The 143,609-nt window shown below is 46.0% G+C and overlaps 4 protein-coding genes across 6 annotated transcripts in view; 2 read left to right on the top strand and 2 right to left on the bottom strand.

Annotated features, from left to right (window-relative positions):
* Positions 1 to 9,423, top strand: part of LOC144679157 (tubulin beta-4B chain-like) — a 13,336-nt gene extending 3,913 nt beyond the window's left edge. For both annotated transcript variants that reach the window (XM_078539535.1, XM_078539536.1), the window contains 2 exons: positions 4,624 to 4,734; positions 8,088 to 9,423. In XM_078539535.1, the coding sequence (XP_078395661.1) occupies positions 4,624 to 4,734; positions 8,088 to 9,157 (1,181 nt within the window). In that variant the 3' untranslated portion in view covers positions 9,158 to 9,423. The remainder of the gene's footprint in view (positions 1 to 4,623; positions 4,735 to 8,087) is intronic.
* A 6,994-nt stretch (positions 9,424 to 16,417) lies between these two features.
* Positions 16,418 to 56,168, bottom strand: bphl (biphenyl hydrolase like). The gene is made up of 7 exons (XM_078539543.1): positions 56,046 to 56,168; positions 37,731 to 37,831; positions 32,141 to 32,307; positions 30,644 to 30,797; positions 24,691 to 24,822; positions 18,074 to 18,197; positions 16,418 to 16,604 (listed from the first exon to the last, which is right to left on the bottom strand). Exons 1-7 carry the CDS (start codon positions 56,144 to 56,146, stop codon positions 16,508 to 16,510), a joined length of 876 nt encoding a protein of 291 aa, XP_078395669.1. The 5' UTR covers positions 56,147 to 56,168; the 3' UTR covers positions 16,418 to 16,507.
* A 7,003-nt stretch (positions 56,169 to 63,171) lies between these two features.
* Positions 63,172 to 83,771, top strand: LOC144679159 (leukocyte elastase inhibitor-like). Its single transcript, XM_078539539.1, has 7 exons — positions 63,172 to 63,228; positions 70,876 to 71,045; positions 73,238 to 73,375; positions 76,233 to 76,350; positions 79,024 to 79,166; positions 79,260 to 79,415; positions 80,998 to 83,771. The coding sequence occupies exons 2-7, from the start codon at positions 70,878 to 70,880 to the stop codon at positions 81,400 to 81,402; spliced, it is 1,128 nt and encodes a 375-aa protein (XP_078395665.1). The 5' UTR covers positions 63,172 to 63,228; positions 70,876 to 70,877; the 3' UTR covers positions 81,403 to 83,771.
* Positions 83,772 to 87,844: 4,073 nt separating this feature from the next.
* On the bottom strand, positions 87,845 to 142,214 carry ripk1l (receptor (TNFRSF)-interacting serine-threonine kinase 1, like). Of its 2 annotated transcripts, none has more exons than XM_078539537.1 (12): positions 142,122 to 142,214; positions 123,552 to 123,775; positions 121,180 to 121,333; positions 120,567 to 120,704; positions 113,757 to 113,985; positions 112,576 to 112,725; positions 109,081 to 109,157; positions 107,644 to 107,746; positions 99,318 to 99,917; positions 96,951 to 97,049; positions 93,037 to 93,192; positions 87,845 to 88,511 (listed from the first exon to the last, which is right to left on the bottom strand). In XM_078539537.1, the coding sequence occupies exons 2-12, from the start codon at positions 123,752 to 123,754 to the stop codon at positions 88,234 to 88,236; spliced, it is 2,187 nt and encodes a 728-aa protein (XP_078395663.1). In that variant the 5' UTR covers positions 123,755 to 123,775; positions 142,122 to 142,214; the 3' UTR covers positions 87,845 to 88,233. The 2 variants fall into 2 exon arrangements, with proteins under 2 accessions (XP_078395663.1, XP_078395664.1); XM_078539538.1 differs by lacking the exon at positions 142,122 to 142,214 and adding an exon at positions 125,196 to 125,323.
* Positions 142,215 to 143,609: the final 1,395 nt, after the last annotated feature.

Raw genomic sequence — 143,609 nt, 5'->3', positions numbered from 1 at the left:
CAACCGTTGAAACCTCAGAGACCAGGGCTGACTTATATGCTGAGTATAAAAGTGAACCGCCGGTATGAGTGTGGGTGTTCACCGTGTTGAAATGCCATCAGCATCCAACGCAAAGATTGGGCGTGTCTTAAACTCTTCGTAACACAGCTTATATCATGTGCTTGCCCCCTTGCGCCCAGTTATAAGGTACCGGTAAGTAAAACATGCGTTTTTGGGGTGAAAAATTTAAGGCTGAGTATTAAAGTGAGTGTAGCGTGTCGTGGTGGGAGGGTGGGGTTAATTTATACGCCGAGTATATGCCAAAACATGATATTTGGGACTGAAAATTAGAGTTGTCTTATACACTGGTCGCCTTATACACCACAATTTATGGTATTTTTAAAAAACTGTTACATAACCTGCAAATTTATATCAGGTCAAATAACACATGCACAAAGTGGGCTATACTGAACAAATAAGAAGGCTGGTCAATAAGACAGGGTTTCACTGGTAACTATCAGCAGTATCATCAATAACCTTGGTCTCTATTAAATAAAAAAGAAAACTGATCTTAATTTTTGATGATTTCTTACAAAATATACCTTGGTCTGTATAAGCTTAAGAGAGTGATAACCTTTAAGGATAAGCCTTAATTAATTTTGAAGGCTGCACATTTGCATCCAGGGACACGGACACTTTGTTTAATCAGACTGTAACGGTGATCATGAATATTAATGAGCAGGAGGTTATTAATAGCAGCTGGAAGGAGTTCAGTCACAAGGCATGGAAAAGGATGGCAATGTGGGTGCATTGTGAGAGGGTAACTGATGGCTTGTTTGACAAAGTACAATTTGCTGCTCATTCACTCAGCAAAGGAGGAATCTGGAGCCAATCTTTCCTCAACATTGGTTTATTCACAAAACCAAGAGAACACAGGCATAGACTTCCTTTTTTTCCATCCTCCCACACACATATCTTAAGAATAGTGCCCTAACTTTTCCCCAGTTAGTAACATTACAGCCTTTGTTCAAACATGGACAAAAAAGCTGAACTCCAGAGGTGACGTGAAAGTGACTGCCCTTGACATCAAGGAAGCATTTGGCAATGTGTGGCATCAAGGAGCCAAGAAGCAAAGCTAGAGTCAATGGGAACCAGGGGGAAAACTCTCCGCTGGTTGGAGTCAAAGCTAGCACAAAGGAAGGTGGTTGTGGTTGTTGGAGGTCAATCATCTCAGTTGGACATCACTGCATGGGTATCTCAGGGTAGTGTCCTCAGCCCAACCATCTTCAGCTGCTTCATCAATGACCTTCCTTCCATCATAAGGTCAGAAGTGGAGATGTTCACTGATGATTGCACAATGTTCAGCACCATTTGCAATCCCTCAGATACTAAAGCAGTCTGTGTCCTAATGCAGTAAAACCTGGACAATATCCAAGCTTGGGCTGACAAGTGGCAAGTAACATTTGTGCCAGGCAATGACCATCTTCAACAAGAGAGAATCTAACCATCGCCCCTTGACGTTCAATGGCATTAGCATCACTGAATCCCCCACTATCAACATCCTGGGGCTTAGCATTGACCAGAAACTGAACATGACTAGCCTTATAAATAATGTGGCTACAAGAGCAGAACAGACGCGAGGAATCCTGCGGTATCTAACTCACCTCCTGACTCCCCAAAGACTATCCATCTACACGGCACAAGTCAAGAGTGTGATGGAATACTCCCCGCTTGCTTGGATGAGTGCAGCTCCAACAAACACTTGAGAAGCTTGATACCATCCAGGACAAAGCAGCCCACTTGCTTGGCACCCCATCCACAAACATTCACTGTCTCCAACACCAATGCACAGTAGCAGCAGTGTGTACCATCTACAAGATGTACTGCAGGAACTCACCAAGCCTCCTTGGACAGGACCTTCCAAACCCATGACTACTACCATCTAGAAGGACAAGGGCAGCAGATAGATGGGAACACCAACCCCTGGAAGTTCCCCTCCAAGTCACTCACCATCCTGACTTGGAAATATATCGCCGTTTCTTCACTGTCGCTGGGCCAAAATCCTAACAGCACTGTGGGTGTACCTACACCTCAGGGACTGCAGCGGTTCAAGAAGGCAGCTCACCACCACCTTCTCAAGAGCAATTAGGGATGGGCAATAAATGCTGGCCTAGCCAGTGACGCCCACATCCCGTAAATGAATTTTTTTTTTAAATTGAGGGGGAAGTACGAACTTTGGCAGGGGCACTGAGTCGATAGTGAAAACAAAATCACCCATCTATCACATACTCTTCTGACTGCCTGTTGCACTGACTTTGCTAAGAGAGAGAAATCAGACAGGAGCTGTGTAACGGGTGGTTGGTTCACGGCTGTTTATTTTGTGACCCCATTGGAGTTGAATTTTGCTCCCCTTGTCCCACCAGAATTGGTAGGAGTGCCCCCAGGGCCACTCTGGCAGACAACAAAAGGAGTGGGAAGGAAACAGTGTTAGACCAAAGGACACAAGATAAATCTATGCGCACAATAACAATTTGCATTTGTATAGCACCCTTAATGTAGTCAAGCATCCCAAGCCGCTTCACAGCGGCATTATCAAACAAGGTTGTGACACTAGCCACAGGGAGGTAATAGGACAGGAGACCAAAAGCTTGACTGTTACCTGAAAAGGAAGAATGTGCAGGGTAACAGGGAGAAGGCATGAGAATGGCACTGGGTGAATTGCTCATTTGGAGAGCCAGTGCAGACATGATGGGCCGAATGGTCTCCTGTGCTGTAACAATCCTGTGGTCCTGTAAATAGAATTGACCCTTGCAGTGTGGATTAAACCTCTAAACCTCCAATATCTATGAACTAAAGGTGAGGAGCGTTCTAATAATAAGTTGCCACTAAGAGAGCCTGCCAGAATGTCTCCAGCATTGACACTAAAAGCTTTATTCCCTCACCGTTAAAATCACAGGCTCTGAAGAAAAAACAAGAAAGCAGTTTAAATTGGTTTTCGTCTGAAGAATGAAAGCTTTATTTTCTGAAAATAGAGATTTCCCATCCATTTAAAATATAGTTGTAACATGCCTGTCAATCATAGAGAACAATTTATTAGATTCTGTAGTGGTTTCGTTATTGTGAATTTGTTCTTATTTCCTGGGCCATGTGGCCATTCTGCATCATGTACTTTGAAAGGCTGTGTGCATTCATTGGTTAGATGCCGAACCCTTTTTCTAATTAAAATTTTAATCAATACCATCCGTGTGAAAGCTAAGCAAATTCTTCTCATTTTTAGCAACTTTTCTAAGTTTGACTTATTGTTGGGACCACAACTTTTCACTTTATACATTAATGATCTAGATGAAGGAACTGAGGGCATCCTGGCTAAGTTTGCAGATGATACAAAGATAGGTGGAGGGACAGGTCGTATTGAGGAGGCGGGGAGGCTGCAGAAGGATTTGGACAGGTTAGGAGAATGGGCAAAGAAGTGGCAGATGAAAGACAACGTGGGGAAGTGTGAGGTCATGCACTTTGGTAGGAAAAATAGAGGCATAGACTATTTTCTAAATGAGGAGAGAATTCAGAAATCTGGAGTGCAAAGGGACTTGGGAGTCCTAGTCCAGGATTCTCTTAAGGTTAACTTGCAGGTTGAGTCGGTAGTTAGGAAGGCAAATGCAATGTTGGCATTTATTTCGAGAGGATTAGAATATAAAAGCAGGGATGTGCTGCTGAGGCTTTATAAGGCTCTGGTCAGACCACATTTAGAATATTTTGAGCAATTTTGGGCCCCGTATCTCAGGAAGGATGTTCTGGCCCTGGAGAGGGTCCAGAGGAGGTCCATGAGAATGATCCCAGGAATGAAAGGCTTAACATATGAGGAACGTTTGAGGACTCTGGGTCTATACTCGATGGAGTTTAGAAGGATGAGGGGGGATCTGATTGAAGCTTACAGAATACTGAAAGGCCTGGATAGAGTGGACGTGGGGAAGATGTTTCCATTAGTAGGAGAGACTAGGACTCGAGGGCACAGCCTCAGAGTAAAAGGAAGACCTTTTAGAACAGAGATGAGGAGAAACTTCTTTAGCCAGAGAGTGGTGAATCTATGGAATTCATTGCCACAGAAGGCTGTGGAAGCCAGGTCATTGAGTGTATTTAAGACTGAGATAGATAGGTTCTTGATTGGTAAGGGGATCAAAGGTTACAGGGAGAAGGTGGGAGAATGGTGTTGAGAAGCTTATCAGCCATGATTGAATGGCGGAGCAGACTCGATGGGCCGAATGGCCTAATTTCTGCTCCTATGTCTTATGGTCTTATTCCTAGAAGTTATTGTTGATCTACTTGTTCCCGTTACAGGGAAGTAGGGCCACTGGACTTATTAGACCAGCTCTAGCTCAGGAATACCACACTTGAGGACTCTACTGCAAATCGTTAAGAAAAACACAGATACTTTAATACAAAGATCCAAAGGTGTAAATGAGACTCAACAATTGCTGATCTCCATTAAATATTGAGAATTTATTTTGTCTTGTTGGCCACCCGTTATTCTTATCCACTGTTTGGAAAACTGAATAGAGTACACTGACATCCTTAGTCACAGATGGTGGTGGCTTCATAACTTGGCCCATGGTATACCATAACTCTGTCACTTTGTTCCTCCCACAGGTAGCAAGTATGTACCCCGTGCCATTCTGGTTGACTTGGAGCCGGGCACAATGGACTCCGTCAGATCTGGACCCTTTGGACAGATCTTTAGACCTGACAATTTTGTATTCGGTATGAACTTTTTTACACTTGTCGCTAAAAATTGCTTAAGAATCTCTACATTCTAAATAAAATACTCTTAACAGTAGTTCTTTATTGGTGCTAATCTAGAATAAAACTGGCCAAAATTAAACTTTTAACATTGCTTGAGGTGATAGGGTCCTCACCTGTGAAGTGTGAAGTATTCATATGGTAGGAAGAACACAAAGGCAATATAAAAGGTACAAATCTATAGGGGGTGCAGGAGCAGAGGGACCTGGGTGTGTATGTACATAAATCATTGAAGGCGGCAAGACAGGTTGAGAGAGTGGTTAATAAAACATACAGTATCCTAGGCTTTATTAATAAGGGCATAGAGTGCAAGAGCAAGGAGGTTATGTTAAACTTGTATAAAACACTGGTTTGGCCTCAACTGGAGTATTGTGTCCAGTTCTGGGTGTCACTCTTTAGGAAGCATTGGAGAGAATGCAGAAAAGATTCACGAGAATAGTTCCAAGGATAAGGAACTACTTTTACATGGCTAAATTGGAGAAGTTGGGACTGTTGTCCTTGGAAAATAGGAGGTTGAGAGGAGATTTGATAGAGGTATTCAAAATCATGAGGAATCTGGACAGAGTAGATAGGGAGAAACTGTCCCCACTGGTAGAAGGATCGAGAAGGAGGGAACACAGATTTAAAGCAATTGGCAAAAGAAGCAATGGTGACATGAGGAGAAACCTTTTCACACAGCGAATGGTCAGGGTCTGGAATGCACTGCCTGACAGTGTGGTGGAGGCAGGTTCAATCACAGCTTGCAAGAGGGAATTGGATTGTCATCTGGAAAGGAAGAACATGCAGAGTTACGGGGAGAAGGCAGAGGGAGTGGTACCAGGTGCAATGGGGGAGCTGGGGTAGACACGATGGACAGAAAGCCTCATTCTACGCTGGAATGATTCTGTAATTGGCCTCGGGGTTTGACTGAAACAGGCTGAAACACCACCATCTTGGTGATGGGCATTGAAGTCACCCATCCTGAGTACATTCTGTGCTCTTGCTACCCTCATTGTTTCTTCCAAGTGGGGTTCAACATGGAGGAGCACAGCTTCATCAGCTGACGGAATGGGGAGGGGGTGGTTAGGTGCTAATCAGCAGGAGGGTTCCTTGTCCAGGTTTGACTTGACACCATGAGACCTCATAGGGTCCGGAGTCAGCAATGTTGAGGAACCCAAGAGCCAATGATATGCCACTGTGCCGCCACTTCTGGTGGGTCTATCCTGCCAGTGGGACAGGACATGCACAAGAATGAAAGGTATGATTCAGTGCATATGACTAGTCCCTGAGTCTGTTCTCCAATTTGCCACAAGTTCCCAGGCGTTAGTGAGGAAGACTTTGCAGAGTTGACTGAGATGGGTGTGCCTTTGTCATGTCCAGTGCCTAGGTCAATGCTGGGCAGTCCATCTGGTCTTATTAGATCTTTTCATGGTGATTTGATGCAATGGAGTGGCAGAAAGAGGACTGAGGAGATTGTTCCTCTTTCCTGCACCTCAGAAATCCTTGTTCCATAGGTACAGGGGAGTGGTATCCCACCCTATTGAGTTTCCTGGGACCAGATTTTATGGCTCCCCACAGGGTGTGCTTTCAGCAGGGGGTGGTGGGGCGGGAGGTGGTGGGGGGGGGATGTCACGTAAAATACGAGTGCTCAGTCCACCAACTCCCCACCCACCCTCGAGATGTCCCCCACAATACAGTCGGTGGGCTGGCGCTAATTCTACAGAGCTTCCAGCTCACTCACTCCTTGGCCAGAGGTACTGGCTCCAGTATGCAGTCCCGTGACTGAGCTCTGGTGCTGCTGGGACTGCGAGAGCTACAGCCAATTAGATTGGCTAGCAGCTCTCGTGGGCGGGCCTTCCTCCCACTGAGAGACGGAAGCCCCACTCTCAGCCTGTTAAGCCCGCGGCAGTGTGTTAGGTTTAGGTGCATTTTAGCTGCTGGCTGACTCTTGCAGTGGTCGGTGGGCTGGTGGTGAGGAGGGGCTGGTGAATAAATCCCCACATGAAATCCACTCGGAGTCGACACAGGCCCATTCTTTGTAGTATAACGATGCCTTCCCAGCCCCTCACCTCATTTTATGATGACTGCAACCCTCAGGTACCCCAGCTTGGCAGGGCCTGAAGGTGCCCTCTGCCCCGTGGGTCTGCACAGACCAGAGATCTCAAAGAGCCATCAGTCTGCAACTTTCTAACAGAAGGTGAGAAAGATCAGCCTCTGGTAGCCGGTGCTCGCATCTCCACCCTGATAAGGCTCCTGACCCAACCAGTGGGTTTGTAGCCCGCCATGGCCTACAGAGAGGACAAGTTCAGGTAGCTATATTGTAGTTGTCTCCTAAAGTTTTGTAGGAAATGTTTAGCAGCAGGAAGTTGTTATGGACTGGGATATGCTCTCTGAAAGGTTGATGAAACCTCCCGTAAACTTGAGGTCATCCAAAAATCTGCAGCCCGTGCCTTAACTCACAGCAAGTGGGAGGTGGTGGCATTGTGATATTGTCATTGGACTAGTAATCCAGGGACCCAGGGTAATGCTCTGGGGCCCCAGGTTCAAATCCCAGCACAGCAGATGGTGAAATTTGAATCCAATAAAAATCTGGAATTAAAAGTCTGATGATGACCATTGTCGATTGTCGTAAAAACCCATCTGGTTCGTTAATGTCCTTTAGGGAAGGAAATCTGCCATCCTTACCTGGTCTGGCTTACATGAGACTCCAGACCCACAGCAATGGGGTTGACTCTTAAATGCTCTCTAAACAAGGGCAATAAATGCCATAAACAAGTTTTTTATAAAAATTCCGCTATTGCCCCTATGCTCATTGACCTACGTTGCAACATCCTAACTTTAAAATTCTCATCCTTGTTTTCAAAGCTCTCCATGGCCTTTCCCCTCCCTTTCTCTGTATTCTGCTCCAATCCCATAACCCTCTGAGATATCTGCGCCTCTCTAATTCTGGCCCCTTGTGTACCCTGGATTATAATTCCTCCACCATTAGTGGCTGTGCCTTCTGCTGCCTGGAACTCAAACTCTGGAATACCCTCCGTCCACCTCCCTGCCTCTCAACTTCACTTTTCTCATTAAAGACACTCCTGAAAACCTACCTCTTTGACCAAGCTTTTGATCATCTGTTCTAATGTCTCCTTATACAGTTCGGTGTCATACTTTGTGTTCGAATGTTTCAGTGAAGTACCTTGGGATGTTTTAATATGTTAAAGACGATGTATAAGTATGATGATGTTGTTGCTGTTGTTGAGGGTGCACATGCACGATAGGCCAAATGGCCTCCTTCTGTGAAATAGCAAATGCATTTTAAATGATTCCTATTTTGTTTTATTTTATAGGCCAGAGCGGTGCCGGTAACAACTGGGCCAAAGGTCACTACACGGAAGGAGCAGAGCTCGTCGACTCAGTGCTGGATGTAATTAGGAAAGAAGCCGAAAGCTGTGACTGTCTACAGGGCTTCCAGCTCACCCACTCGCTGGGTGGAGGTACCGGCTCTGGCATGGGCACCCTCCTCATCAGCAAGATCAGAGAGGAATACCCCGACCGCATAATGAACACCTTCAGCGTCGTGCCGTCTCCCAAAGTGTCTGACACTGTGGTGGAGCCGTACAACGCCACCCTCTCCGTGCACCAGCTTGTTGAGAACACAGATGAGACCTACTCCATTGACAATGAAGCCCTGTACGACATCTGCTTCCGCACGTTGAAGCTGACCACCCCGACCTACGGCGACCTCAACCACCTGGTGTCAGCCACCATGAGCGGCGTGACCACCTGCCTCCGGTTCCCTGGTCAGCTGAATGTCGACCTCCGGAAGTTGGCGGTGAACATGGTGCCTTTCCCCCGGCTGCACTTCTTCATGCCGGGCTTTGCCCCGCTGACCAGCCGCGGGTGCCAGCAGTACCGCGCCCTGACCGTCCCGGAGCTGACCCAGCAGATGTTTGACGCCAAGAACATGATGGCGGCCTGCGACCCGCGCCACGGCCGCTACCTCACGGTGGCGGCCATCTTCCGCGGCAAGATGTCTATGAAGGAGGTGGACGAGCAGATGCTCAACATCCAGAACAAGAACAGCAGCTACTTTGTCGAGTGGATCCCCAACAACGTCAAGACGGCAGTGTGCGACATAGCGCCGCGGGGCCTCAAGATGTCGGCAACCTTCATTGGAAACAGCACCGCCATCCAGGAGCTGTTCAAGCGGATCTCGGAGCAGTTCACTGCCATGTTCCGTCGCAAGGCTTTCTTGCACTGGTACACGGGTGAAGGGATGGATGAAATGGAGTTTACCGAGGCAGAAAGCAACATGAACGATCTGGTGTCAGAGTACCAACAATATCAGGACGCCACTGCTGATGAACAGGGCGATTTCGAAGAAGAGGAGGAAGAGGAAGGTGATGTCGAAGCTTAAAGTCCCTGCAGATCCCTGGTCCTCCTCTGAAAGCTGACAGTGTTGTAGTTTTACTCTCCCATGATCTCTTTGCAAAAAAAAAATATTGTGGTCTTAACTTGTAAATCTTGTTTATGTACAACATAGAATTTTAGTGACAAGTGATGCTGTGGAAACCATGATGTAAATAGTGACCCATTCGAGTGATGCAAATGGTTTTCATTGTACTGATTGCTGAAATGATTTTAAAATACCCGTGTCGAATAAAGTTAATGTTTATTATTCTTCATGGCCTGAAGTGAATGAAATTTCAAACTGACGCTTTTTGTTGAGGTTTGTTCCCACCTCCGATTTCTAATTATAACATTCACACAGTAAGCATTCCAGTGATAGATTGCATCAAAATGCACTCGGTCCCTTTGCTGTAAAACAGCTCGAGTTCTGTGCCCTTTGCTGTGACCCCATCACATGCTTTTTATTCTTTGATGGGATTTGAGCATCGCTGGCTGGGCCAGCATTTGTTGCCCATCCCTATAATTGCCCCTGAGAAGGTGGTGGTGAGCTGCCTTCTTGAACTGCTGCAGTGCCTGTGATGTAGCTACACCCATAATGCTGTTAGGGAGAGAGTTCCAGGATTTTGATCCCGTGACAGTGAAAGAATGGCGATTATAGTTTCAAGTCAGGATGGTGAGTGGCTTGTAGGGGAACTTGCAGCTGGTGGTGTTCCCATGTGTCTGCTGCCCTTGTCCTTCTAAGCGGTAAGAGGTCGTGGGTTTGGAAGGTGCTGTTGAAGGAGCCTTGGCGAGTTGCTGCAGTGCATCTTATAGATGGTACACATTGATGCTACTGTGTGTTGGGAGTGGATGTTTAAAGTGGTGCGCAGGCTGTTGATCAAGTGGGCAGTTTTGTCCTGGATGGTGTCCAGCTTCTTGAGTGTTGTTGGAGCTGCACTCATCCAGGCAAGTGGAAAGTATTCCATCACACTCCTGACTTGTGCCTTGTAGATGGTGGACAAGCTTTGAGGAGTCAGGAGGTGAGTTACTCTGACCTGCTCTTTACACAGTATTTATATGGCTGGTCCAGTGGCATGGTAACACATATCAGAAAATCAGATTTGGTATAAAAATGTCAAATTATGATATGGCAGGTGGTATTTGCCAGGCTGACCAAATCCACAAGGGAAACTTGGCCACGCTATCACAACGATTTTGCAATTTGTATTTATTACAAGAAGGCTTATCCACTGAAGTCAGAAGTAATGAGTCTACTACCATCTTTCGAGATTTTAAAGATTAAATTAAAACATTTAGTAACAAAAGAAGAAAAAACTTAAACACATACACAAGACTACAGTTACGAAGTTAAAACAGTTCCCAAAATTTCTACCTAGCCAGATTGCCTCTTTAATACACCCTCTTTAAGGCAACAGTCCAAATAGATTCCAAATTTATAAAGTAATCCAGCAATATTACCACAGCCACCCACTGGACAATGGACTTCCAAAGGCTTTTAACACAACTTTGGTTACTGGAACTGCAAAACTTCTTCAGTGTGGCTAGAGCCTTTTTCCCCAAGTCTGTTCCAGACAGTCACCTTTCCAGATCTCTCTCAACCACACCTCACACAGCCTCCCATCCTTTTTTAAATATACTTCTTTTTTGATCTGTAAATCCCATTGTTTCAACTTGTCTTTAGAAGTTGCTTTTCCCAGAATACAAAAATCTTTCATGGTATCATTGTGGCCGGCATTACTGGGAAAAAATCAACGTAATAACCTTGCCTTATTTATCTTGCCAATTGTAAACATTTTCCATGTTCCTTTGAAAATCAAACACCTTATCTAAAAATGCAAGTTTCATTCACACTGTCTCTGTCACTGTCTCTGCATTTCAAATGCCTGCTTTTACACCTTCCTTCTTTGATAATTTAAACCTTGCAGTCTAACCAACTCTACTTCAATTAAATTAGCCACACACGCAGAACCATACAAACACCCAAGCATAAACCTGCTTATCCCACAGTAATATTAGGAAAAATATGATAATTCCTTGACAAAATTGAGTGATCACTCTTCATCTAATCTTCACTTTAATATAATATATATATATATATATATGAGCATATTAACTATTCCCATTGGTGGAAGGATTGAGAACCAGGTTTAAGGTGATTGACAAAAGAAGCAATGGCAACAGGAGGGAAACCTTTCCACGTAGCAAGTGGTTATGGTCTGGAATGAACTGCTTGAGACTGTGGTGCAGGCAGGTTCAATCGAGGCATTCAAGAGGAAATTGGATTATCAGAAAAGGAAGAATGTGCAGGGCCAAGGGGAGAAGGCAGGGAGTGGCACTAAGTGAATTGCTCCTTCAGAGAGCCAGCACAGACACAATGGTCTGAATGGCCTCCTTCTGTGCTGTGACCATTCTATGATTCTGTGATTTATATTTTCTATGCCTGCCTCCAGTCTCTCTCTAATTCTCATTGTGTTTTTTCTCAGCTTCACACTTTGGGCGGGATTTAAATTCCCCGGTCAGGGCCCCAGGGTCATGATGGCTTTCAGGTGCTGACCCCACACCTAAGTAAAAACACGTGCCTGATGCAATTTCCAGATGCAAATCACTTAAGCGGCCATGAGTTGATATTGCCACCCAATCACCGGCAGCAGATGAGGGAGGGAGGGAGGCGGGACCAAGACAGAGGAGGGCCCCATTCTAGAGGGCAAGCGGCAGCGATAAGCAAATCCCACATTCCCTACAAACCAGAGTGGGCCCAATAGGAGCATAGGAACAGGAGGCCATTCAACCCATCGAGTCTGCTCTGTCATTCAATATGATCATGGCTGATCGAACATTTCAATGCCTTTTACCTACACTATCCCCATGACCCTTTACATTATTGTTAATCAGAAATCTATCGATCTCTACCTTAAACACACTCAATGACTGAGCTTCCACAGCCCTCTGGGGTAGAGAATTCCAAAGATTCACAACCCTCTGAATAAAGAAATTTCTCCTCATCTTGGTCCTAAGTGGCTTCCCCCTTAATTTGAAATTGTGTCCCCTGGTTCTAGACTCTCCAGCCAGGGGAAACATCTTACCTGCATCTACCCTGTCTATCCCTTTAAGTATTTTATAGATTTCAATGAGATCACCTCTCATTCTTCGAAACTCTAGAGAATACAGGCCCATTTTTCCCAATCTCTCTTTATAAGACAGTCCCGCCATCCCCGGAACAAGTCTGGTAAACCTTTGTTGCATTCCCTCTGTGGCAATAATATCCTTTCTGAGGTAAGGGGACCAATACTGCACACAGTACTCCAGGTACAGTCTAACCAAGGTTCTATACAATTAAAGTAAGACTTCACTACTCCTGTACTCAAATCCTCTTGCGATAAAGGCTAATATGCCATTAGCCTTCCTAATTGCGTGCTGTACCTGCATGTTAGCTTTCAGTGACACCCGGGTCCTTTTGTACTTCTACACTTTCTAATCTCTTACCATTTAGGAAATACTCTGCACATCTGTTCCTTCTCCCAAAGTGGATAACCTCACATTTTTCCACATTATATTCCATCTGCCATGTTCTTGCCCACTCACTAAATCCTCCTGTAGCCGTTTTGCATCTTCCTCACAACACACATTCTCGCGAACTTGGAAATATTACATTTGGTCCCCACATCCAAATCATTGATAATATATTGTGAACAATAGCTATGGAAAAGCAGGGATACCCGTGAGTTAAACAGAGAATCATTAAGATTGCATGGTTCCTTACTAGAGTATATTGCACACCTACTGTGTGATCTCCTTGTCTATGGGAGCAGAGGGATAACATTCTATCAGACCATGGCTCAGGCTTGTAACCATTGGAAAAACCTATTGAACGCAACAGGTTAATAAAAAAAACCTAAAAGAGCATGAGAAGAGCCTGATATCTGTTCATCTATTCAAATGATATCTGCAGGATATTGGCACAAATTAATTATTAATTAATGCTCACCTACATTACAGTGACCACACTTTAAAAATAATCCATTGGTTGTGAAGCATTTTGGGACACTCTGAAGAGATAATAAAGTGCCATATGAATGCAAATTCTTAGTGATTTCTCATTGGCCGTTTACTAACTTACCTTGCTTTTGATTGGTTTGTTCCATCTAATCGTAGGCAGGGGATCACTCGCAATGGCTTCTCCTCCCACCCCTGCACCGTTACCTCTGATATCCCCCAAGGATCTATCCTCGGCTCCCTCCTATTTCTCATCCACGTGCTGCCCTTTGACGACATTTAAGATTTAAGGCAGGCATAAGGGGGATTTTTTTTTCTCTGGAGGGCTGAGAGTCTGTGGAACGTTCTTCCTCAGAATGTGGTAGAGGCAGGGTCATCGAATATTTTTAGGGCTGAGTTAGATAGATTTTTGACCAACAAGAGAATGAAAGATGACACCCGGCTCTACCTCACCACCACCTTTCTCAACCTACCTCACTACACCGCTCTCGATCCCTCCACTGGGGGAGTCGCTGGGCTAGTTATCTAGACACCCAGGGTAACGCTCTGGGGACCCGGGTGTGAATCCCACCACGGCAGATGGTGGAATCTGATTTCAATAAAATATCTGGAATTAAAAGTCTAATGATGACAATGAAATCATTGTCGATTGCTGTAAAAACCCATCTGATTCACTAATTCCCTGTAGGGAAGGGAATCTGCTGTCCTTACCTGGTCTGGCCTACACGTGACTCCAGACCCACAGCAATGTGGTTGACTCTTAAGAATGCCCTTTAAACAAGGGCAATTAGGAATGGGCAAAAATGCTGGCCTAGACAGCGATGCCCACATCCCACTAATCAGGCTGCTTATCTAATATCCAGTATTGGATGAGCAGAAATTTCCTCCAATTAAATATTGAAGCCATTGTTTTCAGTCCCCAAACTCTGCTCCCCAGCTACCGACTCCATCCCTCTCCCTCGCAACAGTCTGAGATTAAGCCAGTTTGCTCGCAACTTTGCTGCACCATTTGATGCCGAGATGAGTTTCCAACCTCATGGATGTGCCACCACTAAGCCCACCTATTTCCACTTCTGTACCATCTCCTGTCTTTGCCCTTCTCAGCCCATCTGCTGCTGAAACCCTCATCCATGCCTTTGTTACCTCTAGACAAGACTATTCCAAACTCACTCCTGGCTGGTCTCCCACATTCTACCCTCCGAAAACTTGAGGTCATCCAAAACCCTGCTGCTAGCATCTTAACTCACAGTTAGCCCCATTTCCCCATCACCCCGTGCTTGCTGACCTACATTGGCTGCTGGTCAAGCAACGTCTTGATTTTAATTTGCTCATCCTTGTTTTCAACTCAGTCCATGGTTCTGCCCTCCCTATCTTTGTAACCACCTCCAGCCCCACAACCCTCGGAGATATTTGCTGTCCTCTAATTCTAATCCTCTCGTGCATTCCCATTTCAATCACTCCACCATTGGTGACCATGCCTTCAGTTGTCTTGGCCCCAAATCTGGAATACCCTCCCTACACCTCTCTGCCTTCCTACCTCACTTTCCCCCTTTAAGACACTCCTTAAAACCTACCTTTTTGACCAAGTTTTGGTCATCTGACCTAATATCTCCTCATGTGGCTTAAGGTCACCTTTTGTTTTATCATTGCTGTGAAGCATCTTGGGATATTTCATTATGTTAAAGACGCTATATAAATATAAATTGTTGTTGCTGTCATTCGTCGCCACTTTGGTTCTGATTTGTTGCCATTTTACTTTTGAGCCGAACACAAATGTGAATCAAAAAAAAACCATGACACTGGAAGTAAGCAAGTGGGCACTACACACAATTCTTTGAATATATTTACAAGTGGCTATTTGTACATGTTCAGTCAGCCGAGAATATCTGAATTGTATGTCTCAGCCATTCAGTTTGGTACATTCTTGACACTTGCATTTCTGAATGGATGGTGGATACATCCCTGAGTTACGAACCCACACTTAATCTTCAATTTAAGAGCAAATGACAAGGGTCAAGGATCAGGTAACTTGGCTGCATTCTGAACTGCAAACAGTGTACTAACAAGCTCTCACACACTGTAAATCACAGGAATGTTGACTAAAAGTAACTGGAAATTTTATTGGTTAGTTCACAGTTAACACAGGGAGAAATTGAAGTCTGGAGTAACTTAGTTGATCTATCTTAAATTTTTAAGTTCTTAAACTTGACTGTTTTATTGAAGCCAGATATTGCAGGCCTAACCTACGGACATACGAAATAGAAGCAAATGTCGGCCATTCGGCCCCTCGAGCCTGCTCTGCCGTTCAATAAGATCATGGCTGATCTGTTTGTGTTTCGAATTCCACATTCTCATCTACCACCTTTGCTCGGCCTGCTGAAGTTTTCCAGCATTTTCTGTTTTTGTTTCAAGAGTCTATCTACCTCTGCCTTAAAAATATTCAGTGCCCCCACCTCCAGCGCCTTCTGAGGCAGAGAGTTCCAAAGTTGCACAACCCTCTGAGATAAAAAAAATTCTCCTCGCCTCTGTCCTAAAAGGGCGACCCCTAATTTTAAAACAATGCCCCCTAGTTCTGGACTCACCCACGGGAAGAAACATCCTTCCCACAGAAAGTCAAAACCCACGTGACAACAACAACTTGCATTTATATATCGCACCTTCCACATCCCAAGACACTTCACCGGAACCGGGCTATCAAACAATATCTGCCGATGAGCCATGTGGCAGAATACGAGGACGTGTGATCGAAAGCTCGGTTAAAGGGCTGGATTCTAAGGGGCATCTGAAGGGAGGAGGGAGGTAAGGACAGCGGTAGAAACATTTTAGGAGGGGATTCCAGAGCTTAGGGCCTAGGCAGCTGAAGACACGGCTGCTAACAATGGAGCAATGAAAATTGAATGGAGCACCGAGATCTCAGAGGGCTGTAGAGCAAGAGGAGGTTACAGGAATAGGGAAGGGTGAAGCCATAGAGGAGTTTGGAAGCAAGGATGAGAACTTTAAAATCAAGGTGGTATCAACCAGGAATATTATATAAATATAATATATTTATGATATAGTTTATATGTTGTATAAAGTAGTAGGACGATTGTCATTAGTGATGGATTTAAGTTTCATCATTTCTACTGGTGGAACTAATATGTGATGGGATTAGAACACTCAATGGCAGAATTAATTTTTAATGTGTATTTTTTTAAATGCTTGACCTGTACAGTTGCACAGATGACACTTGTGTTTAGTTGAAGAGTATTCTGTATATCATGCAGCCCACAGCATCTGAGCACAACATTTTCTTTTAATGACAATGTTCCAGTTACAGAGATGTGACTGTCTTCAGATTAAGATGTCAACGTTCACACACAACCGGTCAGTCTTGTGACATTAAAAATTCTTCCACAAGATTGTTAAATTCTTTAGCAAACCGCAGATGTAAGTTATGTTTGCCTTCTGCCATCAGGTGCAGTCTGTAGACAGAAAAGTTTAAAAAAAACCAGAATCACAGTTAAGAGATGGTGAGTGTGAAAGGAGGTACAGCAAAGTTCAGACTATAGTGGTAATTATACAAATTTATGCACCCCAATTCCTGACAAGTGCTCCTGGTAGGTGTGGCTCTACAGAAGGAACACAAATTGGTACAATAGCCCTTATAACCTCTACTGGGTGTAGAAGTCTTTATCTACAGGTACAAGAGCTAGGAAATATCATCTCAATGTGACTTGCACAGTGGTTGCATTGCACTGTTCCACACAAAATCTCATATAGTACAGAAAGAGGCCATTCGGTCCATTGTGCCTGTGCCACCTGTTTGAAACAGCTATAAAGTTAGGTCCACCCTCCCCGACCCTGCAAATTTTTTCCTTTTCAAATATTTATCCAATCCCCTTTTGAAAGCTCCTACTGACTCTGCTTCCACCACCCTCTCAGGCACTCAGCGCACTCCAGGTCCTAGCAACTCGCTGCAGAGAAAAAAATTCTAATCTCCCCCGTGTTCTGTTACCAAATAGCCTCAATCTGTATCTGCTGGTTACCAATCCTCCTGCTGGTGGAAACAGTTTCCCCTCATTTACTCTATCAAACCCCACCCCCCAGTGGATAGAGTAAATAAGGAGAAACTGTTTCATCTTGCTGCTGGTGATAAATGACAATACTGAGCGCGGTTGCAATCTCCATTTGGCACTTCACACTCGGTGTGACACAAATTAGAAAGAGAGGGGAATGGCTGTCAAACTCCTTGTCTGTCTCAAAACTGTAGGAGTAATTTTCACCTGCAGATTGCCAGCCTGTTATAGAACCCATCAGATTTTTAATTCTGTTGAAAGTAAAATGACTCCCATTCAGTTTTAACACACAAGCGCATTCTTGTTACAGACTAAGCAGATTTACCTGTGTCTGGTTCTGAATGCAAAAAGGATAAAGTCTGGACTACATCCTATGTTTGCTTTGCACAGAGTACAAACAGAATATCTTTTCCTCCCTGCTACTTCACCACTCTGAGAATCGTCTATGAAGAATGTCCCCATCCAATTTACTCTTTCTTTAATGAATGCATATCCTTAAAGCCAAGCAATGGCCTCCCCTCATTTGCTGAGTTTAGCCATTTAGTGTGTAGAGGGGGCACTCCTCGGTAATGTGCAGCATTGTTTGTGTCTTCCCACAGGTGCATAAGGAATTTGTACTGAGGCCCCGATGGTGATTAACTGCACAGGGGCCTTGGCTTTTCCTGAACCTATTTAGCAAGGACTACTGTTGCCATGGCAATTCAAAGCCTGCCATTCGACAATGGATCAGAGTTCACGTCCCGCTCCATCATCAGTACCCAGACTGAATTCCAAGAGAAGATTGAAGGGCTCTGAGAGAGCTCCCTTGCAGAATCCCAGTCCTCCCAGAACACCCCCATCCAATTAAATCAACAATACACTGAACATAGCCTCACCTGGAGCCCTTGATATGCTTGTGCAGGTAGTCTGCGTGATATCTTGGCACCATAGGGTCTTTCTCTCCATGAACTATGAGTGTAGGACATTTGATTTGTGGAAGAAGATCTTTACAAATATTTCCTACAACAGAAACACACATGAACAAAGTGAGCATACATCAGATGGCAAGTCAGAATTTTTAAAAAAGCACTCATGCTCTTTATGCTTACGGGCTCTCTCATATTCAAAGCCAATTAAAATATTAAGCTTTTTTATTTTATAAATGTCTTGCCCACATAGACCTGGCTTTTAATCATAGTGTCATTACAGCATAGAAGGGGGCCATTCAGCCCATTGAGCCCATGCCAGCTCTCTGCAGAGCAATCCAGTCAGACCCATTCCTCCTGCTCTACCCACATAGCCCTGCAAGCTCATTTCCCTCAAGTGCCCATTCAAATTCCTTGGATTTCTAACAATTCCTGATAAATTATCAGCACAGTCTCTTTGTGTACAAAAACTGAAAATGTTGGAACAACACATCGTACCACTCAGGATCTGAATGAGAAAGATTTATTGAGTGGAATCTTGTTCAAAAAGTAACGGGCCAGTTAGTGACATGAACCATTATTAATGTGCAACTCTGTCAGCAAGTTCCACAGGTGGAGCGATACACGGCGAGCTGTGAATCTCCAGAATTTACTGGACAAATTGTGTCATTCTTCCGTTTGCTTCACACAAACAGCATCTGATCCTCAACCTCTCCGTTACTTTTATGGACTTGCTGAACTTGCAGATTAACTGGCCATTAAACTTGCATGTTAAGTCTGGTAATTATGAGTGTAAATTTTAATAACATGGTAATGATTAATGCATTGACAATCAACTTCTGCTGCCCAGAAATTGAACAATTTAAACTGTAGAGTCTCATTCCGTCAGGTAGTAAATTATTCTCAGAGATTTTAAAAATGTCAAATTTCAATTTTTTTATTTTTTAAAAATCTTTTCTTTTCTATTTCTTTTTTTCTCTCTCTCTTAATCCAATCTTTATTTCCCTCTCTTTATTTCTCTCTCTCTGTACATGATTTGGCTCCAGGTTAAGGATTAATTTATTGGGGAGCAATATATACAGCTGTACATAAAATTGAATTGGCTAAAGTTGGACATGTGAGGCTGGTTTTAATACACAAGAATTTCCTCAAGTTTCCCTGAACTTATTCAGAGAAGAGCTGAGCAATATAGACAAGGAAATGTCTCCTGTTCAATACCTGACCTGTGATGAGTGACATGAGCAATTCTTTGGTCACCACAGTTAACCATAACGACCTGGTTACAGAGGGTGGGATTATCTTTTGGGATTCATCTCTTCTCACTAACAATTAACCCTTGCTGGAAACAGGAAGCCAGTTGGAAACAGTGTTGGATCATGTGATTTACTCCTCTGTCCCGGTCACTCTCCTAAGACTCACACTTTGACAAATTAATGCCGTGGAACTGTACCCTAGCAAGGAGTTAATGGCATTCAGAAGGCAAGCGAGGGCTGATGGGGCAAAGGGGAGGCAGGGGGTGGGGGAAGGGGGGGGATTCACAGTAGAAGAAAAGGAAGAGTGTCCACATTATGGGACCCATGCCAGCAAGAGAGGGTTACTCTTTTGGTCTCAACCCCAGAACAGAATTCTAGCTAAAGGGACCCCGGCATAAGATGGAGATCTTATCCCAAGACTAATGTCGTGGGTCTCAGAAGTGGCCCGGATCCCACCAGTATTTCTGCTGAATATCACTGAAATCAAGTAATGTCTATATTCAGTGTCTGTCAGTCAAGGTTAATGTTGGACAAGACTGCTTAGTGCAAATTAACATCCAAAAAGTTACTATTGTATTTTGTACCTCAGAGATTTGAGGAGATGACACACGCCAGGTTCTATGTATAAACAGAGTTTTCTTACAAAAGCTTTTTAAAAAAAATCTCTGCAGCCACAAGCTTCCCTCCAGTTTCTCTGTACCACACCCAGAGGCTTGACTAATAGCATACAGCACAGAGAAGAGTTGACAGACACACACAATGAAACATCAAAAAATTGAACACGTAATTCCCCCTTGTAAACTAAAAGAGTTAATTTTAAATTGAACCATCCTAAACAACAAACATATGTACACCAAGTCATTTCTTAAAGTTCACAGTATCCTTTTCCTCTAAGTACAGAAATAGCTCTTGAGGTGTGAAAGAAGCAGATGACAGCACTGAGATCTACGAACTTGAGCTTGTGATTCTGCGTAATCTCGATGAGGCGGATGGTCAACATTGCGGAAATTCTCATCATCACTGTCCTCGAAATATTCTGGTCTGCTTGCTATCAAGCATCTTGCATTCCATTTTATGTTGTCATCCAATCAATAAGCGTTGGTACTGAGCAACTGTTTGACCTACTTGGATCCTGATTTGGCCATTCAATGCAAAGCCAACTTCCAACTTCAAATCAGGATTCCCTTGCACCTGTTTGCTTGTCAAAGTATACTTTCGCTTTGCCTTGTTGCTTTGTGATTTCTTCTGCTTTCGCTCTGACATTTTAGTTGGATGGTAGCGAAGGCTCAAGATTGGTCAGCAGCATGTGAGAGCTGAGTGTCTTTCGGCTGGTGTCTTTCTGGTCAGAGAGTGTGAGATGGATTGATATGCGCAAGTAGGATTTTAAAGGATTGTTCAAATGCTTTCCCCTCCAACATGTTAGCTCTTAGATTGATCTTGATCACCCTGTTGAATCGTTCGACACCGCCATTCGATTGCGGGTTGCATCGCGATGTCAGATGGTTGCAAATTCCGTAGCTTGCTAGGAGCTCTGTGAACTGACTGGAAATAAACTGTGGTCCTCTGTCTGTAGTGATAGCCTCCAGCAAACACCGCTTCGTAAAGAACTTGTCTAGAATGTCAATGATCAAAGTGATAGTTATGGAATTTGTTGTAGCGATTTCTAACCATTTGCTATGTAGGTAATGAACAAGAAGCAAAAAAGCGCTGATTCCAAAAATATCCACTTGGAGCTGTTGTCATGGTTTTGTTGGCCATGGGGTCGGTTGTCGAGGTGCTGGGTATGGGTTAACAGACTTTTCACTGAGCGGACAAGCTACACAGCTTTTGATGCCCTCTTCTCTGCAGCATTCTATTGCTGGCTACCAAACTGCTTCACAGGGTCATTGCTTCATCTTAATAAGACTCCATGGGTAAAACGCAATACACGTTGCCGTAGTACTCTCAGGATAACCGCTCAAGTTCTGCATGCGATACAATTATCAAACAATGCAAGCTCACTCTGTGATGCGGAATCAATTCTCCCTCTAATTCGCAAGGCCACTTTGTTTTTAGGTACTGACTCATTTCTTGCAGTACCCTGCCTCAAGCCAATTTTGCCTTCAGTTCCTCTTGTGTAACAAGGTTCAGTTTTGTGCAAAACCATCGTGATCACATAGTCTACAATGTCGCTTCACCATTGCTACCACTGTCTGTGAGAGTAGTACAGCTAAACATGTCAGCTACTTGGTCTGCAAGATACCCGACCTGTACCCATGAAGATGATCAGACCATCTGTAGATGTGTAGAGGTCAATGAGCAGATCCTGACTGAAATAACAATGTAATCAGCGCTTTGTGATCAGTGCGGAGAGTAAACTTTCTACCTCAGAGAGATACATGTGGTTCACAAATGTAAATGCCAGTTAATGTTTCACGCTCTCCAGTAGTTTCCGACAATGGGCGTAATGCTACCATGGGAAATGACGTAAAGCAGATGAGCATCACACTGTATAGCAACACACAGTAAAAGCACCAGGTTATTTTAAAGAATGCTCAGTGAGAGTCGCCTCTCAGTGTCACTTCTCATCAGTGTTGGCACAAAAATATCTATACTGAGTGACAAATTCTGCCATTGTTATTTTACACAACTTTCTCTCCGGCAACAGACACTCTGCAAATTCTCGATCATTCTGATTTTGGGAACAATCACAGTTCCAATGCTCTACAAAAGCAAGTTCACATTCTGCTTATGTGGGTAAACCTGTTCGATAAGCTTGGCTTCAAACTTGAAGATCCCCACTGGAGCAGACATTAACGTGATCGATGACACTGATTATGTACAATAGTATCCTTCCTGATTTGGGGAGATTACAGGGCACCGTCGCATTGCTCACGGCAACAGGCCAATTCCGCCAGTTTGCAAAATTTGAGAGACAGGCGCCATTTGCGATCATGCCAAAAGTCCCACAGGAACTGAAACAACTTGAAGCACATGGAGTTTGTTTCTTCGGTCTTGTCAGACGTTGAGGGGATGTTCAACCTGCTTTATGTCATTTCCCAAGGTAGGGCCAAAGCAGGACATGACCAGCAGTTATCAGTGGTGCTCATTCAACTCGCACAACACAATTTGACAATCAGCAAGGATAAATGCACATTTGCGGCCAACGGCCAATTGCTTTATAGCCGTATTTCACGCTTAGGAATAGATTCCCTCCATGTATCGAACTGATGAAGTGTTCTCCTTCAACAACCTGCGCACCTTTGCAAAGTGATTCGTTTTTTAACATGTCTTACACTTTTTCCCCTTAGAGCTGGACATGGGGAGCAATTTTCTGGCCCCGCCCACCGCCGGGATCGTCCGGTCCCGCCAAAAGTCAATGGAATTTTTGGCTAGGCCGCCGAATCGCTGGCGGTGGGTCCCACCGCGGTGGGGCTGGAAAATCCCAGCCGCGGTATTATGAATTTATGGGCACCTCCACAATTCAGGCACAGTTTTGAGGATATCTGACCATGACGGTGCGCCTGTTGATGAACCTGCCGAGTTCTCTTTTGTCCATAAGCCTTGAACTTGAGCTGGTTGGGCAAGCTGTGCCTGCAACCCTGAGTCTGAGGGCACATTTCCGCATAACCTCTTCAAATCTAAAATGGCAAGTTCGATTTCGACTGCCAAGGCCGTAGCATTTTCCAAAATTAAACCAGAGTAGTCATTCCCTAATTCATGGAATTAAAGTATTGTTTTCAATAAGTTTGCCATGAATTAGTTCGTTGGTTAGGGTGCCAAATTAACGTGAAGCCAGGTGTCTCAATGCTGCCGTGGACTGTTTTATGGGCTCATCATTTCCCTGGCCTCTCTGGTGGAATGTGTATTACTAATCGCACTTTTCTTTGGCTCAAAGTGTTTTTTGAGAGTGCTTACCATGGTATCAAACATAGACACGTCTTGCGTGAACAGGTTGAATACTTGCTGACCTTCTTCCCCGGGGCAACAGATGAATATCGCCCTCTTGGGAGTTGCTGCTATCTCCGTATCTTCCATATCTGTTGTGAGTAAGTAGGTCTTGAACCCCAGAATTTATCGATCCTACGACAGGGATGCATCTCCAATTGAAGAAAGGAAAGGTACTGGAGCCAGTAAATTTAAACAATTCTCCATCTTCGGAGATGGAGATATGCAAAGATGACACAGACCAGGGTCTGTGTGTGAACACGACTTTATTACAAAAGCTTTTTTTTAAAATGTCTGCCGTTAGGAGCTTCTTTTCTAGTTTCTCTTTCTCTGGAACCACACTCATAGGCTTGACTAATAGCACACAGCACAGAGAACAGTCAACAGGCACAGACAATCAACACTGAACATTGAACACAATAGTAACCATTACCATTATGTCATTCTATAGAAGCTGTACAGGATGTACAAAAATTATGAGGGGCCTAGAGGAAAAACCTGTTTCCCCTAGTTGAGGGATCAATTACTAGGGGACATAGTTTTAAGGTGACGGGTAGAAGGTTTAGAGGGGACATGAGGAAAAACTTTTTCACCCAGAGGGTGGTGGGCATCTGGAATTCACTGCCTAAATTGGTGGTTGAGGCCGAAATGCTCAACTTATTTGAAAGGTACCTGGATATGCACCTGAAGTGTTGTAACCTGCAAGGCTATGGACCAGGTGCTGGAAAATGGTAATAAAATGAGTGACTAGTTTCTTTTTTTTTCTGTTTTTTGGCCGGAGCAGACATGATGGGCTGAATGGCCTCTTTCTGTACCATAACTTTCCTATAGTTCTATTCTATGGTTCTAAGCTGTCCTGCATAAGTTGTACATCACAGTGAAAGTGTTTAGCTGCAGGTAATCTTACAAGTTAACCAAAATGAAAATCACTACAATACTTGGAGTAAAAATTCACAACGATACCGTGTGAAAACAGGAAACGAATTTTCCAATTTTACATTTACACCAACTTTGTAGCTAAACTCATTGCAGGCTAGGAATCAACCCTAAGCCTCACGGGTCTGCAGAAATGTATAGCAAGGAGGTTGTTATTTGGTCCATTGTGTTTTTGTGTGCTCTTTGATACTGTCAGAATACCAGTTCATCAGTTGTGACAAAAGAATATTGACCCGAAACATTAACTCTGATTTTCTCCATAGATGCTGCCTGACTTGCCGAATACTTCCGGCATCGCCTGTATTTATTTCTGATTTCCAGAAAGTGCATTATTTTGCTTGTGTACTAGGGCTCAAACTGTATTTTTACTGCAACAGCTTAATAGGAAACCTCGAGCTTTTGCAATTTAAAAATCAGCATTTCCTGATCTTTCAAATCCTACATCACCTTCATTTCCCTCGCTGATCTTACCATCTGCTTCTTTTAGAAATTCACTGACGCCATCTATGCAGGCAGCCCAGGTCTTAGCGAAATATTCAGCCCCATACATCTCCAACATGGGCTTTCTCATCTTTTCGCTCCACCGTGAGACATCTCGAACAGCTGGAATTAAGCAGAGCTGGTGAGGATCAGTATGCTGGATACAACGGCAAATAATGCTATCACAAAGTAACAGGAAGAAGATTCTAGGCAGTTTTCCCAGTCTCCCATTGTAACCTCGTTGGGAAAACAATGGAATCACCAGAGAAGTGATATAAAGTGTTAATGGTAGCTAATTATACTAAGGTAGGCAGGTGAAGGGCACTGGTTAATTAAGTACTTAGAGTACTTATAAAGAGAGACTGCTGGGACACTACATTTGGTAGGTAGGAGGCAGACGTATGTGATGCTGCATTCTGTAAAGAAACCAATTATCAAGAAAAAGATTTGCATCTAGTTTCATAAATTCATCATCTGGCTTAGTATCCAATTATCATAAAGGACCAGCCTCTGCCACTTGGCATCATTATGGGCGGAGAGTGAGATAACCCCTGTGGAATTTCATGTCCAAACTGCTTAGGGAACAAATTTGTTATTCAGTATTCCCAGTCTAAAAGGAAAAAGTTTTCACAGCAAGCAAGGTGAGGCAGTGGTATTTTATAAATGTCTTACATTAGCAGTCCAAAAGCATTAGATTGTGATTGAGGGCTTTAAGATTAAATGCAGCTGTGCAATAACACTGTATAATAACGCTTCTACAACATTTTTGAATTGACCTAGTTTTACAGTGAACTGCTATAAAGTTTTTGGAAACAGGGTGGTCAGGCTAAAACTCCAAGTGAGTACACTAGTTAGAACGGTGCTGTGGAAAAGAAAGATTCGGGTTTGATCGCTCAGTTGAGGTCAGTTCCCAGTCTCATCTGCATTAGGGGGAGACGATGAACAAAGAGGAAAAACATTAGACCCACCAGGTTGGCTCTCCCTTATTGAGTTGTTCCAGCCATGGCTCAGTGGACTGCACTCTCGCCTCTGAGTCACAAGACCCACCTCAGAACTCGAGCACGCAAAAAAGAATCGAGGCTGACATTCCGGTGCGGTACTGCAGGAGTGCGGCACTGTTGGATCGTTTGATGAGATGTTAAACCAAGGTCCTGTCATCCCTCTCAATTGGATATAAGCGATCCCATGGTACTGCTTCAAAGCAGAGCAGAGGAGTTTTCCCTGAGGTCCTGGCCAATTTTTTATCCTCAATCAACATCACAAAAAAAAGATGACCTGGTCATTATCACATTGCAGCTTGTTGGAGCTTGCTGTGCACAAACTGGTTGCTGAATTTCCTGCATTGCAACAGTGACTACACTTCGAAAATCGCTCCGTTGGCTGTAAAGCACTTTGGGATGTCCTGTGGTTGTGAAACGCGCTAGATAAATGCAAGTCTTTACTTCCATTGTGTTGCTGGAGCAGGGTTGGGGGCAAGATTCTTTTCTCACCATCCCAAACTTGGTTTGGGGGTTGGGGGGTGTGGTTTCAGATCTCAATGAAGATGTAGCGGGACGGACAGGAGCTTGCCGCTAACAGGCAGAGAAATGTGGCAGGGCTGCAGTGAGACGCCCATTACCTTGTTCATGAGGAGCAGGAGGAGCCACTGCTAAAGGGGGCAGCAGCCTTCCATAGATCTCACTAATAAAGTGAACGAGGGATGCTGAATGAGGGGTGGCTACTTTTGGAGCAGACATGGGAGCGGGAGAGCAGCGCTGTACAATACGCTCACCCTGTGGTGAATCGGTCACAGTCTTGTGGTGAACTGATGCTCTTCATCAGGCCATGAGGACATTTGGAGCCTGCGGCAGTCTATTTGACAGGGGACACTGTTTCAGGCTTTGTCTAATGCAATTCGTGGCCATGTTAAAAGTAAGTAGAAAAACCCTGCAGGGAAAACAACCCTTAACATTAAAAGACGGTACCCTTGTTCCATTAACATACATCGTAAAGAGTTGGCCATTGAAGGAAGTGAAAGCATGCTGAGATATTTAAGTTGCTGCGCCACAACTGGATGCTGTTCCTGTTACTAAAAATATTATTTGACAGAACTGCTGTCAGGGTGAAGTTTTTTAAAATATTCGTTCATGGGATGTGGGCGTCGCTGGCTAGGCCAGCATTTATTGCCCATCCCTAATTGCCCTCAACAAGGTGGTGGTGAGCTGCCTTCCTGAACTGCTGCAGTCCACGTAGTGTAGGTACATCCAAAGCCCACTATAACTCCCCTTTAGCCCTGTCCCTCAACCCCAGTTCACAGGCCCCTCTCCTCACCCCGCCTCTAGGAGACTGCTGCAAGATTCACGCCATCCTTTGCATATTTTTTCGTATCGTGTGATGAATATGGTGACCTGATTGCGGCGGGTTTGGCAAGCATCCAAATCCTATTGGAAAACACTGTAGTGCAGAGAGGGGGGGGAGGTGAACACGACCAGATCCTGTTCTGGGCCATTCGCAGTCGTTGCTCCACCGCTTTGCGGGTTTTAACCAGGATCAGACTGGTTTCCCTGACATCACTTCCCATTGTCACTGAAGGGTGGCGGAGCAGACAAGGGTGAAGGCAGCTGGTATTCCTGTATCTGAAGGAGCACTCTTAGGCACAGGGGTCTAATGAGAAGTCCCGTCCCCCACCGCAAGCTAATTTTCACTGGTTCTCCACTGCATCACCTGATTTTGGGCAGCTGGAAGGAGATCCAGCTGCTCCTCTCCAATGGACTGTTATCGAAAATTTCCTTTCAGCTGACTCACGCCCAGTATATGGTGGAGGAGCCGTAGGTTAACCATCGCCTTCTAGGCCGCAGCAGCTGCATGTTCTAGGGCAGCGCTTCCCAAACTTTTCGCCACCGTGACCCCATTTTGAGGATTGAAAATTGCAGTGACCCCCCCCCGCCCACCACCCCTCAATGGGAGCTGTGCGAGTGGGAGAAGAGAGTGGGTGGGGGTGGGGTTAGGGGCAGTGGAAACTTGAGAGAGCTGGGGAGGAGAGGGGCCTGTGAGAGTGGGGGAGGAGAGGGGCCTGGGAGAGTGGGGGAGGAGAGGGGCCTGTGAGAGTGGGGGGAGGAGAGGGGCCTGTGAGAGTGGGGGAGGGGAGGGGCCTGTGAGAGTGGGGGTGGGGTGGGGCCTGGGAGAGTGAGGGAGGAGAGGGGCCTGTGAGAGTGGGGGAGGAGAGGGGCCTGTGAGAGTGGGGGAGGAGAGGGGCCTGTGAGAGTGGGGGAGGAGAGGGGCCTGTGAGAGTGGGGGAGGGGAGGGGCCTGTGAGAGCTGGGGAGGAGAGGGGCCTGTGAGAGTGGGGGGAGGAGAGGGGCCTGTGAGAGTGGGGGGAGGAGAGGGGCCTGGGAGAGTGAGGGAGGAGAGGGGCCTGTGAGAGTGGGGGAGGGGAGGGGCCTGTGAGAATGGGGGAGGAGAGGGGCCTGTGAGAGTGGGGGAGGGGAGGGGCCTGTGAGAGTGGGGGAGGGGAGGGGCCTGTGAGAGTGGGGGGAGGAGAGGGGCCTGGGAGAGTGAGGGAGGAGAGGGGTCTGTGAGAGTGGGGGAGGAGAGGGGCCTGTGAGAGTGGGGGAGGAGAGGGGCCTGTGAGAGTGGGGGAGGGGAGGGGCCTGTGAGAGCTGGGGAGGAGAGGGGCCTGTGAGAGTGGGGGGAGGAGAGGGGCCTGTGAGAGTGGGGGGAGGAGAGGGGCCTGGGAGAGTGAGGGAGGAGAGGGGCCTGTGAGAGTGGGGGAGGGGAGGGGCCTGTGAGAATGGGGGAGGAGAGGGGCCTGTGAGAGTGGGGGAGGGGAGGGGCCTGTGAGAGTGGGGGAGGGGAGGGGCCTGTGAGAGTGGGGGGAGGAGAGGGGCCTGGGAGAGTGAGGGAGGAGAGGGGCCTGTGAGAGTTGGGGGAGGAGAGGGGCCTGGGAGAGTGAGGGAGGAGAGGGGCCTGTGAGAGTGGGGGTGGGGTGGGGCCTGTGAGAGTGGGGGAGGAGAGGGGCCTGTGAGAATGGGGGAGGAGAGGGGCCTGTGAGAGTGGGGGAGGGGGGCCTGTGAGAGTGAGGGAGGAGAGGGGCCTGTGAGAGCTGGGGAGGAGAGGGGCCTGTGAGAGTGGGGGGAGGAGAGGGGCCTGTGAGAGTGGGGGTAGGAGAGGGGCCTGTGAGAGCTGGGGAGGAGAGGGGCCTGTGAGAATGGGGGAGGAGAGGGGCCTGTGAGAGTGGGGGATCTGTGAGAGTGAGGGAGGAGAGGGGCCTGTGAGAGTGGGGGAGGGGAGGGGCCTGTGAGAGTGGGGGAGGGGAGGGGTCTGTGAGAGTGGGGGAGGAGAGGGGCCTGTGAGAGTGGGGGAGGAGAGGGGCCTGTGAGAGTGGGGGATCTGTGAGGGAGGAGAGGGGCCTGTGAGAGTGGGGGAGGGGAGGGGCCTGGGAGAGTGGGGGAGGGGAGGGGCCTGTGAGAGTGGGGGAGGAGAGGGGCCTGTGAGAGTGGGGGAGGAGAGGGGCCTGTGAGAGTGGGGGAGGAGAGGGGCCTGTGAGAGTGGGGGAGGAGAGGGGCCTGTGAGAGTGGGGGTGGGGTGGGGCCTGTGAGAGTGGGGGAGGAGAGGGGCCTGTGAGAGTGGGGGAGGAGAGGGGCCTGTGAGAGTGGGGGAAGAGAGGGGCCTGTGAGAGCGGGGGAGGAGAGGGGCCTGTGAGAGCGGGGGGAGGAGAGGGGCCTGTGAGAGTGGGGGAGGAGAGGGGCCTGTGAGGGCCGGGGAGGAGAGGGGCCTGTGAGAGTGGGGGAGGAGAGGGGCCTGTGAGAGTGGGGGAGGAGAGGGGCCTGTGAGAGCGGGGGGAGGAGAGGGGCCTGTGAGAGTGGGGGAGAGGGGGGGCCTGTGAGAGTGGGGGAGGAGAGGGGCCTGTGAGAGTGGGGGGAGGAGAGGGGCCTGTGAGAGCGGGGGAGGAGAGGGGCCTGTGAGAGCGGGGGAGGAGAGGGGCCTGTGAGAGTGGGGGAGGAGAGGGGCCTGTGAGAGTGGGGGAGGAGAGGGGCCTGTGAGAGCGGGGGAGGAGAGGGGCCTGTGAGAGTGGGGGAGGAGAGGGGCCTGTGAGAGTGGGGGAGGAGAGGGGCCTCTGAGAGTGGGGGTAGGAGAGGGGCCTGTGAGAGTGGGGGAGGGGAGGGGCCTGTGAGAGCGGGGGTGGGGGTGGGGGTGGGGCAGGGGGTGGAGTGTTAAATCTTCAGGGATTTTTAGAAATGTACCTTTTCTCTGACCTGGAATCACACCTCAAGCATTGGCCATTTAGGCCAAGAATCGTTTAAAAAAAGAAGAGGATTTAAAAGGGCCTCACAGCTGTTAACATCCAGTCAGAGCTCCACAACAGCCATGGCTACTTCAGAGCTCACAACCCCGGAATTTCATCTGGCAACCCCGCTGGGGGGGGGTCACGACCCCCAGTTTGGGGAGCCTTGATCTTGGGGGTCCAAATGGGATTAAAAAATCACGAGGATAAATGAAAGAGTAAGATATAAGCCCTGTGCTTTCAAAAGTAAAACAATTCACTTTTCAACTGCCAGTCACTGATTTTGTTTCATCAACCGCAGGGAATTTCGGTTAATGTAACAGGTTGACACTAAGAAGGATTTTTCTAACGCAAAAGCCTAGAATTACCTGTCTAAAATTATAGCTATGTCTGCTGTGAGGGAGGTTTAAACTGGGCCCAGCGTGTACAGGCCCCAACCAGGAGCCAGAGGCCAATTCGAAAGTGGGCCTCAGGCTTCACTTCAACAGGTTCGACGAGATGTCAATGCCTGAGGTACCTCCACCAGAGGCTCGCCCGTCTCAGAAAATGAATCTCGGGCCCTCAGGTAAGTGGTGGTGCAGAGGCGATGTGGGGGGGTGGGGGGGTGCGTTGTGTTTGGGGGAGGGTGTGGGATTACTGTCAGTGAGCATTTCCTACAAAGCCACCAAATAAACACACTCACCGTTATAAAGTTTTATGTCTGTCTGAGTAACAAAGGCAGTTGCGCCCCACACCACCAATTTGTGAACCAGGCTGGGGTGTTTCGAGGCTGCAATGAGAGCTGTTATTCCACCATCACTCCAACCCAGAAGGGAGAATTTCTGGAAGTGCAGGGCCTGGAAAGAATGGACAAGAATGCCATATGATAATGGACATGGAGTCATTGTGGCAGAGAATGAAACCATTCAGCCCACCGGGTTCATGCCAGCTCTCTGTACAGCAATCCAGTCAGTCCCATCTTCCTGCGCTAATCCTGTAGCCCTGCTAGTTTATTTACCTCAAGCGCCCACCCAATTTCCTTTTGAAATCACTGACTGTTTTCGCTTCCACCACCCTCTAAGGCAGTGCATTCCAGGTCATTGCCATTCGCTGCATTAAAAAGTTCATCCTCACCTTCGCCCTGTATCTCTCTCCCAAAGCCTTAAATCTGTGTCCCCCTAGTCCTGGTACAATTAGCTAATGGGAGCAGCTTTTCTTTGTCTATCTTATCCAAACCTGTCATAACCTTGTACACCTCCCATCAAAGCTCCCCATAATCTCCTTTGCTCCGAGGAGACCAACCCCATCTTTCCCAACCTAACCTTGTAGCCAAAACCCCTCATCCCTGCAACCGTTCCTGGTAAATCTCCTCTGCACCATCTCTCAAGGACCCTCACGCCCTGCAGTGTGGTGACCAGAACTGAATGCGATACTCTAGTTGTGGGTCTAACCAGAGTTTTATAAAAGTTCAGCAAAATATCCCTGCGTTTGAACTCCATTCCTCTGTTCATAAAGGTTTTGTAGAACCACAGAATTTATGGAATGGTTACGGGACTGAACGAGGCCATTCAGCTCATTGTGGCCATGCCAGCTCTCTCTCTGCAAAAGCAACTCACCTGGTCCCACTTCCCTGCCTTTTCCCTGCATCCCCGTAAACATTTTTTCCTCTCAAACAATTATCCAATTCTCTTTTGAAGGCCTCGATTGAATCTGCCTTGGCCACACTCTTAGGCTGTGCATTTCAGACTCTAACCCACTCTCTGGCTGATGAATAGTTTTAAATTCTGATACAAAATGGAAAAACTCTGCTGGGTGTACATAACAGTTTTCATTTTATTATTGAAATAATATACCTAAGTTCTATTAACTTCTATTTTCCGTTTCTTTTTTCACTTTATCTTACTGAATTTTCTTCCGCTCCTTTAATTTTGGATTGCTATCTGTTATGAGGCGAGGTATAGATAGAAACAAAACAACTAACTTCAGAGAATGCTGTTTGGAGTCGCACGAATCCAAAATGTTCTCAACGACATTACCAGCAACAACTGTGCACAGACACTGGGCTGTGTCTCACGGCCACAGAACTTTACTAATTCCATCAAAATCCAAAGTTTGCTCTTCTGAGACCTGTGCCGAGCCCAAGTATGACCACGGGAAGCACAGAGGTGGGGAGTTTAGGACGTTTCTGCTACGCACAAACCTGCATTAAATCCACAGCATCTTTTGCATCCGCGTGATAGAAATCCAAAGGAAACTCTCGCTGCGGAGGGATGGAGTGTCCATAGCCTCGAGGGTCCCAGGAAACAACCGTGAAACGTTCCTTGTTCAAAGACTTAAGCTGGGGTCCAAAATCAGTCTGACTGCTTCCTGAAAGAGAAACCAGATATATAAATCTGCCCATTCTTCCAAATCCACATAGAGTGACAGCTTTCATTAGTGCTGCACTTACAGTTCTATAATACTTAGAGGAGCAACGAGTGATAAAACATGCACCAAGCGATGTGTACACACTGTGCTCTTTAGCTAAATGGCTAAAATAGATTTTTATCCCCTCCCGATCTGTCAGTTTTCTCATTAACTTCTCGTTGGGCATCATCCCACAGGCAGTAATTTCTGTTCCATGGCCTGTTTGTCAGGTATCAGCCCAGGCTTGTTGGTTTTACCAGTTTCCCGGTGGATTGTTCATCATCTGTTCCACCCAACAGCTTTTTAAGTGCACCTTCAGCAGGGTTCACTAGACCCTGGTCAGCTGGTGGGGAGGCAAATGCCTAGTCAGTCTTCTACCCAGCAGCACAAAGTGAGATGTAGCTGCTTAAACGTATGAAGGACGGCACACGGAATCATTGGCTGGAAAACAGGAAGCCGAGAGTAATGGTCAATGGATACTTTTCGGGCTGGAGGAAGGTTTGTAGTGGAGTTCCCCAGGGGTGGGTATTGGGACCCTTGCTTTTCCTGATATATATTAATGATCTAGATCTTGGTGTGCAGGGGACCATTTCAAAGTTTGTGGACGATATGAAGCTTGGGAGTGTTGTGAACTGTGAGGAGGACATTGTAGAACTTCAGACGGACATAGACAAGTTGGTGGAGTGGGCAGATAGGTGGCAGATGAAGTTCAATGTGGAGAAGTGTGAGGTGATGGTAGAAAGAACATGGACAGACAGTATAAAATTAGGGTGAAATTTTGAAAGGGGGTGCAGGAGCAGAAAGACCTGGGTGTATAATGTGCATAGATCATTGAAGGTGGCAGGGTAGGCAGAGAGAGCAGTTAATAAAGCATATAGTATCCTGGGCGTCATTAATAGGGGCGTAGAGTACAAGGGCAAGGAGGTTATGCTGAATTTCTATAAGAAACTCGTTAGACCTCAACTGGAGTATTGTGTACAGTAAGGGCTGCCCTGTGGTTGAAGGTAGTGCACAAGTACATGTGGGGTAGGGGAGAGGGAAGCGGCCACGCATTAGGGAAACCTTGTGTAAAGTGACCATTCCTCTGCAGCTGAGACAGTTCTGACACAGCCACATCGACATGCGTGGAGTCGGGTCTCTAGTTTATCTGCCCACTCAAGCAAGCAGAGGCATCAAAATGCTACCAAGTGCTCCAGAGCTTTTCACCCCTCAGGCACAGACTGCAAACTAATGAGCGTTTTAGTGGACTGCAGAACAGTTGGACGACTGGGCACATTGTACAACCTCCTTGCAAAAGCTGGCCTTGGAGCAGTCACTGGTGGAGGTGCTCACAGCCCCTTACAATGTCATCATCCCAGTTTGGACCAGTCTCCCTCATGGTTCAAGCTAACAGTGCAGCCTTGCAGTGTGGGTTAGGAGAATGCCTGCGCCTGAGCTGAGAGTACAGCATGCAGTCCAATAGGCAAAGCTGCTGCCAATCGGTCAGGTGGAGTGGGGCGGAGGTGGTTGAGGTTTCGGGCAGCCATGCAGCGCACTAATCTCTGGCCATCCAAGTGGTGGCCAGAACTCTCCAGGATGCGAGAATGCATTAAGGGGCCTTCAGACTTAATCAGAAGAGGTTCTTAGAACTCCCAAGTTATCCCATGTGTCTCTCCGTTTCATCCTGCAGGAAGACAACATCATGACGTACAGAGAGCGGAGGCAACGGTGAAGAGATCGATGGAGGCGCCTGGCTGTGCAGAGGGAGGAGCAGCACCCTCAGGAAGGAGGGGCAGCTGGGACTCCCACACGCGTTGCTGAAGAGCCACAGCGAGCCATTGTTGGTTGGCATCTAGGTAGTCCCTGGGTCTATAGACACTGCCATTCATTCCTGAAGATGACCGACAACCAGTGTCGCTGAAGACTGCCCATGTCTAGGGAACTGGTCAGTCACATCTGACAGCTGCTGCAGGATTTGGTGCCACGGGGACATGGCGGGCATCCACTGCCCGTGACCATGAAAGTGACAGCGGGGCTCAATTTTTACGACAGTGGTTCCTTTCAGGGCTCCACAGGTCACCTCTATGGGATATCACAAGCCTCCACCCACAAATGCATCCATGAGCTCACAGATGCCATCTTCACCAGGGCACACAACTTTGTGCATTTCACCCGGGACCAAGAGATCCAGAATGCATTAGTGATTGGATTTGCCCAGTTCTCAGGTTTCCCACAGGTACAGGGTGCACTCATATGATGCTCAGATCCCTGTCGCAACAAGCGGTCAACTACATCAACTGAATGTGCAGCTGGTGCGTGACCATCATCTTCACATAGCCTCTGAGAATGTCTGACTCTATCTGGCCAAGGGCAGCTCACTTGCTCTCCATGATCAGGGTCATACCATAGAGACGCAGCCAAGTATCTTTATAAACATCTGATCCTTTGTTTGCCTTTAGCACCTGAGCCCTTCAGGAACAGAATGTCACTGGTCACAAATGCTGATGAGATGGGGGCCAGCCCCACCTCAAAGATGCTGAGAGCACACAGAGAGAATGACGGAACTCTGTAGCACCTGCCCACCACATTCTGGCAGCAATGACAGGTATCATCGAGGTGCAGGCATCAGTAATGTGTCCATGTAGTGTGAGGCTGGACCACCACTTTGGTCTGAAGGCTGCACAAAGCACAGGGAAGAGGCCCTGGACTGAGACACCTGCCTTTATCTTGTGCAGAAAGGTTTCACATCTGAGTGACATACACACTGCTCATCAGAACAAGGAGCCATAGGCAGGGAGACATTCTTGGGAGTTTATTAACAATGGTGAACATTATGTACACGTGATTAGCACCCATGCCCAGGCTGTGCAACTACATCTTCTTGAGGTGTCAGCTGTGGCTCAGTTCATAGCACCCTCGCCTTTGAGTCAGAAGGTTGTGGGTTCATGTCCCACTCCCGGAAACCAAGAACTGTGAATGTACTCGAAAGAGTTACATGCGATCTGTTGATAACTCGAAAGAGTTACATCTTCTTAACTTTCCTAACTCTGCCACTATGCCTTGGTGCTCCCCGGCCATCCACAGCAGAGGAGGAGGCAGCCTGCTAACTGCTACTCCCCGCCTGTGATGCCCTTGGCGGGCATCCTCTGGAGAGCTGAGACCTGGAGGGCCCCAGTTTGCTTTCAGGGACCCTCCTCGGCCTGTGGAGCTGTAGCTGCTGAGGTCACAGGAAGAGGGGATTCAGATGTGCTGGGCACTCCCAGAGTCACCTGGATGGATGGCCCTAGGTGAATACCTGCTGATTGTCCTCCCTATGGGTGCCCAAGGGCCCCTGGCTGGCTCCTTGAGGAGAAGGGGTAGCTGGAGTGAGATCGGGCTGCCCCACACCCCTCTCGCGTACACACTGTTGGAGGCCAGCTAAGGCATCGGTGATGGAGTTCAGCCCGCGCAGCAGTGCAGGATTGACGTCCTGGACCAAGGTCTCCATGGCGGCAGCCATCCTACCAGTATTGACCTTGGTGCGTTGGCATTGCCGGCGCTATCACCTCAGCCTGAAGGCAGACGGACTCCTCCATTGTGCCTTGCAATTTGAGGAGTGCACCGAGAGGTATCCGTGCGGCACTTTAAATATGGCGCCTGACGTGATGAAGCGGCGAGGTGATGGCGTGACGGAAGAGTGAAAGCCCGCCCGCCATGGAAATGGCGCGTTTCCCAGGAATGCACAGTTAACGCGATGGGTTTGGGACGATACGGCGTGAAAAGCCGCCATTGCAGCCATCGCCGAAAACATCGTTTCACCCACCTGCTAACGCACTTGGTGCAAATCTGGGATGATTCCGCCCATCGTGGTTGGGATGGTTTATAGCTGTCGGGTTTCATGAAAACACAGTCAGCCAGCAGACGATTCAGCTCAGGCACATTTAAAATGGCTGCCTGAGTAGCCACAATACTCCAGTCGGAAGTTTAAAAAAACAAAGTTGAATCGTTGCTACACTTTTCAGCTTTTGGTGTTTATCCTGGTCACTTTTGGGTTTTCTTTTTAGGGCTTCCCACGGTAGAAAAGTAAAAATAAGAGCAAATATTTTTAATTTTTTCTAGTCACTTTGTACTGCAGCTGTGACCTGTTCCTAGGCAATGATTTGCAACCATTAATACTGCTGCTAAAGCAGACTCTGTACTGTAGCTTTCTATAAGCAAGCCCCAAAACATAATCCAGTATTATTAATAGTAAAATTGCACAGATTATTAGGAAATAATGAGTCATACGGACTTTGAAATGTTAACTCTGTTTCTCTCTCCACAGACCCCGCTGAGTTTTTCCAGCATTTTCTGTTTTTATTTACTCTTTTTTTAGGTGTTTTTGGTATTAAATAAAACACCGATGTCAAGGTTTTTTTTAATGGGGTGTGGGGATTAGCCATATTACCAGGTGCTGAAGCCATTATCTTCAGTCCTCATCCACTCTCTAGCCACTGACTCGATCTTTCTTCTTGGTAACTGCTGGAGACTGAACCCAGTCTGTTTGCAAACTTGGTGTCACATTTGACCCCAAGATGAACTTCTGACCATACATATGCTCCATCACTAAGACCACCTATTTCCACCTCTGTAATGTCGCTCGACTTCATCCTCCCTCAGCACATCTGCTGCTGGAACCTTCAATCATTCAACCCTCATTCTAGCTCTGACTATTCCAATGCCCCTTGCCAGCTTCCTATGTCCTACCCGCCTTAAACTTGATGTCACCCAAAGCTCTGCTGCCCGTGCCCTGGATCGCACAAAATCGTCTTCACCCATCATTCCTGCTGTCACTGACCTGCACAGGGTCCTGGTGAGTAATGGCCTTGATCTTAAAATTCTCATCCCTGTTTTCAAGACTCTTTGTGGCCTCGCCCCACTCTATATCTGTAATTTCTGCCAGCCTCAGAACCCTCCAAGATTTTCGCACTCCTTCAACTCTGGCCTCTTGGGCATCTCCAATTTTAATCGCTCCACCATCACTGGCCAATTCGCTGCCAATTTGCTAAGCTCTGGAATTCCTTCCCTACACCTCTCTACCTGGTTTTCACCCTTTAAGACACTCCTTAAAGCAAACCTCGATGATCAAACTTTTGCTTGTCTGCCCTAATATCTCCTTATGCGGTTCAGGGTCATTTTTGTTCCATAGCGCTCCTGTGAAGTGCTTTGTGCTGCTCCAATATGTTAAAGGTGCTATATAAATGCAACTAATTGTTGATGTTGAAACGTAATTATGGACTTTTTAAATAGTAGATGTGTAGATGGAAGAACCATAAAATTTGCAATGTTATCACTAACCCAACCAGTTAAGGCAAGACTTTTGTTAAATTCCGATCCTACAAGAGCATAAAAATCAAATCAAAAGATGAGCAACGCCGTGAACTTACCCAGTGCCCCAGGGAGCAGCAGGAGGGCATGATCTCCCTTTCCTGTTTGTTGGTAATGGAGGTGGACCCCATTAACTTCCTTTTTTGCAGATGTTACTGTGCTAGAACAAAAAGAAATTAAAAAATCAGCATCAAAGCAAAATACGGCGGATGCTGGAAATCCGAAATAAAAGAAGATGCTGGAAAGACTCATCCGGTCTGGCAGCGTGTGTGGAGAGAGGAACAGGGTTAACGTTTCGAGTCCATGTGACTTTTCTTCAGAGCTAAAGAGTAGTAGAAATATGATGGATTTTATACTGTTCAAGAGGGAGCGACATATATACTGTTTAAGGTGGGTGACATCTTTGTCAATCTCTCCTGAGCTATTCCCCACCTGCTCCACCCCCTCTTAAACAGTATAAAATCTATCACATTTCTACCTCTGTTCAGCTCTGAAGAAGAGTCATACAGACTCAAAACATTAACTCTGTTTCTCTCTCCACAGATGCTGTCAGACTTGCTGAGTTTTTCCAGCATTTTCTGTTTTTATTTAAAGATCAGCATGTTCAATTTCATAAAAATATAATAAAGCATCCCATATATATTTTTATATATATATTTATATATTTAAAATGAGGTCCTGTTTGCCTGTTTAGGTGGATGTAAAAGATGCTGTGGCACTATTTTTAAAATTTATTCTTTCATGGGATGTGGGTGTCGCTGGCTGGGCCAGCATTTATTGTCCATCCCTAGTTGCCCTTGAGAAGGTGGTGGTGAGCTGCCTTCTTGAACCGCTGCAGTCCATGTGGTGTAGGTAGACCCACAGTGCTGTTAGGAAGGGAGTTCCAGGATTTTGACCCCATGACAGTGAAGGAATGGCGATATATTTCCAGATCAGGTTGGTCTGTGGCTTGGCGAGGAACTAAGAGGTGGTGGTGTCCCCATGCATCTGCTGTCCTTTTCCTTCTAGGTGTTAGAGGTCATGGGTTTAGAAGGTGCTGTCTAAGGAGCCTTGGTGAGTTCCTGCAGTGCATCTTGTAGATGGTACACACTGCTGCTACTGTGCGTCGGTAGTGGAGGCAGTGAATGTTTGAGGTGGTGGATGTGGTGCCAATCAGGCAGGCTGCTTTGTCCTGGATAGTGCCAAGCTTCTTGAATGTTCTTGGAGCACTCATCCAGGCAAGTGGAGAGTATTTCATCACACTCTGACGTGTGCCTTGTAGACGGTGGACAGGCTTTGGGGAGTCAGGAGGTATTCCAAGGAAGCTTAGGGAAGGTCTCCCTAGTGTCCAACCTAGGAACAAGAGAAGGCCATTCAGCTCCTCGAGCCTATTCCACCATTCAATGAGATCATGGCTGACCTGTGACCTAACACCACTTACCCACATTTACCTCATATCTCTTTCGCTAACAAAATCTCCCAATCTCAAATTTAAAATTAACAATTGATCCAACAATTGTGCAAGATAGTTCCAAACTTCTACCGCTCTTTGTGAGTAGGAGTGTTTCCTAATTTCGATCCATAAATCTCTCAACCAACATCGCTGAACAACAGATTATTTGATCATTTTACCTTCTTGCTGTGCACATACCGCATACTGTGTTTTCTGCATTAGAACAATGACTTCAAAACGTTCTTCATTCGCTGAAAAGTGCTTTGGAACGTCCTGAAGTCATGAGTAGTTCTATATAAAGTACAAGTTGTTTCTTTCATTCATATATAAATATCTGCATATATGTTTACATATGTATTCCATGAAAATCTTGGCTGGGATTTTACTGGCAGGGGTAAGCCTCAATATTGGGACCAAATCCAAGTCTCAAGCCCGCAGGAGTTGGGCATTGGGACCGTGGTGGCCAACTTCCTGTAAGCGGTCTCTTAATTGGCCACTACCAGCACGGGCACCCCCCCTCCACCACATCCAATTAAGGACAGCGGGCTGGCTTCCCATGCTGCCAGACCAATCCCAGGGCCAGCAGCTTGGCAGCCTTGGCAGCACCACCAGTAGACGTGGCTGCTGCTGCCGAGGCTTCAGGAGAATGAGAGGGTAACTCCATTTTGAGGCACCCCGGCAGGGGAGGAAAAAATTTGTTTCCTCAGCCGTGGCCAGGTAGACAGATTGGAGGGGAAAGGGAAACCCCTCCAGCGGTGGTGTCGGGCTGTGGGGGAGGCCACCTGCGCCGTGGTATGGGTATTTTCTTTAGGCTATCAAGCCTCCATATGTGATGGACACCCCCCCACCCCCCGCCCTCCCCACCCCCACCCTGCCACCAAACAACACCCTCCAACCCCCAGGAAGCCACTTAGAGGCTGCCTCCAAGCAACCAGCGGCCTCCTCCTGTGGCTAAATTGACCGACCAAGCCACTGCCTCCTGCCTCCTATCCTGCCACCCCGTAAATTCTCCCCTTCTTATGTCTCCGTACAATCCATCATACCGCGTATTGCCATTTTTTTTTCTTACAATTGTCAATTTATCTGTTACAAATTATAAGTATCCAAATTTAAAATGAAAACTGTCTATGTAATCATCTTACACAACAACTACCCTTTCCCACTATTGATGGTCATGTGTAGTGTTGGAATTTCACCCAACTTCACCCAGTCACTGAGCCAGGGCGGTAGAGAACGTTCGAAGCTCCAAGCAACTTGAGTTCCCCAATCGTTCTAAGATTTGCTATCTAACCATAAATGAAGCAAATCCCCTCAGCCTGCACCAGTGGTACGATGGATAGAGGAAAGCGGTCTGTTCCTATGGCAACTATGAGGTTCTTTCTTTTTCGTATTTATTCTTTCATGGGGTGTGGGCGTCGCTGGCAAAGGCCAGCATTAGTTGCCCATCCCTAATTGCCCTTGAACCGAGTGACTTGCTTGGCCATTTCAGAGGGTAGTTAAGAGTCAACCACATTGCTGTGGGTTGCATGGCCAGACCAGGTAAGGACGGCAGATTTCCTTCCCTAACGGGACGTTAGTGAACCATTTGGGTTTTTAGAGCAATCGGTGATAGTTTCATGGCCACCATTATTGAAACTGGCTTTATAATTCCAGATTTATTCATTGAATTTTAAATTGCACCAGCTGCCCTGGTGGGGTTTGAATGCATGTCCTCGGAACACTAGCCTGGGACTCTACATTACTACTATTATCACTGCACCATTACTACACTGCCACTACACCACTGTCTCCCCCATGGTGGGAGTGGGGAGCTGCAAACACGATTGTGCGTCATAGACTGGTGGACGGCCAAATAAGACACAAGCTGCATTAATAGATAACATAATATAGATTTGTAAAAATCTATATTAAATAGTGACAGAACATGTCTTTTAAATAGGAAATAAATGTGTATATATTTTATATTAGTTTATATCTCTTAATAAAGCTTGAATTGTGCATCATGTGTGTGCCCTCTAATCCTGCTAAATCTGTGGTCTACATGTCTGTTGATTCTCAACAGCAACAGCTTGTATTTATATAGCACCTATAATCTAATAAAACATCCCAAGGTGCTTCACAGGGGAGTCAAGAAACAAAATTTGACACCGAACCCCGTGAGGTGATATTGTGCCAGATGGCCTAAAGTTTGGTCAAAGAGGTGAGTTTTAAGGAGTGTCTTAAAAGAAAACGGAGAAGTAGAGAGGTGTAGGGAGGGAATTCTGTAGGTTAGGGTCTAAGCAGCTGAAGGCACAGTCGCTAATCGTGCAGCGATTAAAACTGGGGATGCTCAAGGGTCTAGAATTAGAGGAGCACAGGTATCAGGGAGGATTGTGGGGCTGGAGGAGATTACAGAGATTGGGAGGTGCAAAGCCTTGGAGGGATTTGAAAACAAGGGTAAGAATTTTTTTAAAATGATGTCGCTGCTTAACCAGGAGTCAATGTAGGTCAGCAAGTGGAGAGGTGATAGGAGAACAGGAGTTGTTGCGAGTTAAGATGTGGGCAGCAGAGTTTAGGACGATCTAAAGTTTAAGAGAATGTGGGAGAACAGCCAGGAGGGCATTGGAATCGTCAAGTCTAGAGCTAAGAAAGGACTGAATGAAGGTTCCAGCAGCAGATGAGCTGAGACAGGGGTCCGTCTGGTGATGTTATGGAGGTGGAAATAGGCGGTCTTAGTGATGACGCAAATATGAGGTCAGAAGCTCATCTCGGGCTCAAATATGACTCCAAAATTGGTTTAGTCTCAGACGCTTGGCATGGGGGGGGGCGGCGGGGATGGAGTTGGTAACTAGGGAGTGGAGTTTGTAGCGGGGAATGAAGGCAATGGATTCAGTCTTCCCAATATTTAATTGAAGGAAATCTAGCGCTGGATGTTGGAGAAGCTGTCTGGTAATTTAGCAACAGTGGAAGAGCTGAGACAGGTGGCGGAGAATTAGAACTGAGTGTTGTCAGCGAACGAGTGAAAACTGATGGTGGTGGTGGCAAGGATTGATTGTGGACGGAACCAGACATAATGGCACAAGAACAGGAAGAGAAGCCATTGCAAGTGACACTCTGACTAGACAGATAAAAATGGAATCAGGTGAGATCAGTCCCACCCAGCTGGATGCCAGTGGAGAGGCAGGTTGTATGGTCAACCATGTCAAAGGCTGCAGACAGGTTGGGGAAGTTTACTTTTGTCACAGCCACATAGGGTGTTATTTGTGATTTTGATAAGAACCATTTTCAGTCTTATGGCAGGGATGGAAACCTGACTGAAGGGATTCAGACATGGAGTTCTGGGAAAAAACGGGTGGTATTCAAAGGTCTTTGGAGAAGAAAGGGAGGTTGGAGATGGGACATTGGGGTCATGCGTTCGTTTTTTGAGGAGAGGGGTGATCACAGCAGCTTTCAAGGAGAGAGGGACAGATTCGGAGGAGAGAGAATGGTTAACAGTATCAGCCAACGTGAGGCGGGGTTTCCCGCTCCCGCCAGCAGCAGGGGTCATGGTGGGCGAGATGGGAAAATGTGGAGATCGGCCAAAAGCTAGTTTCCCACCGGCGTTTAAAAAAGGCTGGCAGTTTTCAGCTATTGACTTTAATGTCGGGTTGGGAGCCTGCTGGGCCATGTTAGGAACTGCGTTTGAATGTATTTGAATATCATGAATGCTCATTAAAAAGCCAGCTCACCAGAATTGCACCCCCTACTCCAGATCAAAAGGCCACACTGGCGGCTAATTACACCGGCATGATTCACGGCCAGATATAAGTAGCGTACGCCTGGCGAGCACCACTTTGCTCGTGACCTCAAGGTACCTTCACCTACCTTTCACTGCGCAGCACTCACGGCTGCTCCCTCTCCATGCCAAGGCTGCGCAGGCGAGACCAGTGGAACTCGTTGGGGGGCGCGGTCAGAGCCAAGGCTTACCCTGTGAGACCATTGGGAAGGCTGGGGTGGGGGGGAGGTGTGTGTGTGTGTGTGTATGTGGGTGGAAGAGGCTAGAGGGCAAAAGCTTGAATGGGGCGAGGTGAGACAAGACGGAGACAAGGGCAGGGACTGGAGGGCAAAGGCTTGACTGGGGGTGGGTGACTAGGGATGAGAGCACGCAGACACATAACTGAGGGGGAAGACTGGGGAAGAGGGCACACAGACACATGAAGGGGGAGGCAGAATTAGACAGGGCCTGAAAGCATAGACAGTCCTGGGGGGTTGCGCAACAAGTAGCCGGGGTCACAAAGCATAGACAGTCCTGGGCAATAGATAGTCGGGGCCATAAAGCATTGTTAGTCCTGAGGATCTGTGCCACAATTTAGAGGGCTGTGCTTGGGGCGCCTTTCCTGGTCCCAGTCCAGGGAGCAGGAGGACCTGTCAGTCCTGTGTCAGTCGCGCCCAGCATGGTGCACTGGACGTGGCCGGTCTCTCTAACGTATCAATCTGGGGGTGCGGGGTTGGTGCCTTGATACTGGGCTGCAGAGAGAACAGTCACGCTCAGGGGAGGCATCTGCAGCCTGGAGATGGGGAACAGGTGATGTTGGGGGGTGGGGGGGAACACTTGATGGTTTCATGGGTGGGGTGGGGGGTTCTCAGTATGTTGCAGTATATTGGGCCTCAAGACGGGGAGGGGTCAGGACTACATGCTTTTGTAAATGGAGAGGAAGGCACAGCTGAGACATGGTAGGAGCAGTCTAATGTCAATTTACGGAATGTGGCACCTAACTCATTTTGTGCATCCTTGTGGGAGTATAAACCCAATTGGGACCATTTTAGGATTGGCTTCCAAAACCCCTTTGTCCTTCTCATGGGAAATCCTGAGTGTCAGAAGGAACCAACTTGAAAAGGGGCCATGGGCCAAAATGCATATCCCTAATGGCCAAAAGACCTTTAAACCTTGCAGCCGGCAGGTTCAGGATTTGAACGCCCCCTTCCCCACCTCCACCCCTCCCCCCACCTACCCCCAATACTTTCATAACATGAGTGCAAGTTGGGGCTGCTGTGTAATTCAAACAAAAACAGTCAGACAGTGCCCTGACTGAGGCTTCTCTTACCTGGCAAAACTCGATCCAAGCCCCGGTGCCAAAGCCCAGTCCTTCCTGTGTCGTTTGTTTGGGTGGGGATGGGGGGAGGTTTGGAGGGGTTAGGTCCCCTACTGGTGATCCAGAAGATTGCAATAGCGCTCCAAGGGACTCAGTGAGGATGGAACGGCTGGGATGAATGTGAACCATAGGCTCCACAATGACTCCCTAGTTAGCTACTGCAAGGTGATCATTGCAGGCTTATGTTCCTATTCAGTGTTTCCACAGACACCAGCACGAGTGCCTCATGGATGCAGCAGGTAACGTTGCCTTAATCCTGGCAATCAGGCAACTGAGCAGAAGGGCTGGTCACCACCAGGCCAGGCAAAGGGGAGACTCTCCCCCTGATCACAAGGGCCAGCAGAGCATCCTCAAGACCCAGAAGCTGAGAATGACAGAGCCATTGAGCGGAAGCATCCGGCAAGACCAAGGGTGTACAGAAGACGCTTCTCATACCTCCAGGTGAGCGAGAGACAGTGCCATAGACACCTTCACATGACTAGGGATGTGGTGGCTCACACCTGCCACATTCTCCAGGAGGTGTTGATGCCTTAGGGACCTGGTGGGGGGAGGGCCATCCATTGCCAGTGGCTCTCAAAGTGACCAGCACTCTGAACTTCTTCGTGAGTGCTCGTTCCAAAGTTGCACTGGGGACCTCAATGGGATTTCTCAAGCATCTGCTCACAAATGCATCCGAGTGATTATGGGCCCTATTTAGCAAGGTGCACAGTTACATCCAGTTCTCGCTGGATGAAGCTAGCCAAGCTGCAAGGGTTGCAGCGATCTCTGGATTCTCACAGGTGCAGGGTGCCATCGACCGCACTCATATGGCTTTCCCTGGCAGCAGACACTACAATTCATCAATAGGAAAGGGTTCCACTCTCTCAACGTACAACTGGTCTGCAACCACCAGTAGCAGATTATGCAGGTATGGGCGAGATACCCTAGAAGATCCCACGACTTGTACATCTTGAATTACTCACGGATGCCACAAATCTTCAAGGGCCCTCAGCACATCCAGGGTTGGCTCCTTGGTGACACAGGCTACCTGCAAAAGACGAGGCTGATGACGCCCGTTCGGCAGCCGGAGTGCCTCTGAGGAGAGGCGCAATGCTGCTTATTCTGCAACATGGTCATTGAGCAGACCACTGACATCCTGAAGATGCGTTTTCGAGTCTGGAAAGGTCAGGCAGCGCACTCCAGCACTCTCCCCATCGTGGCTTGCTGCACTCTAATGTTCCAAAGTGGGGATGTCTTGCCAGATGAGAGATGGAGGAGCTGCACATCTCCTCCGACGATGAGGATGTCAAGAGTGTGGAGTTCGATGAGGGCGAGAAAATTGAAGCTTCAGGGTAAGTGGCCATAGCTCAGGCCAGACGAGGCAGGCATGCGCATGACAAGCTTATAGCCACCAGGTTCCAGAATGAAGATGATAATAGCTCATGTAAGCCTCTTTCACCAGGGCTGTCCATACTGGGTCCACCTTGGTCGCGGTCCTAACCAGGTCAACGCTGCACATCCATCTGAGTGAGGAGTGACAATCTTGCTTCACAATGTCCTCATCCTTGGAAGGTAAGGCCGCCTCAGGAGCACGTGGCCTTTCCGTTATGGGATTATAACTGCAACGTGGTGTTTTGTGCACAGATTTGAGATGGGCAGCCTCTTCAAGCATCCTTCAAGGACCAGGAGCAGCACTGCAATCCTCAGTGCACTCATGGCAGTATACCTTGAGTCTGGCAAGGCGCCTCAAGTAGGACAATCATCACTCAGTGGTTCTCGCGTTCATGTGTAAGGTTGATTCTGAATCCGCACTGTGGTATCTCCGCACAGGCAATTGTTCAGGCAAGACAAGTGGTCAGGCCTCATCGTCATACTCAATGCCGAGCGATAGATACATCTTTAGGACGCAGTCATCTGTAACCCTGAGTAATGGATGTGAGCCTGCACTTCAGCTCACCAGTGGACCATGAAAGCCTCCGGAGCAGCACAGTCAGATACCTGTCAATCACTCTTGACCATGCCTCTGTTTGGAGTCTCCCAGTTTCCTTGCTGTCTAGCTGTTGCATTTGTGAGCCCAAAAGAAAATGACACTCTATCTGGGCCTTACGGACCCCAGTCGGTGATAATAGCGAGTGCACATCTGATGTCTCAGAGCCTCGCTCTGATCGCATTTGAGACCTCCACATTTTCATTCCAACTGTCTGACAAATGCACACGGAACCCAAGCACATCGATGCGATGGTAAGTTACACATTACCGTGTTGATTGACCATCTCAGAGCTGGCAGAGGGTTAATGTGACAGACCTTCTGGCTCAGCGATGCATCCTCCGATGTCCAAGTCAGGCACCTGGAGGCTCTGAACACAACTCCTGTGTCGCACAGTTTTAACCGTCTAGCAGTAATCGCCAGGCTCAACCTGTGTCAGTGAGGCTCATAGCTCTAAATCATGGAGGTGGGAAGGTTGGGGACTAGTGTTGGGGTGATGTTCAGGTGTACACGCGGACATGAGATAACACTGCAGGGAGACAGGGACACATAAGAGGTTCAAGTTTGGGTTCATATGTGAAGCTCACTCAAGGCTGATGGAAAGTACGTGGAGGCCAATGAAAGACGTGCCAACTCCATGCGCATCGCCATTCAACCCTCTAAGGTCCACACTGAGCACACTTCAAAACAGAAGCACCAAGAGAATAAAGCAGCTCCAGCTTCTAAACTCATGAGGCAATGGTATATGAACCTCTGAAGCAGGTCTCAGACATGCCTTGCCCAACCACCAAGTTTTTAGAGGCAGAGGCTTCACTTATGTTGTTGCTGCACAGGGAATGGTCAGGCACTGTAATGGGATGGTTCGAAACACCACTGCGTGGAGTAAGGCATCCTTATCATCTGCCTTGGGGCATCTGGCAGGAGGGGGGAGGGGGGGTGGTATCTGTGACACTTCACTGACCACCGAGTGTTTCATCAGATAGAAGAGGCATACACAATGTGAGAAGCAGAATGAGTGAAAATCTATTTACACTTGTGCAAATTCTTTACAGATTGTGGATACCCGTGCTACCTTTGTGCTCTTAGTATTTGTTAATTTCTCTTTACCCTATTGCTATGTCTTGGTGCTTCCCCAATATCCGCAGCACAGGTGGAGGCAGCCTGCGGACTGCTATGCCCTGTTGTCTTCGTTGACCTTAGCAGGTGTCCTCTGGAGGCCCGGAGCCTGGAGGTCCCTGGCCTGCTTTAAGTCTCCTGCTGTGGGGCAGGTGCACCCTCTGTGGAGCTGCAGTTGATGGGGTCACAGGCAGAGGGGATTGAGAGCAGCTGGATATTCGGAGTCACCCGAGTGGCTGGTCCTGGGGTGTACAGCTGATGGCCCTCCTCTCTATGGGTGCCCAAGGGCCCCTCCCTGACTCCTTGAAGAGAAGGGGCACCTGGAGTGAGGTCGACACCCCATCCCCCTCTCGCCTAGCCACTGATGGATCCCTCCAGTGCCTAGAGTGGTGGAGTGCAGGTCTTGATGCATATCAGGCACAATGTTCTGGACCAAGGTCTCCATGGCTGTTGCCATCCTACCAGTGTTGACCTCGGTGCACTGGCATGTTGATGCAGCGACATCAGGTTGAACGTGGTCGGCTCCTCCATCGTCCATTGCAATCTGGTGACGGCACTGGCAACCCTGCCTGATGTTCCTGTGTTTGTCTTTGCAGCTCCAATATCTGTGTGAGAGCCAAGTCCAGAGGCTCATCATCTGACTCAGACTTTACAGGAGCCTGGCCACCAGCAGTCGCCCGAGTAGTAGTGACCTTGGATGTCCGTGCCTCCGCCTGCTGCAGACTCGAATCTGTGCTGTGCTCACCATATTGTGACCCAAGCATGGTCTACAACCATGTTCCAGTGAGCTGTGTGTCTCTGCACTGGCGGAGAGTGCGGTTGAACGCTGTGACTACATGTAGTGTGTTGTCAGGGTTCTCATCAGAGGTGGTGTGGGGGCTGGGGCTGATGGGCTGGCTGCCGGTGGGTCTCTTCCTATTCCTGCTAGTGCCTGTACAAAGAAGAGGTGATAATGAGTGAATGGCTGCATAATCATCAACATTGAAAAACACTCAGTTTCGTCGGTTGACCAATGAGCTGGTGATAGATCCTCACTGGCTTGAGAGACACCAGTCTCACCCTCAGTGCAGGCTCGGTCCCAGTCCTCGCTGGCCAGCTCTGCCACCCATTCTTCATAGATGGTGAGGGGCCTGAGCTTAGATCATTCTGAGACCATTCATCCTCTTCCTGCACTGGATGGGCGGCCCTCCTCAGAGGAGCACTGGCGCTGACCGCACTGGCGATCTGCTCCTGAGCTGACATGGTGAGGTTGGTGGACCTCCTCCTGCATCACGGAGGTAAAGGATCTCCTGGTGTGCCTCCCTGGCATTCAGGAGTACCCCCCCGCCACACTGTCGCTGAACTTTGGGGAGCAGTAGACTTCTTACCTTTCGGGGCCATCGCTGGCGATGACCAGTCCCAGGTTGGCAGACGGTGAATGGCGTGAATCGCGGGTGCGGTTTAAAATGGCGCCTGGAAAGGTGATCCGTTGAGGTGGTGGCGGGGGTGGACAGATCCAAGCCCACTCCACACGGGATGCCACGTGCTTCGCGTTCATGCATATATAATGACCTGGCGCAGAAACCCCGCTACACTGCTACACTGGCCGGAAGGAAACGGGCAGCTTTTCACACCCCCCACCGCGCCCCTAGTCTCCATAGCGAAAAATTCTGCCCAGGAAGAGAAGTTGCAGAGTCGGCAGTTTAGTGGGATTAGGGGTTGAGGGAGCTGGAGGTGAGTCTCATTGACACGATGAGCTCAGAAAGGGTCTGAGGGGGGAATTGGAGAGAAACGAGAGGGTGATGAGAGATCAGGGCTAGGGTGGGGTTAGGGGGTGGGGGCAGGGGGTTGGTTTTAGAGGAAGTGTGCAAAACCACCCGAGATAAATTAGTAAATTATTAAAAGTAATGCATCTGGAATGTTCTTTTTGTTTGTCCTCCTCTAACATTGCAAACCTGGCATCATACTTTGTTGATTTAGTGAGGGGGCAGTCAATCAGAACTGAAGAGGAGAAAATAGACAAAGCACAAGGTAATTCGAAAGATACTAATGAGTAACGACTGATTGCCAAAGCACAAGCAAAAACTCCAGAACATCACATGATAAAAGTTACATTTGATTTTGTTATTCTCTATAAATTGTTGACACTGCTCATTCTGTTTCACACCATGTGACAGCCGAATAAAAAAACAGTATCTCAATGACTTACCACGGGGAACACCACAGGAAATCTGTCTTTAAACATCCTGCTTCAAGTGAGTGTAGGTCATCCTTCAAATTTTTAGATCGCTACTGACCTAAATCTTCAGTTCTGCAAACCTCTCTCACCAATGGCACATGATCTCTAACTGAAGTAAGGTTATACTTCATTCTCCTGCGTTTCTAACATGACAGGTCACATATAAATACCACTCCATCTCAACTGCACAGCAATACATTCTGCACTACATGGTATAATCATTTTAAAACAATGTAAATACTGACTCACTGGGGCTGAATTTGACAGCCTCCCACAGGGGGAAGTTGTGTAAAATTGAGCACCATGGCAGCGATGATGTTTGCCTGCCTCACTGGTATTTTACCTGAGGTCGGGAAGGCCCATGTCATGTGTCTAGGCTGCCCAGTAAAACCAGGGGCCTAGTGGCCTGGCCAGGCCAGGTTGGGGGAGGGGGGGGGTGGGTGAGGGTAGTGTGGATGTGGTTGCCTTTGTTTAGGCACCCTGTGCCAGTGCAAGCCACCCCTGCGTTTCCCCTCTCACCAACCCCCCCTCCCCCCCGACAACCCTGTGAATCCCAGCAACCATCCCCCTCGCTGGGGCCTGGGTGAGGCCCAGAACTTAACTGAAAGTCTGGCCTCCATCAGCATTTCTGCTTTGGGACTGGCTGCAGAAGCAGCAGTGGCCACCGTTACTTAAATCTCTGTCCCACAGCTATTGACCTTTCTGCCACAGGAAACCGTTCCTCCTTATTTAATCTATCAAAACCATTCATGATTTTGGACATGTCTATCAAATTTCCTTTTAATCTTCTCTGCTTTAAGGAGAACAAACCAGCTTCTCCAGTCTCTCCCCGTAACTGAAGTCCCTCATTCCTGGTACCTAGTAAGTTACTTCTGCAGCCTACCCTGCTAAGGCCTTGACATCCTCGTTCCCAAAACTGAACACAGTGGGGAGGATTGTGTGTTTCAGGCCAGGACCCAATGGTAGGGTCAAACGGGGTCCTGACCCCGCACTGTGTTGGGAGCAGTCACCCTATCTCAAATGTGTCTGAATTGGCTAATTAGTGGCCATCCCATTAAGGACAGCGGGTGGGCTCTCAAATCTGAAAGGCCAATAAGAGGCCCTCCAGTGCCAAAGGAGCTGCAGCCTGCCATTGCAGGTAAAGGACCGAGAGAGGGCGCCTCCATCTTGAGGCACCCGCTCAGTACTTATAAAGACTTTCCAGTGAAAAAATGGCCACAGGTGCCGGGGCCACCATCGCGCAGGGGAGAGTCCTTCCGCAAGGGCGGCCTATGGCCGCACCTGTGGCCAGGTAGGTTGGAGGAGGTGGGGACAGGCCTTAAAGTTTGCTTGAAGTGCAGGCCCTGCCCTCCCCTCCCCTCTGCCGCTGAGAGACCGCCTTCAGGCAGCTGCCCTGTTCCCACGCCATGATGGGCCCACAGGTCAAGGGGAAAATTCCAGTCAGCCTCTGGTCCATGGCCTTAAATTGGCTTTTTAAATTTGCCTTATAAGCTCCACGCTGCTTGCGGGCAGATAGCTGTTCTGCCAGTAAAATGGCCCACCCGGCCGGTGGCACAAAATCATGCACTCACCCATCTCTGTTCTGGCCTCTAATCGGGGCGAAAATCCTACCAGTATGCCAGCTGAGGTCTAATTCCTCCTTCAGGTACCATTCCCTAAGAAGCCGTTGGTGGCCATGGACTTCCATTGGATTGGTCCACCATTATGCTTGGCAAAGTACTGCAGTTGGTTTGCCATTGCCTTCCGCAGTATGGCTGACCAGGAAACTCTCCCACTCTTACCGCCTGCTACCAGGTGTATTGAAAGGATTTACAGGCTGATAATCAACCTGTTTGGCCGCATTACGAAGGCACCTCCCGTGGCCATCAAGTCCTGAAGTGGGACTTGAACCCCGGAGCTTCTGGCCCAGAGGTAGGGGCTACGCCCTCCCTCTGAGATCTAACTAGCTTTTTAAAATTTGTTCACAGGTTGTGGGCACATCACTGCCAAGGACAGCGTTTATTTCCCATCCCTAATTGCCCCAGAGAAGGTAGCTCACGCAACCTTAAGGGCAATTAGGGATGGGCAATAAATGCTCTCCTTGCCAGTGATGCTCACATCTCACAAACAGGCAAAAATAAAAGTGCTTTATAAAGGTTTAGCATTATCTCCTTGCTTTTGTATTCTATTCCTTTTTAATAAAGTTAAGGATCCCATATACTTTTTTTAAAAACAGTTTTCTCAACTTGTTCTGCCACTTACAATGACTTGCGTAAATGCACCCCCAGGTCTCGTGTTCCTGCACCCCCTTTAAAATTGTTCATATTGCCTCCCCTCGTCCTATCACTGCGCACTTCTCTGTGTTAAATGTTATTTTACATTCATCCATTTCTCAGCGTTTTTTGATATTTTATTAACATTTTTATTCCAGTAGCAGGTGAATGAGCTGCTGCAGGAAAGTTTTTCAGTTTATTTTCATTTTTAAGCAAATTACTTAGGGTCAAATAAAGGATTTGAACAATCTCAATGACAGTCGTCAGAAAATTTAAGATTGTACACAAACTTTCGAAACGCTGCCACCATGCCAAAGGGTGGTGCAATTCTGAGAAATCCTGGGGGCGTGCTGCCCTGGAAATTACCGAATTTTTACATTAAAAATGGTGAATTCGAATTAATTTTAAACAAGTTTTTACTTCAGAATAACTGGTCTTTTAATCTAAAAAAATGCAGGATAAGAAATGTCACCACCTGGAAGTTCCCCTCCAAGCCCCACACCACCAACCTGAGGTGGAACTATATCAGCTTTCCTTCACTGTTGCTGGGTCAAAATCCTGGACCTACCTTCCTAACAGCGCACAGGGGTATCTGCACCTAATAATAACTGCAGCGGTTCAAGAAGGCAGCTCACCACACCTTCTCAAGGGCAATTAGGAATGAGCAACAAATGCTGGCTTTGCCAGAAATGCTCACGTCCCTTAAAAGAATAAAAAAGAGAAGCCGTGTGGGTTTTCAAAAAGGAACCAAGTCCACCTCTTCCCTTAAAGCTACCGCAATAGTCACACTCCCATGTTTTACATTCACTTTCTGTCTCCAATTCCCCCACTAAATTCAAGAAGATGCTTCCTTTCCAACACCCCTATGGTCCTGTGACGTTCTTCCACTTCAACCCCACCATTTCAAGTAAGTACTTCTCTCCCGTTCCTAATTCTGAACTGTTATTCAACTATCTGTTGTCCAGGAAACACTGGCCTGCTCATTCCCTGAGCTGGTCATGGATTCTTCCTCTTCTCCTTCACTGTTGCCCGATTACTCCCCTCTCCCCATCAGCTTCTCTCCACTCTCTTTGCCCTTTGCTTCCCCCACTGGCGCTCTCCCCACTCACCCACACTCCTCACCCCGCTTCCCGCCCTACCGCACTCTGCAGGAACACTGCCCTCCTGAGCCACCCAGGGTTTCTTCTCCCCCTTGACCCATCGTGGCTCTCAGGCTTTCCCTCCCCGCAAAAGCTTTCCTTGCCCACCCAGCACGCCTCTGGGATTTTCCTGTCCCGTCCTCAGCTCTCAGGCTGCTCCCCCGCCCCCACCAAAGCGCTGTTGTTTCGATCCCTGTCACTACTTTGGGGCTCGGGCCTCCTGTCATTTCTGCTCCATTAGAAAAGAATGAATTTGCATTTATCTAGCATCATTCACAGCCTCAGGATGTCCCAAAGAGACTTACAGCCGGCAAAATACTTTTTGAAGTGTAAGTCACTGTTGGAATGTAAGAAACGCAACAACCAATCTGTGCACAGCAAGATACCACCAACAGCAATGAGATAATGGCCAGATTTTTTCGTGACATTGCTAGAGGGGTAATTATTGGCCAGGACACCGGGGGAAGAACTCTCTTGGTCTCGCTTGAATGGGTGCCATGGGATCTTCCACATTCACTTTCCTTCATTAATGTCCTTTAGGGAAGGAAATCTGCCGTCCTTACCCAGTCTGGTCCACATGTGACTCCAGACCAACAGCAATGTGGTTGACTCTTAACTGCCCTCTGAAATAGCCTAGCAAGACACTCAGTTCAAGGGCAATTAGGAGTGGGCAACAAACGCTGGCCTTGCCAGCGACACCCTCATCCCACGAAAGAATAAAGGAAAAAAAAATTCACTTGAGAAGGCAGATGGGGCCACCTCGTATATGCACACTGTGAGGGGTGGATCTCCCAATTCTGTGGGAGTCTGCGGTAGGAGTCAATTCTCAGCAGAAAAAGGAGGGAAGAGTCCCACTTGCAGTGCTGATTTTCAACAGTAAACATGGGCAAGTGGCCACTCTCCCCAAAACCTTTTGCTGCTCCTGACATCTCCTCCATTTCTGGTTATACATCACGCCAGCCATGTTTACCTTTGGACATCTGGGTGGGCAAGACCTCCTTGTGAGTCTTCTTCTGGGCTTGGCAAATTCTGCTGGTGCAGATTCAGGATATTCTGGGAGAGCCTCTCCAACTGCTTTGCCCAGATTTTGATCTCTGTTCAACTCCCAGATGACTACAAGATGTGAACAGGGGGGGTGGCACTCAAAGAGCATTGGGCGTCGGGTTATAAACTTTCAATAGTCATTCATTGTCTTTGGATAGTGACTGCTTCTGAACTCATTCCTCCTATCACTAGACTGCCGTAATATGGCCTGGCATTGTCCCTGTATCAGCTTGTCTGCTGCTAAAACCCTTATCTATGCCCTTGCTACCTTTGGACTTGACTATTCCAAAGCACTCCTGGCTGCTCTCCCACATTCTACCCTCTGTAAATCTGAGGTCACCTAAGACTCTGCTGCCCATGTCCTAACTCGCACTGAGATAAAAGCAAAATACTCCGGATGCTGGAAATCCAAAACGAAAACAAAAATTGCTGGAAAAACTCAGCAGGTCTGACAGCATCTGTGGAGAGGAAGGCAGGGTTAATGTTTCGAGTCTGTATGACTCTGCATCAGAACTAAAGAGAAATAGAAATGTGGTGGAATATAAGCTGTTTAAGGGGGGTGGGACAGGTGGAGCTGGATAGAGGGCCAGTGATAGGTGGAGGCAAAGCAGAGATTGCCAAAGATGTCATAGACAGAAGGTCAAAGGGGTGTTGACGGTGGTGATATCAGCTAAAGGGTGTGCTAATGATAACATTAAGGGTGGAAAGCAGGATGAGCAAGTGACAGATGGCCCTAGTGGGGGGGTGGGGGGGGGTGGGGTGGGTGGGGCGGGGGGGGATCGAAATAGGCTATAACAGGTGGAGATAAAACAATACGGAAATAAATTGTAAAAATATTTAATAGAAATAGGTGGGAAAAGAAAATATTTAAAAAAATATAATAATTATTAGGAAAAAAGGGATAAAAAAGGGATGGAGGAGAGAGTTCATGATCTAAAATTGTTGAACTCAATATTCAGTCCGGAAGGCTGTAAAGTGCCTAGTCGGAAGATGAGGTGCTGTTCCTCCAGTTTGCGTTGAGCTTCACTGGAACATTGCAGCAAGCCAAGGACGGACATGTGGGCATGAGAGCAGGGTGGAGTGTTGAAATGGCACTGAGTCCTGTTCCCCTATCGCCCCCTATCTGTGCTCGCTGACTCACATTGGCTCCCAAAGTCTTGATTTTAAAATTCTCATCTCTGTTTTCAAATCCCTTTGCGGCCTCACCCCTCCCTATCTCTGTCAGCGCCTCCAGCCCCCAACAAACCCCTTATCCTCCACGAGATATCCACGTGCATCCCCGAATTTAATTGCCCCACCATCGGTCGCCATGCTACCAGTTGCCTGGGCCCCCAAGCTCCGGAATTCCCTCCCTGCACCCCATCCGTCACTCTCCTCCCTCGCGTTTCCTCCTCCGCGTCACTCCGTGAAGGCTAACTGCCCGACCAAGCCTTTCGGGGCTGTCTGACCTGAGCGTCCTGCTTTGTTTTGTAATGCTCCTGTGGGACGGTGGGGGTGGGGGGGGGGGGGGGGTTTGTGAACTTGAAAGGTGCTACAGAAATAAAAGTTGCTGTTGTTGTAGCAGCAGAGGGCTGAACCTCCAAATTAGGATTCTTTTAAAAGGCATGAGCTATTTATATAAAAAAAAACAACTTTGCACAATTTTGTCAAACATTCCAAAAGTTGGGTGGGGGAGGTCATCATTTCCTGAAAACATCTGATGGATCCTGGGATGTCTGGCAATGCAACAAAAGCGTTGCTGATTCACTTCCTGGTCATCAGCAGGCTGGAGTCTGGGACCTGTTTATGTGGATCTGCTCTGGTCATTCGCCCAAGGCAAGGCTTTTTAACGCATATATGGTTATTTAACGGCAACGAGAGCGCCTTCTGCAGTGAAAGCGAAAGAGACGATCCTTCCGTTGAAACCCAGGGCTGGTCCCCCGAGAGAATGAGCCAAGCCCTTCCCTCTGCAATGAGCAACAGCAAACAAATACATCCACCTGAGCTAAAAGCCCAGCTAAGACCTTTCCTCCAGCGAGGGTTTCGCTTTCTTTTTCCAACTCCCCCCCGCCCCACCCGAGGGTTTTTCTGCGGTTACGCTGCCGATTTATATTTACCAGTAACGGGGAGTCCCCGGGCTGAGCCGAGTGGAGCGGAGCCGCCCGGAGAGGAACCTGCGGGCGATCAGCGGCAGCACCGGCAGCAGCGACATCGACATCTCCCCAGCGGAGAGACTTGCCAACCCCTCCCGGATTGCCCTGGATCATCCAAGAAATGGGGATGGGGAAGAAATGAGAAACTCACCGGAAGCTGCAGCGAGGAGAAAAATCATAAATAAGAGCATTTATTTATTTATTTATTGGAAATGGAAGCCGTTCGGCCCGTCACGCCGATGCTGGCTCCTTCAGAGAACAATCCCAAGTAGTACCCAGTACCCCAGCCTTTTTCCTCTCTCTCTCCACCCACCCCCCCAATTATAAAAGCGAAATACTGCGGATGATCTGAAATAAAAACAGAAAGTGCTGGAAAAACTCAGCAGCACCTGCACACAGAGAGAGAGAGAGAAAGAGTTAACATTTTCAATCCAATATGGATTAAAATTCAGACCTAAGTTACGTCTGTTTATCATTCCCTTCCAACACTTTTTGTTTTTAGCATTAGAGGTGGTTGGAAATGGGCTGGGAGAGGTTGTTTGCCTGCAAAGGACGCTTAGGGTTGAGTGGGACAGGATGCAAGTGGGTGGGTGTAGCGAGCGGTCTTGTGAGCACATCCAACCTCAAAGGGTAAGCCTGATTCACTGCTGTGAATCACAGAGCATGAATGCCAGTAGCTTACTCTGTTAACGGCGCTCTGTACGGGGGAAGGTTCCAGAACACAAGTAACGTGAGCAGGATTGACTTGTGTATTTTACTGTAATATTCTGGAAGGAGTAGATGATACCACAAAGGGCCTATTTCTATCTCCATGCCACCCAGCCCAGTTCCAACAGCCTATTTCGCCGTACAAGAGCAAAGATATTGCGGACGCTGGAAAGCTGAAATAAAAACAGTAAATGCTTGGAAAAAGTCAGCGGGTCTGGCAAGCACACGTGGGGAGAGAAACAGAGTTAACGTTTCGGGTCTGTGACCTTTTATCGGAACGGGGAGTGGTGAGAGGACAAGGCAGAGAGGGGAGGAAAGACGGAAAGGGAAGGTCTGTGATAGGCTGGAAGACAGGAGAGATTAAGTAAAAGGGATGCTGATGAAAGGCTAAAGGTCATGGCTTTGGGACAAGTAAAGAAACAGAAGATGTGTCCAGAGCAGGTGTAAATGGAAATAGAAGTATCACCATCAACTGTTGCCATTGTGATCTAACAACAAGGGGAAAAAAAGTCTTTGACTCACCATAGCACAGATGGGTAGTTGGGGGGGGGAGGTCAGAGATAAAAATAGCAGGTGTTGGAAAAACTCAGCAGGTCTGACAGCATCTGTGGAGAGAGAGACAAAGTTAATGTTTTGAGTCCAATATCGCTAACTGTTACAGGAACAGAATGTGCTGGAAAAACTCAGCAGGTTTGTCAACGTCTGCGGAGAGAGAAACAAAGTTAACGTTTCGAGTCCTTCAGAAGAAAGGTCATCCAGACTCGAAACGTTAACTCTGTTTCTCTCTCCGCAGATGCTGTCAGAGCTGCTGAGTTTTCCCCAGTATCATCTCATTATCTCTTGCCCAAAATCTTAGATCCCTCTCCCCCTAGGTTCTTGTAACCATCAGCTAATTTTGAATATGTTTTATTAAAAGTTTTAAAGTATCGGTATGGTTTTTCTCTTCGGATGCTCACAGCGGTGTCTAGATGATTAATCTTTAATTCCTGAAGACTCCAGGACAATCCCTGGAAGGTTGGCAACCCTCGGGGCCCACTTGATGTTACTACAAAAAAGCTGGAAAGGAAAATGAATGGGCGGCCGATTACCTGGGAGACATATGGCATTGACTGAGGTACCGAATAAGTGCATTGCATCTGTCTTCGCAAAAGAAGAGGATAATGTTAATATTGGAGTAAAGGTATTGGATAGGATTAAAAAATAAATAGGGAGGAGGTTCTAAATAGGTTGGCATCACTGAACGTTAACAAGTCACCCAGTAATGGTGTCCAGATTTTTTCTGTGGTCAATACCTGGAGCTGAATTCTATGCAATTTTATTTTTTTATTTATTCATTCACGGGATGTGGGCTTCGCTGGCTGGGCCAGCATTTCTTGCCCATCCCTAGTTGCCCTTGAGAAGGTGGTGGTGAGCTGCAGTCCATGTGGTGTAGGTACACTCACAGTGCCGTTAGGGAGGGAGTTCCAGGATTTTGACCCAGCGACATTGAAGGCACAGCGATATATTTCCAAGTCAGGATAGTGAGTGGCTTTGGGGAACTTCCAGGAAGTGGTGTTCCCATCTATCTGCTGTCCTTGTCCTTCTAGATGGTAGTAGTCGTGGGTTTGGAAGGTGCTGTCTAAGGACCCTTGGTGAATTCCTGCAGTGCATCTCGTAGATGCTATACACTGCTGCTACTGTGTGTTGCTGGTGGAGGGAGTGAATGTTTGTGGATGTGGTGCCAATCAAGTGGGCTGCTTTGTCCTGGATGGTGTTGTGGAAACTGCACTCATCCAAGCAAGTGGGGAGTATTCCATCACAATCCTGACTTGTGCGTTGTAGATGGTGGTCAAGCTTTGGGGATTCCGGAGGTGAGTTACTCATCACAGTATACCTAGCCTCTGACCTGCTCTTGTAGCCACAGTATTTATATGGCTAGTCCAGTTCAGTTTCTGGTCAATGGTAACCCCCAGGATGTTGATAGTGCGGGATTCAGTGATGGTAATGCCATGGAACATCAAGGGGCGATGGTTAGTTTCTCTCTTGTTGGAGATGGTCATTGCCTAGCACTTGTGTTGCACGAATGTTACTTGCCACTTGCCAGCCCAAGCCTGCATATTGTCCAGGTCTTGCTGTATTTGGACATGGACTGCTTCAGTATCTGAGGAATTGTGAATGATGCTGAACATTGTGCAATCATCAGTGAACATCCCCACTTCTAACCTTATGATGGAAGGAAAGTCGTTTGATGAAGCAGCTGAAGATGGTTGGGCCTAGGACACTACCCTGAGGAACTCCTACAGTGATATCCTGGAAATGAGATTACTGACCTCCAACAACCACAACCATCTTCCTTTGTGCTAGCTATGACTCAAACCGGTGGAGAGTTTTCCCCCGATTCCCATTGACTCCAGTTTTGCTAGGGCTCCCTGATGCCACACTTGGTCAAATGCTACCTTGATGTCAAGGGTAGTCACTCTCATCTCACCTCGGGTGTTCAGATCTTTTGTCCATGTTTGAACCAAGGGCTGTTATGAAGTCAGGAACTGAGTGGCCCTGGCGGAACCCAAACTGGGCATCAGTGAGCAGGTAATTGCTAAGCAAGTGCCGCTTGATAGCACTGTTGATGACCCCTTCCATTACTTTACTGATAATGGCGAGTAGACTGATGGGGTAGTAATTGACTGGGTTGGATTTGTCCTGCTTTTTGTGTACAGGACATACCTGGGCAATTTTCCACATGGCCAGGTAGATGCCAGTGTTGTAGCTGTACTGGAACAATAGAACAAGGTAGGTGATATAGAAATTCTTGAATCACTTTCAGTTAATTTGTTCCAAGAATTAGTTTGAATGGACCAGACTCTTCCTGAGTTTTAGTGCTATCACCTCTTTAAAGGGAGACATTTACTTGAGTACCAGGAGGGCTATGCTGGCCCTGTTTTTCCAATGGCCTAGTCCAGGGTTCTCTTAAGGTTAACTTGCAGGTTGTGTCGGTAGTTAGGAAGGCAAATGCAATGTTGGCATTTATTTCGAGAGGACTAGAATATAAAAGCAGGGATGTGCTGCTGAGGCTTTATAAGGCTCTGGTCAGACCACATTTAGAATATTGTGAGCAGTTTTGGACCCCATATCTCAGGAGGGATTTGTTGGCCCTGGAGAGGGTCCAGAGGAGGTTCACGAGAATGATCCCAGGAATGAAAGGCTTAACATATGAGGAACGTTTGAGGACTCTGGGTCTATACTCGATGGAGTTTAGAAGGATGAGGGGGGATCTGATTGAATTACAGAATACTGAAAGGCCTGGATAGAGTGGACGTGGGGAAGATGTTTCCATTAGTAGGAGAGACTTGGACCCGAGGGCACAGCCTCAGAGTAAAGGGAAGACCTTTTAGAACAGGGATGAGGAGAAACTTCTTTAACCAGAGAGTGGTGAATCTATGGAATTCATTGCCACAGAAGGCTGTGGAGGCCAGGTCATTGAGTGTATTTAAGACCGAGAAAGATATGTTCTTGATTGGTAAGGGGATCAAAGGTTACGGGGAGAAGGCGGGAGAATGGGGTTGAGAAACTTATCAGCCATGATTGAATGGCGGAGCAGACTTGATGGGCCGAATGGCCCAATTTCTGCTCCTATGTCTTATGGTCTTATGGCCCCTGTTGAAAAATAGGATTGTTGAATCATTTGTATAATAGTGTGATGCAGTGATGGTGCAACCACACCTAGAGCACCTTGTACAGTTTTGGCCTCCTTATTTTAGGAGGGATATGCTTACATTGGCGGCAGTTCAGAGAAGGTGAACTAGGTTGATTCCTGAGGTGAATTTTTAAAAAACTTATTCTTTCATGGGATGTGGGCCAGCTTTTATTGCCCATCCCTAATTGCCTTTGAGAAGGTGGTGGTGAGCTGCCTTCTTGAACCGCTGCAGTCCATGTGGTGTAGGTACATCCACACACTGCTGTTGGGGAGGGAGTTCCAGGACTTTGACCCAGCAACAGTGAAGGAACAGTGATATATTTCCAAGTCAGGATAGTGTGTTATTTGAGGGGAACTTGCAGGTGGCGGTCTTCCCACGCGTCTGCTGCCCTTCCAACTGGTAGAGATCACGGATTTGGGGGGTGGTGTTGAAGGAGCCTTGGTGAGTTGCTGCAGTGCATCTTGTAGATGGCACACACTGCTGCCACTGTGCATAGGTGGTGGAGGGAGTTAAAAAGTTGAAGGTGGTGGATAGGCTGTTGATCCGGCAGGCTGCTTTGTCATAAGTTTTTCAAGTTTCGATGATGCAGTGATGGTGTGACCATCGAGTTTCATCTCGATTGTCATCGAGTTTCTTGAATGTTGTTGGAGCTGCACTCTTCCAAGCAAGTGGAAAGTGTGGCATCGCCCTCCTGACTTGTGCCTTGTAGATGCTGGACAGGCTTTGGGGAGTCAGGGGTGAATTATTCTCCACTGAATTCCCAACTCACTCCAAATCCGCTCTCCTGCTCTTCCCTCATAATCCTTCAATATCTCCCGCAGTCCAAAGATCTGTCAACCTTAGCCTTGAATATAACGATGGAGGATCCACAACCCTCTGAGGTAGCAAATCCCAAAGATTCACAACCCTTTGAGTAAATAAATTTCTCCTAACCTCAATTAGTCTTAAATGATCAATCTCTTATTCCGAGACATAGAAACATAGAAAATAGGAGCAGGAGTAGACCATTCGGCCCTTCGAGCCTGCTCCACCATTCATTATGATCATGGCTGATCATCCAACTCAATAGCCTGCTCCCGCTTTCTCCCCAATTCCTTTGATCCCTTTTGCCCCAAGAGCTATATCTAACTCCTTCTTGAAAACATACAATGTTTTGGCCTCAACTACTTTCTGTGGTAGCGAATTCCACTGGCTCACCACTCTCTGGGTGAAGAAATTTCTCCTCATCTCAGTCCTAAGTGGTCTACCCCGTATCCTCAGACTGTGACCCCTGGTTCTGGACTCCCCCACCATTGGGAACATCCTTCCTGCATCTACCCTGTTGAGTCCTGTTAGAATTTTATAGGTTTCTATGAAACTATGGCCTCATGTTCTAGACTCTCCAGCCAGGGGAAAGAATGAATCTAATTTACATAAGATGGACAAGTCTTAGAATTTGTACTAATAATAGACATCCTGGCACTGAAATCTTCAAATGGATAAAACAGATTATAAACACCGAGCTGACTCTTTATAAATAACTTTTATATGAAACACATTTACTTTCCTTGAATTTCTCCTCATTGTGGGAACCTAATTAATGTTATGCAACTTGTCGTTCTTTCTGGAATTTTGAACTATTTTTTCAAAAGCACTCACTCTTAACGTCCTGATTCTAAATAGCACCTCCCCTTAGCCTGGTGGAAATGGGGGTGGGGGGGCATTTAAAATGAGGACAGCAATTTACCTCCTTCACCTCTGCTGCCTTCTCACTGTGTCCCCCATAATAACCTGATCTTTTTGAGGGGGTGAGCAGGACAGCCGCACGAAGGCGGCTTCTTTAAATATGCAAATTAATTCCGACAACGTCATGCAACGAGCCAATAGCCAATAAATAAAAGGTAACCAGCATCAGGCAGCCAGAGTCCTCATTGCGAGAAGCAGTTTAGACCGTCCTCTAAGGAATGAAATAATCCCGGAAGAAAAGCATCTCCAACAGTGCAGCACTCCCTCAGTACCGCAGTAGTGGTAGCTTTGATCTTTTTGTACCCTGGAGTGGGACTTGGATTCGGAACCTTGTCCCATATCGGATACTTCACGGCAAGCAGTAAAATAAAAGTAATTAAAACCAGGGAGAAGATAAATCTGCAGCAAGTCTAGCACAGCACTGAAGGTTTTATATGAACAGCCTGTTACAACAGGATAATGTAACTGTACACGTTGCAATCGTCTGCCTTCATGAATTCCTGCAGTTGGTGGGTCCACTTGAGCAGGAGATGAGTATCCAATGATGTTGACAGTCCCAGCTTTGACATTTTTGGGGAAAGCCCAGGACTGCTCAACCAAATGAATAAATCATTGCTGGGTTTTTGATCGAGAACTCAGCCTGCCTGCTTGGAATGTAGGGACAGCAGGAGGCTATCCATCCCCTTGATCCTGTTCCACCGCTCAGTTGTATCATTGCTGATCTGTAGCAACTTCACTTATCTACCTTGATTCCATATCTTTCACTACCCTTGCTTGATGAAAATATTATCAGAGAGAAAGCGATAGTCCTAGAACAAGCAAGCAGTCCTAAAACACCATTTAGCTATTACTGATAAAATTATATCTAAATTCCTTTCTTAGGGGTGGTGGTGGGAGGGTGGGGGGGTGGTGGAGGTGTGGTGATTTCCGCTTTCTGACTTACCACTATGACTTCCGATTTGATTATAGTTTATGGTAAGCTCATTCAGTCGCTGCATGAGAAGCTGGTCAGCGGACTCTGGAGTTGCTGACTGATTAAGGTAGGTGGGGACGTTGTTCTCAAGTTGATAAACTGTGTCGTTAATGTTCTATTTTGTAACAGTTTTGGCTGTGCAGTGAAACTCCAGGGTTACCTCAGCTATATTTCAAACATTTCCGTGGCACAGCTTAATTGACAGTGGCAATTCACAGTGACTTTAAAGTGGCTTACTGGTAGACTTGTAAGCATTCCTCACTTCGCTCGAACGGAAGGGAAGGAAGCTGAGTTCCAGTTGTTCCGCAGTAAGGCAATTATATGCTCCAAATGTACTTCCCTTCAAAATGATTACCAAGCTACAGGCTGCTCCACACAACCCCCAGTGTGGATCCCAGTGTGCAGGCATGCAGGCTGCCGGAACCACTGTATACTCTTCCCCTCTTCTTGTGGCTACCAGACAATGTGCGTGTTTCAAACTGCACGTCTTCATGTACTGAGACCGTAGCAGAGGATTTACTTAGCTCTGAGCAACTCGCAAAGCCTCCTCGGACAGCACCTTCCAAATCCGTGACCTCTAACACCTAGAAGGACCATGCAGATGCATGGGAACGCCAGCACCTGCAAGTTCCCCTCCAGTCGACATGCCATCCTTACTTGGAAATATATCGCCGATCCTTCACTGTTGCTGGGCCAAAATCCTGGAACTCCCTTCCTAACAGCTCTGTGGGTGCACCTACACCACATGGACTGCAGCGGTTCAAGGTGGCAGCTCACCACCACCTTCTCAAGGGCAATTAGGGATGGGCAATAAATGCACTGGCCCTCACAGTCACACTTAAATCCCAGGAAAGAGTGAAAAGCACAGCTCCCATCATCTGTTGTGTCCTCCAGGGACACAATGAAGTGTCCTGCCTCTCTGTGGCTGGAGACTTGGTATCCTGGATATCCATATAAAAAAAAATGGTGGGTGTATGCATTACAGGTTGGTGTTGCGTTCTATGTATTTCGCTTTTTAACCCTCCCCCACACCTAATCTTCTTGCACCCATTGTCAGGGAGTTAGCACAGAGGCCATCTTTTTTTTTTGAAAAATATACTTTATTCACAAAATATCTGGAAGAACATTACAAAACATTTCAAAATTGCCATCACAAAAAGTGCAATCAGATTCAACTTTTACACATGGATCACGAGGTGCTTCAATACAATCAATGAATATTACAGTCATTTCAATATGGTCATTACAGACAATCAGACAGTGGTATTGGAGTTATCAACATCCATCATGTTGCACTCTGAGGTGCTTCAATACATTTATAATACAATTAGTATTCAATGCCTACATTCATTGTGAGCCATACAGCCCGAGAGGTCTATACAATTCCCAGCCCCTCGGTGCACTATGGCTGAAAGGTCTTAGACAGCGACCTTTCCCCATTGCACCTTTGTGGCGGCTGCCCCAAGCTTTAGTGCGTCCTTCAGCACGTAGTCCTGGACCTTGGAATGTGCCAGTCTGCAACACTCGGTTGGGAACAACTCTTTGCACTGGAAGACCAACAAGTTTTGGGCAGACCAAAGAGCATCTTTCACCGAGTTGATGATCCTCCAGCTGCAGTTGATGTTTGTCTCGGTGTGTGTCCCTGGGAACAGCCCGTAGAGCACAGAGTCCTGTGTCACAGTACTACTCGGGATGAACCTCGACAGAAACCACTGCATCTCTCTCCAGACCTTCTTTGCAAAGGCACAATCTACAGGAGGTGAACAACGGTCTCGTCCCCACCACAGCCACCTCGAGGGCAACGTGCAGAGGGGGTGAGACTCCTGGCGTGTTGGAAGGATCTGACGGGGAGGGCCTTTCTCACCACCAGCCAAGCTACATTTTGATGCTTGTTGGAAAGTTCTGGCGATGAGGCATTCTGCCAAATGACTTTGACAGTCTGCTCGGGGAACCATCCGACAGGATCCACCCTCTCCTTTTCCCACAGGGCCTCTAAGATGTTACGTGCCGACCACTGCCTGATAGACTTGTGGTGAAAGATGTTTCTCTGCATTAATTTTTCCACGAGGTCCAATTACTTGGAGCGTTCCGCGGCAGCGTGGCCAGACCCATCCTTCGCAACACTGGGGACAGGTAGAACCTCAGCACCTAGTGACACTTGGTGTTTGCGTACTGAGGGTCTACGCACCGCTTGATGCAGCCACACACAAAGGTGGCCATCAGTATGAGGGCGATGTTGGGCATGTTTTTTCCCTCTTTATCTAGAGGCTTTACATCGCGTCCCTGCGGACACGATCCATTTTCGACCTCCAGATAAAGCAAAAGGTGGCTCGGGTGATCGCCTTTAACTCTGTTTCTCATTCCACATTCCCCTACCTGACCTGCTGAGTGTTTTCAATTTTTGAGTAAGGTTTTCTTTGGGTTTCCCCCCTCCCAATCCTGTTATGGTCACAGTAAATGACTTTGATAGGTTTCTGTAGAAGAGGAAACCTTTGAAAGCAAGGTGCGGTCGAACTACTTGAGATATTTTCCCCTCTTACAAACTGTGATGTCAACCTTTTCACTTATCTGTTATTTTGATGATAACTAATACCAAGTACTACAGTTCTGCTGCATGAGGCTGGTCTAAGCTGCATGGTCCTTTAGCCTTACCAGCAGAATTTTGGCTGCAGTCACGACTCGCCTAGAATCACACTCACTTCTCGAGTGATTGGTTGGCCACTCAACTAGACTGATAATCCTGCTCTAAATGGTGTAGGAATATAGGTGTTCATATACCTGGGTAGTAGTCAAAGAAAGTCTGTATATTCATTCATCAAACTTATCATTGCACATGGTTAAAACAGTTCACACAAGCATGAAGACGGTATCAAGCAATGCAAACAATGTTTACACCAAGGAATTAATGTCAAGGCAGCTGTGTGATCAGCTATCGCGTGGTGCCTGCTAATTCCCCTGGTGGGGGGGAACTCTTGTGAGTAACTTGTGGTTTGAGATCAGAATTAAACGCTGAGCTACGATCCGAGTTTTACAAATTGTATTCACCGTCTACTTGTGTGAGCTGCATTGAAAATTGTGAGGCGACAGTGGAGTAACATTTGTACACTCGGTCTGGCGTCATGTGATTGGACATCACATGGTTGGAGCTCCAGGAGTTAGCAAAGCCCAGTGAGCACTGAGTTAACCCATTCTTGCTAATGGTGAGCAGATTCCAGTCCGTCCTTAAATTCGGTCAGCAACACAACAGCAGCTGCAGAAATGAGTGCTGCAATATCTTGAGAAAAACCTGAAACAGGTCAATTGAGGCTGTTCTGTACAATACCATCTACCACACCACTGACAAAGTCTTTTATTCAATGACTTAACAGGGGATAACTTAGCTCTGCTCCTCTATTGAGAGAGACAAGTAGGTCTCTTGGGTTTGAGGGCATACATCCCCTTTAAATCTGCCCACTTTGTACGTTGGCACAGCTCAGAGGGACCAAGGATGAAGGATCATCGGATGATGCAGCACAGATGGAGATCATTTGACCCATCGTGTACCTGCCTCAACTAATTGAGTACTTGATTTGGGAACAGGGAGATCTAATGTACATCTCCTGCAGGATGCTGGTGTGAGTTGGACATCCAGTGTTATAATAGCCAGCGTCAGCAGTGACTCATTGAAAGGGCACTGAACACTGAATCTGCAATATACCAATAATTATTTGCCCATTTTTATTGCTTTCCTGCTGGCATCATGAGCCTGCATGTCCATTGTTTGAGGTTGAGAAGGTGGTGGTGAGCTGCCTTCTTGAACCGCTGCAGTTCCTGTGGCATAGGTACATCCACAGTGCTGTTAGGGAGGGAGTTCCAGGATTTTGACCCAGCGACAGTGAAGGAACGGCGATATATTTCCAAGTCAGAATGGTGTGTGGCTTGGAGGGGAACTTCCAGGTGGTGGTGTTCCTGTGTGTCTGCTTCTCTTGTCCTTCTAGATGGCAGCGGTCATGGGTTTGGAAGGTGCTGCCTAAGGAGCCTTGGTGGGTTTCTGCAGCACATGGTACATACTGCTGCTACTGTGCGTCGATGGTGGAGGGAGTGCACGTGCTGGGATGGAAAATCGAATGGCATTACTAGGATATGTGAATGCTTGACTAACTACAATGGATCAAGTGAACATCCGAACATGGTCCAGACAGCCTGCCCCATATAATATCTTGGATGCTTGCTCGAAATAGTATGGCAAGGGTTTTTGAGGCACTGGTTTGCCAAAAGGCTGTTCAAGGGGCAGCGTATCCTGAATGTCACCAAAGCCCCAAAAACCGAATCTGCACACCCTAGAACAAATGCCTGGTAACGAACATGGGGTCAGAGCTGGGTCAACAGAGCTAAATTATATGCTAAAATAATGCCTCAAAATGTCACCCAACGTCAAGCTAGTGAACCCACTGATGGAAACTGTCAATTGTGGTCAGAAATGGTGATGGATCTCCTCGCAGATATTCCGTGATGCTGACTCATGTGGACAACGTGATGAACTGACACAGAGAAAACACGTGCTATGTGATCATTTCAGGCCTCATCAGCTCCCCTCACACTTACCTCTCTGTTCATTAACCTCCAAATGCTGTGTTTCAGTTAGGCTTTTCTTATCGATTGTGGTTTGCCCTTTTAAACGATCTGCTATTCTTCTCCTGTGCTGCAACCGAGATATGTTCCACACTCTTTCTCCTCTTCACATCTCTTCCCATGCTGAAATTAAGATTTTAAGGAACTATTGAGCTATAGCCTTGGGCCTTATTAGTGTTAATGGGGTGAATGGCAGCCGATCATCTGTTGCAACTCGACGGGCGGTTGTAGAAATTAATTTCAGGTTTCTTGCCTCCTTGGTAATGTCCTGAAGACATCCCAGGGGGCTGGGGCAGGTGTGGGGCTAGGGGCTATGATTGATGAATTAGGGAGTCGAGGAGAAAAATTCCCACTCCTTGATAACTATTTTTTGGATTCTTTTTGAAACACCCTTTGGTGGCGACTCCCGGCAACTGCTTAAGAGTCCCAAGCAGGGTCCATGCCCGTTTTACTGAAAAGTCCACTGATCGAATATTGGGTCAGTTGTCTTTCAGGCGCCTTGAAATTGGTTGCACCTGTTTTTGGCAATGGCCAACCACGCCGGAAAAATCTCCCAACCCAAAATGGGGTCAGATGTCAGTCAGACATCCTATTGGCTGTTCTTGTCCTCATTTTATGCCATAAGACAGATGACAGGGGCCAGTTTCTGCCCAATGGTGTTGCTCGGACTCATTTTTCTCCCAGCTCCTGTAAACTGAGGGAGAGCAAGTGAGAGAGAGCTGAGAGATTGGGACTTACCATAAACACCAAGAAAACAAAAAAAAATGATGACTGGAAACCACCAACAAAAGACAGATGTTTTATGCCAATGCAACAAAGTTGACAGCATAGAGGGCTTCACCTATCTGGGAAGTTCCATTAATATCCAGAGAGCCATAGACAAAGAGCTCAATGTGAGAGTATCATTAGCTTTCAGCCATCTGAGAAAGATTTGGAATAGTAAAAAGCCCTGTTTTGGGTGCCATACTTGAGGAAGGTTGTGAAGGCAGTAGAGAGAGTGCAGAGGAGATTTACAGGAATGATTCCAGGGATGATGAACTGTAGCTATGAGGATAGAGTGGAGAGGTTGGGACTGTTTTCCTTGGGGAAAAGAAGGCTGAGGGGAGACTTGATAGAGGTATTCAAGATCCTGAGGGGTACGGACAGGGTAAATAGTGAGAAACTGTTCCCACTCAAGAAAGCATCAAAAACTAGAGCGTACGGATTCAAAATAATTGGCAAAAAGAATAACAGTGATGTGAGGAAAAGATTTTTCACCCAGCGGGTGGTTGGAGTCTGGAATGAACTTTCTGAAAGGGTGGTGGAGGCAGGTTCGATCGAGGTATTCAAAAGGGAATTGGATTGCTATCTGAAAAGGAAGAATGTGCAAGGTTACGGGGATAAGGCAGGGAAGTGGGACTAGGTAGAATGCTCTTTCAGAGAGTCAGTGTAGACTTGATGGGCCGAATGTCTCCTTCTGCACTGTAAAGATTCTGTGAAAAGAAGCTTAGGTTCTATTGTGCAAATGTTCCCTCCACTCTCTTACATGGTTGTGAAACTTGGAACCTGAAAACCTGTCAAGAAAGAAAACTGGAAGCCTTTGATACCAGATGTCTTTGAAGGACTCTGGGCATACACTGGTGGGATTTTAAACCTGCCACTGAAGTTAATAAAAAGCTCTGAACAGCCTCCAGTTTCATCCATCATCTGCGAAGGAGGAGGCCTCAGCTGGCCTGGTCACATCATTCGACTTTTGTCATCACAGCCTACCCATCAAGTCATGCAGTGAGCTCCTAACTGGAGAGTGGAGAAGAGGGCGACCCGAGATGAACTGGCTCCAACAGACACTGGAGCAATGTGAGAACATGAGCTGTGGACAGGAGAGAATGGAGTGCCTAGACTGCCTTGTGTGTCTCTCGGCGCGGGAGCTACTAAGTCTTAAGCAGATAAATCCTGTAAACTGGAACTCCATACATTCCCTCCGTCTTTGCTTCCTCCTACAATCTTAAGGCTCTTACAGCCTAAGCTTTGTGCCACCCAATCACTAGTACCTGACTTTACTTTTCCTCTTTTCAGTCTTCATGGAGTCTATGCATTTGGATTTGTCCTTAATTTCTCACTGAAGTAATTTTTAAAAGGTTGAAAAGAAATAGAGGGTAATTTTCAACTTCAATGCCTGAGTAGCAAACTGGCAGAGCCAATCACTCATCTGTTACCAAATTCATCTGAATTTCATTCCATTTATTTGATTATTTTTATTCATTCACAGGGGGTGGGTGCTGTTTGCAAGGGCAGCATTTAATGCCCATTCCTGAGAGCTGTTAGGGAGGGTGTTCCAGGATTTTTACCCAGTGACAGTGAAGGAATGGTGATTATAGTTCCAGGATGGTGTGCGACCTGGAGAGGAACTTGCAGGCGGTGGTGTTTTCCATGCAAGTGCTGCCCTTTGCCCTTCTAGATGGTGGTGGTCATGGATTTGGAGGATGAATTTGCGTGAACTCTGGTGTGTTGCTGCAGTGCATCTTGTAGATGGTACACACTGCTGCCAAGGTGTGCTGATGGTGGAGGGAGTAAATGTTTAAGGTGGTGGCTGGGGTGCCAATCAACCAGGCTTGTTTTGTCCTGGGTGGTGTCATTGATGAATGGCACAAAAATCAAGCGGGTCCTACAACAGCAGGCAATCTGCTCGCTCTGCCAGGTCACCAACCAAGCGACAAAGTTGAAAACGGCTCCCAAAGTGCTTTCAAATGTTGCAGGTTCCTTGGGCTGGATTTTACTGGGTGCCATATTCTCCCCTCCCCCTCACCACTGACTGAAAAGTTGACAAGGAGCCTGCCCATCCAACAGCCAGCTTCCCTGCAGCCATTTTACGTTGGAAGCAGTGTTAATTGTTTAAGGTCAAGATTTCTGTCCCCGTCTGGGGCATAAGATGGGAGACAGGTCGGGGGTGCTCAGGAAAGTGGTGAGAAGGCCACACACTGTATTTCACGAGCCTCCACTGCCTTCACATACACCGCTGGAATGCTATAAAATCCAGTCCCTGGTTTTGAAAATGATTTTGGAGTTAGTATAGGAGTGCTAAGCAATGCTACATTGATAATTTTTGCCTTCTCTTCCTTTCCAGTGATGGGTGTTCTAACCGATGCCAATATTGGCTTTGCCCTTGACCTCTACCAGAAGCTCTGTGAAGATAATACAACAGAGAATATTTTCTTTTCTCCATTAAGTATCACAACTGCTCTGGCGATGGTGTACCTTGGTGCTAAAGGCAGCACTAGCAAACAGATGGCTAAGGTGGGTGTAATAAATACACTTTGTATAATTCTGAACAAATGTAATGAAAAGTTAGCCTTGATGGCCCAGCTACTCAAACAGTTGTGTTTTACTTTGATTATATCTTTCTCTCTTTATCTATCCAACTGTACCTCATGCAGCTCCTCCAGTACCTCAACCAAGTATCTATTTATCATCTGAGAGTCAACTGCAGCGGACTCAGGACCTAGTTTCATTGCCTTAAATAAGTGGAGAGGAATTTCCCTCTACTTCCAAAATGGCTTGTGTTTTTAGGGGTTTTTTCCCCATCTCTCATGGCACTAGTTCTGTTTTCCTTTCATAGCATGTGGGCATCATGTAGACTAGACAATAACAGCAGATTTCCTTCCCTAGGGGGACATTAGTGAACCAGATGGGTTTTTCCAACATCATTGATAGTTGTCACCTTTACTGAGACTAGCTTTGAATTCCAGATTTGTTAATTGAATTTAAGTTCCGCTAGCTGCCAAGGTGGGATTTGAACCAGTGCCCCCAGTGCATTAACCTGGGTCTCTGGATTATCAGTCCAGTGACATTACCACTGCACCACCATCTCCCTTAGTGTGGGGTTGGGGATAGTGTATGTATTGTGATATACAAGGTATGAAGGCTGTAGGAGACAGTCTGGATGGTATGTCTATTCGTAGGATGTTTCAACTTGTGAGGCAGTCCAAAACCAGGGGCTATAAATATAACCCAAAGCAAAACACTGCAGATGCTGGAAACCTGAAATAAAAATAAAATATGCTGGAAATCCTCAGCAGGTCAAGCAGCGTCTGTGGAGAGAGAAAAAGAGTTAACATTTCAGATTGAGATGGTTTTCGTCTTGACCTGAAACGTTAACTCTGTTTCTCTCCGCAGATGTGGCCACGAATAATAAATGTCACTAATAAATCTTATAAGGAATTCGTGAGAAATTTCTTTACCCAGTGGTGAGAGTGTGGAAATTGCTAACACAGGGAATGGTTGAGGTGGATAGCATAGACCCATTCAAAGGGGATGTTAAACACATGAGAGAGAAAGGAACGGAAGGATATGGTGTAGGGTATGGGGCGTAAACACTGGCCAGTGGCCAGTTGGGCCTAATGGCCTGTTTCTGTGCTGTAAATGCAATGTAATTTTGGAACATTGTTAACTTGGCAGTGTATTTAACCAAAGAGGCTATTACCAATGAGCAGAACTCTTTCCTTCCCAGGTGCAAAACACAAGTGCAAAATGTTCAACAGGCTTCAGTACTGGGAGCAATCAGGAGTGGGAACCTTGGCAGGGTTTTTCTTCCGAGGTCAAAGAATCTTTGAACCAATTGTACTGCCCAGGTGTAATCAGTTGATTCTCACAGATTATGAATCCCAGTACTGACCAACACTCGATGGAGCAATTATCGGAGAGTTAGGACACTGCATGTTATCAGAGGATAGAATGAGGAGGAATAATCAGGCATTGGTCCAATTAAATCGTGCTTTCTGCTGGAGGATCACTGAACATCCTGGTGACGTCAGTCATGTGACAGCATGTTTTTGACCATGTTTGGATAAATGTTTATTGGCATACAATGGAAAGGGAACATTTCTCTCTGTCTTGCTGCCCATTGATGATTTTAATCACTCCACCATTGGCGGCCGTGCCTTCCGCCGCATGGACCCTGAGCTCTGGAATTCACTCTCTAAACCTCTCTGCCTCAATGGAGACACTCTTTGAAAATCACCCTCTTATAACTGTGTGAATATCTCCTCACATGGTTGGGTGTCAAATTTTGTCTGGCTGAGCTCCTGAAAGAAGTCCCTGGGGGTGATTTAGTCACTATTACAAACGCAAGTTCGTTAACGCTCAGTTCTTGAAGGTGACGTCTGAGCGCCCAGTGAAAAAGATACCGAACTCGACAACATCAATACCTCTCAGATAAAAGCAAAATGCTGCAGACGCTGGAAATCTGAAATTAAAAACAGAAAATGCTGGAAAAAAACTCAGCAGGTCTGACAGCAGCTGTGGAGAAAGAAACAGAGTTAACGTTTCGAGGCTGTGTGACCCTTCTTCAGAGTGTTTATATCGATATCTCTCATCTCGCTGAGCAACAAAAGCAAATCACATTTTAAAAAGTTTAGGAGATGCTTAAATGTAAAAGGTTCTGATGACTACGTTTTAGAAATGAATTTTATGCCTGTTCTTGATTGCAGGTGCTGCGTCTTGCTACAGAAGAGAATACCCATGCTGAATTCCAGAGGTTGCAGTCCGACATGAATAACCTCAGTCCTTTCTGTCTTCTGAAGATGGCAAATGGTCTCTACAGGGAAAAAAGCTTCTATTTTCACCATGTAAGATGCAATAGAGGATCGTTAAATGAGAAAGGCATAAGTGTTCAGCTATTGTATTAAGTCTGGTTTTGGAAGGTGAGGGGATGGGAAATGAGCCCATTCTGTCTTTTCAGATGAGATGTTCAACCAGGGCCTCCCCCACAACCCCGCCTACGCTGGTGGGTGTAAAAGATCCAATGGCGCTATTTTAATGAAGAGCCGGGGACTTATTCCTGGCGTCCTGGCCGATATTTATCCCTCGATCAACATCGCGAAAGCAGATTATCTGACCGTTATCACATTGCTGTTTGCGGGAGCTTGCTGTGTGCAAATTGGCTGCCGTGTTTCCTGCACTACAACAGTGACTACACTTCAAAAAGTACTTATTTGGCTGCAAAGCGCTTTGAGGTGTCCCACGCTCATGAAAAGTGCAATATAGATGCAAGTCGCCCTTTATAGCTTTATCTGTTGTGCAGACTGTACAGTTGAACCCACATTGCTGAATAGCTGATCAGTGGCCAGCCTGCTAAGTAATTGAAATCCTCAATGCACAAATCCTATTCGGAGGGTTTTTTTTATTTTTTGGAGACTATTTCTTCTGTTGCTTTTTTTCCTCGGTTATAGCAGAGAGAATAGAGAATTGCTTTCGCAGCACAATGTTATTATCAGACTATATCACGTCTGCTGGGAGTGGGGACACTTAGATCAGCCAAAATTCAGCTTTATACATTTTGCAGACTCCAGATTAGAAGTTGAAGCCTCCCTTGTGCTGAAAACACAAACACTCATCCTTATCATATATTCATGTGTCTGGGACATGGTATGAAATGTGCAACCAGCCTGAACATTTCCACCCTGACCTGGAATTGTCCAACATTCCTTCTATTTTTATCAGCATGCTTCAAATTCTTTAAATAGTGCAAGTTAGATCACATCGTTTCAGGGAGAGGGTGGGGGGAATGAAAGAGGCGATCAGATTGCAGATGTTTATACATGTCTTCTGAATCAAACCAGTTAGACCTCGTGCGCAAATGCTTCCAAGATTCAGTCTTAACATCCCTTTTTCGGGCTTACTTACCTTGAAGGATTCCTGGCCTTTTATACCTTTCCAGTATTTCGTTTTAAAAATTGTCTGAAGAAGATGAACCGCTTTTCAGCTAATAAACTGATTTATCATCATCCACAGCTCATTCTCCTGATCAACGTTTTACAGTTGAACGTATGTTTGATGCGGTCTGGATGATTGTGTAAAGGTCCAAACAGAGAATGGTTTTGGCTGTCTCAGCCCCTACATGCATGGGGGGGGGCGGCATTTAATGCCCCTCCCCCATGGTGAATTTGGTGGTGGGGATGGGTTTAATCAGGCGGGAGGGTGGCAGGTGGGGACTACCACCTCGATTAAGTCCGTGACAGGAAGCCACGTGAATGGCCTTTCCACCCCACCACCAGTTAACCCAGAGGCGGGCAGGGGCCTCGTCACATGGGGAGTATCGCAAGCCCGCCCAGTGTGGGGTTTACTTGCGGGCTCCTCAGGGGTGGCATGTACGGAGTGGGGGATGGGCGGTCCCTCATTCATAGACATTCACTGCCTGATTGAGGGACTGGCGTTGGGAAAGGGCGGGGGGGGGGGGGGGGGGGGGAGGTTGGAGATGGTGCACACTGAGAGCCCCCTCAACCTAGCACCCGCCATCATTCACCTGTGGCCTGGGATGCAGCAACAATCCTTCGATTCGGGTGGGTGTAGTACTGGCAGCAACCACTGCCTCCCCAGGGGCGCTGCCGTTCAGTAGAGCTGCCGGCTTCTCGTTAGCCACAAGCTCCGCCTCCATTAAATCCGGCCAATGCCGGTAGAGAAACACCACAATTCATTTAGGCTAGTGCTGGAACTGGCAAAAAAGTGGCATATTTGAGAAACTTTTTCTACTAAGCTAAGTTTAAATTTAAGTTTGCATAATTTGTTCAAGGGTGGAGATCAAAGCAACAGAATTCAGATTCTGTCTCCAATGTTTTGGATGCAACACAAGGAGGGGTTGCCATGGGAAATGGGGAGGAGGGAGGAGAGGGGGTTGGTGTGGAATGGGCAACGGCGTTGGGTTGGGGATGGCATAAGAAGGGGTGGGATGGGGATGACATGGGAAGGATGGCATGGCATGGGATGGGGATTTTAAGCACAACTGTTGCAATAAGGGGAGGTGGGTTCTCTGGGGGACATGGGTTCAAGCCCCACCCTGGCAGCAAGCGGGATTTAAATTCAATTAATAAAATCTGGAACTGAAAGCTAGTCTCAGTAATGGCGACCATGACAGCTATCAATTGTCGTAAAAACCCATCTGGTTCACTAACGTCCCTTAGGGGAGGAAATCTGCTGTCCTTACCTGGTCTGGCCTATATGTGACTCCAGACCCACAGCAATGTGGTTGGCTCTTGACTGCTCTCTGAAATGGCCTAGCCTCTCGGCTCAAGGGCAATTAGGGGTGGGCAACAAATGCTGGCCCTGCCAGCGATGCTCACGCTCCATAAAAAGATGAAGATATAATGCTACTGCAAATGTTTTGCGGGTCTCTGCTAATAAAAGACAAAAATTACAGTTACCACGTACGATCGATGAGGTGTAGCGAATAAGTCAATAATGCTATGTCTCAAATATAGTCATATCTGACTTAGATATAGTGCAAGTATATTTAATATTAATTCACATGGAACACCGAAATGTAGAGTAATTAAGAAGGGCTTATCCATTTAGCTGAGTCCCAGATGGCAATATTTCATGTTTTACTTTTCCTGAGTCTGTATCTCTGGGTGGCTGGTTTTTGTGAAACATCCTCCCCCCAGCTCTTGTCCTGTGTTTCAATGTATTCCTCGCATGTTGGTTTTACAGGAATACCTCGAGTCCGTACGGAAGTTCTACGGGGCTGAAGTTACCGGTGTTGATTTTGCAGCAGGATCGGAGGAGGCCAGAACCCAGATCAACTCGTGGGTGGAGGGACAGACCGAGGGTAAAATGCAGCTTTCTAAAATGAGATTGTCAAAGCTGACGATCGTGTCAGTCTGTCAATGGATGGAGGCGAATTTCCCATTAAATTAATTTAAGGATCAATCATTTCCTTTTAAGAATAGGTAAATGCATTTTGTTGGGAAGAATGAGGAAGCCACGGACTCTTTGGAAACTCAAGGCAGCATTTTAACTGGAAACGGAGGTCGGTTCGGGTCGAGATGGCGGGGGGGGCGGGGTAAGGGTGCGGGGGCGGGGTTACAGTCCCAAAAAGTGGCATCGGATCAGGAACCTGACATCATCCCACCACTTCCAGGTTTGATCCAGGTGGGTTTGCAGTCAACTGGGAAACCTCCTTGCGCAGCTGTCATTTAAATATGCCAACAATGAACTTTGAACTTAACCCAGCGTGCTGCCTTTAACGGCCAGTGCACCTATTTCCTGAGCTGTCTGCAACTCGCAAAGGTCACCCGGGTGAGAGCACAGCGGGAAGAGCTCCGTCGGTGAAACTGACAGGCCGGGAAGCCTTCAAACAGTGAAGCAGAAGAGCCGGGTGAGAGGCTGGTGCTGACAGCACTCCTTCCGAGAGAGAGAGAGGGCTCTTACTGCTTGACAGGCGATTTCCAACTTCTTGTCAGTCAGTTACTTGTCTTAGTCTTCACTCACCTTCAGCTGTATTTCCCTGCCACCAGCCTTCACAGCAGTAATGGAGCAGCTTATACAGCTCCAACTTGCATCTCTGACGATGACAAAAAGTAACAGCGACACTAACAGTGTCAGCAGCTGCCCTCTCAGCTCCATCCCACAGCGGATGCCACAGGGCAGAGCGGATGGACTCGGAGATCCAGCTGTAAGTCTCAGAGACCCCCCCACCAACAACACAGGGTCTACAGACAGAGGGAGGGCCAGCTCTCTTACCATGTGTGAGCACCAGGAGGCTCCAGCTTCTACCGCAGGTCATTGCCGACATCTTCAGCTTCCTGGAACATGACCTGGTCTCCTTTCGGTTCCTGTGGCTGCTGAGAGCACAGGAATCAGTTCTATTGTTCAGCTATTCCTGACCTTTAACTAGAAATTCGTCCATTTTGACAGTTTTAGTGTCATCCTGCCCACCATCTCTGATTAGCCGGGGAAAAGCGGGATGTTAATTCTGTTGCTGAGTTGGAGAGCCACAGGAAAGCTTGCATCAATTACAAACAGGTTCCCAACCCGCTACCAGCCCACCCCCCCCCGTCCCCCCGCTACCGGCCCCCCGCTACAGGCCCACCCTCCCCCCGCTACTGGCCCACCCTCGCCCCCACCCACCCACTACCGGCCCACCCTCACCCACTACCAGCCCACCCTCGCCCCCACCCACCCGCTACCAGCCCACCCTCGCCCCCCACCCACCCGCTACCAGCCCACCCTCGCCCCCATCCCCCCGCTACCAGCCCACCCTCGCCCCCATCCCCCCGCTACCAGCCCACCCTCGCCCCCATCGACCCGCTACCAGCCCACCCTCCCCCCATCGACCCGCTACCAGCCCACCCTCGCCCCCATCCCCCCGCTACCAGCCCACCCTCGCCCCCACCCACCCACTACCAGCCCACCCTCCCCCCATCGACCCACTACCAACCCACCCTCGCCCCGCTACCAGCCCACCCTCCCCCCATCCCCCCGCTACCAGCCCACCCTCGCCCCCACCCACCCACTACCAGCCCACCCTCCCCCCATCGACCCACTACCAGCCCACTCTCACCCCACTACCAGCCCACCCTCGCCCCATCCACCCGCTACCAGCCCACCCTCGCCCCATCCACCCGCTACCAGCCCACCCTCGCCCCATCCACCCGCTACCAGCCCACCCTCCCCCCCTTTACCGTCGCCTGCCCCGATGTGTGCAGACCTGTTCAGTTGAGATTCTGCCCTAAGTGTCAAAATGAGCTGGAGGAATAGTGGGATCTTACAGCTTAGGGTATAGAGATCACTAAAGTAGGCGATGCAGGTTAACGAGGCCATTTAAAAAAAGAAAACAAAGCATTTGGGTTCATTTCTAAAGGGATAGAATGAGAAAGCAACAAAGTTATGTTAAACTTGTTTAGACCACACTTGTGGAATATTGTGAACAGTTCTGGTTTCCATCTTATGAAAAGGATCCAGTGGCAATGGAAAAGGTGCAAAAGGGCTTTCTGAGAATGATACCAGAGCTGAGAGCTTGTGGTGTCTGTCAGGAGAGACTGGGCAAGGTTTTCTCTAGTAAAAGAGAAAGACTAAGGGGTGGCCTGATAGAGGGTCTTCAGATTACAGAAAGGTTTCACAGGATAAACATAGAGATGTTGTTTCCACTTATGAACGAAATCAGAGATGGGAGCCTTAAGTATAAGACAGTCACTAATAAATCCAAAAGGGAATTCAAGACAAACTTCTTTACCCAGAGAGCGGTTAGAATGCGGAACTCGCTGCCACAAAAAAATAGTTGAGGCAAATGGCATAGATAGTGTGAACTAGATAGGTGCCTGAGAGAGAAAGGAATAGAAGGGGGAGGTTCAATGAAGAAAGGAGAGAGGAGACTCGTGCAAAGCATAATCACTAGTGTAGGCCCGCTTGGCCGAATGGCCTGTTTCTGTGCTGCAAATACTTTTAAATGCTGTAAATGTTCTTCATAAAATAATAAATTCTATGTGCCATTTAATTTTAGGTAAGATCCAGAACTTGTTAGCTCAAGGCACAATTGATCAGGAGTCAAAACTTGTCCTTGTGAATGCCATCTACTTCAAAGGGAACTGGGAGAAAAGATTTGATGAAGATGATACCGAGGAAAGGGCATTCAGGTTCACAAAGGTCCTAATAATTTGACAGAAAAATATTCAAGCAAAGTTTTCAATTTATTATAGGCCATTACTAATTGAAGTCTTTAAAAAACTGTTTTCCCAGGATGAATCTAAGCCGGTGAAAATGATGCATCAGAAAGGGACATTTAACACAACGTACGTTGAGGAGGTTGCAACTAATATCCTGGAGCTCCCTTATGTTCAGAATGAGCTGAGCATGTTTATCTTGTTACCTGATGAAATCAGCGGACTGGAAAAGGTAATTTAAAAAAAATTCATTCTTGGGATGTGTGTCGCTGGTGGGGCTAACGTTTATTGCGTATTCTGATTGCCCTTGAGAAGGTGGTGGTGGTGAACCACTGCAGTATATGTGGCGTATGTCCACCCAGAGTGCTATTAGGGAGTTCCAGGACTTTTTAACCCAACGACAGTGAAGGAACGGTGATATAGTTCCAAGTCAGGATGGTGTGTGTCTTGGAGGGGAACTTGCAGGTGGTGGTGCTCTCATGCGTCTACTGCCCATGTCCTTCTATGTGGTAGAGGTCACGGGTTTGGGAAGGTGCTGTTGAAGGAGCCTTGTCGAGTTTAATAATTGTGACACCAAAGTTAAACTGGCTAAAACAGGGACAAACGTGTTTCTTGACACGTTCTTATGGTTTATCGTGAAGTTGTAGGAAAAAGATGTATGGCCAGAATTTTCGGGTGGACGAACAGGGCCCCGCTCCCGCTCGCCGACACGTAAAATGATGCACGGTGACGCCGGGCGTGCGTCCTGATGTCACTGCGCGTCACTCAGATTTTCAGTTCGGCAGGCGCGCGCCCGAGTCGGTTGTGCGCCCGCCGAACTGTCAGAGGCCCATTAAGGCCATTTAAATATCAATTAAAACGCTTAAGGGAGCTGCCCGTCCAACCTTAAGGTCGGCGGGGGTCAGGCGAAGAGCCCAGGCGGCCTTCGCACTTTTCATGGCCCCTCATCCACGGGCGGGATGAGGTTTCACTAAAGTATTTAAAGTTTCATGAAAATTTTAAATAATATTCATAGACACATCCCCTCATGTGAAAGTGTCACATGAGCTGGGACATGTCTTAATTTTCTTTTTTCTTTATTAAAATTTTCAGAACTTCAACTAATCTCCCTGAGGCAGCTCTTTGCCTCAGGGAGATTTCTGCGCTCTTCCGCGTGCATGCGCTATAGAGCACACTCCCTGACTCAGGCAACCACCACCACCACCACCCCACCCTCCCCCCCCCCCCCGCCCCCCGCCCGCACAGGTAGCGCTGAGCGCTTCCGGGCGCACGTCACGCTGGGTGGGCATTAATTGGCAGCACCCAGCCGATCATGGGTGGCAATCAGCTGTGCGCCTGCCTCCCGCCCGATGGGGAGGAAATTCTCCCCCATGTGTTAATTAAATGGAGGGGGGGGGGGGGACGAACTTTATAATTAAAAATAAAACCTTTTCTTCATCTCCCTCTGCGTCTTTCTTTAAGGATAATGTGATAACAGATCATTACTGGAAATACAAGGAAGGGATGGAATAAATTCATTTGTCATCTGACTGATTCTGTAAAGACATAGCGATCTTTAATACCTTAGTGGTCAGGGTTTCTTGTGTAATGGTAATAGAAACAGATTTTTTTTTTAAAAAAAAGTTGAAAAATTTAGCTGGAGGGTCATGACACGTTGTGGACGATGGTCTCAGAGCTGAAAAGAGTTGGAGAGGCAAGGTCAATCAGCAACAGCCAGCTTTGTTTTTGAATGTAGGGGAAGGCCAGTGTGGCATTCCTATGAGAAGACCAGAGCCATTTCTCGCATCCATTGTTGATTTGTTCTCCCGTTTTAGCTGCAGAAGAACCTGACGTATGAAAAGCTATTGAAATGGATCAGCGCGGAAAATCTGGATCCTTCTGAAATATTTGTTTACCTGCCTAAATTTAGGCTGGAAGAAAGCTACGACCTGAGGCCCACGCTCTCCGCGATGGGAATGTCAGAGGTTTTTGATACGAAGAGTGCCGATCTCTCTGGGATGACTGGGGCAGGCCTCCTGTCTTTGTCCAAAGTGGTTCACAAGTCCTTTGTGGAGGTTCACGAAGAAGGAAGTGAGGCGGCAGCCAGCACAGAGGCCACAATGACGTTTCGATGTTTGAACTTCACAGATGAATTTATAGCTGATCATCCTTTCCTATTTTTCATCAGACATAATAAAACTCAAAGCATCTTATTCTTTGGACGCTTCTCTTCCCCTTAGAAAGAACTTTTACTCGGGCCCTCAATAAAACGCCCACGACCTGCCTACTAATGCATGTACCAGTCTCCGCATTAACATAGGATCTTGCGTCATTTACATTTCCAAGCAGTTCGTAGTGAGTTCATTTAGAATTGTGTCAGCAGTCACCAGTGTTAATTAATTTCAGTGCTGGATTCCACATAATCTTAACTATCACTTTCTTTTTGGCAGCAATTGAAGGTCAGCACACTTAATAATTCACATCTTGTTGAATTTCACAGCACAAGAGGGTTAATGATTGGCTTTCTGACAGAACTAAATCGGGCTTAATCTGATTCCATGCCCTTCCCCCAAACCTTTGTCCATTTTTCTTCTTGGTCGATCAAGTTAATTGATAGGTGTAGATAGTCAAATGGATTATTAATTGCAATGCAAATTAAACACGGCATTGCTGTGTTGATATGAGTTTGTCTTATGCTGAGAACTGACATATTTAAGGCTACAGAAAGAATCCAAATCACAGATTTTTAATGGCACAGAAGGAGGCCATTCAGCCCGTCGTGTCTGCACCAGCTCCGTAACAAAGGGCTGGCAGAAGTGAAAGTAGAAAATTCTGGAAATCCTAGGGTCTGGCAGCATCCTGAAGAGAGGGAAACACTTAATGTTTCAGGTCGCTAGCCCTCTGTCAGAACTGGGAATGCTGAGAAACATGACAGGTTTTAAACAAATACAGAGTCAAGGAAAGGGACGGGGAAAAAAAAAGGAACAAAAGGGAAAGTCTGTGATAGGGTGGAAGGCAAAAGAGATTAAATGTCAAAAGGGATGAGGGTGCAAAGCAAAGGAGATGGTAATGGCACAAGTAAAGAAACGGACTATGGGTCTAAAGGACGTGTAAATAGAAAAAGCAGAGTCCTTACTAACATCTGCCATCCATGTTTGCTGGGGTGGGGGGAACGTGGAAGAGGTGGGGTGGTGTTATCTTACAAGGAAAGGTTGGGCAAGCTGGGCCTGTATCCATTAAAGTTTTTAGAAGAATGAGAGGTGATCTTATTGAAACATATAAGATCCTGAGGGGACTTGACAAGGCAGATGCTGAAATAAAAACAGGAAAAGCTGGAGGAGCTCAGCAGGTCTGACAGCATCTGTGGAGAGAGGAACAGAGTTAACGTTTCAAGTCCAGAGCTGAAGAGAGGCAGAAATGTGATGGGTTTTATGCTGTTGAAGAGAGGGCTGGAGCAGGGGGAGCAAAACAGAAGGTCAGGGATGGGTTGGAGTTGAGGAGAGATTAAATGACAAAGATGTCATGGTCACAAGACAAGGAGTGTTAATGATGGTGTTAAAGACTAAAGCGGGTGTCAATAGTGACAATGGTCAGATAGAATGTGTTAATAACAGAACAAAGGTCAGCACTTTCTGAAGCAAAACATGAGAACAAGTTACTGACTAGCCCTTGAGGAAGGGAAGGGGAGAAGGGGGTGGGAAAAAAATCAAAATGGAGGGCAGAATTCACAGGCTGAAGTTGTTGAACTCAATGTTAAGTCCGGAAGGCTGTAAAGTGCCTAATCAGAAGAGGAGGTGCTGTTCCTCCAGTTTGTGTTGGGCTTCATTGGAACATTGCTGAAAAATGTTTCCTCGTGTGGGAGAGATTAGAACTAGGGTCACAGTTTAAAAAGTAAGGGGTCTCCCGCTTAAGACGGAGATGAGAAGAAATTTTTTCTCTGAGGGTTGTGAATCTTTGGAACTCTCTTCCCACGAGAGCGGCGGAGGCAGGGTCAATGGATATATTTTTTAAGGCTGAGGTAGCTAGATTCTTGACTAAAAAGGGAGTCAAAGGTTATCGGTGGGGGGGGGGGGTAGGCGGAATGTGGAGTCGAGGCCACAATCAGATCTCAGTCATAATCGTATTGAATGGCGGAGTAGGCTTGAGGGGCTGGATGGGCTATCCCTGTTCCTAATTCGTGTGTTCATATAAACAGGAAAAACAGACAAAATAGACTAAGGAGAAAAATTTGTGGAGAAAGAGATTATGATCTGGAAGCAAAAGCAAAAGGAACACCTTCTATGTTGTAAACTCCCTTTGTTTGACCAAAAGCTAAATTGAACCTGAAAACAAAAGGCTGTGATAAAAGGAGTTTAGTTATCCTGGCAGGGCAGCAATAGTGATTGTGACCAATAAAATCGTCAGCGCCACAGAAACTAAGTGGAGCTTTAATACAAACAAATGTCAACAGTAGAGAGAGACACTCTTTAAACTGCTTCAGTTAGAATGAGCAGCCATCTTCCAACACCTCACATTGTTAGAAATACAAATTATATCACACATTATTACTGTGTAAATTAGTAACAATGTTTAATGTAATCCAGTAATAAAATACCTTATCACATTAAAATGCCTTGAAATTACTTCAAGCAATTACTTTTTGAAAAAATATTTCTGGAATGCAATGATTGTTAAAAAGACAGGTGAATCTAGGATGGTGTATATACAATGTGTTAAAATACAAGTTCATGTGGTTGTCATAAGAAGTAGGAGCAGGAGTAAGCCATATAGCCCCATGAACCTGCTCCACCATGCACTAGGGTCACAGGCTGATCCTCAAACTCAATTCCACTTTCCCACCCAATCCCTCGATTCCTTTAGAGTCCAAAAATCTATTGATCTCAGTCCTCAATATATTCACTGAATGAGCATCCACAGCTCTCTGGGGTAGAGAGCTCTAGAGATTCTTTAAGAAGAAGAATCGTATTGGACTCAAAACGTTAACTCTGTTTCTCTCTCCACAGATGCTGCCAGGCCTGCTGAGATTTTCCCAGCATTTTCTGTTTTTAATCCCAGAGATTCACACCTCAATTCTCATCTTCGCCCCGAAATGACCACTCCCTTATCCTGAAATTATTTCCCCTAGTCTAGACTGTGTCCATTCAAGGGAGACAACCACTCAGCACCTATCCTATGCGGTCCCTGGGGGGGTGGGGTAATGGCAAATGCGGAAGTGCGCTCCGATCTCCCCGAGACTAAGTGCTGCCTCAGGGAGATCGGTTCTCGAAGCGAAAAATTTATTCTGTCAAAAATCTCATTTACCATCCATGTCCCCTCACGTGACAATGTTCCCCAGGCGTGGGCTCACCATCGCCCTTTATAATTATGGCAAGACATCCTTAACTCATGTTGCAAGGGTGTTGGAGTACAAGTCTCCAGGTGATTCACTGTAGCTTTAAACAGCAATATTTGTCACTGAGTCGGGTAAGGAGATATTAGATCAGTTGGCCAAAAACTTGGTCATAGAGGTAGATTTCAAGGAGTGTCTTAAAGGAGGAAAGAGATCAAGGAGGGAATTCCAGAGCCTAGGGCCTTGGGGAAGCAATAAAAATCAGGGTTGCTCAAGAGGCCAGAGTTAGAGGACTACAGATAGGAGGGATAGGCAGGAGTGAGGTAATGGAAGGATTTGAAAACAAGGCTGAGAGTTTTAAAATCAAGACGTTCCTTAACAGGAGCCGATGTAGCTCAGCGAGCACAGGGGTGAACAGGGGGGTACAAGTTCGGACACGGGCAGCAGAGTTTCGGATGACCTCAAGTATACAGAGGGTAGAATGTGGGAGGCCGGCCAGAGGTACTTTGGAATTGTAACAAAGGCATGGATCTCATTTAGAGTAATTGTTTTTTTTTAAGTGTCATGAAAATATAATAATTTTCATAATATTATTGTGATTTATTGTAAAAAAGTGAGTTAATAGTAAGGTTTGGGTTAGTTTCTCTGTTGTATGTGTGCGTGGGGGAGGTTTAATTGAATTAGAGACAGCTGTCAGTCATCAACAAGCAACTAGGTTTGAAATGCTAAATACGTAAACATGGTTGAAGTTTTAGAATGTGAGATGCAAGGAAAATTTGCATTTTTAGATAAACGGAGAGTAGTTTGAATGTCAAAGAGATGGTAAGATGTTACACCTAGCCAGAAGAAGCTAAGCCAAACAGTGTGTTTATTTTTCCCCAAAGGCTACTGATAATATGAGCACTATGAAAGATTTATATTATGAGAAAGGCAAAGTCCAAAGACATATTAGAACAATAGGATTTGCATTAAAAAGGGAGAAACGTGTATAAAGGAGATGAGGCTATGTGTCAGAGAAGAGAAGGCATTCTAAGATCTAATGTGAAAAGTCTCCAGCCTCTATGCATCAAGGAACCAAAGCTGAGAAAATTCACTTTGAATTCCTGTCCAGGGTATTGTGTTGCTTTGCCTGGGTCTGTTTAAGTTTATTTGTTTTCTGCTGTTGCCTTAACCAAGGTGTAACTGTGAGCTAGATTAATTAGGGGTTTTAGGAGTTATTATAGTAGTAATTTGTTGACCTATGTATGTGTTTAAAATCTTTTCTTTAGCTAATAAATGTTTAATTTAGTTTTCTAAAAGCCTCTGAAGTCATGGTAGGCTTACTACTTCTGAATTCAGGGCATGCAGCTCGAAATAAAATACAAATTGCAAAATAGTGGTGACCACGTGATCAAATTTCCCTCGTGGATTAGATCCGCCTGGCACATATCATCTGCCACGTCATAACAGAAGGGTGAGGAAAAAGAAACTGAAGGTAAGGGTAACCTTTCAAGTTAACATCAGGCCACCTGGCTGCCCCATCAGAGGAAATGGTGGTAATGTCACTGGCCTAATAATCCAGAGGTCCATGCTAATGTCCACGGGACATGGGCTCAAAGCCCACTATGACAGCTGGTGGAATTTAAATTCAATTAATTAATAAAAATCTCAGTAATGGTGCCATGAAACCATCATTGATTTGTTGTTAAAAACTCATGTCCCCTTAGGGAAGGAAATCTGCCATCTTTACCTGGTCTGGCCTGGCCTACGTGTGACCCCAGACCCACAGAAATGTGACTGACTCTTAACTGCCCTCTGAAATGCCCTAGCAAAGCACTCCGTTCAAAGGCAATTAGGGATGGGCAACAAATGCTGGCCTTGCCACCAATGCCCATTTCCCACAGTAACCTTCAATCTAATTAGTACCAATGCTCTGCTAATGGAGCCTTTTGCTTTCATCAATGGGAGCCACACAAATGAGGAGACTGCATTGCACCTGGAGTGAAAGGGAAGCACACAAGTAGTCATAAGAACATTAGTGAGTTACTGAGAAAGTAGCATTGGCCCCATTACTAAATTCACAGTGACTATTTGCCAAGTGTCCCGGATGGAAATATTCATTAGGGGCTTAATACCTGTTGAAGGACCTTTACAACTTTAGCTTTACAATATCATTCGGGGGTGAGCAGGGCAGGATTCTAGAGGAACGAAAACAGAAAATGCTGGAAAAACTCAGCAGGTCTGGCAGCCTCCATGGAGAGAGAAACAGAGTTAACATTTCGAGCCCATATGACTCTTCTTCAGATTCTAAAGGACTGGACAGGAAAGTGGAACTGAAGTAGAGGTTCATGCATGATCTTAACGAATGGGAGAGCAGGCTGGAGTACGGCCTACTCCCCGCACCTATTTCCCTGATTATCGATAAGTTCATTTTAAAATATTTTTTTAAAAATAGACCTCTCTTTGGAATCAGGGGGAGCAGGAGTGCTAACCCTTGACTCCACAGTTCTAGCAATTGCCCTCTTCCAGACAGCCCTCTACCCAAGGGCTACTGCTACCACCGAAGCGGGAAACCTAAAATTCAATCCTGGAGAAGGTCAGGGTGGCCAGGACGCTTAGATGAGGCCCATATTTGAGCTTCCCTCTGGCCTACCTGTTCAGGCTTGTGTGTTACTGAGGGGGCGCCAGGCCTGGGCTCAAAAACAAGTCCAGAGTAACATCGAACGTCGCTCTTCCTGATCATTAATCGGCTACGCAGTGACGTCAGAGAACCCTTTCTGTTCATGTAAGCTGGAGTGCCACCATCCCACATTGAGGGGGGTCAGACCGCTACAAAAAAATAAACTCAAGTTTCCACCTCTGATACGCAAAATAAAATCAAACTGTTCACCATTTCTTCATTTTAAATCCAAGCACTGTGAAATTACCATCAATTTGTCCAAAGAACCATTAATTGTTCCAAACCTGAAGGAGTTTAGACTCTGGAACAGCAAGGCAACGTTGAGTCTGGGAACGACGTACGACCATTTGTCCATGAACTCTGCCAGCCGTCTTCCAACAACAGCACGCATTTATATAGCGCCTTTAATGTGGTAAAATACACCGTGGCGCCTCACAGGAGCATTATCAAATGAAATTTGGCACCAAACCACAGAGAAGTATTAGGGCAGAGGGTCAAAAAGGAGGATTTGAGTCTTAAAGGAGGAATAGACAGAAAGGTTTAGGGAGGGAATTACAGAGCGTGGGACCCAGGCAGCTGAAGTCGAGGCCTTCAATGACGGAGCAGTTAAAATCAGGGATGCACAAAGCGGGCAAAATTGGTGCAGCAGCCAGGTATCTTAAGAGGAGCTGCAGGAACTTACAGAGACTAATTTCTGAGGTCGTGGAGGGATGTGAAAGAAAGGATGCGAATTTCAAAAACGACGCATTGCTTAACCAGAAACCAACGCGGGTCAGTGAACAAGGGGCGGGGGGGGGAAAGGGAGACGGGATTTGGCCCGAGTTAAGACAGCATAGTTTTGGACAACTTCCAGTTTACAGAGGGTAGAGTGCGGAAGGCCGGCCAGAGGTGTGTTGGAATAGTCAAGTCTGGCAGCGTCGAAGGTGTGGACGAGGGAGATGCAGAGTCATGGAATGCGATGGAGGTGGAAATAGGCGGTCTTAGTAATGGAGACACGTGGTCAGAAGCTCATCTTACGACACCCCGAAGCCACAGAATCAGATTCAACTTCCAACGGTTGCCTTATCTTGAAACGGAATAAGCTCAGATGCAGCTCTGTAAACTGAGAATCATGTCTGATCTATTACAACCATGAAGGGCTTGAGCAAGCTTCCTAAGAGTGGCACCTTTTGATCCTTCCTTCATTTGCCACTTGTGCAGCATCTTGTAAACTTTTTCTTTCAGTCCATCTCTTTCGTAGTCGTGGTCAATCTCATCAATCTCAGACTCTCTGAAACCCAGCTTACGAGCGCAGTGTTTCCAATCTTTGCCAAGCTCCCCTCGCAAGAGGTCCAGGTGTGCTTCTTTAACTGGGTTATCATCTGAGGATGGAGTACAAATTAAATCAGCACCATATTCTTCAATGGCAATCAATAAAAGAGAAGCAAAACTGTAGGAAATAGCATTCGCACCACATGAGGGAGACGGTGGTGTAGTGGTAATGCCACTACTAGTAACCCAGAGGCCCAGGCTAATGCTCTGGGGGCAGCTGGTGGAATTAAAATGCAATCAATAAATCTGGGATATAAAGTTAGTCTCAGTAATGGTGACCATCATTGATTGTCATAAAAACCCATCTGGTTTACTAATGCAAGCACTCCGTTCAAGGGCAATTAGGGACGGGCAATAAATGCTGGCCCAACACATCCCATGAAAGAATACAAACAAACAAGTAGCAGGGAATGAGACTCTCCAAGAAAAGAGCCTGAACATGGGACTGACTGAGTTGCTCTACAGCGGGCCAGAAAGGACGCAATGGGTTGAATGGTCTCTTTCTGTGCTGTTATGACTCTGTAACCAATAATGCAGTTGACCTATAAAACATTACTCAGGAAGTGCATATGTTATTTGATTATTATCGCACGAGCATTACTGGGTTGTTTTGATACGTGTTTTATTCAGGGCAGTTTAACTCTTCTTCACATGGGATACAGTGGGGTTAATACACTGATTTTTCATCAGAGTTGAGCCCAGCTCAAATGATTCTACGATACCGAAGGCTGATGAACAACATGCAGCTGATGAGGAATGATAGTGTTTGGAAGGCATTACCTGGAGGCCAGGTGTTCTTTATTCTTTCCTGGGATGTGGACGTCACTGGCAAGGCCTGCATTTATTGCCCACCGTTGAGAAAGTGACAGTGAGCCGCCTTCTTGAAGAACTGAGCAGATTGCTAGGCCATTTGAGGGTAGTTAAGAGTCAACTACATTGGTGCGGGTCTGGAGTCACATTTGGGCCAGACTAGGTAAGGGGGGCAGATTTCTTTCCCTAAAGGGGCATTAGTGAACCAGATGGGTTTTTTTTAAAAATACGACAATCTGGTAGTTGCACAGTCACCATTACTGCTACCAGCTTTTTAATTCCAGATTTACTTATTGAACTGAATTTAAACTCCCCAGCTGCAATGGTGGGATTTGAAGTCTTGTTTCAGGATCATTAGTCTAGGCCTCTGGGTTACTAGTCCAGTTTCACAACCCCTGTGCTACCATAAATGTAAACGTGCGCTCATATTCAGGGTTGGGGTGACTAGCTTGCTTGAGGGGCAAGTGGATCTGCTGAAGTTCTGCCCTTCCAAATGGGGGCATCAATGTTTCTTCAGTCTATGCAATGCAGTGTTCAGGATGATTGTGGCAATGCGCTCCCATTTTATGGTGAGTTCCACTGCACCCCATGTCACGAACCATGTAGGAATCCTTGGTACTTGCTTCTGCTGAAACAGTGCACATTAGTTTGTCTATTGACCAACTAGTGACTCTCAATGGGAGGGATGGGAGGAGGAGGAGTTAAAGAGTCTTTTTGGGGTCAGGCTAGCTGTGATATGATGGGGGTTTGGAGCCAAAGTCGTTTCTCAGTGGTGGGCATTGCAGCAGGCAGTATTCCAGAGTAGTTGTGACAAACGTTCTATATTTGCCTGACGTTATTATGATAACTGCCCATTATTGTACAGAGTTTAACAAGCAGCTAAAGGCAATACATGGCCTATCCGAATACAATGTTGTCATGGTCTACCTGGTTACAGGATCCCGAAACGTCGCTTTACAAATGCTAGAAGCTCAGTAATTAACTCAATCTATAATTGACTGACAGTTCTTTCAAAAATTTGAGTGGTACAATTCTCAGGGGTCCATTTGGAAAATCTCAGGAAAGGTAGCTCAGAGGATGTTTGAAAATTTCGGAAGGGAAAGTTTTGTATTCCAGAATGTTAAGAAAAATGCTGCATGTATTTAGACATCATTTCTTAGATATGGTTTTAGTATTCTGTGGCAGTAATTAGAGTCCTCCTCTACAATTTTGACAATGGCATAAATAGCTATTTGTACACTTTACATAGGATGTACAGCAGAGAAACAGGCCATTCAGCCCACCTGGTCTATGCTCCACATGAGCTATCTCCCACCCCTCTTCATCTCACTCTATCAGCATATTGGAGGTCTCGTGGCACAGTGGGTAGTGGCCCTGGCTCTAAGCCAGAAGCTCTGGGTTCGAGTCCCACTCTGTGACTTGATGGCCAAGGAAGGTGCATTCATAACGCAGTCAAACAGGTTGAATATCAACCTGTAAATCCTTCCAACACACCGCCAACGGCGGATGGTAAGGGCAGGCGAGATTCCTGGTCAGCCATGGTGATGGAAAGAACATTGGAGCCTTTACCATCGCCATCCATAGCTCCGGACTACAGTGCATGTTGCCACAGCAACTCAGACTCCCTGAGTGAACTGTAAACCACCATCAAAATATTCCATTCTCCATCATGTATCTAGCTCACCCTTAAATGCATCTATGCTATTCATCTCAACGACTCCTGGTGTTAGTGAGTTCATTCTGAGTAAAGAAGCTTGCTGTTCAATTTATTAGTGACTATCTTCTCAATTGTTCTGCCCCACAGTGAAATTATCTTCTCCACCTCCGCTCTATCAAACTGGGACCAGCCATGATGCAGCTCTCTCAGTGTGCAGCACAACAGAAACCACTCGCTTATCTCAGTGGAAGCTCAGGCCGAGGTCACGAGATCCATGCTTGTTGCCATGCCGACTCAGGTTGCTGCCTTCATGGCTGCGGCTTTTGGTGCTGAAAGGGTCATGCGGGTTCTCAATGCAGACCAGCAATCTCACCTCCAGCCATTACTAGGCACACCTCAGGGGAGTGTCTGTGTCTCTGTGGGACACAAACTCAGGATGACACTATTCGTCCTCCACCATTGCCATTGCCGTTGCCTCTCAGTCAGACAGCCCAGACTGCTGACGTTCATGTTGAGACGGTGCAGTCCAAAGCCAGGCCCTCAAGGCCCGGAGTTGCTCAAGATCATCCTAAGAAGGCCATCCACAGTCTCTCCTCAGTGAAAGTCAGCAGCCTTCCACCAGCCATGCTGCACTGGGGTAGCATTGCCCAGGAGCGCTAGGCCAGGCAAAGGCACTCGTAAGACAAGGAGTGTACAAAGGTGTATAGTTAAATTGCGCATGGGCTATTGAAAGTGTTGTTGGATAAAGTTGTTATTGACGTTTTTTTTACGTGGGTGGCTTTTATTCCAAGATTTGAGTCAAGGGGCTGTGATGGTGTTTAACAGATGGATTGAAAGGAGGGGAATTGGGAAGCAATGGTGATGTGGGAGGGTCATCTCCAAGGAACCAGAGTCTGATTATCTGCGCAATGATAGCTCATCCGGAGCGAAGGGGATCTGGATACCTCCTCCCTTTGAACACTGCTTCCCAGCTTCCCCGCGCTCCCCCGCTTCCCCACGCTCCCCCGCTTCCCCGCTTCTCCACGCTCCCCCGCTTCCCCGCGCTCCCCTTTCAAAAGATGCAGCAACCCAAGAGGTTCAGCAACTAAAGCCCCCATTGCTGAAGCCAACTGTCTCCTGAGAGACCTGCCAACTCCTTTCACCTTCCTCGTCAGGATCCAGATCCGCTCCCTGAAAAATCCAGAAGGTTTGCTGGGGGAGGGGAGGGGTGGGGTGTCCCCTGTTCAGATGGGAGTGTTTAAGCGAGGGTGTGAACTGGACCTGCGTCATCCCAAATGACAGATTGTGTGTCCAGTCAGTGTTTGAGGCTGCTTGGTGCCACCATCTGCATGCTTCGCCGCATGCACGTAGGGCACACCTGCCCTAGTGCCCTGTCTGTCAGAGAGTGCCACCCGAACCCCATTGGAAGGTGGCCAGAAACATCCCAGCCTGACTATTTTTTTAAGTTCACGGCTTCTATAACACCGGCATCAGCAGTGCCAATTTCAAGGCCACAGAATCTAAACCAGAGAGCGTAAGTTAGAATACTTAATTCAATGTAAAATCATTGAAAGTGAAACAAAGAGAGGGAAAAGAAAGATGGGATTAAGAGAGAGAGAGATGAAATAGATAGAAAGAAAAAGTAAAAGAAGTTTTACTTTCCATTTTAATTCAAAAAAAAAGTCTCCAATGATAATTTTCCAAGTTTGTAAAAGTAAATTTTCAGGGCCATAGTGGGTGTTTGGCAGTACCTAAGACTTATTAAACCATTAAAATTTCACTTACACTTGAACGGACAAAAGCTTAACTTTTTCTGGGCATGTTTAATGGGTACCAATGGGCAGGTAAAGCAACTTCACGCTCTTCATTTATTTGAATGCTGAACCTCTTTGTGAGATACCAGTGTGGCCAATCTTCTGCAGGAACAGGGCATCTCCACAGCACCTCCCAAAACGCCACGTCGAACTGCAGGCTTATGGACTCCGAAAGTTTCTGTCTAATTAGCTCCATAACAACTGGGGAATGAGCTACTAATGCAGAAAAATCTAGACCATTGTTGTTGCACTTGTGCTAATTTTCCCCTCTAAGCAGTTCATTGATTTCTGTGCATATTTAAAATTTTGACTTACCAAAAATGGCCAACTGGTGAACACTCAGCGTCTGATTGGAAACCTTGGAGTTTTTGTGTTTTCCCGTGTTGAAAACCTGTTTTCCAACACTCATAGTGTTATTGTTGCCGATCTGAATTCCTTTGGCCTTAGATACACAGATGCTTGATGTTACCTCTAAAAGAAAAATCATTAAGGGATAAGAATGTAAGACCCCTCTTATAAACACGTGACTAAGCGAGAGACTAATGTGTTCATGCAATTGCTTTAGGTTAAACCAGACACTTTGAGCAATACTTTTAGCCCCCGGTGGGGGAGAGCAGAGAGGTAGTCGAGGGGGGGGTGGGTTGGGAAAATTCACACCGTTGGCCAGCACGTCAATTTTAATGCCACAGTTCTGCCCCTGGGCCATTTCCTTGGGAGATGGGATGAGGGTCGGCGGGGTTACCCTACTGCAAGTGGAACAAATTAACGGGAATTAAATTAGGCAAATTAAGGCCTGCTGTCAGAGGCCAACTGGAATTTCCCAGCCAGCCTGTGTGCACCCCTCCCCCCAACCCCCACCCCCGCCACCCCCAAGGCATTCGGGACCAGGCCAGTGACCTGGAGGCGGCCTCCAAGAAGCAGACTGGCGGGTGGGCTAGCACTCCAGGCAGACTCTGACCTCCCTCCCTGTCCGTCTGGTTCTTCCTCCACAATGGTATATCCCAGCTGCTCAGGCTATATTTTATTTAGAAGTGAGAGGTCACCTCAAGATGGAGGCTCTCTCTCTCTCTCTCTTCCCCCCCCCCCCGCCGCCCCTTGAAAAAGCAGCCTATTGCTTCATCAATGCTGGAGGGCCTCCTACTGGTCCTCCAGCTTCAAAAGTCAGCCCGTCTTCCATAACGACCCTGCCCTCTGGTCACTAATTGGCCAATTCAGGGAAAATCACTTCCGGGTGACTGCTCCCCACACACTGCAGGGTTGCGAACCTCATTTGACCCTGATATTGGGGTCCCTGCCCAAACACAAAATCCTGCCCTTTTGAGTGAGCATCCTGACAGCAGACGCAGCTATGCAGAACGCAATTGAAAGCCAGGTAGGAATTTTAATTCTTAACTATTTCCCAATAACCACAATTTTGTATCAAGAACTTTAGTTCCAGAAAAAACCATCAGCAACATTCATGGATCTCACACCTGCACCATAGAAAAATGTTCCCAGATGCTTCATAGGAACTTGAACCGAGCCAGGGGGAGATATTAGGACAGGTGATGGGGTAGGTCTCAAAGGAGGAGAGAGAGAGGTCGAGAGGCGGAGAGGTTTAAGGAGGGAATGCCAGGACTTATGGCCTAGGCAGCTGAAGGCACGGCCACCAGCGCTGGAGCAGAGATTCACAAGGGGTCAGAATTGGAGGAACGTGGGGTGCAGGGCTGGAGGAGATGATATAGAGAGAGAGAGATAGAGAGAGATAGATAGAGAGAGAGAGATAGAGAGAGAGAGATAGAGAGAGATAGAGAGAGATAGAGAGAGATAGAGAGAGATAGAGAGAGAGAGATAGAGAGAGATAGAGATAGAGAGATAGAGAGAGATAGAGATAGAGAGAGATAGAGAGAGGGAGGAATATTGGAAACCAGGTATTGAACACAAAAAAGGAGGACTCCAGAGTTTCCAGAACTATACCCAATGGCTCGGTGCTCAAGACTTCTGATAAATGAAAGAAATTCAACATGAAAAATCGTAATCCTTGAGCCCTGATGAAAGATGCAGCATAAAACTGAAAACCCATTTATTTAATTTAATAATCACTATAACGGTTAGAAATATAACCATTTACACAAAATAAGAAATTAAACTGTTAAGTGTTTTTAAGGGAGGTCTCGTGGTGCAGCAGTAGTCATTGGTCACCAATGTCTCTTAGGACATGGTACGAGGAGGAGGTATTGTTTTTTTTAAATCCTAACTTTAGCAGTATATAAATTTAGCACGCCTTTTAAAAAACAATTTGCACATGAAACACTCTTCACGAGTTCAGTGCAGGATTTCTAGCATTTCAGTTTCTGTAGTGGGTGCCCTTCTCTCTGTTCATACACCGAATAACACTTTGCATAAAATTTAATTGTGCACCCTCATAATTCACCCGCTAATTTAAATAGTTTATTTAACGGGTTCCCCAGAGAACTAGCAGAGAACCTTAAACCCCGTGTGAGATAAGAAACCGTGACTCTGCGATTACGAGGCAGTGCAGACACTTACACGAGCAAAGAGACCGCACAGCGTCCTATTTTCTTCCCTTCTCTGCTGAAATGCTATAAAGACAAGTTTTGGTTCCTTTTTTTTTCCAAAAGCCAAACTGAATCTTTTTTCCACCCCCCTCCCCCGCCGTGTTAAATTTTGTAAGAGAGTTTGAACTCCCACATAAAAAGATCACCCCCAGTTTTGAGTGCTTTTACATCCTAGGTTTTTTTCTTCTTTACTAACTTGCGTTTTGAGCTGACTACTTTGCTCCCAGGACTTGAACGTATGGTGCTTTGGGCAATCAACTTGCTAAATCACTGCCTCCCTGCGGGAATGTGGCCCAAACCCGATTCAGTATTTTCCTCTCAGTCCTCAGGCTGAGATCTGGAACTTGCCAAACAGAACAAGAAGTACCTTCCCACACAATGTGGCACCACATAGTGGTGCTCTGGTATCATAACAACAATAGCCCGCATTTATATAGCCTCTTGAACATAATACAACGCCTAAAGCACTTCACAGAGACATCATTGAGCAAAATATGACACCAAGCCACTTAAGGAAATAATAGGGCAGATGACCAAAGCTTGGTCAAAAAGACAGGTTTGAAGCAGCGCCTTAAACGAGGAAAACAAGGTCAAGGGGAGGGAAGTTTTATGGAGGGAATTCCAGAGCCTGCGGCCCAGGCAGCTAAAGACAGCTACCAATGGTGGAGAAATTCAAACTGGGGATACTAAAGAGACCGAATTGGTGGAGCAGGTAGTTAGGGGTAGTTAGGGGAGGTGGGGGTGTAGTGGTTAAAGTCGCTGGACTAGCAATCCAGAGACTCAAGCTAAGGCTCTGGAGGCATGGGTTCAAATCCCACCATAGCAGCTGGTGGAATCTGAATTCAGTTAATACATCTGGGAATATAAAGTTAGTGTCAGGAATTGTGACCATGAGATTATCATTGTCATAAAAACCCATCTGGTTCACTAATGTCCCTTAGGGAAGGAAACCTGCTGCCCTCACCTGGCCAGGCCTACATGGGACTCCAGACCCGCAGCAACGTGGTCGGCTCTTGACTGCCCTCCGAAACGGCCGAGCGAGCCACTCAGTTCGAGGGCAGTTAGGGATGGGCAACAAACGCTGGCCTTGGCAGCCACGCCCACATCCCATGAAAGAATAAAGAAAAAAAAAAAAATTTATCCCAGTCTTGTAAGGCTGAAGAAGGGTAGAGAGACACAGAGACGCAAGGCCTTCGAGAGATTTGGAAACAAGGGCGAGAATTTTTAAATTGGAGGCATCGTTTAACTGGGAACCGTTTTCATAAGACGATACGAAAATCCATCGGCATTCCAGTCTAACCCCAGTCGCACGATTCTCTTCAATCAGGCTCAGAGAGACAACAGGGGAGCACAAGTGACCGATTTTCCATACTCCCTCTTGGCTTAACCTCCAATGGGATATTGTTCGCTAATTCCTAGTCCAAGACTAGGAACGTGTTGTTTGAAAGTCCCGGACATAATTCTTCTCTTAACACTCTGTACATCAGTATACAACAAAAGCACCATCTGAAAACTCTGCTCCGAGTCACATTTTACAGACCGCAAAACGCTGTCCAGATTCTGTTGTGCCAGTCTGGTCCAGTCCCTATATAGAATAGTTTCTCCAATGAGTGACTTTAGCTCTCTAGCTGGATGGTTAATGACTGACTACCAGCTGAAACAGAGCCTTACCTTGGCCAAGATAGCTGAAGTTGTCTTCCGTTGGCACAAGCTGGTTTGGATGATTCCAAAGAACATTCCCAATATAACTTCCAGATTCATTTTTATTTCCTGAACACGAAGCAAAATAGAGAGAAAAAAAATCGATTCTGAATGATTTGTAAAAGTATTATTTCTATTCTGAGGAACAATGCTTCCCCTAAGTGGAAGCTAATTACTGATAATTGGAAGATAAAGTTTTCATACCGAACCTTTGACACTAATAGTTCTCAAATGTCTAAACTGACTTCTTTTGAGAGTTCATCTGATACAGGCATTCCCGGGCACTGTGCCCTCCTGGCCAGGACTATCACTGACTAACACCAAGTTTGTGTGAAAGCAGCCATTCTCAGTCCAGACAGAATTAATCAATGCTACAATGGGCTTCATTGAGCTAGCAAACCTCCACTTCATGAAAAGGAGCCAGCCACATAGCTATGCCAACTCTTACAAAAGAATTAGGGCGCGGAGGAGACCACACAGCTCTTTCAGCCTACACTACCACTCGATAAGACCATGACTGCTGATCTCTACATCGGAGACCAAACCCAGGTTCTGATCCACAGACAACGTGGATCAACGGGGACTGCTTGCCCCATGGGCATGTATTAAATGTTTATACCTCCAAATCCTACCAATGATCAATCAATCATCTATCCACAACCAGCATCAAGCTATTAATGTAAGCCTAGTTTGAAAAAGCACCACGTTTGGGACTTACCCCATGGAAAGCAAGCCTCAGCTCAAGAAAGCCGGCTTCTGCTCAACGTATAAGCTTATTTGTAGGTGTTTATTTTGTAGGTGTCAAGATTCCCAAGTGCATGGGATGTACAGGATAACATGTATGTTGCAACACAGGGAGCTGGTAGGGACACTGTTGGATTAGTTCAGCCTGGATTGACAAAGGTGTGAATGAGAGTTCTCAGGAGCAGTAACCAGAGAAACAGGCTCTCCAGGGCAAACCTTTTGGCAGGTGTTAAATAGTCACAAAGTTACATGAAAAGAAAGAGACTGAAGGTACAACCATAGCTTCTATGTGCGTTAAAAACATGTGCTCATATAATCCTTTCATAACAAGTATCTCAGGAATGCCTGAAAACAGTTATTGGCTTTGGAAGTTCAATGACAGGCATTACGTAGGCAAATGGAACAGTTACTTTGTACATAGCAACTTCCCATAAATGATATAAATGGTCAGTTAATGTTTTTGCTGATATTGGTGGCAGGATTAATATTGGCCAGGATAATATAACTAATTTTCTTCAGATTCTTCAAGGTGTTTCTAATATCCTCTGGAGTTTAAAGTCTTATGTGTAGGACGATTGGTCAGAGGAGGCAGGATTCGCTCGCAAGTACCCTCGTGGGTCAGCTTACAGGAATTGCACAAGTCCTTGAAATGGGACTTGAATAGTCAAACTGTTCCCTAAAGGAAATGGACCCCAATACAAGAAGGAAAACTGAAGCTATGTTGGGTTCTGGTGAAGGGTCTGAGCTGAAACCTCACTACAGATGATCTGGTCTTTATCAGATTGCTGTGTGGGGGGAGAGCTACCGACGGACAAAACGGCTGCCGCCTTTCTTAATTTACAAGTGTGACCACAGTTCTAAAGTACTCCCATTGATCATGAAGCATTTTGGTGTGCCCTGAGGTTGCGAAAGACACTCTATAAACGCAAGTGTTTCTTTCTTTTTGAAACACCTTTCCCTTTCGGATGTTGACCGACCAGCTTTGCACATCCATCGCGTTCTGGTTTTTATTTGTGTCTATGTGACGTTTGGTTTTGTCGGCAGCAATTTTTTTTTCCTTATGGGGGACAGATAATTGACTTATTACAACCCCCTGAAAATCAAAGACTTTCCGAACATTTTTCGATGTATAAATAAGTGGGATGAACAAAATTTAAGAGTTGAGGCTTCCATTAGACTGTTAAATCCCTTACATTGCGACTTGAATGCAATTTAAATCCCTCCCCCCCACCCAGTACGTGTTTCCCAGGTCACTTTCTCATCCTCCCCTCCTTACTAATGTCAATGCAGGGTATATGGTTTCTGTGCACGTCCTTCTACTTGGTTTGGAATAAACCTGAGAGATGCCATCGCGCCGTACTGTTGTTTGCGGTATTATCTTTAAAGTTGTGAAGAAGAGTCTCTGCAAGTGCAGCAGTACCAGTGGGAGGTTTCTGTACTGTGCCCACTGTGTCGTGGATGCTCCCTTCCGAACAGATTGACACAGTGTCCTGACCAGTGAGGAGATGTTCACCAGGCCGGATAGCGGGTTAAAAAGAGAATAAACTGACCTCGAAAGGTAACTCACAGAAATTTAACAGAGCAGTGCATTACCTGTCTGCTGATACGGAGTCCAGCTGCTGGGTTGACCAGTTTGCGGGTTACCAGTCTCTGTAACGGGGATAAGGCGTGGAGTTCTGTACACAAGCCCCCCTTGTCCAACAGGGTTTCCGGTAGGGGTTATTTTACTTGCGCCTTGCCAACCAGTCTCTTCCTTGACGGGTTTTGAACGGCCCATATAATTTAGGGAGGCGTTTGCCATTCTGTGCTGCCCCTGATGAAAGTTCGAATCTTGGGAGCCATACAGGTCCACAGACGGCCCTGTACTGGGCCCGGCTGTGAGACGGTGAGAAGGCGCTGAAACGTGGGGCTGGGCTGTGAAAACCGGCTCGTTGGAAACCCGTTTGCTCCTTTCCAGCCGGATCTGCTCGATCTTACTTGGCGAAATGGAAGCATCCAGGCGGCTGCCCGTCAGGTGGTAATTCAGTTCCTCGTCGAGCTTTCTTCTTACCTGCGTGTCATCGTCATCGTACCAAACCCCACTGTCAGGCTCACACTCGGCGGGTTCACTGAGCTTACAAGAGGAGAATGCTGCCTCTAGAGCGCGGCTGTTAGCAGCAATTCCTTGTGAGCTATGTAAGGAGTTTGGATCATCTGTAAAGTTTAAAAGTACATCATTACTACATCTGCATCTGCACACCTTGGCTCCACAACTCTCAATTCCTCCTCCTTCAGGTACCATGCCCTAAGAGGCAACCATGGCCTTCCATTGGATTGGTCCATGATTGTGCTCGGCAAAGTACTGCAGTGATTTGCCGTTGCCTTCTGCAGTATGGCTGACCAGGAAACTCTACCGCTCTTACCACCTGTCATCAGGCGTACTGGAAGGATTTACAGGCTGATGATCAACCTGTTTGGCCATGTTACGAATGTACCTTCCGTGGCCATCTGAAGTGGGACTTGAACCCAGGGCTTCTGGCCCAGAGGTAGGGACGCTGCCACTGCACCACAAGACCTCCCTTAACCCCCAATTCCCCTTGCCCCCCAAAAAAAATCTTATTAATGAAAGCAAAATACTGCGGACGATGGAAACCGGAAATAAAAACAGAAAATGCTGGAAAAAAACTCAGCAGGTCTGGCAGCGTCTGTGGACAGAGAAACAGAGTTAACGTTTCGAGTCCAGTCTGGCTTCTTCAGAGTTCTCTGAAGAGTCATATGGACTCAAAATGTTAACTCAAGAATCTATCCGTTGCAGTTTTTACATTTTTGACTGACAGCTATTTGGGGGAAGGGAAAGAGAATTCTGGATTCGCACTATCCTTTTATGTGAAGGAGTGCTTTCTGGACATCAACCCTGAATGGCCTTGGTATCCATGGAGAGGTTGTAAACTGGATTCGAAATTGGCTGTGTGGGAGAAGACAGAGAGTGGTAGTGGATGATTGCTTCTCAGACTGGAGGCCTGTGACTAGTGGTGTGCCTCAGAGATCTGTGCTGGGACCATTGTTGTTTGTTGTCTATATCAATGATCTGGATGATAATGTGGTAAATTGGATCAGCAAGTTTGCTGATGACACTAAGATTGGAGGCGTTGCGGACAGCGAGGAAGGCTTTCAAAGCTTGCAGAGAGATCTGGACCAACTGGAAAAACGGGCCAGAAAATGGCAGATGGAATTTAATGCGGAAAAGTGTGAGGTGTTACATCTTGGAAGGTCAAACCAAGGTAGGACATACACAGTAAATGGTAGGGCACTGAGGAGTGCGGAGGAACAAAGGGATCTGGGAGTTCAGATACATAATTCCCTGAAAGTGGCGTCACAGGTAGACAAGGTTGTAAAGAAAGCTTTTGGCATACTGGCCTTCATAAATCAAAGTATTGAGTATAGGAGTTGGGATGTTATGGTGAGGTTGTATAAGACATTGGTGAGGCCAACTTTGGAGTATTGTGTGCAGTTCTGGTCGCCTAACTACAGGAAGGATATCAGTAAGATTGAGAGAGTGCAGAGAAGATTTACTAGGATGTTGCCGGGTCTTAAGGAGTTGAGTTACAGGGAAAGATTAAACAGGTTAGGACTTTATTCCTTGGAGTGGAGAAGAATGAGGGGAGATTTGATAGAAGTTTACAAAATTATGAGGGGTAGAGACAGAGTAAATGCGAGTAGGCTCTTTCCACTTAGATTAGGAGAAATAAACACGAGAGGACATGGCTTTAGGGTGAAAGGGGAAAGGTTTAGGGGGAACATTAGGGGGAACTTCTTCACTCAGAGAGTGGTGAGTGTGTGGAACGAGCTACCATCTGACGTGGTAAATGCGGGCTCACTCTTAAGCTTTAAGAATAAATTAGATAGATACATGGATGGGAGAGGTCTGGAGGGTTATGGACTGGGTGCAGGTCAATGGGACTAGCGGAATAATATTTCGGCACAGACTAGAAGGGCCGAATGGCCTGTTTTCTGTGCTGTAGTGTTCTATGGTTCTATGGCCTAGTTTAACTTTAAAATGATGCCCTCTCATTCTGGACTCCTTCGATTCTGTCAAACACCTACATTCCAGGGAACACAAGCCTAGTCCATGCAGCCTGCCCTCAAAGTTTAGCCCAGTATCATTTTGGCAAAACAACATGGCACCCACTCCAAGATCAAATCCCTGTCCTGAAGTACAGCAACCAGAACTGTACGCAGTTACTGTAAATGGAGTCTAATCAGATGTACAATTCTATTAACCTTATATTATTTTTTTAACCTGTCCACTAGCTTTTAGTGATTTCTGTACTTGAGCCCCTAAATCTCTCAGCTACAGTAAGTCCTCATTTAAAGTTGTGGTTGCGTTCCCGGAAATCATGTTTTTTTTTGTTGTTGAAACAACTTTAAGCGAATCATATATTCCCACAGGAATCAATGTTAAAGCTGGTGATGTCCTTCAGACATTTCTCACCCAGAAAAACCCAAAGTACAAGCTGAAATATAGTACCACACAATAGAACTGTGCATTTCTAGCTGAAGTAACTTGCTAAATAAAAAGATCACTAAATGTAAAAAAAGAAACATTACAAGAATTCAATTAAATTCTTTGAAAAAAATTACAGTGCTCATCTCAGCCGGCAGTAGTTATAGGCTGACCAGGCTCCATCTAGTGACAGACGTTGGTTGGTGCAGGTAGCAGCTGAAGTCCAAGAACTACCTGCACTGACCAACTTCGGCCACTAGATGGAGCCCAGGACTTCAGTGCAAGTTCAGAAGCAAAGCCAGCAGGGGAGCCAAAAGTCAGGAGCTGCTGAAGGACAGAGCCCAAGGATTAAGGTAAGAACAGAGGCTGGGAGGCAAGGATGGGAGTCGGTAAGGCTGGGAGAGGCAAGGCCAGGAGCAGGAGGAAGAGAGGCTGAGGGAAAGGGTGGAAGAACTGCAGAAAAAAAAGTCACGTGAGCAAGCAGGCCACAGAAGTGGAAGTCTATGGCAAATGACATTAAAATGAAACTGACAGTGTTAAATGATTAAACTGACAATGTTAAATGGTTATACTGATACTACTTTATTAATGACCTTAAAGTGAAACGATGTTAAGTGAGTCGATGTTAAGAGAGGACTTAGTGTATTCCACAGTTCCCAGCTACTCAATGTTTAGAAAGTTCTCTCATCTATCTTTCTTTGGTCCAAAGTGGGATGAATGCCCTTTCCCCATGGTGGACTCCATCTATCAGTTTTGCCCACTGGCTTAGTTAATCAACATCTCATTACAACTTTCTGGTCCCATTTACACAATCCTTTTGAAAGATCTTACAACCTGGAATATTTACTTCCCAGTCTTGTGCAGTTCAGAGTCAGGTCTCACTATGTCAGCTGTATTTGTTTCTAATTCATTTGTTTTATTTCATAGCCTGGCTGCATTAATGCATAGGACTTTTAACTGGACAACAGACCTTATCCTGCCTATATAGCTTTTGGACACACATTTTAACTTCTCACACTCCTTACAACAGAAGTGACAAAAATTTATTTCGACAGAAATAAAGACTGGCAGTTATATACTGCACCTCTCATAACCCCAGGGTGTCCCACAGTGATTTACAGCCAATGAAGTACTTTTCAATTGTAGTCGCTGTTGTAATGTTGGAAGCACAGCAGCCAATTTGTGCAGAGCAAGGTCCCACAAAACTGCGAACTGATAATGGCCAGATAATCTCTTCCTTAGCGACGCTGATTGAGGGATAAATGATGGGGTTAACTTCTCTGCTCTTCTTCAAAATAGTGCCACGGCATCTTTTATGTCCACCTGAGAGGGGCCCCTCTGACAGTGCAGCACTCCAAGTCACCAGAGAAGGACTTGAACCCACAACTTCCTGACTCACAGGCAAGAGTGCTACCAACTAAGCCACGACCACCACAATATTATTTTTGAATCTGAAGTATTATGTTACCTTTAATGCTATTGATGACCTGGACTTCACAATCATCATTTTTTAAATCTTTAAGTATTTTTGGTTTCTGCCCGAGCCCTTCCTGCCCCCGTTTCATTGGTTTGAAGCCTTTTCTCCAGCCCTATTCATCCTTTTCCACTAGCACCTTTCCCACCAGTCCAGCTCAGGGGTAGCGTGTCCCAGTGATTCCTAATCAGTTTGTCCCTGTGCCAATTTACATATGGCTCAGGTAATAATCCCGAGACTGTTATCCTCCGGGCTTTGTAATTTAACTCCCGGCTCCCATCGCTCCCTCAAAAGGAGCTCCTTCCTCTTCCTTCCGATGCCATTCAGCGCCACATGCACCACAGACCTGGGTCTTGCCCTATTCCTTTCCAAATTCCCTTCCAGCCCCATTGAGATATCCCCTTATCCTGGCCCCAGGAAGGTAACGCACCCTTCGGGTCTCTTCATCCTGACGACAGATGATGCTATTCATTCCTCACAATTATTGAAGCCCCTGTATTAAGAATTGCCTTTGTTTTAATGAGTGGCCTTGTGAGTGGGACTAACTGACAAGGTCACTCACCATTTTTAAAAATTTATTCATGGGATGAGAGCGTCACTAGTAAGCCCTGACAATTTGCTGTCCATCCCTAATTGCCCTTGTGAAGGTGGTGATGAGCTTTCATCAATCGCTGTCGTCCCTGTGGTGTAGGTACATGCACAGTGCAGTTAGGGAGGGAGTTCCAGCTTTTGACCCAGCGACAGTGAGGGACAGCAATATAGTTCCAAGTCAGGATGGTGAGTGACTTGGAGGGGAACTTACAGGCGGTGTTCCCATGCTTCTGCGGCCCTTATCCTTCTAGGTGTTAGGGGTTGCGGGTTTGGAAGGTGCTGTCGAAGGGGCCTGGGTGAGTTGCTGCAGTGCGTCATGTAGATGGTACACACTGCTGCCAATGTGCGTCAGTGGTGGAGGGAGTGAATGTTTACGGTGGTGGGTGGGGCACCGAACAAGTTTTGAGCTAATCCCAGATCAGACAAGAATGCTTTACCTCTTCAAATTTGTGTTGTTCTTTCTGAAGACTGAAGGGCTGTGCATGGTCCAATTCTTTCACGTGCAAAAGCGGATCAATAATTGTAGGTAATCACTGCTGCTACTGAAACTTCACATACAATGCAGCTTGAGAGACAGAATAATTCACTGTTGCTGCACAGAAAGCAGGAATGAGCTATAACCTAAATCTTATTGAGAAAGTAGATGAAGGACCAAAATGCAAGCACCAACCAAACAGAAAACAGTAGCAGAGAAGGTCGGACAAATTAAAAAGTGGTTAGATAACTTGAAGCTTTAGATAGTTGGAGGAAATAAAACGTGTGTTTGAGAGAGTGAAAGGAGAAAGAGAGAGAGAAGAGAAAGAGAGTGTGTGTGTGAGAGAGAGGAGAAAGAGAGTGAGAAAGACAGCAGAGACAGGGGTGAGAGTGTGTGAGAGAGTGGGAGAGGAGAGAGAGTGGGAGAGGAGAGAGAGTGGGAGAGGAGAGAGAGTGGGAGAGGAGAGAGAGAGAGAGTCAGTGAGAGTGAGTGAAATATTTGAAGCTACAGGTGAAAGAGTGATAGCCTGTTAGACCGTAAAACATTCTTAATGCATCGTCTTAGATGTGCAGGTATTTTTTCACAGTAAGAAAAAGATTTCTGCAGCTCTGGGGAGTTTTTTGTACGAAGTACCATTGCTTTAAGAGAGAAAGGAGCATCATCTCAGTTGTAATTGGAAGGGAGAAAGGGGAGGCGGTGTTAGAGAAACCAGGTTAAAAACTGGATATGAACTTTGTGTGTTAAAGTGCTTCTTTTCATTTGTAAAAATAAGCATCCAATACAACGGCTTCTAGTACAGCGTCCCCTGTTCCTATGACATATTTACAAACTTTTCTGGTGACAGTGTACCATAACTTCCCTCACATTATAAAATTTATATTATGGCCTTACACTCACACACCTTCAGGTAGCAAGTAGGTTTCTATGCCAAATATACATATCAGAATAAGACATGATTTACTTTATTGTCAAGGAAAGTGGCCAAAGTTTTGTCGATGGTTCGACTGGCAAAGGCTATGAATAGCTACCCCAAACAAAGCAGGATGATTCCAGGTGTGATACCCACGCTGTGTGGAGCTTACTGATCGCAGCTAGAGCGACAGTGGGAATGTTACTATTGGTCTCACCACCCCTGATATGGATGAGAAAACTGGCCTAGAGTCCCCACTCCTGATCATCATTCAGCCGTTTTGCTGAAAATGAAGGTGTGGACAGTCAACAGGCAAGGATAGGATCAGCCACAGCTCAGCTGGTAGCACTCGCACTAGAGTCAGAAGGTCAGGGTTCAAGTCCTACTGTAGAGACTAAAGCACAAAAGTCAAGGCTGACAGTTCTCCAGTGTAGAACTGAGAGTGTGCTGCACTGTCAAAGGGTATGTCTTTCAGATGAGATGTTAAACCCAGGCCCCTTTTAGGGTCTCAAATGGATGCAAAAGCTCCCATGGCACTAGTTAGAAGAGGAGGGGAGTCCAGCTTATAACCTGGCCAATATTTATCCTTCAATCAACATCGATAAAAACAGATTATCTGGCCATTGTCGTGTTGCTGATTGTGGGAGCTTGCTGTGCACAAACTGGCTGCCTGGTTTCCTAAGTCACAACAGGGACTACAATTCCAAAGTATTTCATTGGCTGTAAAGTGTTGTGAAAGGCAACATATAAATGCAAGTCTGTCTTTCTTTTTCAGCTACTGCTGACACTGACTCACACAAAGTACCAGAGAGACCCTGGCACCAGTGGAACTGTATTCCAGCCAAGAATATCTCACCTTCAGGAGAGGAAGAGGAGAGGGAAACTGGGGAGAAATGCAGGAATCAGAAAAAAAAGTTCAATATTGTTAATGGGATGTTAATTATATTGTCAAGATGCACAGGTGAAGGGCATTGTTTAATCCAGTCATTTGAGCACATATAAATAGGGGGTAGCTGAGGTGCTTTACAGATCCCCTTAATCACATTTTAATTTGAATTCTGTAAGTTTCCTTTGAGATTGTCTTTTTTTTCATTGCAGTATCCCTTTAAGGGGCTGCCCCTTTAATTTGTCCTTGATTTGTTCATTTGTTTTAATTGTTCTACACAAGAGAGTATAAATAGGGGATACGTTCACACCCAGATGTCCCTGGAGAGGGAGCACGCAGCGTCCACAGGTACTCTTCAGGCCTTCCATGACCTGTGGTTGCTGCAGGTGCATCGTCAGCCTCAGAAATGACATTTTAATTTGGATTTGTTAAGTTTCCTTTAAACGTTTTGTCTTTTTGTTAGTGACTCATTAAGAAGCTGTCAATTATTTAAGCAGTCTATTTATTTTACTGTTATTTTCCAAAGAGTATAAATAGGGGATAGCTGGGGCACAGGGGGGTGTGGAAGGGGAGCTGTGAGACTGCACACGTGTCAATAAAACTCTTTCTGTATAGAAAAGCTCTGTGTTTCGATTTCACCAACCGGTTTGGGTCATATTAACAAACCTGACTATATGGAGATAAAAGCAAAATACTGCGGATGCTGGAAATCTGAAATATAAACAGAAAGTGCTGGAAAAACTCAGGAGGTCCGGCAGCATCTGTGGAGAGAGAGAGAAACAGAGTTAATGTTTCAAGTCCGTATGACTCGGACGGACTTGAAACTTTTAACCCTGTTTCTCTCTTCACAGATGCTGCCGGACCTGCTGAGTTTTTCCAGCACTTTCTGTCTTTATGACTATATGGAGGACCTTTGGGAACTGAGTGGTTTGCATTTTTCTGGTGCAATGAAACAAAGGATGGCAATAAACAATTAATCTTTAAATTCAGTGTTAAATTCCTCAAAAGTGAATTAATATGGACGTGTGAAAAATTAGCATTGTATGTTGTTCACAATTCAAGAGGAATAAACTTGCTATCGCGCAAGATACGAGACTTACCTTTTGTAGGGGTGTCTGGCATCAGACCGACACAGTCCACTTGCAAAGACTGCATCCTTTTCACTAGTTCTCTTGGAGCAGTTGGTTTCTTCAGGGACAATTCCTGAAAGAGGGGGAAAATGGGTACATGAATTGCGCTGTGAGGAAGGCCAGAGAATACCAGGTACACGACTGACCTCCTCGGAGTCTGATTCCCGACTGTTAGCCCCGAGTAGCTTATCTTTAAGGAGAGGTTCACAGCGAGTTCTTCTGCGTAGCCACAGCTGTGGCCCTTGAACCTAGTAACTGACCGTATTGAAGGGCTTTGGAATATTCCGACAGTTCTCTGCCGTATGAAAAAGGTGTTTGATCGATGAAAGTATTTTCTTCTTTTTCTCTTTTCTACGGAGCGTCCTAAGTTTGCTGTGTCGGTAAATGATTTTTGGTAATCGTGCTAAAAGGCATTATAAAATTTTCCAAGTGTGCCACATTTCAATGAAATTCAAACTTGCATTCATATGGGCCATGTATTGTGTTCTTAGGACATCCCGAAGTACTTCACCTTCAACAAATTAATTTTCTGAGATGTACTCACCCTTATGTCGGCAAGCATGGCGTTCACACAGGAAGGTGCTAGGAGCAGCAATTTTTAAATAAAATGGTCTTGGGATGTGGGAGGTGCTGGTAAGGCTGCATTTATTGCTCATTGCTAAACTGCCACGAGAAGGCGATAGTGGGCTTCCTTCGTGAAGCACTCAAACCTTCTGGTGCTGAGGTCATAAAACGCTGTTAAGTAAGAAATGGCAATGAAAAGATTCATGTCTCAGGCGAGGCACTTGGTGACTGGGAGGGGTACTTGGAGTTCCCGATTGATGATGTTGCTGTTCTTGTCCTTGGTCGTGGAGATTGTTGGACTCGGAATAAACCTGATGAGCTGCAGTAAGATGGGGACTTGGGGGGATAGTGCGTGCGGCACATTCAAATTAGATGAACAACCAGTCAAATTAGTTTTGACGGTGTGATGACCTTTGACCCGGAAGCCGTAGCGAGTAAGGAAAATTTGCAATTTCTTTAAAACGTCTGTGGAATCTGCAATTGATTCTGAGAACGCTCGAAAAGGACTTTTAATCAACTGTAAAAGGGATCTGTTGCAATTTTCTTAATAAGAATCACGTGGTCCATGTGATATGGCAATTTTTGACCCGGATCATTGTTTTAACACTTAATCAAGATTTCAAGTGTCTTACTTAATTATACTTGTAGCAGAAGTTCCAAATTCTGTCTAAACCTAGACGATACGATCAATGCATCGCTAACAATTCAGCTATGATATGCAGATGCCTTTTCGTCTTCAGGACAAATACTGTTCAGATTCATATTTTTAAAAAGGAAATCAAATTCGCATTATTAAAATTAATGCAGAATATTTGATCATTCACTTTTTAGAACAATACTTACTCTTAATTTTTTCACATCGTTATCGATATTTTTACGTAGCTCTTCGTCATAGAATGGCCGGAATTGCCGGTCACAGTCTGAAAGAGAGAAGGTTGTTCTTTACAGTTTAGATATAAAAGGAGGAATATTGGCTTCAACCACAGAATTGTTAAAGTGCAGAAGGAGGCCATTTAACCCATTGTGTCTGCACCTGCTCTCCAAATGAGCATTATGACTCAGTGCCATTCTCCGGCCTTTTCCCCATAACCTTGCACATTATTTGAATAGAAACAATCATCTAATGCCATGTTGAATGCCTCGATTGAACCTGCCTCCACCACACTGCTAGGCAGTGCATTCCAGATTTGAACCCTCGCTGTGTGAAAAAGTTTTTTTCTCACTTCACATTTCCTTCTTCTACAAATCACTTTAAATCTGTGCCCTCTCGTTCCTTTTACGAACAGGAGCAGCTTCTCCCTATCTACTCTATCCAGCCCCCTCATGATTTTGAACATCTGCATCAAATCTCCTCTTAGTCTTCTCCTCTCCAAAGAGAACAGTCCCAACCTCTCCAATCTATCTTCATAACTGAAGTTTCTCATTCCTGGAACCATTCTTGTAAACCTCTTCTGCACTCTCTCCAATGCGTTCACATCCTTCCTATTGTGTGGCACCCAGAGTTGTACACAATACTCCAGATGAGGTCTAACTAGTGTGATATATAAGCTCAGCATAACCTCCCTGCTCTTGTGATCTATGCCCCTATTAATAAAGCCCAGGATACTATATGCTTTATTAACTGCTGTCTTCACCTGTCCTGCCACCTTCAATGATCTATGCACATATACACCCAAGTCTTTCTGCTCCTGCACCCCCGTTCAAAATATCACCCTAATTTTATACTGTCTGTCCATGTTCTTCCTACCAAAATGCATCACCTCACACTTCTCCACATTGAACTTCATCTGCCACCTATCTGCCCACTCCACCAACTTGTCTATGTCCTTTTGAAGTTCTATACTGTCCTCCTCACAGTTTACAATGCTTCTAAGTTTCGTATCATTCACAAACATTGAAATTGTCCCCTGCCCACCAAGATCTAGATCATTAATATATATCAGGAAAAGCAAAGGCTCCAATACCCATCCCTGGGGAACTCCACTACAAACCTTCCTCCAGCCCGAAAAGTACCCACTGACCCTCTGTTTTCTATTACTTAGCCAATTTTGTACCCATGTTGCTACAATCCCTTTTATTCCACGTCTCTTTCGATTATTCTATAACTTCCCTTACATGGGGTTCTATTAATATTTAACCAGATGGTTAAGACTTTGGTTTAAGGGACGCTTCCCTGTTTTTATCATCATGTCACTGAATACATAAAGAAATCCTTTTGTGCATTCCTACCATCTTTTTGCTGCTTTCTCCTCACAGAAATTGATGGCACAGATCGAGGTCATCTGGCCCATTGTATCTGTGCTGGCCAAAATAAAAAGAGTTAAATCGCACTTTCTGCTTTTGGTTCTTAGCCCTGTGAGTTACTTCGCTTCAAATGCATACTTGTTGACGAACTTCTGCTTGACTTGTGACTAATACCTTGTCCCACTCTGCACCGTCACAAATTTATCTCAGAAGGAGGCCTCAAGCCTGCTGGAGGCATCCAGACATCAGTCACACAAACTGCCCACCTGGACTCGCTTCTCGAGTCTGACTGTTCTCGAGGCACAAGGAGGCTAGGGTCTATCTGCAATTTTCCCACGAGTTACCACATAACGTCTACAAGTGCAGGTGCTATCTGGGCCTGGTACATACCACGGATCAGAGAGAGAATGGAAAGATGTTGGCTTTCACCACTGAAGAGTTGGCCAATTGCTGAGGGTTGGAACTGGCAGTCATGTGGGGGGGGAGGGGGGAAGTGGGGGAGGGCCGGAGAATCTCAGCCACACATTCAGTAGAATCCTGTGTTTTATTCATTGTACTTTACTGCCTATATTTCAAAGCATCCAACTTCTTTTACCCGTTCATAAATTTTTTTTTTTTATACACACATATTGGCCAAGGAACACTGAAAACTTGATATGTTCGAGTTTCATGGTTTATTTAAAATCGCAATCATTCCTCAGGGATTCCCAGCAGCAGAAACATTGCTAAATTCACTATTTTCCTAAATCGGGCTTTGCGAGGTGAACTCTTCACGACATGTGTTTAAAAACCTTTTACAGTGGTAACCAAGTTGCATTCTGGGAAGCTAAGGAAAGAGGTCCTCATTTGTGGATTTTATTTAAAGTGATTTTCCAAAAAAAAAAAAAAATTTTTAGAAGAAAAGCATTAATTTTATCATTTGAAAAATAAGGGGTTTTTCTCCCAAATTTAAAAATGGCACTCGGGCAGGAGGCAGTTGCCATGGTAATCAGAAGCTGCTTCTTCCTTAAGCCTCAACGTTAGACGAGTCAAAAGATTGTCTCCGTTGTCAGAAAGGCATCTTACAAACGTGTAGTAAAGCTCTGATGAGAGGGGAAAAGTAGAAGAGGGACAGGTTTTTTTTGTTGGTGTTTACATACTGGGGTTCGTTTAACGATGGGCGACGGTGTCAAGTGGAGTGATATTGAATTGACTGCCTATTATACAAGCTGCTCGTGTGTCCCGTCGATTGATCTTAATGGAAAGGGAATACAGTATTGCTCAAAATTAAAATTACCCCCCTATTGAGAAATACTTTAAAAGTTAGAGCCTAAACCACCAACAATTCAACCAGGCAGCGAAATATTGAGAGTAGATTAAAAAAACAGGCAGAAATGTTTTGCCCCAAGTTGTTAGGCAGGATGCAGAGATTATTCAGTTGAAGTTTCATCCAAGTAAAGCAGGATGTGTGTGTGTGTCACTGACATGTTCTTTATTTTGTAATACAAGCTGTCCTGACTGAGCCAAGTGACCCTGGTAATACCTGCTGCTCATTATCTTTCACCTAACTGTGGAATAAAGCAACTGGTGATTCAACCCCAAACTTTACCTCATCTGGTGTTACCTAGGTTGAAGAAACACACCTGCAAAAAAATATATGTGGATCCAGTCTCGCTTGCTATTGTTACATCACGAGGCTCGGTCATCATTTAGGTAGATACAGGGCGGTGTGAGTAACCTCCAGTACGAACAAGGTGCTCAGACCATTTATGGGAGCTACCTGACATCACTAAATCTTGCACTAGACCCTGTGTGTAACTTCATAAAATTGATACATTAGTTAACACATACTGAAGCTAAACATTCAAGTTCAGTGTTGTGTTCAAAAACTCTCTAAACTGATCAAAGTTTATAAAGTTTAGTTAGACTTGACTTATGCAATACATAAAACTCTTTGATCAAAAGGCTGGGCAGCCAGTCACTGCTGGACCATCAGCCACTAGAAGGTGTGTGTATGACTGTAATGTAATTCCTTTGGCCTGCCTTCCAAAGTAGGACATCTCCACTCAGCATTTCCTCAGGAGAAAAAGGGTCAGAGCTCATACAAGTGCCCACCTTCAAACGTCAGCCTCTTCTCAGGCTCATTCTCCCAACACTGCTGCATTAAACAGACAATCTTTTCAGGCGCTTCATCAGGAATTTCTTTCATATCAGGTCGATCTCCACTGACAACTAGCTGGTGAAGCTGGGCATCATTCAGTGCATCTGAGGGGGTAGATATAAGAATCAAAATCTGATATGCAATGCAAATGTACGATGGATCATTTGTAAACAGCATGCCAGTATCTAACCAGCAACCAAAATCTGATGAAAATTTGCTTTCGTGTTTGACAGGAACGTGTCGGGTGCTGTTCAGGTGAAACTTGTGCTCAGACTCACAAACACTTGGAGACTCACAATGACTTAAGATACTGTTAGGAGAAGATTAAAAATGCTAAAAGAGAACACTAAGAATTTACTGAAGAACACTTAAAATCTCCAGGCAGACATGGCTGCTAAGCATATTAAGTGTTGACAATTACCAGATGAACATTGCACAGCCTTGAGAGTCAGGCTGAAGACACAAGCAGGACATAAAATAGATTAAGTACACTCCCCTCTCACATAGGGGAGGAGCAGATGGTTTTAGCTTAGATATGGGAAGACATACAATAGACAAAGAGGAGGCTTTGATGAAACACAGTCTTGAGCTGTGAGAACCAAGGTCTTTGCATACGTGTTTTAATTTTGATTGGATAATATAATTATGTATACACCCTTTAGAATAATTGGTTAGCAAAATCACATGTTTATGTACTCACTAGGATAGAGTTAGCATGGGACCGGTGTGTCGGTTACCGATTGGATGTATTCAAAAGTACTCAAATGTATTATGATTTTAAAAAAGTACAAAAGTAATGAAGTGTAATCAATCTGGGAACTGGGTCTTTATTTTTAGGAATGATTGCAGCTCCCTTGCATGTGCTTGAATAAACCCGGTTAAAGGAAGCCTGAGTCTCTGTGGTCGCTACGTGATCGGGGATTGTAACTTCTCCTCTTCAACTGGCCTATGTGGTAGTTGCTGGATTGGAGGGGGTACCCTCTTCAGTATTTAGCATTATTTTCTATTGTTCGTTATTGATACAACTTTCTTTTAACAATTGTATCGAAAACGACACAAATATGATGTCAAAAGAGTGAGAAGCAATGAATCACAGGTAGCTAGTGAGGGGCACTATTCAGAATGTGTAACGTACGTTCATATGGTTCTTTGTTGGTCAGGATCACCCACACTACAATGGCAAAGCTGTACACGTCAGACTTGTCTGTGGCCTTCGTGTTCAATGAACGCAGATGCTCAGGTGCCAGGTAGGACAATGTGCCCGCGTTGTTCTTCAGCTTTGACCCCATTTGGCTTCTTCTCCTTTGTTCTTCAGTGGTCAACCGACTCCAGGTTTTAAAGATTGCCACACCTAGATCTGCAATCTAAAAAGGAGAAGAGAGTAACAGTCCAAGCTTCACCTTCTCTGGCATGTATTGTGTAGTTTGCAGAGAACCACAGTGAACCGTAGTTGAGAATTTTCCAATTTTTAAAACTCCGTACCCATGAGGATCAAAATGACTTGTTGATGTTGCTGGATGAACACTTGGGTGGGTAAATTCATCCATCTTGTATCCCCCACGTGAATACACGCCCAAAGACAACAGGGGTTAGAGGTGGGGCTACAACACTGCAGCACCAATTTCTGACCCGCATTCCCTTCAATTATGCCTTCTGTGAGTAAATTTACCCCAAGGCGCTTGCGTGGTATTCCTCTGTGCATAAAAGGCATTGAACCATTTTTCTTAAAAGCAGGTTAAGGCATCCGTTAAAATCTTATAGAGAAGAATGTCGGGGGATTGGTGTTTCAACATGTTGTCTGCCAATATCAGCAATGCTGCTGGGACCAATGTTCTAGCAAAAAGGGTAAATAGGGTGGTCAACAAGACATTAAACTAGAAAGTGGGGGGGGGGAGGGAAGGGTAAAACTCCAAGAAGTATGACTAATGGGAAACAAAGCAGCAGGTTAGCGTGTGGGGGGGTGGATTCAACTTCGTGGAAAATTATGAAAAAACTGAAAAGAAAGGAGAGCCCAGGAGAGGCTATTAAAGTCTCCAGAACACAAAATAGGACAGAGTGTTTGGAAAGGGCTAGGAATCTAACTACAAGCACATCAGATAAAGGGACAACAATGAGAAAGGGGACGGGAAACACAGGACTGAAGGTGTTGTATCTGAATGCACGCAGTATACGAAATAAGGTAAATGAGCTTGTGGCGCAGATTGAAATTGGCAGGTATGATGTGGTGGGCATTACGGAGACATGGCTGCAAGGGGATCAGGACTAGGAGCTAAATACACAAGGATATACATCCTATCGAAAAGATAGGCAGGTTGGCAGAGGGGGTGGGGTAGCTTTGTTAGTAAGAAATTAAATTAAATCGATAGCAAGAAATGACGAGGGTCAGATGATGTAGAATCTGTGTGGGTAGAGTTGAGGAACCGCAAAGGTAAAAAAAACACAATGGGAGTTATGTACAGGCCTCCGAACAGTAGTCAGGATATGGGGCACAAGATACACCAGGAGATAGAAAAGGCGTGTAAGAAAGCCAAGGTTACAGTGATCATGGGGGATTTCAATATGCAGGTAGACTGGGAAAATCAGGTTGGTAGTGGATCCCAAGAAAAGGAATTTGTGGAATGTCTACGAGGTGGCTTTTTGGAGCAGCTTGTGGTGGAGCCCACTAGGGAACAGGAAATTCTAGATTTAGTGATGTGTAATGAGGCAGATTTGATAAGGGAGCTTAAGGTGAAGGAACCCTTAGGAGGAAGTGACCATAATATGATAGAATTTACCTTGCAATTTGAGAGGAAAAAGCTGGAATCAGATGTAACGATATTACAGTTGAATAAAGGCAACTACAGAGACATGAGGGAGGAGCTGGCCAGAATTGACTGGGAGATGAGCCTAGCAGGAAAGACAGTGGAACATCATTGGCAGGAGTTTCTGGGAGTAATTTGGGAGACACAGCAACGATTCATCCCTAGGAAGAAGAAGCATACTAAAGGGAGGACGAGCCAACCATGGCTGACAAGGGAAGTCAGGGACAGCATAAAAGCTAAAGAGAAAGCATACAATGCGGCGAAGAGCAGTGGGAAACCAGGGGATTGGGAAGCCTACAAAGACCAACAGAGGACAACTAAAAAAGAAATAAGGAGGGAGAAGATTAAATCTGAGGGTAAACTAGCCAGTAATATAAAAGAAGGTTGCAAGAGTTTTTTTAGCCATATAAAGGGTAAGAGAGAGGCAAAAGTAGACATTGGGCCGCTGGAAAATGACGCTGGAGAAGTAGTAGTGGGGAACAAAGAAATGGTGGAGGAACTGAATAGGTACTTTGCGTCAGTCTTCACAGTGGAAGACACGAGTAACATCCCCAAAGTTCAAGAGAGTCAGGGGGGCAGAGATGAGTATGGTGGCCATTACCAAGGAAAACTGAAAGGTCTGAAGGTGGATAAATCACCTGGACCAGATGGATTACACCCCAGAGTTCTGAAGGAGATAGCTGAAGAGATAGTGGAGGCATTAGTGGTGATCTTTCAGGAATCACTGGAGTCAGGGAGGGTCCCAGAGGACTGGAAAATTGCTAATGTAACCCCCCTGTTTAAGAAGGGAGTGAGGCAAAGACGGGAAATTACAGGCCAATTAGCCTGACCTCGGTCGTTGGTAAGATTTTAGAGTCCATTATTAAGGATGAGATTTCAGAATACTTGGAAGTGCATGGTAAAAGAGAGCAAAGTCAGCATGGTTTCATCAAGGGGAGGTCATGCCTGACAAATCTGTTAGAATTCTGTGAGGATGTAACGGATAGGTTAGACAAAGGAGAGCAAATGGATGTTATCTACTTGGACTTCAAGAAGGCCTTTGACAAGGTGCCGCACAGGAGGCTGCTCAGTAAGATAAGAGCCCATGGTGTTAGAGGCAAGGTACTAGCATGGATAGAAGATTGGCTGTCTGGCAGGAGGCAGAGAGTGGGGATAAGGGGGGTCCTTCTCAGGATGGCGGCCAGTGACTAGTGGAGTTCCGCAGGGGTCAGTGTTGGGACCACAACTTTTCATTTTATACATTAATGATCTAGATGAAGGAACTGAGGGCATCCTGGCTAAGTTTGCAGATGATACAAAGATAGGTGGATGGACAGGTAGTATTGAGGAGGTGGGGAGGCTGCAGAAGGATTTGGACAGGTTAGGAGAATGGGCAAAGAAGTGGCAGATGGAATACAACGTGGGAAAGTGTGAGGTCATGCACTTTGGCAGGAAGAATAGAGGCATAGACTATTTTCTAAATGAGGAGAGAATTTAGAAATCTGGAGTGCAAAGGATCTTGGGAGTTCTAGTCCAGGATTCTCTTAAGGTTAACTTGCAGGTTGAGTCGATAGTTAGGAAGGCAAATGCAATATTGGCATTTATTTCGAGAAGACTAGAATATAAAAGCAGGGATGTGCTGCTGAGGCTTTATAAGGCTCTGGTCAGACCACATTTAGAATATTGTGAGCAATTTTGGACCCCGTATCTCAGGAAGGATGTTCTGGCCCTGGGCAGGGTCCAGAGGAGGTTCACGAGAACGATCCCAGGAATGAAAGGCTTAACATATGAGGAACGTTTGAGGACTCTGGGTCTATACTCGATGGAGTTTAGAAGGATGAGGGGGGATCTGATTGAAACTTACAGAATACTGAAAGGCCTGGATAGAGTGGACATGGGGAAGATGTTTCCATTAGTAGGAGAGACTAGGACCCGAGGGCACAGCCTCAGAGTAAAGGGAAGACCTTTTAGAACAGAGATGAGGAGAAACTTCTTTAGCCAGAGAGTGGTGAATCTATGGAATTCATTGCCACAGAAGGCTGTGGAGGCCAGGTCATTGAGTGTATTTAAGACCGAGATAGATAGGTTCTTGATTGGTAACGGTTACGGGGAGAAGGTGGGAGAATGGGGTTGAGAAACTTATGAGCCATTAATGAATGGCGGAGCAGACTCGATGGGCAGAATGGCCTAATTTCTGCTCCTATGTCTTATGGTCTTATGGTCAGACAGCCTATACAGAACACAGACTCTGTCCAGTACAGCTGAGCAGTCAAACCAGTTCTCCTCAAAGGGTCTCTTGCATGCAGCTCTGAAAACAATACAGGAAAATCCTGCTGTGGCACAAATTCTTGTGAAGCCAGGGGGAACACAAATTTTCCACTTTGCCCTACAGAATCTTCTCACCCATTCCTCCTTCTGTCCAACACCCCCCAGATGCACACCCACTGCCCCCACCCCTTCTACTAGGGTTGTCTCTCCTCCTCTTGACTCCCGGTTTGGCTCACCTTGCATTGAAACCTTCAGATGGGCAACAATCTCCAATGCCCACTGCCTGTCTGATGGAATTGGACAGAGATTTACTCTCCAATTCGGAATTTCCTGAGCTGTGCTACCCAGTGTTCAGAATAACACATAATAAAATGAGCAAACACTTATTTAAAAAAGACTTACATTTACGTAGCACTTTTCACGACCACGGTACATTTCAATGTGCTTTACAGCCAATTACTTTTGAGGTGGAATCACTGTTGTAATGTAGCAAACATGGCAGCCAATTTGCACACAGCAAACTTCCACAAATAGCAATGTGATAGTGAGCAGATATTCTGGTTTTTGTAATGGTGATTGAAGGATAAATATTGGCCAAGATACTGGAGATAATTCCTCTGCTCTTCTTCCAAATAATTTAATGGGGTCTTCCCCTTTCACCCAAGCAGGCAGATGGAACAGCATTTTAACATCTCACCCAAAAGATGGCACCTCCAACAATGCAGCGCTCCCTCAGTACAGCACTGGAGTGTCAGCCTTGAATTTTGTGCTCAAACCCTGGAGTAGGACTTAAACCTGGAGACTCAGAGTCAAGAGTGTTACCAACTGAGTCAAGGCTGAGACGCACATGGTTATAAACAACACTGGTATCAGCCATGGCTCAGTAATAGCACTTTCACCCCCCAAGTCAACAGGCTGTTCAAATCCCACACTAGGAACTCGAACACATAGGGAAGAATTTTCTCCCTGTCAGGCAGGCTGGCCGGAAGTGGGGCCAATCACCGCCCGCGATGGACTGCGCACCGCCATTTTACATGGGCAGGCCAATTAAGGCCCGTCCAGCGTGACACGCACCCAGAAGCGCTGAGCGCTACCTGTGTGGGCCGGGAGAGGAGAGAGAGTCGGGGCCTGCAGAAATCTCCCTGAGGCACGAAGCTGCCTCAGGGAGATTAAATTCAGTCATAAAGATGGGAAAAATAAAAAAGTTAAATTATTCAGACATGTCCCCTCATGTGACATTGTCACACGAGCTGGGGCATGTTTATGAATTTTCATAATCCATTTTATTGAATTAATAAACCCTTCATGAAACCTCATCCCGCCCGTGGATGAGGTTCCTTGAAAAATGCGAAGGCCGCCTGGGCTCTTCGCCTGCCCGCCAACCTTAAGGTTGGATGGGCAGCCCTGACAAGCACTTTAATTAGTTCATTAATGGCCTTAACAGGCCTTTGACAGTTCAGCGGGCACATAGCCAACTCCAGTGCGCGCCCACCGAACTGAAGATCGGAATGACGCGCGATGACGTTGGGATGCACCATCTGACGTCACCGCACGTCATTTTCTGCGTTGGTACGCGGGGTCCGCCCCCACACGCCGAACAGAAGATTCTGCCCATAATCTAGGCTGACATTTCAGTGCAGTACTGAGGGAGGGCTGCACTGTTACAGGAGGCTGTCTTTCAAAGGAGACGTTAAACCAAAGCCCATCTGCCCGATGAGGTGGACGTAAAAAAAAATCCCATGGCATTATTCGAAGACGAGCAGGGCAATTATGTCCTGGCCAATATCCATCTCTCAATCAATCAACAGCACTAAAGCAAATAAATATTTCTTGGCTGTTTGCAGGTGTATGCTGTACGCACATTGACTGCTGCGTTTCCCTATGTTGCACCAGGGGGTCGACACCAATAGTGGAAACAGGCTTGTGGCAAATTGACAGCCTAATTTTCTACATTATTGACTTAAATGGAATAGAAAATTGGGGCATGAAGTAGAATAATCCCTTCCTTCCGCCCTGTGATTGGTCTCCAGACTGCAGCCTCCTGTTGCTGGCTTTCTCACCCGACAGCCTGCCGATCTGGCCAGCCCAGAAGTGGAATTGAAAAAATTATCTTTGAGCTCCTCCCTCCCCTCTGTTCACTAGATCCACGCCAGCTGGTGAAGTCAAAACTAAGACACAGAGACCTTCCTGGCTGGGAGAGTTTATTGACTTTTGTTTGGTGTCAACACTCCTCACCTCCAGCTGTGCCCTATTTATATACGTGTTCAAATGCTCATCGCCTGTTTACCTTAACAATGTCATTGGTAAGATATTCACGCCCAACAACCACTCCCCCTCCTCCATCCCTAATTTCCCATGAAAAGATGGTGAGCTGCCTTCTTGAACAGAGATGAGTGTCTTGCTAGGCCATTTCAGAGGCAGTCAAGAGTCTTCCACATTACTGTGGGTCTGGAATCACGTATAGGCCACACCATGTAAGGACAGCAGATTTCTTTCCTAAAGGGCATTAGTGGACCAGGTGGGTGTTTTAGAATAATAAGGTACATGTATTCATGTACCTATTACTGGTCACTATTACTGGAACTAACTTCTTTATTCCAGATTTGTTTAATGAGTTGAATTTAAATTCCCCACCTACTATGGCAGGATTTGAACTTATGTCTCTGGATCATTAGTCCAGTAATATAGCTGCGACTAATATAACCATTAATCCAATAGTATAACTACTACTAAAATAACCATTAATCTAGTCCTATAACCAGTCCACTGCTATATGCAAGTCAGCCTTCGTTCATTTGACTTAGTTCAATATTCAAACACTGGATTGAAAACTCTAACAAGAAATTGTATTTTTAGGACTTTACAATATAAACAATTATGTTACTTATTTTTTTTACCTTGATACGATAATCTGCATCGACCAAGATATTTTCAGGTTTTAGATCTTTGTGAACAATACGCATTTCATGCAAATAAGACATTCCTTCGATGATTTCCAGAATTACTCTTCCTTTCACAGATAATGGGATAGGTACCTGGAAACACATAAAATAGGAAGGTGAACGAAAGAGAACTATTCGCTTCTCCACACTGTAAAACATTCGGTGACCAACTGTGATTAAATGTATTCCTGGAGGTTTCATCACATGACTTGCCCCCCTATGCTCCAGCCATTAGTGGGCGAGCACGTCCATCCTTGTAACACACAGCCTTCCGACGCCAAATGGAGAGCAAAAAAGACACATTACCCAATTGGATGATGCATGACTGTCAGCCCAACAGCCTTTTATTCCCCATTTTCAATATTTTTAGATGGATGTTCAAAGAAAATGACAAAAAAAATAAAAAACCTTTTTTAATGTCCCGATGATTTTTCTCTAGTGTTGCACACAGCTGTGTCCTGGAGATTGATCTTCAATTCCTGGAGATTCCAGGCTAATCCTGGAGGGTTGGCAACCCTAGACTGTAGCCACCAAGTGTGGGAAATTGTGGTAAACTTTGGAAACTTACACTTTGTAAAAGCTGCAGCAGGTTCCCATTCTCCATGAATTCCATAACGAGGGAGTAATTGCCATCTTCCAAAATAACTCCTATCAGCTTTATGACTCGATCGTGATTCAACTTATGCATCATTTTACCTTCCTCGAGGAGAGAGTCATTGTATCTGCAAAATGGGAAAAAAGTGGTAAAGCAAAACTCCTTCCACTGTGCTAAACAAGTGGTTTCACTTTCAGATTGAAAAGACTCTGCCTGCTAAGCTTGCACAGGCCGTAGAGCAGAAACATTTCCAAACTCAGTCTTCTGTGATTTCTCATAAAAGTATAATTTTTAAAGTTATGTTTAAAGTTTAGCAATCAAAGTCTGACGAAGTTGTGTTTTGACCCTAAAATGGGGAGAACTGAAAACCAGGCTGTGGACTCACTATAGCCTGTTTTACACTGTCGTCCAAAGTCAAAATGGCCTCAAAGTGTCTGGCCTCAAGCTGGAAGTGTGTGGAACAATCTACCCACATGTCGGCTGTTGCTCTCGGTTGGTAGCACCCTCGCCTCCGGATCGCAAGGTTCTGGATTCAAATCCCACTCCAGGTCGTGAGCTCAAAAAAAACACCAAGACTGCCACTCCAGTGCAGCGCCGAGGGAATCGCTGCACTGTCGGAGGTGCACGACTTTCAGGTGAGATGCTAAACCGTCTGCCAGCTAGGGTAGATGTAAAAGATCCCATGGCACTGTTTCCAAGAAAAGCTGGGGACTTATCCCCAGGGACTTATCCTGACCAATATTTATCCCTTAATCTATATCATAAGAGAAAGATTATCTGGTCATTATCACATCGCTGTTTGCAGTACATAAATTGGCCACCATGTTTCCGACACAACAACTGTGACTACCAACTTTTGTAAAACTTTAAATAAATAAAAAAGACAAGTTCAGCAGCCAGGCCACCAATGGGGAAGTTGGGAGGGCTGGAGGGGGTTGGAGGGGAGGGGAGTTGGGGGAGAGGAGGGGAGTTGGGGGAGAGGAGGGGAGTTGGGGGAGAGGAGGGGAGTTGGGGGAGAGGAGGGGAGTTGGGGGAGAGGAGGGGAGTTGGGGGAGAGGAGGGGAGTTGGGGGAGAGGAGGGGAGTTGGGGGAGAGGAGGGGAGTTGGGGGAGAGGAGGGGAGTTGGGGGAGAGGAGGGGAGTTGGGGGAGAGGAGGGGAGTTGGGGGAGAGGAGGGGAGTTGGGGGAGAGGAGGGGAGTTGGGGGAGAGGAGGGGAGTTGGGGGAGAGGAGGGGAGTTGGGGGAGAGGAGGGGAGTTGGGGGAGAGGAGGGGAGTTGGGGGAGAGGAGGGGAGTTGGGGGAGAGGAGGGGAGTTGGGGGAGAGGAGGGGAGTTGGGGGAGAGGAGGGGAGTTGGGGGAGAGGAGGGGAGTTGGGGGAGAGGTGAAGAAAGTGGGGCGGAGGGAGTTGGGGGGGGAACGGGAGGGGAGTGGAGGAGATGGGGAGAGGCGATTGGTGAGGAAGGGAGTTGGGGAGGGAAGAGAATTGGGGGTAAGGGAGGGGAATTGGGGAGAGGGGAGAAGGTTTGGGGATGGGGATGGGAGGGGAGTTGGGGAAAAGAGATGGGGAGGGCAGGCAAATGATGGGGGGAGGGGAGTTGGGAATCCATCTACAAGGCAGCCTTTGATTGCAAGCCCACCTAGGCAAGCAGGGAGGGCCTCTAGGCCTGCCTGGAGGACTGACCCTCCCAGCCTGCCACTGGGTGCTCATCCTCGGGCAGCCGAATTGCCCATTGTGTAGTGAAAATGGCAGGCCAGCAGGAAAATCCCAGTCAGCCTTCTTTAATTATCGCTGACAAGACTCTTCGTGAGCCTAATTTCTGTCCCCCTCATGAAGCTGGGGAGCCTTGTCAAGCCCCGAACCCACCTCCCCCAAAACAACCAGCACCAGGAAACCGGCACATCACGTGGCGCCTGTTTTTGGGTCCTGTCTACCTCCGTTCCTGGTTTCAGCAGGGCCCCCGAATATCCTGCCCTGATGCCCAGCAGATGCCTGGCAGGCAGCACCTTAGTCACCTGCCCTTTCACAGCGTTAAGCATGTGTGAGTGGAAGGGTACATGCTCAGGGGGCATCCCCAGGCCATGTAAATACCCTGTATATAAAAAAAAGCCCGGTGATTTAGGGGTTGAACAGAGGCAGCACACTTTTGGGATGCTTTGCTTTTCTGTACAGTACAGATCCGGCACTGGAAAACCTGCCTTCTTGAGCACAATTTTCATCAATTGCTGCATTTTTCAAGCAGTGGAGAATTAACTTCTAGTATCCCCAAACAAGTATGACATCCTGGCCAGCAAAAGTACTTTGTGGACAATAGACGTTACTCAGCTGCGCGTTGACGTTACACTTACTCTGTGCGTTGTGGTCCTGTGTACACTGTTTTTAAAACAACGAGTCCGTGATTCCTCCTGTAGCATAAAGACACCATCCCAAAGCCCCCGCCATCCATGGGCTGCTTCTCAATCAGCTCGTCAGAGTCTATGTGGATTTTCTCTAAAGACATGGTTGTTCTATCTGGGTTTTCCTTAACCGCACTAACCCAACTTTTGCTCATAACTAGTTTGTTTCTCTGTACCTGTCACAAAAGGAAGAGAAAGAGAGAAGCCAGTTCACAACCATTGCCAATTTAAGATTCCTTTCCTAGCTGCTTAAAACAGCTTTAAAAAAAAAACTCCTGAAGACATCCCCGTCACCCGCCTCACACCTTTCAAAAAAACAGTTTCTTTTCCACACCACCCCTTACTCAACAAGTTACGCTACTCCCAAAAAGAGAGACGTGCTGCCGAAGCTTTCTGTCTTACACTCATCAGGACAAACAAGAGATGCAAAAAAAATTGAGCAATGTTGTGTATGAATTTCAGGGCCGGCGCAAAGCCAGGTTCATAGGCCGCACGTCCCAGCGACTGACCGATCAAATCAAACAGCGCGACCCTTCGGTTTGTCCGTCATAGGCAGAGTACAGACTCAACCCAGCCCACGCTCGGAAAAACCCAAAACAAAACGTCTCCTGTTAGGTGTAATTCCACAATTGGGCAGCACTTGCTTAACAATCCTGAATGCGCTAATAGCCACACTGACAACCAATTTAAGATAATCAGTTGAGTTTGTAGCGTGGTTCATTTACGCTCGCTAGAAGCGACATACATTCATACACGGTGACCCGTTCTCTGCAAATAAAAGGAATATGTTCAAGCCTTGTGCCTTTTTGAATTACCAGGAGCTTGGGAAGCCTAGAGTTCCCCATTGCTTTCTCCATGGCAACGCCACGGCCAATCAGAGTTGACTTGCCAACCAACCAGCACCCTTTTCTCCTATATGAACATACGATCAAGGAGTAGGAGTAGGCCATTCAGCCCCTTGAGCCTGCTCTGCCATTTAATAAGATCATGGTTGATCTGATAGTAACCTGAAATCTGCATCCCGCCTACCCCTGATAACCTATCACCCCCTTGCTTACCAAGAATCTACCCACCTCCCCCTTAAAAATATTCAAAGACTCTGCTTCCACAGCCTTTTCAGGAAGAGAGTTCCAAAGACTCACGACCCGCAGAAAAAATTTCATCTAATCTCCGTTTTAAATTGGTGACCCCTTATTTTTAAGCAGTGACCCCTGGTTATAGATTCTCCCACAATAAGAAACATCCTCTCCACATCCACCCTGTCAAGTCCCCTCAGGATCTTATATGTTTTGATTAAGTCACCTCTTATTCTTCTAAACTCCAGCGGATACAAGCCTAGTCTGTCCAACATTTCCTCATAAGACAACTCACCCATTCCAGGTATTAGTCTGCTAAACTTTTTCTGAACTGGTTCCAACACATTTACCTCCTTCCTTAAATAAGGGACCAATACTGTACACAGTACTCCAGATGTGGTCTCACTAGTGCTCTGCATAACTGAAGCATAACCTCCCTACTTTTGTATTCAATTCCCCTCGCAATAAATGATAACATTCTATTAGCTTTCCTAATTACTTGCTGTACCTGCATACTAACCTTTTACGATTCATGCACTAAGATACTCAGATCCCTCTGCATTTCAGAGCTCTGCAATCTCTCGCCACTTAGATAATATGCTTCTCTTTTATTCTTCCTGTCAAAATGGACAATTTCACATTTTCCCATATTATACTCTATAGTGTAAATTGTTGCGATCTTTTGAAATTTGGCAATCTTGCATTTGTCCTGATGAATGGAAGATGAAAAGCTTCAGCAACATGTCTCTCTTTTCAGCAATATTCAAGTTCTATTATACAGGAGTCAAGGGATCTCCATCCCTTCAGATGTTCCAGCGTGATGGATTGCAATCCAAAGTTTATGATACACTGCATACGCCATGCAAAAAACATTTCTTGTGAAATGTGTTCCCCGACATGTAGCTTTGGCCACCAGGAGAGCATATTGTTCAGGCGTAGGACAGCAATGCTTTACTGCTCATCTCTGTGCGTTATTTCCAATACATGGGGCTGAATTTTACCGAGATGGCTGAAGCTCTGCCGTTGGGTCCAGAAGCGGTAGGGCACTCCACTTCGGCCGGCCGTGGGACCCGGGGAGACACATTCCCAGTGGCGGCTGGCACTGGGACCACAAACCAATTAAGGCAGTGGTTCACCCCTAGAATCTGCTGGCCCGGAGAGCTGGGAGCTCAGCAGCGCCTCTGCTGGCCGTGGCCATTACTGAGACTGCAGCTGCAGGGAGAGGGAGCCTCAATGGCCAGTCTCTCCCGAAGAGGGGTCAGTGGGGTTGTGGGGGGGTTGCTGGGACCAGACAGGCAGGCCCTGGTGATCGGGGTGGGGTGGGCGTTTCGTGGTGTACAGGTGGCACGTTTTGACACGGGGGTTGCCATTGCCTCCCCACCCCCCTCATGGTCCGTGCAGTGCCCCGAAAAGGAGGGCCCCCGCCATCCCAGGAACCTACTGGGAAACCGCCTGGTTTCACCCAGTGTTCTTCCTAAACAGCGCTAGAACTGCCTTCCCTCAATGCGGGCAAAGTGCCCACAGAGAGAGGACGTGGCCCTTAATTGTCCAATTGAGTAGCTCAATGGCGGAATCAGTCTTTATTGATCATGTTGGAAGCACAATAAAGAGATTTTTTTTAAATGTCACTAAAGATCATACAGGCACTGCCATCTACCCCAGCAGAATCTGCTGGTGCATTCAGCCATTGTCCCTCGTCTGTCGACCTCCTGCAGCTCGTTTTAGCCGGTGTTAAGGGGCTCCCAAAATGTTTTGGATCTGACGCCTGAAAAAAAAACCCAGCGGGCAACGCAAAATTGCAGATGATTGAGTTGTTAACAGAATTAATAGCTTGTCAATTAGTTTTTATAAAAACGGTGGGCGGTCTGCTGATTTTGATGCCTGCCCGACTTCCATAGTATCAGAGAACGGCTTGATGATATCGCGACGTCATCACGCTGGATTTCACGCAAGGAGAGCAGCAGCGCCCAATTTCCAAATGCAAAATTCACCTAGGTGGAGCGTGCTGGTGGCCTGACAATACACTCCTCACATCATGAGCAACACACCAAGATTACCAGCGAATTAGGCAAATACTTGTGTTTTCTGGTGAGATGAACTGATTTGTGAATGAGCTTTCCTTGGGCAGCTGCGCTCAGTGAGCCCCTGCGATTTTAACGAAAGCGACTCGAGCGGCCTGGATACAAAAGGATTCCGGAGACTTGACTAAGACCTATCGAATAAAACGTGTGGAAAACCTTCTACAAGTTACCTGCTTATGGGAACCTCCATGCAAACATACCAAAAAAATAATGATCGCAACAAAATGCTTGGTGTGCAAATGATGTGGAAAGTGGAGGAGGTAGCAGAAATGAGTCATCATAACTTTGTGGTCAACAAAAGCAGAAATCTGCCAATTATTCACTTTCCCCAGAGGTTCCAACATGCTCACAACGCGTAACAGAAAACCCAAGCACCCAGTAACTTCATTCCCCCGAATCTCCACATATCTCGTCCCGCTGGTGCAATGGTAATGTCACTGGACTAGTCATCCAGGCTAATGCTTTAATGACTCAGGTTAAAATCCCGCCATGGCAGCTGGTGAAATTTAAATTCAATTAACAAAATTCTGGAATTGGAATTATTCTAGTTCATGAAACTATTCTTGTAAAAACCCATCTTGTTCATTAATGTCCTTGAGGGAAGGAAATCTGCCACCCTTACTTGGTCTGGCCTACATGTGATTCCAGATCCACAGTAACTCAGCTTCCCTCTGAAATGACCGAGCAGGCCACTCAGTTCAAGGGCAATTAGGGATGGGCAACAAATGCTGGCCTTGCTGGTAATGCCCACATCCCACGAAAGAATAAATAAGGACAGACTTGGGAGTCTCTGAACCTAGATTAATATAACCTGTGTGCCATCACATTAATCCTTAGTCCACACTCTTAGTGGAAGCGTACCTGTATGCTAAGATTTTATGCAGAATTTCATCTATTCCCACGTGATTCCTTTCAACTGCAATATTCATAACTACAATGTTCATATTTTCACACAGGTCTCTAAACTTGTCGTTAACAAATTCCTCTCCATTATCAGCCAGTGCCACAAGTCCAGTCCCTATCCATTTCTCCATGATTTTATCTAAAACGACGCTTTTGTCCACGCCATGCATTACCATTGAAAGACTAAATATTTCTGCCTTTGTCTCAGGCCTTTAGATCCATGGCAATTACCTCACTAAAGACCGTCCCAATGGAAGGCGTGCGATAGGACAAGGCGGTGCCCTCCGATACTTATCACATATTTCGCATTTGCAATAATCTCTTTAATGAGCTATCTAAAATTCTCATCATCCATGTCTGTATATTTAAGCAGGATTTTTAATCTTTGACAGGAAGGTTGAGCAAATTGTCTGTGTATCTTTAAGGTTGTTTTTCTTTCCCCTGATTCTTATCATCTGCTGCCACCAGTACATCTCTAACACTCGGATTAGAAACATCAGGTACTGTTAGGTGAGAAGCAACAATGCGTTGTTTGGGTAACCCGCAGATCCACTGACTTTTATGCGCCGTGTCCAGTTTCATTTTTGCCTTTTTCATGGAAGGCTTATGTAACAGCAAAGCTATCCCACTAGAGACTACAGTGTCAAACTTAAAGAAAAAGCATATAATTTCTCAAAGATGGGTGGCAGGTCAGAAGATTGGATAGAATATAAAGAAGAGCAAAGAGTGACAAAAAGATTAACAAGGAGGGGAAAATTCGAATATGAGAGAAAGCATTGTTAGAAATATAAAGAGGGTGTTTCCAATGATAGTTAAATAAGAAGAGTTAACAAAGTGAGTGTTGGTCCTATAGAAAGTGAGTCTGCGGAACTAATAATGGAAAATAAGGAGATGGTCATTGAATGGAACAAATATTTTACATCGGTCTTCACTATGGAGGATACAAGTTACATCCCAGAAATAGCTGTAAATCAGAAATTGGAGAGGGAGGAACTCAAGAAAATTACAATCACCAGGGAAGTGGTACTTAGCAAATTGTTGGAACTGCGGACTGACAACTCCCTGGGTCTGATGGACTTTATCCTGAGTGTTAAAAGAAGTGGCTAGTGAGATAGTTGAAGCGTTGGTTTTAATTTTGTAAAATTCCCTAGATTCTGGGAAGGTTCCATTAGATTGGAAAGTAGCATATGTAACTCCTTTATTCAAAAGGGGAGACAGAAAGCAGAAAACCAAAGACCAGCTAGGTTAACATCTGTCATAGGGAAAATGTTTGAAGATATTATTACAGGTGATATGGCAGGGCACTTAAAAAAAATTTGAGGCAAGCAGGCAGAGTCAACATGGTTTTGTGAAAGGAAAATCACATGTAACCAATTTTTTGGAGTTCTTTGAAAGAGTCACATGGGCTGTGGATAAAGGGGAACTGGTGGATGTACTGTACTTAGGAGTTCCAGAAGGCATTTGATAAGATGCCACATAAGAGGTTATTGCAGAAAATAAAAGCTCGTGGTGTAAGGGGTAACATATTGTCATAGATAAAAGATTGGCTAGCTAACAGGAAACAGTGTGTAGGCATAAAGGTTTTTTTTTCCTGGTTTCGGGATGTAACGAGTGGTGTGCCACAGGGATCAGTGCTGGGACCCCAACTTTTTACAGTTTATATAAATGACTTGGATGAAGAGACCAAAGGTATGGTTGCTAAATTTGCTGATGACACAAAGGTAGGTAGGAAAGTAAGTTGTGCAGAGGATTCAAGGAAGCTACAAAGGGATGTGGATCGGTTAAGTGAGTGGGCAAAGATCTGGCAAATGGAGTATAATGTGGGCAAATGTGAAATTGTCCATTTTGGCAGGAAGAATAAAAAAGAAGTTTACTGTCTAAAAGGTGAGAGACTGTAGAGCTCTGAGATGCAGAGGGATCTGGGTGTCCTAGTGCATGAATCACTAAAGGCCAGTATGCAGGTACAGCAAGTAATTAGGAAAGCTAATAGAATGTTATTGTTTATTGCAAGGGAAACTGAATATAAAAGTAGGGAGGTTATGTTTCAGTTGTACAGAACACTGGTGAAACCACATCTGGAGTACTGTGTACAGTGATGATCTCCTTATTTAAGGAGGGATGTAAATGCATTAGAAGCAGTTTAGAGAAGGCCTACTAGATTAATGCCAGGAATGGGACGCTGTCTTATGAGGGAAGATTGGACAGGATAGGCTTGTATCCATTGGAGTTTATAAGAGTAACAGGCTGCTTGATTGAAACCTGAGGGGTCTTGACGGGGTGGATGTGGAGAGGATGTTTCCTCTTGTGGGAGAATCTAGAACTAGGGGTCACTGTTTAAAAATAAGAGGTTGCTCATTTAAGACAGATGAGGAGAAATTTTTTCTGTCGGGGTAAAGAGTCTTTGGATCTCTCCCCTTCAAAAGGTGGTGGAAGCAGAATCTTTGAATAAGTTTAAGGCAGAGGTAGATAGATTCTTGATAAACAAAGGGGTGAAAGGTTATCAGGAGTAGGTGGGAGGTTACACTCAGATCAGTCATGATCTTATTGAATAGTGGAGCAGGCTCAAGGGGCCAAGTGGCCTTCTCCCTCTCCTAATTCTGATGTTCATAATTCAAACAAATGAACAAATAAACTGTCAAGGTCTAAGATCTCACTCTGTACATTTTAATAAAATATGTATGTATCATCATGGTTAATTTAGAACATTTTAAAAACTGGACAAAATCTTTAAAATGACTGAAGCCATGGCTGACTATGACTCAAACAAAAGGAACTTTCTAGCATTCAGAGAAGCTGACACCTTGTTATCTCTGAAAAGATGCTAGCGACCTGGTGAGCTGCAGAAGATCAACTTTCAAGCGAATTATACAAAGGCCATTTACATTTCTTAAGCCAGGACTAGCCAACGAGAACTACCTGCCTAATAGGACAAAGGACCCTGAAACCACTTTTGAAACCCTTAATGGTTGAAATGTTAACAATTTCAAGAATCCAGACTAAGGAATATACATCCTTTGTCAAAGCCAAAGTGGAGAGGCGGTAGTTACATGACTTCTCCCCCAACCCCTACCCCCAGCGCCAAGCTAGTGGAACCTGTAATGTTGCCTTGTGGAGCTGCAAAGCTGAGTCTGCCATCTTCCATCAACCAAGCAGCAGCTCAGAAAAAGGGCTCTCTCCAGTTTTGAATTCCTGTCCCCATCTACGCTGTTTCTATTGGAATTTCTATATCATCGCCTACAATTTGCCTCTACGTGCCCATCTCATCGTGGAGGTCATCTTTCCTACACCAGTTAATATACAAACATACGAATTAGGAGCAACAGTAGGCCACTCGGCCCCTCGAGCCAGCTCTGCCGTTCAATAAGATCATGGCTGACCTGATTTGAAGCTCAACTTCACATTCCTGCCTATTGTCAATAACCTTTCACCCCTTTGCTTATCAAGAATCTATCTAACTCTGCCTTAAAGATATTCAAGGACTCTGCCTCAACCACCTTTTGAGGAAGAGAATTCCACAGTCTCACTACCCTCTGGAAGAAAAATCTTTTCCTCATCTCTGTCTTAAATGGGCGACTTTTTAAACAGTGACCACGACCTCTAGATTCTCCCACAAGAGGAAACATCCTTTCCACTTCCACCCTGTCAAGTCCCCTCAGGATCTTTTATGTTTCAATCAAGTTGCCTCTCAACCTGCAGACAGTTAATCTTAATTGACACAATTAACAGGTAGTTCCACTCAGCCAGACAATGGAGAAGAGCTGTTGGAGGAAGGTGGTACGGTTTGCCATGTCAAAGGTTACAGAGAAGGAGGGGAGATGATGCACCATGGTCCCAATATTATTTTTTTTTTCCACTTTTTGTTCAGGTCACTTGGGTAGTGCAACAGGAATGGCAACTTGATTGGAGAAATTCAAACAGGGGTGGTAGGAGAGATGGGCATGGACTTGGGCAGGCAGAGCACCAACCCATTCAAGGACTCTGGAGAAAAGGGAGCTTTCAGCTGGAGCAGGAGATTGCAACAAAACAGGGGTTGTGGGCAAGAAGTTTATGGAGGGGGGAGCTATGATGAGGTAAATGTTGAAAGGGCGTACGGGTAAAAGTTCCTGGGGTATCAGTGCTGTGTGCTACCACGTCCAAGGACACTGATTTGAACTGCATTGAACTGAGGCATCCTCCTCACAGGGAACAAAAGGAAATCAGGTCAAGATGCTCCAGTGGGAGTCATGGTTTACACCCAGTAGCTCACTAAAGGGGAATAGGTAGTCAGCTGTCCTAACCGTGTCCCTCAAAGGATGCAACAGTAAGCAAATCTAACAAAAGAGACAAGTTAAGAACATAAAAATATGGCAAGAAACAGGAAAAAAAAATTAAAAGCAAAAAGATTATTTAAGTTTGAAACAAAGATGACTAGCTTCCTTTGACGCACCATCTTTCAATAATTACGATGCAGCCAATGGCGAGGGAAGTGAAACCACAATGTGGAAAATGACACGCAGGAGAAACAATGCAGGGCAGAAGCTTCACACTCATGTTGGCAGATTTGATCTCGAGTAAAATGAACACTGTTATTTGGGCTACACGCTTAAATCTGCACAAAATATCTTCATCTCCCGTGTTTCTCAGTGCTAAGCCTGGTCTCCCTTCATTCTCTGTAGAATCAGGAGCTCCTATTGGCGTTTTGAATCTTCAGTTTTTAGCACAGACTTTACAAGGTGGTGATAAATGAATGGATAGTTTAATGGAGTGATTCACAATATGGTGCTAAATTAGCTATTATTTGGAACAATACTTTCAAATATAAATTTGATTTATTTCATTTAGGATTTCAACATTTCTTGAAAGCATTCCAAACAATTTCAAGCAAACCTGTAGGACATGTAACTTGAAGCAAGTTGAGTGCTGCATATAATACTTGACTATAATATATACAAGTTTTGTTTCCAGTTGGTTTTCATCCTTTCTTGATCCCACACATAGGGCTTGATTTTAGCGTCTCCGGCCTGTGTGCTGGTTCCCCAGCTTCATCTTGCCCAGGGGCCATTTTTGCAGAGTGGAGCTGGTGGGGGAGGGGGGGTCAATAATCCAGATAATTAAGAGCCATATAAGGTCAATTAATGGAGGCCTACTGGAATTTTCCAGTTGGACTCCAGATTCCCACAGGTGGCGGGGGCCAGTTTAGCTGCCTGGAGGCCGCCTCCCGGTGGCACACCAAGGTGGGGGTGGGTGGTGGTCAGAGGCCCTTGCGATTTTCCCTGGGGTGGCCAATGAGTGACTATTTTCCACAGAGTTAGGGCTTCCGACCCCCATTTCAGCCTAACGGCGGGGTTTGAAAGCCTGCAAGGAATAATCTACCCGTGGTTTCAATTTTGCGTTTTCATCCACTAAAAACCGGGCTCGCCAAAAAATGTTCAATTTCTATTATTTTACCCTTACACTGCAAGCCTCAGTCATACTCCAGATGAGAGTACAGTCTGACATCTAGGTCATTTTTAAGATGCAAATCCTGAGCTTTACTTTCCGACTGCTACTGTCAAATTGAAGACCCCATGAAAGCTGAGGTTTCCAGGATTTAAGTCTAAACAAAACCTTACAAGATTTAAGCAGATGTTGTTACTGGGAAAATGATTTAAATTGGAGGAAACCAAGAGTATCTTGTAATGGAATAAGTCACAATAAACTCTCCCAAATTTACAGTAAAAGAATCTTTGCCTAAATCAAGTATGACTCATTGACTCCTTTTTAAAACAGTAAAGAAACAGTCCTGAACGGATTAACTAATTTAGTTCTTCATTTTGAAAAGTCCACACCCTTGCTCTCTTCACCCAGAATTAGCAGTTTCCTTGTGACTGCCTGCATTAGTTTGGTTGAATAATTCCACATATTCTTCCTCATTTTCCACTTTGTGTGATAGTATGAATATACAATGATGGTTGACTTCATCCCTCTCCCTGGTCTGAGATGAAGTCAATCTGTTTGCAACATTTGGTATCACATTTGATCCAGAGATGAGCTGCTGACCCCATATTCATGCCATTACTTATGTTGGCTATTTTCACTTCCACCTTCGACTTTGTTCCCATCTCAGCTGAAACCCTCATTCATGCCTTTGTTACCTCCAGGCTGGTCTACCACATTCTATCCCCTGTAAACCGAGGTCGGCCAAGACTCTGCTGCCCGTGCCTTAACTCGTGCCAAGTTAAAAAAAAGTTAAAGCCTTAGACTACAGGACGATATAGACGGACTGGTCAGATGGGCAGAATATTGGCAAATGGAATTTAACCCTGAAAAGTGTGAAGTGATGCATTTTGGGAGGACTAACAAGGCAAGGGAATACACGATTAATAGTAGGAAGTACAGAGTATCAGAGGGACCTTGGTGTGCATGTCCATAGGTTCTTGAAGGCAGCAGCACAGGTAGATAAGATGGTTAAGAAGGCATATGGGATACTTGCCTTTATCAGTCAAGGCATTGAATACAAAAGCAGAGGTAAAAACAAAAACAAAAAACTACTGAGGATGCTGGAAATCCAAAACAAAAACAGAATTACCTGGAAAACTGCCAGACCTGCTGAGTTTTTCCAGGTAATTCTGTTTTTGTTTTGAATACAAGAGCAGGGAGGTTATGATGGAGCTGTATAAAATGTTAGTTAGGCCACAGCTGGAGTACTGTGTACAGTTCCGGTCGCCACACTATAGGAAGGATGTGATTGCACTAGAGAGGGTGCAGAGGAGATTCACCAGGATGTTGCCTGGGCTGGAGCGTTTCAGCTATGAAGAGAAATTGGATAGGCTGGAGTTGTTTTCCTTGGAGCAGAGAAGGCTGAGGGGGGAACCTGATTGAGGTGTACAAAATTATGAGGGGCATAGATAGGGTAGATAGGAAGAAACTTTTCCCCTTAATGGGGCGGGACAATAACCAGGGGGAATAGATTTAAGGTTTGGGGCAGGAGGTTTAGAGGGGATTTGAGGAAACATTTTTTCACCCAGAGGATGGGGGATATCTGGAACTCACTGCCTGAAAGGGTGGTAGAGGCGGGACATTCGAGAAGTATTTAGATGAACGTTTGAAACGTCAATGCAAACAAGCCTACGGGCCAAGAGCTGGAAAATGGGATTAGAGAGTACATAGGGGCTTGATGACTGGCGCCGACACGATGGGCCAAAGGGCTCTTTCCGTGCTGTAAACTCTATGACACCATAAGTCTCGTTTCCCCCATCACCTCTGTGCTTACTGACCTACAATGGCCCTCAGTCAAGCAATTTCTTAATTTTAAAATTCACATCCTTGTTTCAAATCTCTCCATGGCTTTGCCCCCTTCCTATCTCTGTAATCTCCTCCAGCCCCACAACCCTCTAAGATATCTGCGCTCTTCTAATTCTGGCCTCTTGTGCATTCTCGATTTTAATTGCTCCACCATTGCTGGCTGTGCCTTCAGTTGCCTAACCCCCAAGCTCTGGAATTTCTTCCCTACACCTCTCTGGCTCTCTACCTCACTTTCCTCCTTTAAGATACTCCTTAAAACCTACCTTTCATCTCCTTATATGGCTTGGGACATAGAACTTTATTTTACAATGCTCCTACGAAGCGCCTTGATACATCTTAAAGGTGCTATATAAAAATAAGTTGCCGTTACCATTCAAATTAATCCATTGGTCCAATTTCCCGAGAGCAAAATTTCCTCTATCCCTAAAGCAAAGTACTGCAGATGTTGGAAACCTGAAAATAAAAGCAGAAAATGCTGGAAATACTCAGCAGGTATAGCAAGCACCTGTGGAGAAACAGAAATAACGTTTTAGATCGCCGAACTTTTGTTCAGCAGGGCTGAAAAACATTAGAGATGTAACAGGTTTTAAGCAAGTACAGAGGTAGGGAAGGGAGGAAAGGAGAAAAGGGAAGTTCTGTGATAGGGGGGGAAGCCAGGAGAGATTAAATGACAAAAGGGATGATGGTGCAAGGCAAAAGGAGATGGTAACGGGACAAGTAAAGAAGAAACAATAGATGGTTCTAGGAGAGGCGTTAACGGGAATCGCAGAATAGACGTAACATAGCCAACAGCTGCTATCAAAAAAAAAAACAGGGAGCAGAAGTTATGACCTGAAACTTAGGTCATCAGTCTGAAATATTAATTCTGTCTCTCTCTCCACAGATGCTGAATATTTCCAGCATTTTCCGTTTTTATTTCCTCTTCTCCTGTCTATTTGTCTGTCACTTCTAAATATTTAAATATTGAAGTTAGGCCATGGAATGAATACTAAAGTACACACACTTTAACACATTTGCCTCTCTGTTCTCTTAACAAAGACATCAACCCTTTTGATATTTAACATCTCTACTTAAGTAGCAGAAACAAATTTCAGGTAGATGCACTAAGTAAATTGTACCCGACAGCCTAATCTCAGGGCCTTGGTACCTCTCCAAATCAAATGGTTTTACCCTCTCATTTAAGCTTTGGGTGCAATTTTATGGACTTGTTGCAGCGGACAAATGGCCGAAAAATCCCCCCGGCGTCAAATTCCGCACTTTGTCTTTACAATCCAAATTAAAACATCAATCTTCTCATTCCATACACAAGCTTCAAACACCAATATTTTGTCCTCATTTTTCATTTGCATATTAATGTGCAATTTGTGGATATGATATTGATGTTACTAAAGAGACATTTCATTGGTTTTTTTTTAAGTCTCCTGATATCTTATTACTTCACATTTTCCACTCTTTATATCCTCATCTCTTCTTGCTCTAATTTCTTGTTTGAATCCTTTCTTCTCTCTTTCTAACCTATATTGTTCTAGTTAAGGTTTCTTAATACTTTTTAACTTATACTCGACATAGATAAGATCAGCGTCCATGGGCACTGCCATCTGAATTTCTACAAACCAAAGTTTAACCTTGTTTTAAGTTTCTGAGGTAGTGGTACAAAAAATGAATTTTGGATATAGTACATACCATCGACACAGCAGTCGGTAAAGACTGAGTTGTTTAAATCCCAAGGGGAAACTTAAACAACTGTCACAACCTATATTTTCAATTGGTATATAAAAAAAAATAGAAAATGCTGGAAAAACTCAGCAGGTCTGGCAGCATCTGTGGAGAAAGAAACAGAGTTAACATTTCGGGTCTAGATGACCATCCTTCAGAGTCCTCAGACCCTTCTTCTGGAGAAGGGTCATACGGACTCGAAACGTTAACTCTGTTTCTCTCTCCACAGATGCTGCCAGGCCTGCTGAGTTCTTCCAGCATTTTCTGTTTTTGTTTCAGATTTCCAGCATCTGCAGTATTTTGCTTTTTTTTCAATTGGTATGTTTGAGAGGCAGCTCTGAATTCAAAAATAAAACCACCAATCCTCAAAAGGTTTTGTATATAAAATGAAATTAAATATTTATTAATTTAACAACTAATTAAACACATACACATGCCTACACATTACTCTCATAATAACTTTTAAACAAATTCCCAAATTAATCACTCCCAGGTAAATATTCACCAAGGCAACAATAACCCATATACTTTAAACAGACACCAGGCAAAGCACATTTGACCTTACAAGTTCAAAATGAGATTCCTTTCAATTTGGTTCCTTAGCAGACAGTTGTAGGCTTACAGGCTGGTTAGATGTTACATGCCTCGACTCACACACACAAATTCCATTCGGTTTATACCTTGCTTTTCCCTTTGAATGTAAATTTCCCATTGTATTACTAGGTTTATTTAATTTTAAATCTCCTAACAATAATTCTTTCATTCCACCAATTTTATTAGTAATATAAACACATTGCTTGGTGTCTCCTTTCTTTTGAATGGTATTTTCAACAAATGCAAACGTACTCTTTACCTTTTATCCTTATGTTTATCTAATTAACATCTCAAACAACTATACATTAAAGCACCCAGACTAGCTGGCTTTAATCCAATTAAGTCACACACAAACATACACATAGACCCTACTACAAGTCCAATTTGAAAATAATTTCCAGTAACATTATACACATTAATATCTCTTCATGATATATGTACATAATTTGCATATTTTACTGATCTCTTTGAATCAGTGGAGAAAACAACATCCTGCTGAGTTTGTGTGTTTTAGGTTAAAGTACTCATTTTAATTTATTGAGAAAGAAAAAAAAAATTATAGGGAAGCAAAGCTTCAGATGACGGGAACAATATACTTAACTTTCACCAGTACAGTAGATAGTTTTCTGGAGATTCACCTATCAAATTGTTTCAAGACACCTAACCCCTTTTTTCATCCAGAGAAATCATCCAAACAACTGCCCTCTCTGGTTCCCTTCATCTAGCAAAGCTCCCCCCCTCAACCCTAGCCATGAATGCCATATTTCATTGGTTCACCCCCAATGTTCTCTCCAAACTAATCTCAACTCTAACATCTAGCTCCTACTGTCTTAATCCCATTTCCATTGAATGCTTGATCACAGTTTCCCTCCCTGTTTCAAGCTGAACTAACCCAGTTTTATTGGATCTTAACCTGAGCTTCCAACTCACAAAAGAAAAAGCACTCATTTCCATCTCCAAAACATTTCCCACCTTCCCCCCACCTCAACTTATCTGCTGCTGTAACCCTCATTCATGCTCCTTTCACTTCACTATCAAATACTTCAATAGTCTCCTGACCAGCTTTCCATCCTCCATAAACTGTAGCCTATCTATAACTCTGCTACTCATATCTCATTCACCATCACTCCTGTCCTTGCTGATCCACATTGACTCCAGGTCCACCAGTGATCTAGATGCAATAAGGTACAGGCCTGAAACTAGCAACATTGGGGGGGAAGATGGTGGCATAGCGGTATTGTCACCGGCTTAGTAATCCAGAGACTCAAGGTGATACTCTGGGGACCCAAATTCGAATCCCACCACAGCAGATGGTAGAATTTGAATTCAATCAATAAAAATCTAGAATTAAAGGTCCAATGATGACCATGAAACCTTTGTCATAAAATCTGGTTCACTAATGTCCTTTAGTACTTCATGGGGTCTGGAGTCATCAGCTCAAACATGAGCAATGAAACCTCCTAATGATTATCATGTACTGTCCCCCTCAACTGATTAATCAGTGCTCCTCCATGTTAAACACCACTTGGAGGAAGCCCTGAGGGTGGCAAGGGCACAGAATTTACTCTGGGTGAGGGATTTCAATGTCTATCACCAAGAGTGACTTGGTAGCACCACTGCTGGCTGAGTCCTAAAGAATATAGCTGCTAGACTGGGTCTGCAGCAGGTGGTGAGGGAACCAACAAGAGACATCATCCTCACTAACCTGTCTGCTGCAGATGCATCTGTCCATGACAGTATTGGCAGGGATGACCACTACACAGTCTTTTTGGAGATGAAGTCCTATCTCCTCACTGAGGATACCCTCCATCGTGTTATGTGACACTACCTCCATGCTAAATGGGATAGATTTCGAATAGATCTAGCAACTCAAGACTGGGCAACCATGGCGCACTATGGGCCATCAGCAACAGCAGAATTGTACTCGAACACAAACTGTAGCCTCATGGCCTGGCATATCCCCCACTCCTCCATTACCACCAAGCCAGGGGATCAACCCTGCTCCAATGAAGAGTGCAGGAGGGCATGACAGGAGCAGCACCAGGCATACCTAATAATGAAGTGTCAACCTGGTGAAGCTACAACCCAGCACTACTTGCATGCCAAACAGCATAAGCAGCAAGTGACAGACCGAGCTTAAGTGATTCCACATCCAATGAAACAGATCTAAGCTCTGCAGCCCTGTCACATCCAGTTGTGAATGGTGGTGGACAATTAAACAGCTCACTGGAGGATGAGGCTCTACAAATATCCCCATCCTCAATGATGGGGAAGCCCAGCACATCACTGTAAAAGGTAAAGCTGAAGCATTTGCAACAATCTTCAGCCAGAAGCGCTGAGCGGATGATCCACCCGAAGACCCCAGCATCACAGGTGCCAGTCTTCATCCAATTCGATTCACTCTGCGTGATATCAAGAAATGGCTGAAGGCACTGGATACTGCAAAGGTTGTAGGCCCTGACAGCATTCCAACAATAGTACTGGTGACTTGTGCTCCAGAACTTGCTGCGGCCCTAGTTAAGCTGTTCCAGTACAGCTACAAGACTGGCATCTACCCAACAATGTGGAAAATTACCCAGGTATGTCCTGTACACAAAAAGCAGGGCAAATCCAACCCAGCCAATTACCAATCATCAAATCTCGATCATTAGTAAAGTGATGGAAGGGTTCATCAACAGTGCTATCAAGCGTCATTTGCTTAGCAATAACCTGCTCACTGACGCTCAGTTTAGGTTCCGTCAGGGTCACTCAGCTCCTGACCTCATTACAGCCTTCGTTCAAACATGGACAAAGAAGCTGAACTCCAGAGGTGAGGTGAGAGTGACTGCCCTTGACATCAAGGCAGCATTTGACTGATGGTGGCATCAAGGACCCCTAGCAAAACTGAAGACAGTGGGAATAAGGAGGAAAACTCTCTGCTGGTTGGACTCATACCTAGCACAAATGAAGGTGGTTATGGTTGTTGGAGGTCAATCATCTCAGTTCCAGGACATCACTGCAGGAGTTCCTCAAGGTAGTGTCCACAGCTCAACCATCTTCAGTTACTTCATCAATGACCTTCCTTCCATCATAAGGTCAGAAGTGGGAACGTTTGCTGATGATTGTACAACATTCAGCATCATTCGCGACTCCTCAGATACTGAAGCAGTCCATGTCTAAATGCAGCAAGACCTGGTCAATATCCAGGCTTGGGCTAACAAGTGGCAAGTAATATTTGCACCACACAAGTGCCAGGCAATGATCATCTCCAACAAGAGAGAATTTAACCATAGCCCCTTGACATTCAATGGTATTACCATCGCTGAATCCCCTACTATCAGCATCCTGGGGGGTTACCATTGAACAGAAACTGAATTGGACTAGCCATATAAATACTGTGGCTACAAGAGCAGGTCAGAGGCAACTCACCTCCTGACTCCCCAAAGCCCGTCCACCATCTATAAGGCACAAGTCAGGAATGTGATGGAATACTCTCCACTTGCCTGAATGTGTACAGCTGCAAAAACATTAAAGAACCTTGACACCATCCAGTACAAAGCAACCTGCTTGATTGACATCCCTTCCACAAACAAACATTCACTCCCTCCACCACCTGACTTGGAAATGAATCACTGTTTCTTCACTGTTACTGGGCCAAAATCCTGGAACTGCTAACAGCACTGTGGGTGTACCTACAACATATTATCTGCAGCGGTTCAAGAAGGCAGCTCACCACCACCTTCTCAAGGGCCATTAGGGATGGGCAATAAATGCTGGCCCAGCCAGCGACACCCAGATCCTATGAATGAAGTTTTAAAATTGTCACGGGAACATAAGAACAGGCGTAGTAGCCCTTTCAGTCTCTTGAGCCTGATCTGCTATTCAGTTAGATCATGGGTGATTGGTACCTCAACTCCATTTACCCACCTTTTCTCCTTATCCTTTAATTCCCTTATGCAACAAAAATTTATCCATCTCAGTTTTAGAATGTTCAATTGCAGCCTGAGCAGACTTTGGGGGAGGGGGCAGTAAAGAGAGAGTTCCAGGTTTTCACTCCCCTTTGTGGTGAAGTGTTTCCTTGTGTCAGCCCCCCCAGAATGGTCCAGCTCAAATTTTAAGGTTATAGCCCTTGTTCTGAACTCCCTCCACCAGGGGAAATAATTTCGCTGGATCTACCTTATCAGACTGCTTACTCATTTTGAAAAATTAGATCGCCTTGCATCATCTTCTACACCCAAGGAAGTATAAGTCTAGCCTATGCAACCTGTCCTCTTAATATAACCCTTTTAGCACCACGATCATTCTGGTGAATCTTGCATTGCATCCCTTCTAAGGCCAGTATACCCTTCTTAAGGCCCAGTGCCCAGAACTGAACACAGTACTGCAGATGCAGCCTAAGGTAGAGCTTTGTACAACTGCACCATAACCAGGTGTCATTAGGACGGCTGCAAAACTGCTGTTAAAGTTGCTCCTCTGCAGCCTGTGGCTGGGGTCTGATCTCAGGGGGCCAGGAACTGGCTGTAGGCGTCGTGACCCCCCCACCTCCAGATCTGGAGTGTACTTGGAAAGCAGAAGCAGTCTCGGAGGTTTCTCCTCTAACTTTCTCGGGTCGCCATTACAGTTACCGGAAAAGAAATGAGAGAGAGAGAGAAAGAGAGAGAGAGTCTGACACACGTCCAGAAGTGCTGGGCACAACAGCGGGCCAGCCCCCAAAAGACAACCCACCCCCCCCAAAAAAAACTATCCATTGGAGGGGGGGGGGAAAAGCCCACCCCCGACTGCGGGAGAAAGTCTCCCCCCACCCCACCCACCCCCTTTAAAAACTTCTCCCCTCCCTCCCGTCCAGATTAACATTGGGATGGTAGCCCCCGGATCCTCCTCTCCCTCCAGGTGGCTCCAGCCTCCCTTACCTGTGCTGTCTCAGGGTGGGCAGTTACATTGTTGCATCGCTTCCAACTCTCGTTCCTCTTCCGCGTCGCTGCCGAGGGTTTCACAAGAGCCTCTGTGAGCACCGCCCATTCGGGAAATACCCTCTGCAACACCCTCTCCTCCTCCCTATATCCAAATGCTCCACTTCTACTGCTCCATCCAGTGTGTCTTCATCATGTCTAGCGGGAGATTAAATTCAATTTTAGTCTGCTGTATGTTTCCAATATGTTATTATTTAACTTCCTTTTAAAACCAGAAATCTAGTGCACATTTAAAAGTGAGGAGGTTATCACTTGTCGATTCAGGAAATGGTCTGAGGTTCCTTCCAGTGAACCCTTCCAGTAACAGCAGATGTGGTCGGTGTGGATTAGCTTGTGCGATGGTGTTGTTGACCTACCTATTCTCTTCTTGGAACCATTATTCATTTTTTTTTTTAAAAATGCAAATTTTAAACATCTTATATTGCTTCCTGGCTGCTGGTTGGCCAGTGTGCAAGCCATCTGAGCTCCAGCTACCAAGCTCAATATCAGCGTGACGATATTAAATAAAACTTGTTACTCAATGGCCCGGCCACCACATCAGATATCCTGTCATAGGGATCATGAGTCCAAACGCCTTGATGATGAGGCAGAGTGCCAACAGAGAAGGGGGAAAAAAGGAAGCAAATCCTGCACCGCGGATCCCACTGTTCATGGGACATCCTGCCTCATGTGCTCAAAGATCCATGGGTTGAGCATTTATTGCCCATCCCTAGTTGCCCTTGAGAAGGTGGTGGCGAGCTGCCTTCTTGAACCACTGCAGTCCCTTGGTGTAGGTACAACCACAATGCTATTCGGGGTGGAGTTCCAGGATATTGACCCAGTGACAGTGAACAAATGGTGATATATTTCCAAGTCAGGATGATGAGTGGCTTGGAGAGGAACTTCCAGGTGGTGGTGTTCCCATGTGCCTGCTGCCTTGCCCTTCTAGACAGTAGCAGTCGTGGGTTTGTAAGGTGCTGTCTAAGGAGCCTTGGTGATTTCCTGCAGTGCATCTTGCAGATGGTACACACTGCTGCCACTGTGTATTGGTGGTGGAGGGAGTGATTGTTGGTGGATGAGGTGCCAATCAAGTGGGCTGCTTTGCCCTGGATTGTATCAAGCTTCTTGAGTGTTGCTGGAGCTACACTCATCCAGGCAATTGGAGAGTAATCTATCCTGACCTGTGCCTTGTAGATGGTGGACAAGCTTTGGGGAGTCAGGAGGTGAGTTACTCACTGCAGGATTCCTAGACTCTGACCTGCTCTTGTAGCCATAGTATGTATATGGCTAGTCCAGTTCAGTTTCTGGTCAATGGTAACCCCCAGGAGGTTGATAGTGAGGAGTTCAGCTATGGTAATGCCATTGAATGTCAAGGGGCGATGGTTAGATTCTCTCTTGTTTTAGATGGTTATTGCCTGGCACTTGTGTGGTGTGAATGTTACTTGCCAC

This window comes from Cetorhinus maximus, chromosome 3 (assembly GCF_964194155.1).
Source record: "Cetorhinus maximus chromosome 3, sCetMax3.hap1.1, whole genome shotgun sequence".
Lineage (NCBI taxonomy): Eukaryota > Metazoa > Chordata > Chondrichthyes > Lamniformes > Cetorhinidae > Cetorhinus > Cetorhinus maximus.
Note: the sequence above shows the minus strand (reverse complement) of the source record. Positions and strands in the feature narration are given on the sequence as shown.

Excerpts from the sequence above, each read along its gene's own strand:
- LOC144679159 (XM_078539539.1), top strand. The coding sequence starts at position 70,878 with ATGGGTGTTCTAACCGATGCCAATATTGGCTTTGCCCTTGACCTCTAC. Across the intron at positions 76,351-79,023 it reads GGTGGAGGGACAGACCGAGG|GTAAGATCCAGAACTTGTTA; the intron begins GTAAAATGCAGC and ends ATTTAATTTTAG. Across the intron at positions 79,167-79,259 it reads GGGCATTCAGGTTCACAAAG|GATGAATCTAAGCCGGTGAA; the intron begins GTCCTAATAATT and ends CTGTTTTCCCAG.
- bphl (XM_078539543.1), bottom strand. The coding sequence starts at position 56,146 with ATGTCGATGTCGCTGCTGCCGGTGCTGCCGCTGATCGCCCGCAGGTTC. Across the intron at positions 30,798-32,140 it reads ATGCTGTGGATTTAATGCAG|GCCCTGCACTTCCAGAAATT; the intron begins GTTTGTGCGTAG and ends CATTCTTTCCAG. Across the intron at positions 24,823-30,643 it reads AGACATAAAACTTTATAACG|CTGTTCGAGATGTCTCACGG; the intron begins GTGAGTGTGTTT and ends GCTTAATTCCAG.
- ripk1l (XM_078539537.1), bottom strand. The coding sequence starts at position 123,754 with ATGAGCAAAAGTTGGGTTAGTGCGGTTAAGGAAAACCCAGATAGAACA. Across the intron at positions 121,334-123,551 it reads ACAGGACCACAACGCACAGA|ATACAATGACTCTCTCCTCG; the intron begins GTAAGTGTAACG and ends CCCATTTTGCAG. Across the intron at positions 113,986-120,566 it reads ATGCAGATTATCGTATCAAG|ATTGCAGATCTAGGTGTGGC; the intron begins GTAAAAAAAATA and ends TCTCCTTTTTAG.